The 132,090-nt window shown below is 43.6% G+C and overlaps 7 protein-coding genes, 30 non-coding genes and 2 pseudogenes across 43 annotated transcripts in view; 13 read left to right on the plus strand and 26 right to left on the minus strand.

Moving 5' to 3' along the window:
• Window positions 1-5,749: 5,749 nt before the first annotated feature.
• LOC147221390 (natterin-4-like) lies at window positions 5,750-7,549 on the plus strand. The gene is made up of 3 exons (XM_086169241.1): window positions 5,750-5,824; window positions 6,062-6,131; window positions 6,462-7,549. The coding sequence occupies exons 2-3, from the start codon at window positions 6,062-6,064 to the stop codon at window positions 7,472-7,474; spliced, it is 1,083 nt and encodes a 360-aa protein (XP_086025367.1). The 5' UTR covers window positions 5,750-5,824; the 3' UTR covers window positions 7,475-7,549.
• Window positions 7,550-10,149: 2,600 nt separating this feature from the next.
• On the plus strand, window positions 10,150-12,359 carry LOC147221391 (natterin-3-like). The gene is made up of 3 exons (XM_086169816.1): window positions 10,150-10,181; window positions 10,505-10,598; window positions 11,269-12,359. Exons 1-3 carry the CDS (start codon window positions 10,155-10,157, stop codon window positions 12,357-12,359), a joined length of 1,212 nt encoding a protein of 403 aa, XP_086025942.1. The 5' UTR covers window positions 10,150-10,154.
• Window positions 12,360-14,037: 1,678 nt separating this feature from the next.
• Window positions 14,038-16,623, plus strand: LOC147221392 (natterin-3-like). The gene is made up of 3 exons (XM_086169760.1): window positions 14,038-14,092; window positions 14,814-14,928; window positions 15,523-16,623. The coding sequence occupies exons 2-3, from the start codon at window positions 14,814-14,816 to the stop codon at window positions 16,605-16,607; spliced, it is 1,200 nt and encodes a 399-aa protein (XP_086025886.1). The 5' UTR covers window positions 14,038-14,092; the 3' UTR covers window positions 16,608-16,623.
• Window positions 16,624-18,370: 1,747 nt separating this feature from the next.
• ptrh1 (peptidyl-tRNA hydrolase 1 homolog) lies at window positions 18,371-27,781 on the plus strand. Its single transcript, XM_086169931.1, has 5 exons — window positions 18,371-19,054; window positions 20,689-20,908; window positions 21,552-21,651; window positions 21,751-21,796; window positions 22,702-27,781. The coding sequence occupies exons 1-5, from the start codon at window positions 18,887-18,889 to the stop codon at window positions 22,969-22,971; spliced, it is 804 nt and encodes a 267-aa protein (XP_086026057.1). The 5' UTR covers window positions 18,371-18,886; the 3' UTR covers window positions 22,972-27,781.
• An 11,264-nt stretch (window positions 27,782-39,045) lies between these two features.
• tor2a (torsin family 2, member A) lies at window positions 39,046-44,345 on the minus strand. The gene is made up of 5 exons (XM_086169589.1): window positions 44,119-44,345; window positions 43,059-43,321; window positions 42,338-42,513; window positions 40,797-40,924; window positions 39,046-40,244 (listed from the first exon to the last, which is right to left on the minus strand). Exons 1-5 carry the CDS (start codon window positions 44,237-44,239, stop codon window positions 40,000-40,002), a joined length of 933 nt encoding a protein of 310 aa, XP_086025715.1. The 5' UTR covers window positions 44,240-44,345; the 3' UTR covers window positions 39,046-39,999.
• An 830-nt stretch (window positions 44,346-45,175) lies between these two features.
• Window positions 45,176-95,272, minus strand: sh2d3cb (SH2 domain containing 3Cb). Of its 2 annotated transcripts, XR_015107853.1 has the most exons (13): window positions 95,176-95,272; window positions 92,271-92,913; window positions 88,365-88,404; window positions 86,805-86,933; window positions 85,324-85,652; window positions 84,325-84,407; window positions 71,934-72,388; window positions 71,723-71,838; window positions 71,430-71,601; window positions 71,159-71,270; window positions 47,600-47,806; window positions 46,958-47,247; window positions 45,176-46,865 (listed from the first exon to the last, which is right to left on the minus strand). XR_015107853.1 is itself a non-coding variant. In XM_086169630.1 (12 exons), the coding sequence occupies exons 1-12, from the start codon at window positions 95,192-95,194 to the stop codon at window positions 47,078-47,080; spliced, it is 2,475 nt and encodes an 824-aa protein (XP_086025756.1). In that variant the 5' UTR covers window positions 95,195-95,272; the 3' UTR covers window positions 45,176-47,077. The 2 variants fall into 2 exon arrangements, 1 of the variants encoding a protein (XP_086025756.1); XM_086169630.1 differs by having other exon boundaries at window positions 45,176-47,247.
• trnac-gca (transfer RNA cysteine (anticodon GCA)) lies at window positions 49,491-49,562 on the minus strand. The gene has a single exon. It is a non-coding gene; the product is annotated as a tRNA-Cys (tRNA).
• On the minus strand, window positions 49,814-49,886 carry trnaa-agc (transfer RNA alanine (anticodon AGC)). Its single transcript has one exon. It is a non-coding gene; the product is annotated as a tRNA-Ala (tRNA).
• trnas-gcu (transfer RNA serine (anticodon GCU)) lies at window positions 51,409-51,490 on the plus strand. Its single transcript has one exon. It is a non-coding gene; the product is annotated as a tRNA-Ser (tRNA).
• On the minus strand, window positions 51,691-51,763 carry trnaa-agc (transfer RNA alanine (anticodon AGC)). The gene has a single exon. It is a non-coding gene; the product is annotated as a tRNA-Ala (tRNA).
• On the minus strand, window positions 52,481-52,552 carry trnac-gca (transfer RNA cysteine (anticodon GCA)). The gene has a single exon. It is a non-coding gene; the product is annotated as a tRNA-Cys (tRNA).
• Window positions 52,804-52,876, minus strand: trnaa-agc (transfer RNA alanine (anticodon AGC)). The gene has a single exon. It is a non-coding gene; the product is annotated as a tRNA-Ala (tRNA).
• On the minus strand, window positions 53,594-53,665 carry trnac-gca (transfer RNA cysteine (anticodon GCA)). Its single transcript has one exon. It is a non-coding gene; the product is annotated as a tRNA-Cys (tRNA).
• On the minus strand, window positions 53,917-53,989 carry trnaa-agc (transfer RNA alanine (anticodon AGC)). Its single transcript has one exon. It is a non-coding gene; the product is annotated as a tRNA-Ala (tRNA).
• On the minus strand, window positions 54,701-54,772 carry trnac-gca (transfer RNA cysteine (anticodon GCA)). Its single transcript has one exon. It is a non-coding gene; the product is annotated as a tRNA-Cys (tRNA).
• On the plus strand, window positions 56,181-56,262 carry trnas-gcu (transfer RNA serine (anticodon GCU)). The gene has a single exon. It is a non-coding gene; the product is annotated as a tRNA-Ser (tRNA).
• trnaa-agc (transfer RNA alanine (anticodon AGC)) lies at window positions 56,463-56,535 on the minus strand. Its single transcript has one exon. It is a non-coding gene; the product is annotated as a tRNA-Ala (tRNA).
• On the minus strand, window positions 57,253-57,324 carry trnac-gca (transfer RNA cysteine (anticodon GCA)). Its single transcript has one exon. It is a non-coding gene; the product is annotated as a tRNA-Cys (tRNA).
• Window positions 57,576-57,648, minus strand: trnaa-agc (transfer RNA alanine (anticodon AGC)). The gene has a single exon. It is a non-coding gene; the product is annotated as a tRNA-Ala (tRNA).
• trnac-gca (transfer RNA cysteine (anticodon GCA)) lies at window positions 58,360-58,431 on the minus strand. Its single transcript has one exon. It is a non-coding gene; the product is annotated as a tRNA-Cys (tRNA).
• trnac-gca (transfer RNA cysteine (anticodon GCA)) lies at window positions 58,960-59,031 on the minus strand. Its single transcript has one exon. It is a non-coding gene; the product is annotated as a tRNA-Cys (tRNA).
• trnas-gcu (transfer RNA serine (anticodon GCU)) lies at window positions 60,440-60,521 on the plus strand. The gene has a single exon. It is a non-coding gene; the product is annotated as a tRNA-Ser (tRNA).
• trnaa-agc (transfer RNA alanine (anticodon AGC)) lies at window positions 60,722-60,794 on the minus strand. Its single transcript has one exon. It is a non-coding gene; the product is annotated as a tRNA-Ala (tRNA).
• trnac-gca (transfer RNA cysteine (anticodon GCA)) lies at window positions 61,512-61,583 on the minus strand. The gene has a single exon. It is a non-coding gene; the product is annotated as a tRNA-Cys (tRNA).
• On the minus strand, window positions 61,835-61,907 carry trnaa-agc (transfer RNA alanine (anticodon AGC)). Its single transcript has one exon. It is a non-coding gene; the product is annotated as a tRNA-Ala (tRNA).
• On the minus strand, window positions 62,619-62,690 carry trnac-gca (transfer RNA cysteine (anticodon GCA)). The gene has a single exon. It is a non-coding gene; the product is annotated as a tRNA-Cys (tRNA).
• trnac-gca (transfer RNA cysteine (anticodon GCA)) lies at window positions 63,219-63,290 on the minus strand. Its single transcript has one exon. It is a non-coding gene; the product is annotated as a tRNA-Cys (tRNA).
• trnas-gcu (transfer RNA serine (anticodon GCU)) lies at window positions 64,699-64,780 on the plus strand. The gene has a single exon. It is a non-coding gene; the product is annotated as a tRNA-Ser (tRNA).
• On the minus strand, window positions 64,981-65,053 carry trnaa-agc (transfer RNA alanine (anticodon AGC)). The gene has a single exon. It is a non-coding gene; the product is annotated as a tRNA-Ala (tRNA).
• On the minus strand, window positions 65,771-65,842 carry trnac-gca (transfer RNA cysteine (anticodon GCA)). Its single transcript has one exon. It is a non-coding gene; the product is annotated as a tRNA-Cys (tRNA).
• On the minus strand, window positions 66,094-66,166 carry trnaa-agc (transfer RNA alanine (anticodon AGC)). The gene has a single exon. It is a non-coding gene; the product is annotated as a tRNA-Ala (tRNA).
• Window positions 66,878-66,949, minus strand: trnac-gca (transfer RNA cysteine (anticodon GCA)). The gene has a single exon. It is a non-coding gene; the product is annotated as a tRNA-Cys (tRNA).
• trnaa-agc (transfer RNA alanine (anticodon AGC)) lies at window positions 67,201-67,273 on the minus strand. Its single transcript has one exon. It is a non-coding gene; the product is annotated as a tRNA-Ala (tRNA).
• Window positions 67,781-67,862, plus strand: trnas-gcu (transfer RNA serine (anticodon GCU)). The gene has a single exon. It is a non-coding gene; the product is annotated as a tRNA-Ser (tRNA).
• trnaa-agc (transfer RNA alanine (anticodon AGC)) lies at window positions 69,158-69,230 on the minus strand. Its single transcript has one exon. It is a non-coding gene; the product is annotated as a tRNA-Ala (tRNA).
• trnas-gcu (transfer RNA serine (anticodon GCU)) lies at window positions 70,072-70,161 on the plus strand. The gene has a single exon. It is a non-coding gene; the product is annotated as a tRNA-Ser (tRNA).
• On the plus strand, window positions 73,680-77,084 carry LOC147221426 (UDP-glucuronosyltransferase 2B31 pseudogene; annotated as a pseudogene). Its single transcript, XR_015107855.1, has 2 exons — window positions 73,680-73,707; window positions 74,692-77,084. The product of XR_015107855.1 is annotated as a UDP-glucuronosyltransferase 2B31 pseudogene (transcript).
• LOC147221427 (UDP-glucuronosyltransferase 2B31 pseudogene) lies at window positions 78,385-84,894 on the plus strand (annotated as a pseudogene). The gene is made up of 2 exons (XR_015107854.1): window positions 78,385-78,656; window positions 81,622-84,894. The product of XR_015107854.1 is annotated as a UDP-glucuronosyltransferase 2B31 pseudogene (transcript).
• Window positions 95,273-103,431: 8,159 nt separating the features above from the next.
• The window catches only part of LOC147221428 (spermatid perinuclear RNA-binding protein-like), a 32,985-nt gene continuing 4,326 nt past the window's right edge, over window positions 103,432-132,090 (plus strand). For 2 of the 4 annotated variants that reach the window (XM_086169590.1, XM_086169592.1), the window contains exons 1-12: window positions 103,432-103,664; window positions 121,223-121,374; window positions 121,460-121,671; window positions 122,627-122,792; window positions 122,881-123,025; window positions 123,984-124,090; window positions 124,906-125,001; window positions 125,547-125,658; window positions 126,552-126,649; window positions 128,950-129,034; window positions 129,710-129,778; window positions 131,766-131,974. In XM_086169590.1, the coding sequence (XP_086025716.1) occupies window positions 121,372-121,374; window positions 121,460-121,671; window positions 122,627-122,792; window positions 122,881-123,025; window positions 123,984-124,090; window positions 124,906-125,001; window positions 125,547-125,658; window positions 126,552-126,649; window positions 128,950-129,034; window positions 129,710-129,778; window positions 131,766-131,974 (1,302 nt within the window). In that variant the 5' untranslated portion in view covers window positions 103,432-103,664; window positions 121,223-121,371. Of the gene's footprint in view, window positions 103,665-116,457; window positions 116,620-121,222; window positions 121,375-121,459; window positions 121,672-122,626; window positions 122,793-122,880; window positions 123,026-123,983; window positions 124,091-124,905; window positions 125,002-125,546; window positions 125,659-126,551; window positions 126,650-128,949; window positions 129,035-129,709; window positions 129,779-131,765; window positions 131,975-132,090 lie in introns of all 4 variants that reach the window. The other 2 variants (XM_086169591.1, XM_086169593.1) reach the window with 2 other exon arrangements.

A 132,090-nucleotide genomic window follows, 5' to 3' on the forward strand; every position in this document is an offset into this window, starting at 1 on the left:
GTCTCGCAGCTCTTTCAGTGTAAGCATGACCGAAGGAAGCACGCCTGAAGCTAACTTATATTGCTAAACTCTAGCCTGCAACGGTGATTGAGTGCAGCATCAGCTGTCTTGGAGGCGTGGCAACAGGAAGTGGCCGAGTAATTGTCATTCAACTATTTAAAAAAAATTTAAAAAAATTTCTACATGACAGACTTTTGAGCTTTATTGCTCCACCCAGTCGGACACCTGCGCTGTCTATCGACTCTGCACCAAACGATAGGTTCAAAGGATTCTGTTGTCTTTTACTTGAAACAACACATTACAGGATATTAAGAAAAAGTAGAACGACACATGAATCGGATGCCCAGTCGTGTGAGATTAGCCACTGACGGTTTGTGAGGCAATAAAACTGATTTTCACCGACACCGGCATGCCTCCCACTTTGTGTCCTATTTTTATTTTTGTTTTTATGACTTTCACAAGCAAAATGGTCAAGCGGCTAGCAAAGATATCCACCGGAGCTGAGTGTGTGTGTGTGTGTGAGACCCTGTGGAACATGTTCCCATCCCGCAGCGAGAATAGCGGCATGAATAATGAAAGGCTTGGATTTCTATTTGATGGTCCAGCCTCCTCGCTGACGCTCCAACCTCGCTTTTAGAAAATAGGCTTTTTCAGACAATATTCTGTTCGCCTCCAGTGAAGCGCGCGGAGCATCTCCGAAGCAGGAGGCTTTTACGGCATTGCTACCCCACCCCCCAACCATCCCTGCCCCCCACCATCGAAGCCTCCTCTGGCACAGAAACACTCACAAATTTACTCTGATGTTTTTTTTTTTGTCGGAACCAGTGAGGTTGGAAAGTCAAGAAACATGCACATAAGAAGTCCAAACCAAAAATCAGGATATAGATGTTTCCTTTGACCCCCAAAATGTGTTGAGATGCCCCCCAGTGACCTAATAACACATCTTGGAGATCATAAACAGTAATTTAATAGGAATCAGCTAGAAAATTGCAAAAAGAAAAAAACTGCTAATAATGACTGTAGAGAAATACCCTAAAAATGAAGAGAATACAGAAAAGGGGGCAAATTCACTTTTGCAAACCTGCAATAAGTGTCCAGCAGCTTCCCATCTCCCTTAGAGTGTTCCCTGTCTGCTGGCAGAGTCTGTTTAATTATCGCTGTATCCAAAGTTTGTTTTTAAAAGTCAAGGTCAGAACCTGCAGGAAGTTGACAGGACAGCGGTGGCCAGATGGGACGTGAGGAGCGAATCAGAGATCGTGAAGGCCCTCGGGAGCTGAAGTTGGGCTGTCGGGGTCTGCAGGCGAGGTCCAGGCAGGCAGACCGCTGCTGTGAAAGTCAAAGGAACTGCTAAAAACTTCACAATTACTCCATATATGGCGAAGAAATGAACTCATTACCAGTGTTCTGTTGAAACACCTTTCCATCTGATCCTACAGGAAACAAGGCGGCCTTTCAAAATAGAAGCTTACTTGCCTATCATTTACTTTATTCAGACCCGTTTCTCTTGATGTCCTCGTTTCTTAACAAACATGAAGAAATATCCCAGAAACCACTCATTTGACCTTTTGTTTTTTAATTAAAAATGTTTCTTTAAGTACATTCTTTGTTCAATCCAAGGTCAGAATTTGTATACAAAAGTCACAATCTAAGATCCTTTCGTAGTCAGTGATTTTTTTACTAATTTCCCTTCTGACTGAAGGGAACTTATTTTAAGTTCACTTATCCCTGATAATTTTGTGATTCTTGTTTTTAAACAAATATCCCTTCTAATTTGGGATATTCACTTAAAGATTCAGTTGATTAAACTCATTGATTCCCCCCTATTGACATTGTTAGTGACTCCATCTTGACCTCTGGACCTCAGTAATCGATTACTTTAAGAACCACCCACCCAATCCAGCATTGCCTGCTGACACATCCTGACGGCACGTTGCCGCAGAGACGTTCACAGTGCCCCTTCGCCCCGGCTGTCGTGTCGCTGGCTTCACGGATTGCATGAATATTCATGGTTGGCCCATTAGCATACTGTCCGAGACATTAGCATCGAAGGAGCAGATGAATCAGAGGGCAAACGGAGGCGGGAGTTTGGGGGGGGCAGCATTCATTACAGTCCTGAAGTCACGGAAGGTGTGTGTGTGTGTGTGTATGTGCGTGTGTGTGTGTGGGGGGGCATCTATCCCGCTGTTCAGAGCGAAATGGCTTCTTTTCTCTTTTCAGGTTGTTTCCTCCCAAATTGGAGGATTTAGTTTTTCTCTGCAATTTATAGCGAGTAGTTCAAGTGTATTATCGATCTGTGATAAATCAGGAGGAGGGATCAATCAAAGCTGTCCTGTTTTATCCAATCTCATATTTGACGCTATTTGAAAGGCAGTTAAGTCTTGATAGGTACTTTGTCGTCAGACGATACCGCAGGTGTTTGAAGGAATAAAATGCAAATAAATCATAGTCTGTATATCATTCCCTGATTTGCAGATTTCTTCCCTGCAGTATTTGTTTTGATTTTTATGAATGCTCTGTTGTCCTCTCTTAAATCTCCAAAACTACAGGAACATCAAGGTAGTTTAAAAAAGATTTATCATTATAATGTAGCGAGTCACAAATGTTGGGGTTTATGTTGATGCTTGTTTTCTGTGTGATTTTGGGGTTGCTGGGAATTTTGTGGATATGATTTGGGGTGCTAGGAATACTGTTTTGTTTTTGTTTTGTACCTGGAATGGAGCGGGAACAAGTAGTTGTATCTAGTCTTGGGTGGTGTGGCTGTGGCCAACAACTATTGCTTATTAGACGGACCTTTGACCGTCAACCAGGTGTTTTCCATTACAAAACGTTACAATAATTTATTAATCCCTCGTGGCGAAATTCCCTCTCTGGATTAACCCGTCATGGATGAACTATGAGCCGTTTATCAATGCCAGGGGAGCTTTTAGGGGTTAAGTCTTGCTCAACAACACTTAGACACACTAGGAGGAACCGAGAATCAAACCAGGAATATTCGGTTCCACAGACAGCTCTGCCTCCTGTGAAAGCGCTTTTTTTTTTGTTTTTTTTACTCAGATTGATGATTACAGAATAAATTGTACAAAATGTAAATATCTATAATTTTGAAAAGATAATATTTCTTCTCTCTGCCCCCCATTCTGGTCCTGGACACATCCATCTTTGTGAGGACTGATCACTTAGGCAGGAGGACTACAAGTACCATAAACTACAATAAGGTGTTTGTGGTACTTGATCGCCATGAGAAAAGCAGAGAAAATATTTAAAGGTGAACGTCCAATTGTTTCCAACAACCCGGTTTGCATCGTGCGCGGCCGCTTGGGCACCAAGGTCACTGCTGACCTTGGCGACAAGGTCAACACTGACCAGGTCACTGCTTCAAATAAAGGTAAGAAAGTTTATGGTTGAATTATTTGACCGATGCCCATAAAGGAGCTCCTATCAACTCCAGACACTACAAACTACAAACTCTGGACTGGTTTTTAAAGATGGCCGTCACTTGCTCGAGGCGAAGCAGGTGGTGGCTGATAAATTCAGAGTATGTCTTGGTGTGTGTGTGTGTGTGTGAGAAAGAGGGACACGTACAGTATATGAATGCAGTTAAATATAGAGAAATGGACCCCATCTTTTATTTATTGCCGATGATGACGGTGGACCATTGGAGCAAGCAGATGTAGTTTTTCTCCGTTCAGCCGGAGAGGTCACATGACACAGGTGTGATCGCCTCACCTTCAAAACACTAATGTGTTGCAAATAACACATCACATTGTGTCTAGTCTTCTAAAGTATTCTTCAAAAAATATGCAAATAGATAAAAGGTATTTCTTACAAATCTGCAAGACATCACAAAAAAATTACCTTAACTTTGGATTTTTGAAAAAACAAACCCAGAAACCATGCAGAGATTAGGCAGGACCTGGCACCCAAATCAGCAGGAATGTGATGAAAATCAACATTCATTATCAATTAAAACCCAACATTTCAGTCAAATATAGAAACCAGAAGTGCTGGGGACGTGACTAACCACTGGTTTTTAATCACAAAAATGAAAAAAAAAAATCTTTAAATTTAATTAAATTCGGGGTGTTCCTTTTTTTTTTAAATGGTGTTGAACACAGACCGAACCAAGAAACACTGATACCGAATGAAAAGGAAGATGTGAGATGGGACTCTCACGCTCGTCCTCCCCCAGCAGGCTGCTGCCCCCTGCTGCACAGATAAGGAAGGGTTTCATCCTTTTCAACCCCCCATCAGCCCCACTGACGGACAACACACACATACTGGGAGCAATTAATGAAGATCTGGCGTATCAGTGATGAAGGTGTAAATTTACCTCTAAATTTACCCACTGATTTGAAGCATGAGAGTATGACGACGATGATACTCTTTGGATTTTCTCTCCATTCCCAAAATTCACATCTTATACTTTTGATGAGAAATGGTTGCGGAGCACTTCCCATTTTCACGTGGCGTGTTCAGGCCCCAGCCTGCAGGTCTACCACCCCCTGATGGCCGATCCTAGTGAAGTACAAGGTCTTGGTATTGGAGGTTCGGACTTGGAACCCTGCAGAATAGGCTACTATACTGTGTATTGAGTGAAGTGTAAATATACAATAGCGTGCCACCTTTCAGACATAGTAACCCCGTGTCTGAAAATATACCTCACTTCCTGGGAACGTCACATGCAGGTGGCCTCCTTTATGCAACAGTCTGAAACTTTTCAGCTCTTGTTTGCTCTGTGTTCTTTGTTTGAGCAGCAATAAGGAACCTCTCGTGACAACTTTTGAAAAATGTAAAAGTTCAGGAGAACCTTGCACAGACTTGTATGAGACAGTGTGAATCAAGTACACGGCTTGTTGCGGATAAAGTAATCTCCGTACACTTAATACCTTTAAGACCCAACGGGTTTGTTGTGGCTTTAAGGAAACCTACCCAAGAGCGGCTCAGACAGGTGTGTTTGCTCAAGGAAATTGAAAACTAACCAAAAAAAAAAAACAAAAACAAACAAAATCTTTCCAGTTGCCCAAGGTTTTTCCTGAAAAAGTTTGTTTGGGTTGCATTAATCAATTCCGACCCCAAATCTCTATCAGCTAACAAGTCCATGTTTGTTTATGTCCCTGTCAGGATGCAGGACACGGGGACCTAATATGAGCTGGCCGACAAAAGACTACTTTCTGGCCAGATCGAATGTTTCCAGACTTAAAAACTGTTTTTTGAATGATGGACTTTCAGTCTGGTGAAATTTCTCCTTGGTTGTAAGTCACTAGTAGAAAATCGTTGTCCCCTCATGGTGTCCAGAATAGTGTGATACAAAAATCATATGAAGTTTTGAGTTTTACTCAAGATCCATCTGAAAACCTCAAGCTACTTTAAAGCTTTAACAAGTATTGTGAAAAACAGACGAGGTGAGTCTTCACCAGTTCCTCTTGACACAGTGAAAATATGATTTGACTTCTTTTTGACATGAACCTGGACCTGTCACTGCTGTTTTTATGTTTCTTATGATTTTTTGTTTGAGTGGCACTTTGACATCTCATTAAAGAAAGTCATGCCAAGTCTTGGGAATTGGACTTATTGGACTGGGACCATTTAGTGAGTCACTTGCTGGCTGCTGCAGTGTTTGTCCTGTGGTATAAGTACAACAACCAGGTCCAGCCTGATTGGAGGATAGACTCTCATGTACCCACCCCTCAGATGCAAAATAAAGGGTCTAAGTTCCAGCAGGGTCAATGGTTGGGGTTTGCGGGTGAAGAGTAGCGTCTATGTTTTTGTTCTGACACATTCAAGCAAGCAGAAGTCCTGCCCACTGGATCGGTTGCTCCTTGAAGTGAGTGGAACAGTAAATCCGTCCTTTGAAACTCCTCAACTTGAAAGTTACAGTGATGTATCTTTTTTTTTTTTTTTTTTAATTCACCAGAAAAAGTTAATTTAAAAAGTTTAAATCCAGGTTTTCTCAATATTTGAACTTCATAAATGAATCTAATCCTAGGATGTTAGGAAATGTGAAGATGCAGTTATGTGGGTTTAGCCCGATTTGAACCTCAGCAATTGTAATCCTTTTCAGATGAAAGCGTCGGTATTGCTGTTGCTGACCCTCCCGGTTTTGTTGGCTCTGCGTCATGTTCGCAAACCAGGTAAACACCGCTCAATAGTCAAGAAAATATGCTGGGGTTCGTAACGTGTTTTGGGGGGCAATAAAGTCCAGCATTTAGTAAAGTTAAAGTTCACTGCAGTCCACCTTTTGTGGGTTGATTAAACTGTTTGGCGAGTCTTGTCATTGCTGAACGAGGAAATTACTTTTTATGGTAAACTGTTTGAGGCTCAAGTTCTGCAGAATGCCTCCCCCACCCCACCCCTGTGCAGCCCTTTAAACACATAGATAACTACTTATTTGTTCTTGGCTTCCTGTCCGTCATGATCTCTCTCTCTCTCTCTCTCCTGCTTCCTCACCTGATGCCGCACAGTGCCGACACCCACCCCAGAAGAGATCAAGAACACTCTGAACACATCATCCACTTTCCAATTTGCAGAGACCAACCTGAAATGGCAGGTCTGGCCAGGTTACATCCCAAATGGGTCCATTTCGGCTTACAATGACTATTTTAACCGCATCAATTATCTCTGCAAGCACAAATGCGACTCCGGCTTCTACACCCCCGAGCTGGGTCCTCGCTGCTTCTTCCCCAGCGGTTCTGATTCTAAAAAAATCTACTTTGAGGTTCTGGTCAACAAAGATGACTTTGAAATTTTGGAGTGGAAAAATAACTCGAATGGTGCATTCGGAGCTCATTCGGTCAAGACCTGTTTGGATGGCACGAAACACGTTGGGAAAGGCAGGCCCGGCATGGGAACTGTTTATGATGATTACTTCTTTGTGCATATTTCTGGTTTGACGCTGCCTTTCGGCGTCCACCAGACTCTAGACGTGAACAAAGACATAGAGAGCGAGCAAGTCTTTGACGTTCAGTACCACACCGAAGGGGTCGAAGTACTCAAGCATCCTACGGAAAATCTATTGGAGTACGTTGTCAATAACTTGAATTGCCAGCCAGGGGAACAGTTGATCACCCTGTCCAGCAAGAACAAGGCGAAGCACAGATGGAACACCAGCTTCTCCATAACGGAGGCAGTTAACCCAAGCATCGTCACGAAGGTCCCTATCATGACCCCTGCAGGTGTTGAGTTCAGTTCGGTCCAAACCCTCCCGTTCCTTCTACAGAGCAATTATTCCAGCCCCACCAACCTCTCTGTTACTATTAAACTGGACGTCCCGGCAAGCCACTCCTGTAAAGTCAACCTGCTGGCATCCAAGTTAAGTGCAGATATCCCGTTCACCGCTCGAATCAAACGCATCTACCAGAACGATGAGACTAGATGGACGTCCCTGAGCGGGACGTATCACGGCAGCAACACTGGAGATCTCCACGCTGTGGTGGGAATCTGTGAGCCTCTGCATGATAGTAACCCCTGTGCCTGATAGGAGACAGATGTGTCTGATATATCGATTGTTAACAGTTACATGATTATTTCCAATAAAATCCAATCCATTGAATGATGAACTGCCCCCTTTTTCTGAGAAAATTAAACACTAGAAAGGTAAAAACAAATTGGTGCGTTTGGCAAATTAGCCAGTTAACAAATGTCATTGATGGACAAACAGTAGAATATCAGCCGTCACAGCCTGTCATGGTAGGTCTGGCAGGCAATAAATTAAACGAAGCCTGTTTGGATTTTCGGGGCTGGTGTTTGCTTTTTTGATCAATCTGCTCCCGGTCAAAACCAAAGCTAATTCCGGGTATTCTGTGGTCTGGTTTTATGTTTGTTTGTTCAATGTAACTGAAAGCAGCGGTTCAGTCCAATAGATGGCGCCACATGATCTCCAGTAGAGGACGAGCGAGGGTTCCCAAAAATAGCGCTGAGGTGCATGTACTCCTGAGCTTGTGTTAGTTTAGTGGTGATGTACAAGTGCGTCTACAAAAAAATTAGAATAGCTTGAAAAAGTTCCTTTTTTGTCCACTTTTGTTCCAAAAGTGAAACCCATATGTTTTATAGATTCTGAAAAGTACGTGAAGGTTTATACTGCGTTGAGCCTCCTTTTGCATGAATCGCTGCATCCGTTCAGCATCAATGTGACATGGAGGCAAGAACCTGCGGCACTGTCCAGGTGTAATGGAAGTTCTGGCTGCTTTGATAGTGGCCTTCGGGTCATCTGCACTATTGGGTCAGGTGTTTCTCGTCTTCCTCTTGGCAATACCCAATAGATTCTTTATAGGATTCAGGTCTGCTGAGCAGCTGGCCAGTCAAGTACAGTCATTGAGCCAGTTTTTGGTACCTTTGGCAATGTGGGCAAGTGCCAAGTCCTGCTGGAAATTAAAATCAGCACCTTCATAAAGGTAGTTACCAAAAGTCAAATTTCCTGGTAGATGGCTGCATTGACTGTGGACTTCAGAAAAATAGTGGACCAACAGCAGAAAATGACACAGCAGCCCAAATCATCTCTGACTGTTGAAACTTCACATTAGACTTCAAGCAACATGGATTCTGAGATTCTCCACTCTTCCTCCAGAATCTGGGACCTTGATTTCCAAATGATCACTGACTCAGTCTGCTCCTTGTGAAACTCCCCCAATTTCTTGAATTTTGCTTGACAACCCTCTCAAGGCTGTGGTTATCCCTTTTGCCGATGCACCTTTTCCCAGCGTACTTTTTCCTTTCACTCAACTTTCTATGAATATTCTTGGATATGGCACTCAGTGAATAACCAGCATATTTAGAAATCGCCTTCTGTGGCTTACCCTCGTTGTAGAAGGTGTAAATGACTCATGGACATTTTGAAATTCTGTTGACTTCCCAATGATTGTGTAGCCTACTGACCCAGATTGAGACCAGTTAAAGGCTTTGGAAACCTTGCAGGTGTTTTGAATTAAGAAGCTGTTTAGCTTGTTTACCACAATGACTTTTCAAAAGGGAACTTTTTCACAATATTTAATCGTCTGAGCCGCTGAGTTTTTGCATATCATTATCTGTAAGCAATAATCATCAACATTGTATGAAAAAAGGCTTAAAGTATTTAACTCTATGTGTAATGAAACAATATGATAAATGGGTTACATTTTCTGAACACACACTCTGATCAGGATTAATATTACTAATACCACTGTATTAACTTCACAATGGGACTCATTATGAAGTTATGAGACTTTTAGGTTTTGGAGGCACCAATGTCAGGAATTTACCTCAGATTGATCCGGACCGATTCAAAGGTTAATAAAGGGGACTGAAAGAGAAGTTTGTTCGGTACGAATAAACTAGGTCTGGAGGACTGCACTTTGCTCAGCTCACTATGTTAATAATCACAAATCTTATCACGCTGATCTGGACTCACTGTGTTTCGGGTTCTGCTTGAATACAGGAGCACCAGGCTGCTGAGAACAATGGTCTCACTCCCCTCAGGCGCCAACCCTTGGCATCACAATCTTCTTCTAGTCAGCCCTGTGTTTTGAATGTTAAGTATCTATTAAATGTCAATCAAGACAAGGAAATTTTAATGTCACATCAAGCTCTCGGGCTCCAGTGAATGTTATAAGGATCTTGTAAAGGGCTCAAGTTCATTGAGGGAGTTGTGGAAAACATCGAGAGCAGCAGGTTCTCAACAGCTTGTCCTGGAGAGTCCGTGATACTGTAGGAATCGACGTCATTGGCGTTCAGACCACATTATAAATTTGATCTAAACGTGAAGGAGACCGGGCCTGAGATTGAGCCTTGCGGGACCCCTGGGACAAACCACTGGCGTAATACTGGGACACAAAAATGTGAATGAAAGAATACATTTTTGAATGATTAACGGCTGACTGGTCCAGTTTAAATCCTCCCTCCTGCTCCAGTGACAACTGAGATTGTCTCTAGCCCTCCCACCCACCACACTGTGTGGGAAGGAAAAACAGTATAAGTAATGAAGGAATGAGTGAATCAATGTTTTGGACCTGAACTGAGTGAAATGCTATATTTCTGCATCGGGAGAATCAAGAATCCTCCAGTTCTCCCCAGTTCTTTCTCGCTGGTCAAAGTCAGATCCCCAGATGGCGAGAAGGAGCACAGTCCACGTCATGATTGGACCATAAAGCGGCTGATATAAACTCCACGGTGCACGGCGGCCGATGCAGCCGGAGCAGCTCATTGTCAGGGTGAGTGTTTCTATCATAGCTGATGGGTCATTGATTATTTGTACAAATTGATCACAACAGAGAGGCAATTTGTCGTTCCTTTATCAAGGAACTGATTGGAAATAAAATATACTTTTATACATTTTCAGGTACTTTTAGAGGTTTGCTCAATAATCTCTTGAGATAAATGGCTTGAGATAATTTTTTTGTGTATAAATATAAACAAAAAATGGTCCTGCCTTTTTTCCTGACTTTAACAGTATGGAAACATGGCACAGTGATTTTTCTTATATAATCTATTGGTTTATTTAGAACCTAAGAGTGACAGAAAGTTCTCCCCTCAGATGATGCGTCGAGTTCTGCTGCTGTCTGCCCTGCTGGTGCTGGCGTCGGCCAGCCTGCAGGACGTGGTGAGGCAGAGTGCTCATCGCAGGAAAGGTGAGTGGGAAACCCGTCTAAAGATGGAACCCTCAGGTGGTGTATCCACCCGAGGGAGGACCTCTTCGAGACCGAGAGAAGAATATTGATTATCGTGTGGGAGTGGATGGTTTTCAATGGCAGAAGGGTCTGATTCACTGATTAGAATTCACTTTGCTTGGCTCAGACAAACCCAAAGTAAAAGCTGGAGGTTGTGACAGTTGGTTTTCACCTCAGGGGGGCGCTGTCTGGTTGTTAAAAAAACAAAACAAAAAACCATAATGATAAATAGCTAAAAGCTATACAATGTAGAAATGTCCTGATGACAGAAAAAAACAAGTAAAAATGTTGGAAACTTCTCCAGTGAGGCGGCTCCTGGGTTTTCTCTTTGTGTTCTCTCCATGTTCTCTTGTCTGCCTCCCACAGTTCAGAAACAAACAGTGGCTTCAGCGAAGACTGAATTATCCGTAGGTGTGAATGAGAGTGATTGATGACTCTGTATGATGCTTGGATTGGCTCCAGATCCCTCTTTTCTTGTGAAAGAAAGTCAGGGTTCTTGTTAACCTATCATTTCTTGAGAACCCCAGAGGTGACATGACTAATTGACCGACCCTTTTTTTTTAGATTCACTTGCTGTTTTTATACCTGGTTCTTGACTCCCGGTTCTTACTTACTCCCGTCTCTTCTACAGTTTCCTTGCTGAACCCGGAGCTGGAGGGCCGGGTTCCCGAACTGAGCGGCGCCACTCTGGTCTCAGCGCCGTCGGTTCCGGACGATCTGGAGCTGCAGGAGGAAGATCTGCTCTCCACTTTCATGTTCGGCGACAATGTGAACCTGGAATGGCTAGTGTGGAATGGGACTCTTCCCAACGGCGCCGTTGCCATCTACAACGGTTACGCCCAGCGCACCGACTACGTCTGCAAGTACAAGTGCGAAGCCGGGTTCTACAACCCTGATCTGGGTCCCTACTGCCGGTACCCCTACGGAGACAGTGAGTACTACGCCCCGGAATTCGAGGTCTTGGCCAACAAAGACAACTTCGAGTTCCTGGAGTGGAATGAAGGTTCTTACGGCTCAGTTCCAAAGTTCTCTGTCAGAACCTGCCCGGGCGTCGGTATCTATGTTGGGAGGAACAAGTACGGCCTTGGCAAGGTGGTTCCCCAGTTCGAGGCCTTCTTCCTGCCGTGGGAGGGCGACGAGTACTGGTACAAGCACTACCAGGTCCTAACCATCAACCGAGACGCCTACACCCAGCACATCTCCGACGTCAAGTATGCGGTCGACGAGGTCGCCATCTTCCAGTACCCCCCAGAGACCATGCGTATCTCCGGCATCGCCAACAACGAGTGCCAGACGGTGACGAAGACCGTTACCATCTCCAAGACCACTGAATTGGAGACCACCTGGAACATTGGCCGCGCCACCATGCTGGGCATCACCGGCAGCATCACCGCCAAGATCCCGCTCATTGGCTCCGGGGGCCTGGAGCTGAGCGGCGAGAAGACGCTGCAGTTCTCCCGAGGAACCACCATGGTGGAGTCCCTTAGCCACTCCGTGTCTGTGGAGCTCGCTGTCCCCCCCAACCACAGCTGCCGGGTCCGCATGGAGGGTCGGAGGCTGAAGGCTGACGTGCCCTTCACCGCCCGCCTCAGTCGCACCTACCGCAACGGAGAGACCCAGTGGACTACCATCGCCGGTACCTACGACGGCGTCCAAATCGGCGAGGTCCGTGCCGTGGTGGACCGCTGCGAACCCATCCCTGACGCCAAGCCGTGTCCTTGAAGAACCCCCATTCTCACATACACGCTCCACACCTCCCAACACCTCTATAGGGTCAGCATCTTTTCTGTGACCTTAAAAGAAGTGTGAGGGTGAAATAAACTCATTCAAAGAGTATGGTTTCTGTGTCTCACTTTTCACAATATACTCTCACGTATGGCCCCTCTCCTCCACTATGACCTCCAGGTCAACTGGCTGTTTCTCTGACTTTGATCCCAGCTGAGGGACTTTCAAAATTAAATTTTATAATAATAATATTCATTGATAAAATAAATAAAAAGTAAATCCCCTAATTGTTTATTACAGAATCTGCCAAAATACAGATGAAAATCATATAAATATAGTTGAGTTGTTCTTTCTACTATTTTATTGATGTATTGATAAACCAAAACACGAATGTGTATCTCCTGGATGGACTCAACCATGATTTAATTCTGTCTAGTTTCTGGCTTATAATCCTTCCTTTCCTTCAAATTTGCAGTACTACACTGCCAGGCTGAATTTCAATGTCACTTATTATGATTGTTATTATAATATTCTGTTTACTAATTTCAGAGAAATGACACAAAGATGAGTCAAATGACAGATAAATATTGAATTCTCGAGTCCAGAGAGAAAAGTTTTAACTTGAGGAAATGTATTAATTAGATTTAGAATTAGAGAGAATCAATGTTTCATTAATTAACTAAATTATTATTATTTCAGGTGAAATTTGGATAATGGGAAACTATGTAATTTAAATAGAATGATTACATTTAAAAGTAAAATGACTAATAATAATAATAAAAATATTTGTATAAACAAAGTTTATTATTATTATTAGTAGTCGTGGTTGTAGAGGTGACTGTAATATGAGTAGTTGCAGTCATAATAGATATAACTAACTACTGTACATTCAAGAACCATTTTTAAATTTTATTTTATAAAGGGTTGAATCAGGGTTTGTTCCAACAGAATGAATGGATCCCATCGTTATCCACCCGTGAACAGAGAAGAACACCAAACACCGGGACCTTCACACTTTATCACCCCGACTCAAGGCCAGACGATGATAAAGATGATAATAAAAAAAAGACTCCCTCCGGGACAAAGGCCTTTACTAACATGTAATACCATAGGAGCAGCCCTGTTCCACTGCAGGTCCCATCAGTTTGGCCCTGGTCCTATCAGGACATCTGGAGGCAGTCCTCTGAACATCAGGCCATGAGTCCGATTGGCGGCGGCGAGGAGCTGACATGCAGGTTGACCAGCAGAACACGGGAAGTCAGTCCTATCAATTGATCGATTGTAATATCAATCAATAAAAATGGTAATAAATCATGAAATAGATATTATTTGTGATCGGAAAGGCAAAATATTTGTGTGCAATTTTTTAAGTTATTGATTGCTAGTTGTCGCTGTTATCATTATGTAATGCATAAAACAACAATCTAGAATACACTTATTTTTATTTCAGTCACATTTTGCCAGAATAATAGGGAATATTGTGATTATTAAAATTGAAATTTGAGGATGACATAAGCGCTGTCCCCCCTCCCCGCTCCTACTGTTCCTCTGTCGGTGGCACCAGTGAGCTGCATGCTGATACCTGATGTCAGCTGGAATGGAAGTGGGGGGTGATTGATCGGTGATTGGCAAACGGGGACTCCTCCCCCTGTTTATTGGAGTCAATAAATCCCGGGAGGATTTAAACGGCGAGCTGGGTCCGTGCGTCACTGCAGCAGGAAGCCGTCCAGGTAGATACTGCCTCTCTGCACTCTGATCGGGGAGTAATCAATTGGCAATCACTTGTCAATATCAATCTGGATAGTTTGAAATTCAATAATTTGATTTAATTTTATTTTGGCTTGTATCTGCAAACCCTTAACCAACCATCAGTTAATAACAATAAACCAATCAATAAAAATTCATGTATAATTAAACTAAATCAATCAATATATGTAAAGAATAGTGATTTTTTTTGTGCTGCTCTGACAGGCTTTTGATTGACTTTTGATTAATCACATGCCTATCACAGATTTTTATATGTTTATTATTTCACAGCTAAACCGCTGTTTTTATTTGGAGGGGTTTTTAAAATTGATTATTTATGAAGTGATTGTTATGGGTATATTGGTGATTATCAGTGAATTTAATCTGGGTCAATGGCATCAGTGGTTGTGAACTAGTGTGTGACCTATGATTAAATAAGATTAGTGACAAATAATCAGTTCAAATGCCATTGCATCGATTAATGAAGGTCAAATATTTTTAATATGTTTAATTTCACTTTAATTACAAAAGCTTATTGCATAGTGTTTAAGGCCCTGTGCACTTTATCGTCACACAGAGTTAAGATTAGGTTATTGTCAGGGTTAAGGTCATATAAGCGTTACATTTATGTAAGATTGGTAGAATTATGTCACGGTCGCAAGGAGAAGTTAGCAAAAGGTGACGCTGCTGCATCTGCCTCTGCAGATGAGGTGGTGTGTGGCTGTCGTCGTGGCAACGCTGCAGCTCTGCAGCCCACCGCTGTGGGCGGAGCCACTGCTGTTTGTCAAACAGGTGCTTGATGGACAGGAGCAGGAGAGCCGTAAGTTGGAATAATTTTCTTCTTCCTTTACTTTCATTCTTTTAATTTGTTTTTCCTCTACACATTATTAAAAAAAAACACAAACAATAAACTTTATCTTACGTGTATCTCGGAAAAATATTTATTTGGTGCACCATCATGGATCATGATAGTGAATATATTGGTGGACGGATGCTGGAATTGGATCTGCCAGGTGTAGAGGAAGACCAAAGAGAATATTTATGGACCTAGTGAGAGAGGATATGAAGGTAGTTGGTGTGAGAGAGGAGGATACAGAGAATAGGGTTAGATGGAGAAGGTTGGTTCGCTGTGGCGACCCCTGAAAAGAAGAAGAAAAAGCATCACGGATCACACCTCCATAATTGTGTAAATATTGCATATATATATATATATATATATATATATATATATATATATATCTTAATAAACACCTAAATTAATATTTTGAAGCCTTTGTTTGGTCATCTTCATTTTGAGTTAACCTTTTCTTAATAGTTCAAGTTTTAGTTCGACTGTCCGTGTCTTCTGCTTCTCTGATGATGTCACCATATGAATGAACCACCATGAATTGGTTGCTGCTGGTTCATCCCACAGAGCCGTGGCTCAACCCAGCGCTGCAGGATGTGGTTCCTCCCAGGGATGTCATTGGTCGACCCACCATCAAGGAAGAATTAGAGAACAGCCCAAACTCCTTCCCCATGTTTGAAGAACACACCAACCTCAAGTGGATCTCCTGGAACGGCTCCCTCCCCAACGGCGCCGTCGCCATCTTTAACGGCTATACCGAGCGCACTGACTACGTCTGCAAAGTCAACTGCGAGTCCGGCTTTTACACACCCAGCAAAGGCAGCTTCTGCATGTATCCGTATGCCGACAAGGAGTACGCCTCCTCTCGGTTTGAGGTTCTGGTAAACCTGGACCACTTCGAGTTCCTGGAGTGGGTGGAGGATTCGTACGGGTCGGTCCCGCCATTCTCCATCAGGACCTGTCCAAACGTTGACATCTTTGTGGGTAAAAATAAATATGGCCTCGGGAAGGTAGTGACCATACATGAGGCCTTCTTCCTTCCCTGGGAAGGTGACGAGTACTGGTACAAGAACTACCAGGTCCTGTCCCTCAACAAGGAAGCATACAGTCAGCACATATCCCAGGTGGAGTACGCCATTGACCAGATGGAGCTTTTCCACTACCCCCCTGAGACCCTGCAGCTTGCCAAGGTCACCAACCTGGAATGCGGGAGTGTGACCAAGACAGTGAGACTGGAGAAGACCACCACCATGGAGAAGACCTGGGACATCGGCCGAGAAACACGCAACGGCTCTGTGTCCACCATGAAGGCCAAGGTACCCATCCTTGGCCCGGGAACGGTGGACTACACCAAGGAGCAGACGGTGACCTTCTCAGAAGGGACAACCATGGTGGAGTCCATCAGCCACTCGGTGTCGGTGGAGTTGCTGGTCCCGCCGAACTACTCCTGCACTGTGAGGATGGACGGCAGAAAGATGACGGCCGACATCCCCTTCACTGCCAGGCTGAGTCGGACCAACCACAAGGGGGACACACACTGGACGCGCATCACTGGGACGTACGATGGCGTGACCATCGGGGAGATCAACGCTGTGGTGGAAAGATGTCAGCCGGTTGATGACGCCATTCCTTGTCCCGCCTCTGAAGACTGACCATCCGAATCTAAACTGAGAGAACAAATGTAAAGAAAGTGTTTTGAAATAAAAGCTCACTCAAGTCTCTCATCGTTCTTTTATTTTTGAACGCCTCAAAATATACTTTTTTAATAAAGGAATTACTTTTAGTTTTAGGTGAACTAACAGTCCCTGCTGTCTCATTGTTTTGGCAGTTGTTCCTGTGCAAAAAGCTCAAGTGTTGAGTGGTTTAAAGGGATGAAGCCTCACTGATCCAGGTGTTAGCGGTGCGTTTTGTTCTTTAGACAGTAGCTGATGAAGACCTGATGGTCCATCATTCTTTGGGCCCCTTTAGAGCCTTTACCTGACTATGGGTGTAATTGTGGCATCCCCAAGGGCACTATTCTGGGTCCCCTCTTAATGAGTGTATTATGTTAAAGAAGACTTTGACATGAAGACCACAGACTCTTTTTTCAGTGATACCTAGCCTTGGTCTGTGCAAGAGTGATGATCCATTGCACTTCCTCATTCTCTGACCCTTACGGATAGTTTTTTGGAATGTTAGTACCTCATCCTGCTGTTTTTCACCATTATTTACTGTCAAAAATCCAAATTTCTTAGTGTTGAAGTGGTTGTTGGTGGGGCAGGGGGGTAACATGGGACCAGATTCCCAGGAGCTTCCCTTGTTCTTCATCCACTGTTGTTTGGATAAGACCAAATCATGCCTGATATAAGAAGTCAATCACAACAAGGAGTGTGAGAGCAGACTGTAGCATTAAATAACTCAGTGTCCCCAAAAACCCTTCATCCCAAATACGAGGAATAGAAATTCATAGCCCTCAAATAATGCGCTTTCATATGTAGAGCTTGTCACTCTGTTTGATCGCCTTAAGAATAATTATCAGAATATTTCTTTGCTTTACAGCATTGACTTTTGGACTTTGCACAATCCAACACATGCAGGTAGATGAAAGATCAGCTCAGCTTGATCTTCTCCTGCAGGAATATTTTGAGATGTGATTCCATTATTCAAAGGAGTCAAACCTCTGAATCGTATTTGATATATCGGGAATATATTTACTGACAAGTACATTTTTTTTTTTTTTTTTTTTTTCGCAAAGATAATTTGTATGGAGCCCCATAGGGGACATGGGAGGGATAATTGGAAAATATGAAGGATAGGTAAAAATGGACTTTTGCTTTACTTTTTATTTTAAGGGCAATGTTTTTCTGGGTCATCCAAATTCGGAGCAGAAACACAACAGACAGCAATGAAGTCGGAGTTTATTGAGTTTCATTTATCGGTGTTGATTATTTATGTTCACTGTTCGTAAAAAGGGAGTCATAGAAGACAGTTTGGAGTGTATCCTGCATTTGAGAGACATCCCGAAGTGGATGAAGAGCCCTAGGCATAACATTCATTCAATGAGTTAATAGAGTAACACAAAATGAAAGGTAAGGTAGTTTTATTTTAACCATAGGGCCTCTAATGTTAAGTTATCCTCTTCCTGGATGGATCACCTGGAAGAACATTTCTCTTAATGTAAACAGATTTGCAAGATCTCGCTTTTTTTTTCTAAACCAAAAAGTAACCTTTCGTTTGTTTTTTTTTTTTCGTTTTTTTTTCCCTTCAATTTTTTCCCTCCCCTCATCCCCCCTGAGGGGATCTTTAATTTGAACATACGTACAATCTGAAATTCTTCCTATTTTCTGGGTCATCCACAACACTAGATGGCGCTGTTGGCTGGAAGTAGCACGTCAAAAAGGATAGTCTTTGTTACAGTCGTTGACTTTCGACAGGAACCACGCCCCCCCGTTGTTTACGTTTTCATCCGGGTGAATGAAAAAACATTATTTAGAATTATCAGTGTGATATTTATTCTCGGTTTAATTATTTCCAAGTGTTTTTATTAACAATTTTTAATGTTCCCCAGGTGTTTTTGAGTCACGCTGCATTTAACTAGCTGAAAAGGTACTGAGAGTTGACCTTAGTGGGCTAACATTAGCAAGCTAGCTAACGATACCACCAAAAGTTTTCTTGATTAGGTGATAATTAAGGTTTTTTTTTTGTTTGTTCAGTGGCGTCCGATGGCCAACACCTCATTTTATGTAATTTAATGTTCATTACATGTATTTAAAAATAATATTTCGTTCTAACACTATCATCGAACTCCGTTCAAAAAAGTACATATTAAGATAATGTAACTGCTTTTAAGTAGTGCATGAACTGTCGACGTATGTACACAAATGGCTATCTTTCACTTCTTTGAAAAGACTAGAAGGTCCGCATTGTAGGCCGACGAAAAGGGAACATTCCCATGACTAAATTGTTACGTTGTTTGTTGCGTTTTTTGAAGAACATTTTAAACTTTGTCACAATGCGGCGACTCTTAATGAGAGTTGTCAACCGGGTTTTGCTGAGCGGGACGTTCGTACCGGGCATGGCCGCTGAGGCAGACATACACACTCAGGGCCGCCGGGTTCTGGTAAGTGCCGATCACTTTGACATCAAATTTAATTTTTAAATGTTTTTAAAACTCTTATAGCATACTATCTTTCTCAATTTCGTAATCAGAGCCAACAATCCAGAGTCTATGCCGCTGGACCGACTACTTGGGCCGGTCCTCATTCTTAAACTTTAATAATTTCTATCGTGAGGTTTATGGGTATTGTGTAACAATATAGGTTTTGTGACTTTTCCAGTCACATTAAATTACTCCTTAATTTGGCTTATATGTTCGTCAAATACTTTGGTTTTGCGGTGACCTTTGACAACAGGATGTTGAACTTCAAGCCTCTGACCTGAGATTCTGGAAGGCACGTATTTCCACCAGAGGGCGCTATTCTACACAGAGGAAAACTCCAGGACCATTCATTCATTTCTGAGAAAGTTCCCCCCTGTGTAGTATAATCTGCCGAGAAATTACTCAATTTAGAATAATGAATTGAAAATAAATGTATTACTCTGCCTTCAGAGGGAGATCTATTCATTGTTGATATTGTTTAGCTTAGTCAATAGTAATCATGTCGAAATCTTCTTGTTGAAGATTTTGAAAGGAATTCACCATGACCTGGATGACTGAGAACCTCCACAGACAACAATAATCCATGTTTATAAATAACATTTTTTTTGTCTTTTATTATTTTAATAGCTTCTCTGTCCTTTGAAACATCTATTTGTTTATTCATACACATAACACTGACAGTGTCTGTGGTGTGTTTTGTTCAATTGTGCAATTTATTTATTCATCTATTTCTTAACTCCCAAACACTCGCATCATCTATTGTCATTGTGGAGTCAAGTAGTACCAGGACGGACTGCTGTCACGTCTGTCTATTTTTTCCATTCTAGTCTTTGTCTTGACTAAATGAACGTCTTTGTGAGTGTGTGTTTGTGTGTGTGTGTGTGTATATATAGATATTTATACAAACACACACACACTTTGTAAGGCCTCTGCAGCTGAACATGGAGCACAGTGTGTGTTTGTATGGAGGGACATCGCTGCCTGGGACACCGGACTGTTGAGCCTCTTTCAGTCTCTTTGGCTGAACGTGATTTTTTTTTTGTTCTCCTTCACCACCAACTTCCAGAACTTTCCTCTGCAGCTCCAAATTTGAGATGAAAATTGAATCCTTGAAATTTACCGTAACTCTAATCTTAATTTTTCAAATCTTTCTCACTCCTTTTTACTCCCTCCTTGATATAACACATTGGATATTAAGAGGGTCAGAGGTTACAGCTGAGGACTCTTAATAGTGATCATAACTTTCTTTTTTTTTATCTTTACCTTTAATATTTTAAATGATAGTAACATTTGATTTTGGACATTCTCAATGTTTACATGTGATTCACTAATGTATAATATCATACCTGTATTATTATTAATATCATTTATATTTCCCATAAACTGTACACATAACCCCTTATAATGAATAATATCATAAACATAGCATTTACTTGAAATAAATCACTTCTTTTTTTATCTTTAGAATAAATGTTTTAATTATCAGATCAAATTTCTAGCTGCAGTTTTCACTCCATGCTTGTTTGCGCATGTGTGTGTGTGTGTGTGTGTGGGCATGTGGGCGTGCATGTGTGTGCGTTTGTGTATGTGTGTAGGTGGTGGGTCTTGGGAACTATGGGATGGATGGAACCAGACACAATGTGGGGATGACGGTTCTCGGGGCTCTCGCCACTCGCCTCGGCGTCAGCGACGGTTGGCGCGGGGACAAGCAGGTGTCCGGTGATGTCATCGAGTCACAGCTGGAGGACGTGCACGTGGTGCTACTTCGGCCCAGGCTGCTGATGAACATCAACGGCGTGTCTGTGGCCAAAGCTGGTGAGGTCACAGCTCACAGTGTCTGGTTTTGAAATCTTCCAAAATCAGTAATGAGTCATTTCAAAATTAGTCACTAACTGAAGTTGGATACAAATGATTTACAAACCGGCCTGGATTTGGTTGACAATTCTGACAAAGAAGGAAGAAATTAATAATTGACATGCAGGTTGGCAAGTGGTTTTCCAGAAATTAAACAATTATGGAAGAAATTTCCTCAAATTAGCAGGAAATGATTTCTAAATAAAAGAAGCAAGGTTGCTTTTTGAAGAAGGACTAAGTGGAGAACCAGCCTTAGAATGAGGAACATGAGTGAGAAGAGAAGGTCATGAGCTGGAAGAGTGAGCTGGAAGTCACTGTTGGGAGTCACAACTGCTTGGCATTGAAACAGAACAATGAACTTAGTGGGAGCAGGAAGTGCCCACTGCACCAGCAGGAAGTGACATCAGAGTCAGGAACCAGAAAATTGTGATACGTTACCGACAAGAAATTTGGAGGGAACCAATCAATAATGACCAGTGACGAACCAATCAAAGATGATTGATACCACAATTGAATGATAGCAAAATGCTCAGAAATAAAAGAAATGAAAAAGAAATCTTGGTGATACAATTCACATGGCGTTTGACCTCCTTTCCCTCCTCAGCCAGTAAATTTGGTGTGAAGCCTGAGGGTGTGCTCCTGCTCCACGATGAGTTGGACAAACCTCTGGGGAGAGTCGCCGTCAAGAAGGGAGGCAGCGCCAGGTGGGGCTTCCTCCTGTTCTCCGCTCCTTCTCCTGCTGAGGAGCAGGTAGAACTCTTTGACAGTTTCCAACAAGTTCTAACCTCCGTCTCCTCCAACAGAGGCCATAACGGCGTGCGCTCGTGCGTGGATTGTCTGCAGACGGACGTGAGTGAACCTCGTCTCCGACCTCCCAGGTCGACCCTGAGGAGATCAAATGGGTCGAACCGAGCCACGACCCCGCAGAAGCTCAGATCTAGACAGCAATTCAGCCTCTTACTGAGTAGAAGTATAGAAACTTTAATGATCAAAAATCCAGGGAAATACATGAAAAAATTGACCTGGTAATAAACTGTTGATTATCAAGTAATTAACTACCGTAAAGTCTCTTCTTACTTCCGAAAGGATCAAATCATTCACTTTTAAAAAGTTAGAAATTCCATGACACTTAAAAATATATTTCCCAAAATATGAAATTATTTATTTTAATTCATGTATTTGAAGACTGTCAGTTTTTTTTTCCAGAACAATGTCTAGCAGTTACTTGAAATTTAACAAAAATAAAAATAATAATAATAAATAAACATTCAGCTTAGTCAATTAAAAGAAGCATATGGAAAACATTTGTTTCAGGTTTTGAATTATTTTCTTTCTTGGAGAAAATTATTGAAATGCTGAAATTAGAAATAAAAATATCTTCAAGGTCCTTGAACGTGTTGGACACATCAGAAACCACTTGGGAAGATCAGGTGACCTGCGAAGGTCTTTTGAAGGTTAAATGTGTTGCAGGTCAGGTGACTTAAAGGTATAGTGACTTGCAAGTCATGTGGTTAGTGAAGGTCATTTGAAGGTTAATATTCTTGAAAATCATGGTTACTGAAGGTCACTTGAAAGTTAATATTTTGGAAGGTCATATGAAGGTTAATATTTTTGAAGGTCAAATGGTTAGCGAAGGTCATATGAAGGTTAATATGTTTAAGGATCATCTGACTTGAGAAAGCCGTGACTCTTTTATTTAGAGATACAATTTGAAGTCGCTCTGGAACTGATATGTGATCATTTAAACCCCCCAGGTGATGCTGCGTCTGCGGGTCGGCATCGGACGTCCGGCGGGGAAAGCCTCAGTGGAACGTCACGTCCTCGGACGTTTCACCTCAGAGGAGAAGAAGATTCTGGGTTCAGTCTTGGACCAGAGCGTCGAACTCCTCTTGTCCCTCGTCCTGTCCCTAGAGCCCCGTGGGCCCCCCCAGCGGGAGGCCCCACAGAACCCCCAGTCCCCACGGACCACACACCAGGAGGCCCAGAAGAAGCCCTGCTCCCCAGGAAGGCAGGAAGCCCTGTGACTCCCAGCTGCAGTTTCCCTCCTAGCCAGCAGGAGACGCAGGAAGAAGGAAGCTGCTTTGACTTTATACTGACTGCGTGATGTCACTTCCTGTATCGCAGGTTTATTATTCCTTTTCGTGAGAGACATCTCCCTTAAATGTTCCATGTCCTTTATTGGTTATTTATTTATCATTTCAAGTAATCCATGAGTCATAAAAAGTTTTTTAAGTCAAATAAAAGAACTGAACTGAAACTGTTGAAAAAGGAAAAAGAGGAAAAAAATCTAAAGATTGAAAATTAGGAAAATGATTGGCCCTCATCTGGAAATGAAAAAGGAGAAGGCAGAATTAGATCAAATTAGTGGGTGAAGAACATCGTGAAAAAAATGTCAAAAAACATAAAAATTAAAGACATTGAAAGATCATGAAATTGTAAGTACTTGTAAAAGTACAAATTATTGGAAAAAAATTATCTGAAAATTACTGTAAAGTTCTATTTTATCTTTTGGCTTCAAAAGGCTGTGGTAATCCTTTTGGCATCACCAGAGCAAATCAACTTTCTCCATCTTACCTCTTCTCTATATCCTCTCAGGCCAGTTCATTTCATATCCAGTCACTTCCTCTGTAAATCCTCTCTTTGGTCCTCCTCTGGGCCCGCTGCCTGGCAGTTCCAACCTCAGCATCCGACTAATATTCTCACTATCTTTTCTCTGTATGTGACCAAACCATATAAGTCTGGCCTCTGTGACCTTATCGCCAAAACATCTAACATGTGGTGTCCCTCTGTTGTGACTCATTCTTGTTCATTTCCATCCTCGTTGCTCCCAAAAAGAACCTCAACATCTTCATTTCTGCCACCTCCAGCTCTGCGTCCTGTTTTCTGTTTTTTTCCTCAGTTGCACTGTCATTATACTTTCACTGCTGTCTTGTGCACATTTCCTTTCATCCTGGCTGATGCTCTTTTATCACACATTACCCTGAACACTTTTCTTCAGCCATTCCAACCTGCTCGAATGGAGTTCTTCACCTCTTTCCCAAACTCTCTAGTGGTCTAGGTTGTTTATCATGAATCCTTCATTCTCTTCATCCCCACTTCCTGTAGCCTCACGGTTCTACTTTGGTTCTATATCATCTGTCCAGTCTGTCCATCACCACTGCAAACAATAAGGGGCTCGGAGCAGATCTGTGATGTAGTCCCACCTCTACCATTCCTTCCTACAGGACGCCTCACCACTTGCTCACAGCTGGCATACATGTCCTGCACCAATCAAGCGTACTTCTCAGCTCTTCCAGACTTCAGCATACAGTACCATAGTCTCTCTCTCTGCACCCTGTCGTATGCTTTTTCTACTCTTCCTCTTCAATTCTAAGCTAGCGATGACAAGGAATAGGCTGGTTGACGACGATGGTGACAGCTTGGAGAGTCAGCGGACAGCACGGAATGACAGTGACCAGGGCAGGAAGGGCCAGCAACCTGCCCTGCACCTTCTGGGACTAAGGACCCCAACTCAGCTATGAAACGGCCTCATACCCCCGGGGGAGTCCAAGAGGGGGCGGGAATGAGCACCCCAAATGGACAGATAGCCAGGTTACAACCCATCCAAACAGACAACCAACAACAAATGCAACATATATTTGCAGCAAGATCTGTAAAAACCCACAGGGTCTGAAGATCCACCAGACCAGGATGGGATGTTTGGTGAATGTGCAGCCAGAGCATCCCCTCAGTGAGTCCAGGGGGGAGCCAGTCCAGGACGAGTCCCACAGTCCCCAGCAGCAGCTACCCACTCCAGATGACCCTAGTGAGACGCAGAAGGAGTCAGGCCAGGAGTCAACCACAGTGCCCAGAACCTCCATGCTCAGGAAGTCCAAGCTCCAGGCATTCCAAAGGAGTGCCTGTCTGCCCCCAAAGGAGGGGCAGACAGAAAACTCCAAATAATGGCCACCATGGTCATCGGCATCGCCACTGAAAGGTTTGGTTCAGTAGAGAAGCATGCTACAGGTCTCTATTCCTGAAGGGAGGGAAGGTGACTGACCGGTTCCACTTTTCGCTAGACTCATAAGTCTGGCGCACGAAGCTCTTTTCACCTCCGGAACATTCCCAACAAACGTCTCCTTCAGATACCCCATTTCTCTTCTTGTTGATACCTTGATAGTACAACTTAAAACCTACTCCTAAGCTTCTTGCCTTGCCACCTTTCCACTTGGTCACCTGGGCACACAGTATATCCACCTTCCTTATCTTATGTTAACCAACTCTTTAGCTTTTCCTGTTATCATCCCAATATTCAAAGTCTCACACTTGCTTTTCCTCTTCTCTCTGCTTCTGAACAAGCCTTCCTCCTTTGCTTCTTTGACCCACAGTAGCCCAATTTCTACTGCTACCTTTAAGTCATCGGCACCAATGGTGGTCATTGTCAACCTGGGCCTCGACTGATCAGGTACGAGTCGGAGGTTTGACAAATTTGGTTCTCCCACAAGTTTTTCAGCCTTCGTGGTGCAACTCTCTGCACTTATCTAGGCTTGGGACCAGCCCAAAATGACTCTTGCTTGTGCCCCCCCGAGGCTGCATCATTTTTTTCTCACTGCTATTTTTTAATTTGTAATTCCTGTTTTAGGTTGTTTTTTGGGGGAAATGTATTTATTTTTCTGTAATTTTCAAGAAATGTGTCATTTTTTGAAGGGAAATTATAAAGGTTTATTTATTTATTTATTTTCTATTTCATTCAAACATCGTTTTTAGTCTGAATTTTTTACCATGGGATGAATTTCTGACAATTGACCTGAGTTTATAAATATCTACTAATGGTTTCAAGTGAGTTTTACAAACTCCCCGTGAAATTTCAAAAACATTTTTGACATTCATTTTTTTTTTGTCTATCTGTTTGTATATATTTTATCAATTATTTTATTGTATTGTGATATATTTTTTCAGGATACCCCTCTTTGATTATTTTTTTTCAATTAATTTTCAGTGAATGTTACTGTACTTGTAAGTGCACTTTTAATTATGCATCTGTGATTTTTTTTATTATATAAAACTCAAATTTATCATTGATTTATCAGTAGATTATTATTTGACTTTTGAATCACTTCTGGGTTTTTTTTCCTTTTAATTTGTTTCTCACTTATTGATCGCTATTCACGTGAATTCCTCAACAATTTTGTTGTTTGTTTGAAACCTCTCAGAATTTTAGATAAGATTGGGATTTCTTTTGTTTGTTTTTTATAATTAGTTGATTTCTCTCAAGAAAAATCTAGTTTATGATTTAAATTTCAATACTTAAATCATACTGATGATTTTAATTTCAGTTCTCCATTAATTTAACAGTCAAAGTTTGACTTCCCGTTTTCAGGGTTGACGGGAGGAGGGTTGGGAAGTTGGGGGCTGGGAGGCACCGGTGGGAAGGTGGCAGAGTGGGGGGGCGAGGGCGGTTTGTAGCATTAAGGAGAAGAAAAGCTGCTCAGAAACAAAAGGGATGAACTTTGTTCAGTTTAAGGGCTCAGTCCGGGGGGGGGGGGCTTCTATGACCAACCCTCCCCCTGCCTCCCACCCATCAGGTCACTTTCTCAGCTGGCCGGTTTCAATAACTCCTCTCCCTCAGAGGTCAAAGGTCGTCATTGGGCCGGACACCCGGCCTTTGAGAGGAGGTGGAAATTTATACAAGAGCGATCCCCCTCCGACCCCAATCCCCCCGTCCCCAGATGGTGGGGGAGTCGCCTCCTCCCCATCCTCCCCACAGATCCCCCACCAGAGGAACCATGTGGCTCTAGAAACAGATTTACCTGAGCGGTCGTGATCATGTGACCAGGCATGATCATGTGACCAGACATGATCATGTGACCAGGCCTGTTTTATTTTGAATCAATTTATTAAAACTTTCAAATTCACACATTTTCTACATCAAATTCACTTGTTATTGGAAAATGTTTGGGAAAGTTTTTTATATATACATATATATATATTTTTTTTTTTTTGAAGAAACGAAATAAAAAATTCAAGTAATGAAAACACACGAAAACTGTGGAAGCTGTTAATAATTTCCCCTGAAATAATCTGAGAATCTTTGGAAACCCAGAGATAATTCAGTTCATCATTTATAAAAAGTTGATAAGAACAACCCTGGAAATGTCAACGAGGGATTTTATAAACATCCAAGCTCTGATTTCCAAAGAATCAGTGCATGCCATGAAAAATGTATTTAAATAAATTAATAGCCGTAATAAAAATGATTTTATAGAATGAAAACAAATATTAGAATCGATATAGATAATAGTAATAAAAACGAAAACGAAAATCGCAACAATAGCAACAATAACATATATTAAATAGTTAACAGAATTTATAACAAGTATATATAATTATATGCTAGAAATAATTATAATTATAGTAATAAGAACATACATAATTGTAGTAATAGTTATATCATAATATACTAATCAATATCGAAAGCAATAACTCTAGTAAAGATAAGATAAGATAAGATAAGATAAGATAAAATAAGATAAACTATATTGATCCCCATAGGAGGAATTCCTTTGACACAGCAGCGTAACAGTTCTAATGTCAAAAAAAGGAAATAGATATGAATATAAATATGAGTATAAATATAAACAGAAAGGCAGAAGACAATAAATAAATAATTCAAAAAAAATCCACGAATAAATACATAGCAGATGAGTACACAACAGCAACAACAACTTCATTTTATACCACTAATAATAATGATATAAAACTTAAACATGAATTCAATGAAAATTATATCAATTGAAATTGATGACAATAATAATGATAATATGGTTATATGTCTGTGGCTTCCACCAAAAAAAAAAAAAACTACATAAGACTTCAATTTCATAAAAATATATATATTTTATATACATAAATATAAATTCTTTTACAACTTGACGTCACCGTCCCGAGGAGGAGGAGGAGGAACCCGGACAAACGGATCGTTGTGTCTTTAAGAGTCTCTCCGTGCAGACTCATTACTCCTCCTCCTCCTCCTCCTCCGGGCACAATGGGCATTTATCATCACCCCCGCGGTGTGTGTATATGTGTGTGTGTGTGTGTAGAGAGAGAGAGAGAGTGAAAGTGAGTACGCGTGCATGTGTCAACGCTCGCATGCACACGCCTGCCCACCCGTGTGCGTTCAAACCTTCGGTACCAGGAGCGGCGTGGCGTGGCGTGGCGTGGCGTGGCGTGGCGCGGCGCCTCCCTCCGTGACACCGGGGCTCATTGTTACCGGAGCCCCTGATAAGCCTCCCCCCTTCCGGCGGCGGCGGCGTCCGGATCGCCACCACCGTCCGCGGATGTGTGGAGGAGGAGGAGGAGGAGGAAGAGGAGGAGGAAGAGGAGGAGCAGCGGCGGTTCCTGCCCGCCTCCCTGCGTCCGCTCCCCGGGTCTCCTGCAGCCGGACGAGCAGGTGCATCAACCTGCAGCCGCCGGTTGTTACCGGAGGACAAGAAGAAGAAGAAGAAGAAAAGCGGAAATTTTAATCTGCTAGTCGGAGCTTTTATTTTGATTTTTTTTTCCTCTCTCGGGAAATGAAGAAGAGGAGGAGAGATGCGTCCTAACAGGTGCAGATATGGCGGAGAGGAGAGTTTTTTTAGGGGCAGAAGAAGAAGAAGAAGAAAAAAAAAAGAAAAAGAAAAAGAAGAAGAAAAAGAAGAGGGGGCTCCGGTTCCCCGCGGATTGAGCAGATTAGCGGTTTCGCTTCCCTTAATCCCGCCGCCGGTTGACGGGATTATTCTCCGCCGATTTGAAAAAAAAAACACACACACACACACACATACACACGCACACACACAAAAAGAGAAAAAAAACTGAGCTCCTAATTGGTCGTAATTGGATTAAGGAGCCCGGCGGCCTCCCGGGAGCCGCCGCCGCCGCTGAGGAAGACGAGGGTGAGGAGGAAGAGGAGAGATTATCTAATCCGGCGTGCGGTGAGTCCGGGCTCCCGCGGCTGATTGTCCAAACGCAATTCTTGTGAGATTTCAGCTCCAAACCCGAGAATTGTGCCTGGACATCTGTTGCTGCCGCCCGTGCGCGTCCACGCACGCACGCACGCACACATGCACGCACTGGTTTGCCTGGGATTATCAGCGATTATATATGTATATATATATATTTTTTTTTTTTCTCACCTCGTTTCATTGGATGAAATCTGCATGTGTGTTTTGGTGTCTTTGAAAACTCACGCGTACAGGAAGTTGGATTAAAATGTTCGATCGATCGAAACTGTAAAAAAAAAAGAAATACAGAGGAGAGGATTAAAAAAAGGCCGCAGAGTTTGGTGTGTGTTGTAATTACGCGTGAGTAACGAGGTAATAAAGCAAATCTCACAGGTTGGATTTCTAATCCGTGGGAGTGAAAGTGACGTCCCTCCGCCGCTTCGCTCCCTCATTCAAACTTTTTTTTTTTTTAACATTTTTTTTTCTTCCTCGTCGGCGCTGCGGGGTTTTTTTTTGTTGCCTCCTTTTGTTGGCGTTTTTTTTTCTTCCTCTTTTTTTGCGGGATTATAATTTGCATAATTCTTCAGGAATGTTTCCTTTTTAATTTGGAGTTTAATCCTCATTGAGAGGAGAAGAGTCCCTATAGGTATTTCAATCTCGGCTTGTTTCCTGAGTTCAATCTCTTGTTTTTTGATTCAGAGAAAAAATTTCAGGAGGGCGAAAAATTTGTATTTTTCTTAACATGAATTAGTTTATATTTTTGAATATATTTTTTTAATTTTTTCCTTTACTTTGAAGCAGTTTGCCTGAAATGACAGGAAAAAAAATGAACCAAAATGTATCTTTTAGCTTTAAATAATTTATTCCGACGGGCCAAATGTTTGTGAAATCATCACAACTCTTTTTTTTTACATTTAAATCACATTTTCGTTGTGATTTTGTTTCACTTCCGGTTGAGAATTCAATTTTTTATCCTTTTAAACTAATTGGCTAATCTGTTTCATTTTTTTATAGGGGTTAAAAAAAAATCGAAAAAAATCATGTGACTAAGACTGAAAACACTGAGAGGTGAAATTGACTTTGTTAAATTTAAAATGACAATTAAAAAATTAAATTAAATCAAATATGTTGGACTTTAAGTGAAGGCCAATGATTCCTCGGGTTTAAAGCCAATTTAGACTGAAAATAGTTTTATTTACATTTTGTAGCTTTTTTTCATTTTAATTGGTATAAAATGTGTTTTAGTCTGTGTCTTCGCAGGTGATTTTTGCATTTTAAGAAATAGTTCAGTTAAAAAATATAAACATCTAAAACTGGCATGCAGGTTTTGAGCGATGGAGGCTCAACTTGTTTTTGTTTCCTTGGGTTTAGGAAGCTAAAACGTATTTAGTTGTTTATGTTTATTTTTCTTCTGTTTTGAAAATGAAACATCGAACGGAAAAGGGAAATCTAAACGTGAACATCTGTCACAGATTAAGTGTAAATTAAGTGTAAAAAATGAAAAGAAATTTTATGCAAAATTTAAATGTCAGACCAGTGAGAGAACTTTATCTCTGAAATTGAAACGAATTTCAATTCTCCATTCACATAGTTATTCATTCAGTTAATCAGTTTTCCGCTGTTTTAAAAATCCAGATTAAGTAGTGAAAAATTTCTGCTTCCCAAACACACACACACACACACACACACACACACACACACACGTGTAAAAAAAATAGAAACGAATATTTTCAACATTTTAGCTAAACTTGAAAATCGGCTATTTTCTGTCCTTGATTAAGTACATACGATTCAGTTAAATTATAATAAATTAATTATCTATATATTCTCTTCGAGTCAGATTTTTTTTAATAATAATATTGAAATAAAAGTGATGAATAATTAAGTGCTTGAACAAACGTGGCTTTAAAAATAAAAGTATACATTTCAAAGGACTGAGTAGAAATAATTTGTCTCAAAAAAGGTTTATTTGATTTAAATTCAGTATCAATAATAAATAATGAATAACGAGCTGTTTTATGTTTAATGATTTTCTCTTGAATAAAAAGATGAGAAGTTATATTTAATGGCTTTGTTTGAATGTCTGTTCTTAAATCACCATATTTTGAAATGTAACCTTTTCAAATGTGTTTGTTTTCAATCAAATGGTAGCTCACAGAAACACAACCAAAATTTTGGAAATATGGGAACTATTGTTTCAATTTTTTTTTTTAAATTAACCATTAACTCGAAACACAGATGCCGAAACATGTAAAATAACATGTCAGTTTTTTACTTAATCAGCTTTAAAAACCGACTTTATTTAAAAACAATCCATTAATTTAAATACCATGTCTTTTCCATTAAATTGATCAAAATACGCTTTGTGATTTCTATAAAAATGAGGCCTTTAAATGTCGTGTAAATAAATATCAGGTTTTTTATTTTATTTTCTTTTTCCCCAAGTCGTTTATCTTTTTTCTTTTTCTTTTCTTCCAGATATTAAACGTTTGATGTTTTATGTTTATTTACTTATATTCTATTTTCCCATATCAGTTTTTCTATTTTCTTTTTCCCCAAGTCGTTTATCTTTTTTTCTTTTCTTTTCTTCCAGATATTAAACGTTATGTTTATTTACTTATAATCTATTTTCCCATCTGTTTGTGCTTCACTGCGGAAACTCTTTCTCTGAAGTGAAAAGGATCTTCGGCAAAGTTCGGTTCCGGTCGCCGTCACTCGCCGCTTCCGGACGGGGTTGGTTTGATTTTCTCACCGGAGCGCCGCGGATCCCTCCCCGCCTTCCCCGCCTTCACCGCCTTCCCCGCCTCCCGTTTCCCGCCTCCCGCTCCACCGCAAGCCAATAGGTTTAATGACCAAAATAAGAAGCTTAGAATTAAGAAAAAGACACGGGGGGAAATGTGACGTCCATCTGTCAATCGTCTGTCAATCATCTGTCAATCACCGTTCATGACCTGTCACTCATCATGTCAGAGCCGGAAACTCCCACTGACTTGAACGCATCACCCAAAGAGAACAAAGGGGAAATACCTCTGGAATAAAATCGTAATTAAACAGTAAGCTCTTAATCATTTTGGAAATTTAAAAAAAAAAATCTTTGTTATTAGAAGAATAATCTATAACAGTTTTTTTTAACGGGAACAAAGTTGCAAGAGAAGTTAAAGAGGGAACTTCTATCAATTCATAAAAAAGAATATCAGTCAGAAATTCATTAAATTTAATTAAAAGTGTTAATTTATGGAATATTAAATAAACAAATTTCTGATCCACTGAGAACTAATTTGTAAGATAATAAAAATCTTTCTTTTTTCCAGAAGAAACATGAAAAAGGTATAATTTTAAGCAATAAAAATTGATAATATAATATATCGTAATATAATGTAAATTTAATTGATCCCCATAGGAGAAATTCCTTTGTCACAGCAGCGTAGGTTGTAATGTAAAAAAAAGGAAAATAAATATGAATATAACTATAAATAGAAGGGAGGAAGACAGAAGATAGCAAGACATCCATGAATAAATGGACAGCAGACAACAATAACATCAGGAACAACAATGGGCAATATCAAGGAACAGTGAGGGCGAGATTTAGGGTCTCTTGGTTTGAAAGGAAAAGCATCTTTAGAAGGAGTATAAATTAATGAGAATTGTAGTCTGAAAAATAACGAAGAAATCTGAGAGGTTTAAGAGACAAAAAAAAACAAACTCTCAATATTCTCCTTTCTTTTACATGTACTTTATTCTTCTATTCTGTTTTTTTTTTTTAATTTTATTTGGTGATGTCTTTCAACTTGCATTTTATAATAATAATAATAATTATTATTATCACTATTATTATTATTATTATTATTAGTGGTAGTAGTAGTAGTAGTACCACCATTAGTAAAATATTTAATATAAAGATTTTATTCTGTAAATTTTGCCCCAAATTGTCCTTTAACCCACTCCTTCCAGGTCATTTAAGACTTCTCTTGGTATTAGCATCAATAGTAGTCATAGTATTAGTATTATTAGTAGTGTCATGGGCATTTGCAGTTGTAGTAGTAGGAGGTAAAATGTCACATTTTCAGTTTTATTTTGTCGCCATAGTTTAATTGAAAGAATTCCACTAAAATATAGTTAGAAGTATATGGCATTACCCAGCAGTACATGGTAAAAAAAAGCAGTACTCAGCAGTACATTGTTATACAAAGCAGCACTCAGCTGTTCATCGCAATACAGAACAGTACTCCGCTGTACAGGCTAGTACAGGATAGTACTCAGCTGTACATAATGAGTACATGGCAGTACTCAGCAGAACATGGCAATACACAGTCGTACTAGGCAGTACAATGTACTACAGAGCAGAACTTGGCAGCATGAGGCAGAATTCTGCAATGACCAGTGACACAGAGCAGAGTATTCATCATTACTCAGGAGTACACGGTGTAAATGATCATTAATCCGCAGTACACGCCAGCATTGATCATTGCTCAGCAGTATTCCACATTATTTAACAGTACATGGAAGTAGACAGCAGACAGTGCAGTACACAGCAAAAACCTGGTGGTACCCGTCAGTACCCAGCCGTACCCATCACTGGGAGGTTCACGATAATACTCATCGCTACTCAAGAGTACACAGAAGTATTCACCAGAACTCATCACATATCAGCAGTACTCATCGGTACACAGCAGTACATAGCAGGATACAGTGGCAATCACCAGTACTCATCAGTACTGGGAACTGATGTTACCATGGTTACCGGGCATTGTCTCTTAATAGCAGTAGAAAGGAGTATCAGTTCTATGTTTTCTGTTAAAATACTACATATTGCAGGAAAAATAAATACTATGCCTGTTATTCAAGTATTTATCATACGATGAAGGATTTTATTTCACTTCGATATTTGTAGTTTTACTGTTTTTTTTTCCATGTGTAGTATTATGGGATGTGTTTATAACAGTCTTGGATATTGTCGAAGAAAAGTGACTCCCTTGTGTGTGTGTGTGTGTGTGTGTGTGTACATTAAATCAGTCCTCTGTCTCCATGTTGAACGGCTGGTTTGTTTGTTTTCTGCTCTGGGTCACTTACCGCCTCCCATTCCTGTCTCGTGGTCACATGACCTCTCTCACTCGTACACACACACACACACACACACACACACACACACACACACACATAAAGACATACACATGTACACCTGCGGCTTCTGAGACACAGAAATAACATGACGTATAACATTGCTGATCTCTAACCTCTGCGTCGAGGGGTCGACCCTCACTTTGACCTTCAGGACGCGGCGCCTGGTGGCGCCTCAGTGGTCACATGACCTCGCCAGGATGAGAGGGGGAGGACGGAGACGGAGGGAGGAGACCGGATGTGGGCGGAGGAGCGTCGCCGGGATGACGTCACATCACGATCTCCTCCTTCTGAGCAGCCATTCCTCCCCCGATCACGCAGACTCGTGCATGTACGTGCATACATACATACACACACACACACACATTCACAGCAGTGGCTGCATCTCCTGGGTGTCTGAAAAATGCATGGAAATGACCTCAGTGACTCTGCAACGCTTCTGCTAGTCAAGCTCAGCTGTGTGTATGTATGTATGTATGTGTGTGCGTGCGTGTGTGTGTGTGTATGCACGCTCATGTGCATATGTGTGCGTGCATCATTTGCCACTATTCAGGTGCGAGTGAAAGCTGAAGTGGGTTATTTCTTTAGGGTTCTGGGATTTGAGGAAGATGACAAATGTCTAGATGATGGAGCACCTCCCCTCTTTTATCCCCCACAGTCATAGGGCAGCTCACACACACACACACACACACACACACACACACACACACACACACACACACACAAATATCACCATCACGACCCATCACCTCCAACAAAATGTCAGCGCCAGCATTGCTTTGTTCTCCGGATCCATCCGGTTTTGTGGCGATTCTGCAGGAGGCGGCGGCCATGTTTGGTCCCCTCAATGCCTCCCACTCTGTGTTTGTTACAACACTCAGGTGATTTAAGACTGTAAAACAGTTCCGATGTTTGTTTTTTTTTTGGAGGGGGGGGCGTTTTTTCCAGGCTCATCATCCTCAGCTGGGGAGGGCCGGGATGTCGGAGGCTGATCACATCACCCTCCGCTATCGGCGCCCCCCCACCTCCTCTGACAATGCACCAGTGTTCACCCCCCCCCCCCCCAAGACCCCCCCACCCCAGCTGCAGACTCACCGCTGCAGCTCAGCCGCGGCGCGCTGACATCACCATTGCTACCGCCCAATCATCTGCTTTGTTTATTTTAGGAAACACTTACCGCCTGACCAGCAAGCGGCGGGAACCTGTCGCCGCCGCCAGACTAGCGGTGACACTGGCGGAACCGCAACCGACGAAATCTAGACCCCAGACCTTCATCTCAGCTACGACATCAAAGGAGGGACAATCAAACATCCCATAAATTCTTGCAGTGATGAAACAACCACTGTGATAAAAGTGTCCAGAATCTATTGGAGACACGATGCGCCATGTTATATTTCTACTATTTCTACTTCCCTTAAAATGTGTCAGAACCTGCAAAAGGGTCCTGGCCTGCAACTCAAGTGCATCTTCCTCTGTCCGACCATGACTTCATTCTAAAAATGTCTCACTTCCTGTTGCCAAAGTGTCATTACCTGCAACGGTGGTGTCAAGACACGCAAAAGATGTATAATTTCCAGTCCCTTCCTGTCCCACTTCCATCGATTGGTCAATACCTGCCAAACTTCCTGTTAAGAACGCCCCACTTCCTGCCACGTTTCGGTTCCCTTAGCAGACGTGTTATTACACCACATGAAGAGTAACATCACAATACAATATTTTTTGCACTTCCTGTTACTAAACCTTTCATTTCCTGTCATTACCTGGCGGTAATTGCAACCAAGATGTCTTGACCTGCAACCGAGGTGTTACTGTTGCTCTGAAAGGGACCAGCCAGGGAGTTTTATTTTTCCAGATCTGGAGGTGCTGATTATGTTTCTGGAAACAATTAAAACATCAGATGAGATTAAATTCAGACTTCAGGTTTAAACGATCCGATTGTGAGAATTTTTCAGGAAATTTCAAATACCTTGTTTCGTCCGCAGACAGGAAACGTGGATTTTATTTTGAATTTGAAAGTGTTGCTCCAGTCTGAGCAGCTGCTCATCGTCTCCCAGGATTATGATCCCGATCTATGGTGGGAAACCGATCACTCATCAATCACGAGCGTTGGGAAAGTGACCCCAACTGATCCAGGGGGGATCAGTCATCTGTGTGTGTGTGTGTGTGTGTGTGTGTGTGGTCATTAATCACTGCACATTTGAAGGCACAGAGGGGCGTCACGCTCTTCACCCTCCTCGTCCTCACTCACGGTCGTTGGCCTTCCTGCTCCATCTGACCGCAGGGCAGAGGCCAAGGTCACCGCTCCCCTCCCCACCTCAGACCCCGAACCCTGGCCCCGCGCTGGGAGTCCCACCGTCACATTCCCCCCCTCGCGTCCCTTTTGTCCACCTGTTGTCCCGGAGACTTGATGGCCACAGAGCACCCCCCCCCCCCTGCTGGTTGTGAGAGTGTGTGTGTGTGTGTGTGTGTGTGGCTGAGGTCACAACACAGCGTGTGATAACAGATGATGTCGCACAACAATGGTCAGACTCTTCTTCCTGTTACTGAGTCAACTTCCTGCTCAAGAGGTCCCACTTCCTGCCACCGAGGCATCACTACCTGTAGCTGAGGTATAACTACATGCAACAAGACCCCCTCGCCTTGCAACTCCCAGCCCCTCCCCCACCCAGCATCTCACACACATAAACACACACACACACAAATTCCCTCTGTCGCATCTCCTTTGTTCACCTGTTGTCCCGGCGACTCGACAGCCACAGAGACCTCCCCTCTGCTATGTGTGCATGAGTGTGCGTGTGTGTGTGTGTGTGTGTGTTGCAGAGGTCACAACTTTGGTAATAATAGCAGATCATCCCAGGAACGCTGGTCAGCCACCACAGAGGTGCAACCTCCTATTACTGAGGTACCATTTCCTGCCACAGAGGCGTCACTACCTGCAATGATAGCGCACGGTGCGTGCGCGCGCACACACACACACACACACACACACACACACACACACACACACACACACACACACACAGTTTGTGAAGAGTTGGGACGATATTGACTTAGTTCTATAATTTTAGGGCGCTCAGCTATTTTTTCCAAATGATTTTCTTTCTATTCAGGAAGGCACTTTCCTGAATCATCAGCAGATAATGACCTGGAGTCAATAAAAATTAGAAATCTGTAATAAATCTCATTAGATTTACTAAGATTAGCAAATCATGGCTCCTGAATCTGAAGAAAGAACCTCAAATTGAAAAAAAAAAAATGCAATAAATTCATCATAATTTAACAGCACAGTTTCCCAGTGCATCAGAAATTCAAGAAAAAAAAAAATCACAATATATTAGCGACAAAGCATCAGCAGGACCAGATGTCTTTTCAGAAAAGAAATATCTGAGCCAAAATGTTGAAACTGCAGCAGGGATTTTTTTTTTTTATGCCGTGTATTTTGGGTGGAAGCCGGAGGTCATATTGATGTATTTGTCCAGTCTGAACCCGGGGTTCTCCCCCTGCTCCCCCCTGTGTCCGGCGGCTGCAGGAATGTGCGAGTCCAGCTTCGTCCCAAATGACTGAACACACAAAAAAAGGATTTAACTCTTTGTCAAACTCCAAAACAGCACAAGGCTCCTCAAACCAAAACCCCAGCGCCTCCCCCCGCAGACCCTGACCCAACTCCCCCCATTGTGGCCGGGCCCCTCCCCTGCCTCCCCCCTGACCCCGGCTGCCCGCATAAAAGACCCATCAGAAGTATCGCTGGCCGAATTTACAAGTGAAAGAGGCCCAATAATGGAGCGGTTAGGGAGAAGAAAGAGGAGACGGAGGGGCTCTCACAGATGTGGAGGTGGCGGGAGGAAGAGGAGGGGAGGGGAGGAAGGAGCGGCGTCCTATTGTTGCCCCCTCCCCTTCCCCGCCGCGGCAGGGAGGAGAGGCTGGGAAGAGGTGGCAAGCAGGAGGAAAAAGTAACTTTCAGCTCCTTAGTTTGCGGAGGAGAAAGGAGAGAATGCGAGAGTAGGGAATGAAAAGTGAAGATGAGCATCATCATCTCTCGGTCTCCTGTCTTCCTCTTCATCGTTCTTCCTTCTGACAGTAATCCTTTTTTTTTTTTTTTTTGCTCCCTACTTTCTCTCTGGGCTCTTCCTCATTTCTCCCCTCCATCTTTGCTTCTCATCCCTACAACCTGTGTGAGTGCGCTCATACATGAGGATGGTGTCCTTCCTCCTCGCCTCCTGCGGAATCGCGGCAGGTCTGATGAAGTCATCGTGTCCAATAGGAGGCGACGCCAGGAGGCTGCGGGTTCGACTCTGAGCAGGAAGTTCAGGCCAGGAATGGAGTCTTCAACAGGTGCAGGAGTTAAGGCTCGACAGAATTAAAGTGCCTGAAACATAGAAAGAATTTCACTGTCTTCTGGGATGCACACACACACACACACGATCAAACCTAAGCAGTATATTTCCCATTTTTTTCCCCAAATTGTGATTATTTCATAAAATGTTCACTGATTTTCCAAAAAGGCTTTTACTTTACTACTACTTCTTTCACTTTCTGTCGAGTTTAATGGGAGTCTCTTCCATGAGGGTCGGTTATTTTTTAAGGATGACGAGAAACACTGATTCTACATAGCAAACAAAGCAGAACTCGGTTCATACGCAGCCAGCCGACTCGCCTCTCGGACGTCGACTCGCGTGTCTGCCCAGCAGGCAAGAACGAGGATGAGGAGATTGACAACTTCCTGACATCTTGGTACAGCAGAACTTTGGGAAACAGGTTCCTCGAGTCACTGGGTGACCACGTTTGGACTTTGTCGGAAACATGCTTTCGGACCCGACTGGCCGGTCAGCTCTGCTGCTCAAATTCTACAAGATGTTTACTTGAATATTCATTCAATTCGTTAAAACTTCAATTTATGTTGTTTTTCTAAAAAAAATCAGGGAGGGGGGGGGTTCAGTCAAGAGATTGGGTTGTTGTTTTCAATATGCTGCGGTGCCTATGAAAGCAGAGGAAAAATAAACCAAAAAACAAAATACGATTGAATCGAGAACATGATCAGATTTATTACAAAATAAAAACAGCCTTATCGGTCTGATATTGATCTGACGGGTCTCCGATCGGCCTGCGTCGCCACAGTTACCACAACCAGTAAATCATTCCTGATGTACGAACAGCTGTGAGTCGTAAACAATCTGATTTAAAGGGGTTCCTCATTTCTCCAATAATTAATCAGATCCACAAAGTAACCTTAGCTTTGAAACAGGAGGCCCCTTATTTTTATACAGCCATCTGGCAGTATGTACACACTGCCATCTTGTGGCCATAGAGGTCAGGTGTTGCAGGTACAGAGTGGAAACACTGTGGTTTCCTTCAGTCGTGATTTTCAATATTAAATCCTGCGGATGATCCAGCTTCTGTAGCTCAGACAGCAGATTTGCAAACTTTGGGAGGTGAAACATTTTTTTTTTGAAATGTGATGACATTTAAATGGCTTTCACCAAAATTTCGGACTGATTTTCATCATCTGAAAACTCAAAAGAGCTGGCTTATCCAAGGGAATGTGGTGTTTCCTGTTCCTTCCATCAAGCCGTTCCTGGCCGGAGGGAAGTTGCATCTTTGGGTTCTTGTCCCTTTTTTGCCTTTCTTTTTTTTTTTCATTTTTCAAAAAGTCCCATGATCAGAGAACAGATCATCATCATCATCGTCATCATCAGTCAAATCGCTCCGTTCCTGGTTTTCAAAGGAGTCTTTGAATGTCTTTTCTGCGGAGATGCTGTAAAACCAGTTAATAAAAACAGCGCAGGGTGGTTTTTCAGCCAGCCTGCGGGGGGCGGCCTCCAGCCAGGGGAGCCGGATCAATAACTACCGGCCTGCAGCGCAGTGGTTGTAAATTCTGGGAGGGATGTGGAGTTCAGCCCCCCCCCCCCCTCCAAGTGACTCAGCATAAATGCTGTAAATCAGCGGTGGCCATTCAGTGACCTGGATACACTTGGCTCCTCACAGGAAGAGGTCGATCTTGGCGGAGACTATTTTGCAGCCCGTGGTGGAGAAGTACTGCCCTGGGACGGGGGCGTAGGTCATGTCGCCCCCCAGCGCTTGCACTACGTCATGGCGGTGGCAGCTGCTGCGCTGGCAAAGCTGGGCACGGACGCAGCGCTGCACATGATGGCGGCACAGCGGCAAGAAGGGCACGAAGCGCGTGATCAGCCCCCGCTGGACCAGAAGGGGGAGGTAGATGTCACCTGCAGGGAGGAGAGATGGTCACAGGCAGCAGCTCACCTTCATCACATTTCTCTTTTATTTTATTTCAACTACTTTTCTGATAAGTTCAACTGGATTTCACATCATTTACATATCCTTTCTAATTGATTGCCTCTCTCACTGTCTTTAAACTTATTTCAGAGTTTCAGGCCCTTTTAACCCTTTCTTTTTCTGATCTTTTTATTAATTAACATTCATATATATTTCCAGAAAACTTAAGTTCATTTTATTTATTTTTTTTGCAGGTCATTGTAAAAGAAATATCTTCAGATAATTTATTCGCGAATTTCAGGTGATTTGCAGGTTTTTAGTTGTATCAGTGAGACTTCTCGTGATTTTTAAAGAAACTTTTACTAAATTTTCAGTTCATTTATTCCCTATATTATTTTCATTTTCAGGAAAATTGTTTATGGTTCCGAGTTGATGGCCTGGAAAAGTCTAAACCGTTTTTTTTCCATTTCATTTTTATCTGCCAGTTAAACAAAAACTGCCAGGTTTCCAGAAAATTACCTGGTAAAGAACCCGGTACTAACTTGTGTTTGTACTGTAAACCGCCTCTGTAATGGCGTCCTGCAGCTCTGCCAACTGGATCTCCTCTCGGTCACGTCCGGCTCGCCGGTGCTCCAGAACTACCTTCTCGATCCCGTTCTCGCCGGCGGTGCTGTGGCAGAGAAGAGGAGGGCGTCAGAGCTCCATTAGGAACCTTCTCTCCAAAGAGAGATTATGGGTCATTCAACCCAATCAGATTATGTCCCGTGGCCTTCAGAGACCAGTGATGGGATTATGACAATTTCCTCTCTGGTCACCTTGAACCATAATCTCGGGTAATCAATAAATTCTTTCATTCATGATCCAAACCAGACCTGGGCATTTTATGGCCCGGGGGCCACATGTGGCCCTCTGGCCATCCCTGTCGGGCCCCCGTGAGGTCAGTTACCACATAAATGAAAAATATCTTATTTTGTTCATGTCATACAAGTGTGTTGCTTTTCTGTTGTCATTGATTTCGATCCTCCGATACCATTCAGGTTTCTCATATGGTTCCTTGTAAAAATGAATTGCTCGCCCTCATCACTTCCGGCGCTGTCTCGGGCGGCTGCCTGCCAGAGTTTCTCTTCACCTTAGTGTCTCTTTTTCCTAAATTCTCTACTTCTATTTTTCTGTGACTTCTAATATTCAATCTTTGTAGTTACAGTTAACAGTTAGGACAATTCATATTTCATTGTATTTCTTATTCTTCCTCCTTTCTACTATTATCTATTACTGTTATGTTTTTTACTTGAAACTCTGGCACAACAATTTCCTTCGGGATTAATAAAGTTGTTCTCATCTCTCATCTCATATCTAGACCCTTTATCCTGCTCACAGCGTCGGGTGGAGGCCTGGAACCAGTCAAAGCTGACATTGGGGTAGGACTTAACCTGGACATGTCAGCTGTCAATCATTGAACCATTCACTGTCGTTCCCACCTACCAGCAATTTAGCGACTTCAATGAACCGACTGTTTCTAGACTATGGAAAGATAGAGAGCATGGAGAGAACGCCAGCAGGAGAACACAGAGAGAACCCAGCTGGATTCAATCCATAGTGCTACTGTGCTGCCATGAAAGTTACTTTAAATGATTATTTTTATTATTTTCACTTCCCTTTCTGATATTTACCCAATTGATGAGTAACATGTTTCTGATATTGAAATGATTTCCAGTTACTTTCTTTATAAAAATGAATTAACCCTCTCAGGCTCAAATTAAGTTGTAGTTGCAGGAAAAATCTGATATTTGGCTGTCGCAAATCTGCAACATCTGTCTGGAGAAGGTTTAAGGAGGTTTTTTACCATATTAGGTTCTGGTTACTTTTTTTTTAATTTTACTAACTTTTAAGTCACTTTTGGTGAAAATTCTGAGCCAGTGTGATTGAATTTCCAGAATTGAATCGATCTTGTCAAAATAATTTCTTCTCACTAAAAGTCAGTTGATGAAACTATTTTCCACCTGATTCTTTTCCTCTTTCATTTCATTTACTTTCTGGAGCTTTTGTTTTCCTGGCAGACTGGCAGGTTGCTGGCGACAGTAACCTGATGAAGATGTAGATGGCTTTTCGGTAGTTGGTGCTGAAGACGACGTGGGCCGGGCCCAGGAAGGGCTCCAGGACGTCCACCACACCCGGGGGCATCTTCTCCATCTCATCAAAGATAAAGATGGAACGAGCGCAAAGCGTCAGGTTCCCCTGCACCCACTTCTTCAGCTCCTCCTGGAAGACAGGCACAGAATAAATTCTCAATGACTGCTATTTTTGTCCCTTTCCACGCAAATTACAGCGAGAATTATTTCAGTTTTTTTTTTCCAGGGTTGTGTTTTTTTCAGCTGATTTTCAAGTGATTTCTTTTGGTTTTCCATGTAAATATTCTTCTTTTATTTCAAAATCAATCCTGTTCAATGATCAGCTGCCTGTTGCCTAACTTTCAGGAAATACTAATTTCTCTGATGAACTTTCACTCCAATTTTCAAGTAATTTCATACATTTTCTTGAGTGACTTTCTTGCCAATTTTCAGGACACTCCCTGTTGACATGGAGAGAGTGCCAAGAAAAGCTTTTAAAGTAATTTCATACTTAACAGATTTCCCAATTTTTTCCCCAAAGTTTCAATAACAAATGTTTGACTGTTTTTCTGATTTGAGTCAGACATCAAATAATGTTTTTCAGCACAATTGAACTTGTTTTCACAAAGTCCTGCTCTTTCGTCTTGATAATGTGACAGGTTTACTGACTCATGATGTGTCGAGCGTTCTCCTCACCCTATACGTCTCCTGCCTGCCAGGGAGCGGAAAGTGCAGCGTGGGGATGAACTGGTGGACGTAGGGGCTACTGGCCGAGCTATAAAGGTGACGGGCCAGCATGGAGCTGACCAGTGTCTTTCCTGTCCCTGATGCGCCATGGAAGGACAACACCAGCGGCTTATCTGGGTTTTTGTTCTGTAGGAACTGGGCCACTTCCTCCGAGATGATGTCCTGCACCAAATGTTGCCCAAAGACATTCTTGTACAGGTCCCACTCCAACTCTGAAACACAGAGCCATCAGGAACTAAGGCCACAGTTTTTACTCTCCAAACACAACCAATCTGTTGCTGATATTTGTAGATGCACAGCCGTACGTTAATGTACACAGACACACAGTTCATTACATAGTAGTATAATCTATTTTGGATGTTGGATCTCAGGCTGTTTATGCGAGCCATATGACCTCCAATCGGCCCTTGGGAACAAAAAAAGTGAAATAAAATAAGTGAAAATATTAATGTCTTGTTCATTATTCCTGGTTTAAATATTTTTTTTCAGAATCATGGGACAATACCATGAGCTGAATGACCTTAGAAAATCAACAAAATTTTGGCAAAAATTCAGCAAGAAGTACCAGCAAAAACACCAGCAAAAAATGAACCTCATTATACTGTCATACCAGGGGAGTTGACAGTGAAGTACTTAATGCCGAATCAGATTTTATGGGATAATAAGATCATCCCATAAAACACGTGTAAAAGTAATCAGCACAAACTTGGGAGCAGAAGTGTCTTGTTGTTGTTGTTGTTGTTGTTTGGACTTTGCATCTGAACGTAACCAGCTGCTAATCGACTTCCTGTAGTTTAGCTTGATGACATCACGTCCAGTCTGGCAACTTTGTAGTTTTAAAAGGAATAAAACGACTCTGCGGCGATTGAAAAGCAGCGAATTAAACTCGAATACAAACACTACTCTTTCAACAGGTTGTCGTTTCAAATAACCGTGACATTTCAGTTCAATAGCGCTCTGGCTAGCAAGCTAATCGCTAGTTCAAGTTAGCTTGACCGCTCCGCCTTACCTCTAATATTCGGCTTCCAATCGCAGGCGCAGTTTTCTGAAATGGAGCAGTATAATCTCTGAAAAACGCAAAACGCCGGCCTGGAAATCAATAAAATCAGGACGGACAGACCGACCAGCATTTTGACTTCCCACCAGCAAACCGGGGAGGACGACTGCACTTTTCAGTTCAGAAAGCCGTCTCCATTCGTAGTACTTCCACTTCCCGGCGACCGTTATACAAAGCATAACCAGGTGACGCAGAAGACTACATTTCCCAGAAATTCAATCGTACGTGACATGCTCAGTCCCAAGAAAACGCACGTTTGTAAATCAGGGGATATGACATCATCAATATATATAACAAGCATTATCTCATACGCCATCTAAAAAATAAATACATTTTTAAAACAAAAGTGTGTTTCGTTAGATAGAATATATTGGGCATCTTTCTTCCTTTTTTAATTGATTGCAAGTTTTTCAAGTGTTATCCTGCCATGATAATACTTTTGATCACGTCCAAATAATTTTCAAGCAACATTATAACTTGAACAATATAGTTGATGTGTGTTTTAGCAGCTTTGTTTTTTTCATTTTGTATAAGTTACATCACTGCACAGTTGTTTATGTTTACTGTTTGCTAAACTAGTGGACACAGAGCTTTAACATGAAGAACATGCAAAACATCTTTAGGGCAGCAGGGGATACTGTTGACAGGGAAATGTGAAATAGACGAATTTCTACTCCGGCGTTTATTTCAGTATGCTTTTGAGAGGAATATTTAATTTAATCTGGTAATTTATATATTTATTTTCCCAAATGTATATATAGGGGCTATTTCAATGACCAATATTTGAATGAACTGTCAATAAACAAAAAGTATGTCTTTCAAAATGTATACATTTTCAGAGATGCCTGTAAACAACAGATTAAACTAAAGGTTTACCGTGTTTACTTGTGCTGAGGCAACAACTCATTTATTTCTCTGTTATGAACTACAGGGTATTCTAAAAAATTTGAAAGATTAATAAATTCAATTTATTTTTCAGTGACAATAAAAAATCAAGTGACAGAGTGAATTTAGAGACAAAGCAACAGGCTTTATTCATTCATATAAATACAGGTTAACACTGTTAAAAGTGACACGTACCTGGGAAGGAAGCTGAGGCACGAGATATATCACGATAAGATTCAGATTAGGGACCAGATGTTTAAAAAAAGCGTCAAAGCTTCCTGGTTTTCCAGGCTTAGTTTAGTCTTCAGTCATTTAATCATTAATAATCACTTATCAAAAACCTACTCGCATCAAAAATCTCTTGTCCCTACTGAAACCACCATATACCACACATTGATCTACTTTAAGACATTTTTTGCTCGTTCCCTCGTACCCGAATGCTCCCTTCTGTGACATCAGGCAACATTTCTGCTGAAAGAGTCTGAATTTTGTTTTCCCATTTTTTATGGCTTAATTTCCATCAGCAGAATCATTCTAGAGAGTGAGATGGACAACGAGTTGCTAACCATCTAATGAAAACCATTATTTAACCTGGAAAGACAAAATACCTTTTCTCAAGATAGCGAGCTGGAAGTATCGGATCAGCAACGCTGAACCCGCTTTTAACCGTAATCAATCGATCAGTGAGTAAACCATTCATAAAGTAAAATTAAATGCTTCTGATGTGGATGTTCTTCCTTGAGACAGTCTGGGTGAAATTTTAAATGAATTAACATGACATACAATGTTATTTTTTTTTGCCTTTGTGCTATGCAGAAACAAAATATTTGTTGCATTTTTAAATCAATGAACAACTGTAGAGAAAACTAAATTACATTTCTGCATGCAACAAAACATTTTGATCTCCGAAAAAAAAAGGTGGGTTGAAGGTTAATCTTAAGGAAAATAATATCTATTTGAGTCTTTCTTGTATTTATGAAAAAAACCTGAACTTAAATTATCTACCAGCAGCAAACCAAAAATGCCTCCACATTCCTCTCTTTGTGTGCTGTCTTCCTTTTACTGGTCCGTGCAGTCGCTTATTAAGAGCAACAAAAATATTTTAGCACGTTTAACTTAGAAGTTACAAGATCACCATAATCTTCAAATTTAAAAATGAATGAACTGAATTAAATACGTTTTAATTAAATGCTTGTTAATTATTTTCAAAAGCCTCAGTAAGTCGCGGGTTGCTGACCCCTGACATAGACTATAGCATGAGGTGTGGCAGACATGAAAAAGTAAATTATGGGATAAAAAACCAACCCCATAGGCATTACTGGCACAGGTCAGGAGCCTTCAGGTCAGGAGGGCCTGAAGACAAATGGAGCCCAGTGGCGCTGCGCCACTGAAAAGAAGGCCCAGCCTTCAAATGCTGACGGAAATCGAAGCATGCCGGTACCCCTGCCAGGGGGAATGGACAGGAAACAGGCAAGGGCAGAAACACACAAGTTTCACATGGAACCAATTCAATTCACAGTCTGTTTGAAAAAAGCAATATTAAAAATATGTTTTGTTGATATTAGATGATTTCTGGGATCGTTGTAGTTGACTTTTCTTTATATTTGATTCTTTTTGGATAATTTAAAGAAAAAAAAATCTATTGTTTTTTGGGTGATTCTTTAGCAATTTTTGTGTTGACTTCTTATTTCACTGGTTCACTTTTTTCATAATTCTCTGCAAAATTTCTAGGAATTTCTGGCTCGTTTTTAGAGGCAGTTTCCTGTGAATGGTTTCTGGTAATTTCTTCTTCACTCCTCTTGCTATCTTTGTAGCTGTTAGGAAATATGAAATAAATTGGCTAAATATTAAAAAGATTAATAAAACAATTCTTTAAAACAGAATAACATCAGAAGAGAAGTATCACCCAAATTTCTTGGTAATTTTTCCAGGTTTTGTCTTCAGTCTTCAGTCTTTTAAAACATTTCAGTTTTGGAGTACCCTAGAGGTCAATGGCCTCCATGGCTGGTCACTCCAGCCCTGAGACTCATGGTGTCCGGAGCGATGGTTCCAGTCGGTTGGACAGCGCTGTCAGAACCTGGTCGAACTTGTCGTAGCGTAGCGCTGGGCTCTCCTTTGCCCCCCTGCTGCCCCAAAGCAGCCTCATCTGGAATTCAGTGTGGAAGAGCTCAGACACGGCAGCGTCCTCCTCGAAACCTGATAGGCCAAAATAAAACACGTCCATAATTTAACCACCAGCAGGACCAATCCACATTATTACATGGCAGAAATAACTGGCTGAGTTTTCTTAAATATAATTTCTTGTTGATTATTTAAGATACCGTTTAAAGGCTTTGTCTTCTTATTGAGATTTAAAAACTTGTTCAATTACAAAATATAAAATGAAGACAACAACAAATACATACCGAACATTTTCAAGTACACAACCAGTGACGTGAAAAATATGACATTGATATATGATAATTTGTATAGATGATTCTGAACATACAGTATTACAAGTGGGACTACTTTCAGAGGCAGGTGACTCAAAATATCTCCCTCCTCTCACCTTGCAGCTGATTTTCGGCATTGGCGCGGTACACGCCCCCCAGCTGGGCGACGGTTCTGGCCGCTCCGAGGTGGAACATCACCACGTCCACTCCCGCCTCCACTGTTTCCCAGGGCTCTGCTCCATCACCCACCGCCACACTCTTCTCCAGCAGAGACAACAGTGGGAGGATGTGGGGGAAGGTGGTGCTAGAGAGCGGAAAGCTTTCTATGAAGGACACACATGTGGAGAGTCATTCACCTGCTTCATCAGAAGAAGTCGTTTTTTTAACTATCATATAATGTTCCCGATTCCAGACTCCCAATTCTCTGTCACAATGCCTCCCTCAAGTTGCGAGAAACCCTTATTAGAAATTAATGCAACCAATTGTGATTTCTTCCTTCTGAGGAGAAAAGTGTCTTCCTTTGCACATCAGTTGTTGTGTTGGAGAATCGGGTGTCGATGAGTCATTTGTAAAATGAACTCAATCATGAAAAATCATGTGACCAACTACATTAACCTCAATCCAACAAGCACCTGCAGAAAAGTCCAGGTGGTGGTCAGAGTCTTAGATACTTGACAAGCAAACAGAAGTGTTAAACTTCACATTGAAGATGTGATAGGAGCCTTACAGTCCCCTCCGGTGAAAGAAAACTCAAAAGCTTCATGGATCAATCCAATCTCTCATTTACTGAGCTGGTTTCAACTCTTGTTGGCTGATTTCAATTTGATGCATGAAAACTGCTATACTTGTGTGTTCACTGACGCCATGATCTTTAGAGAGAAAATTCAATGTCCATGAGATGGATGTTGATTCCACTGGTCAGCAGAATGTAGGTAACAAGAGACCATCAAACAACCATGGTTATACTCCATTAAACTTTTTGGGAAATGGCAAAGATTGAAAGGCCTTAGAAAAACTAGAGAATGTCCCATGTTACCTAAAAACACACCCACAGATAAGACAATAAAACTTGACCTAGAAAAGCCTGGGTCCCTCTAAATGCACTGTGTTCAGTCAAGAGCAAGAAAGAACATTACATGAAGGGAGACTCATGGAATGGGCTTCCATGACTGATGGCCAAGGGTATGACACAAACGATTTGAACTTGAGACCTCTAAATCTGTAATTAAATGCTCTACCACTGAGCTAGGCACGCGCCTCGAGGATGAAAATTCAAAAATTGATATTAGTAGAACTCATCTGCTGCACGTAGTCAATGTATTGCAGCAGGAGCAAAGAGTGATTGGGCAAAGAGAAATGGAAGGGATGTCTCACCAATCCAACGATAAGAGTGGCAGAAGTTAACAGAGGCAATGGGAGGACGTTATCCTTCTTGGACGTGCTCTACCATTTGAGCTAATTCCCCTTTTCGCACCCTGTCGAAGTACTGAAAGACCAACGACAGACAGACTTTGGCGCGAAAAAGACAACATACGTTGACCCCAAAAGTGTGAGTCCCTTGAATCGTGCCGCTTTCAGTCAGACCTGTTCAGTTCACTTCAGACCTGATTTGCAGTCAAATGATCCTCTACCACTGAGCTATGCCCCCACCTCGAGGGGAATACTTGATATTATTTCAACTCTTCCGTTGTGCGTAGTCACCGTACGGCAGCAACAGCAAGGAGAGATGTTGCACCAATCCAACAAGAAGAGTGGCAGATGTTAACGAGGCCATGGGAGGACGTTGTCTTTCTTGGACTTACAGTGATCATCAACTCCAAACTTTTGGCCTCCACCGCATTGTGCAAGGAAGCAGGGAATGAAACTTGTCCTTTCACTAAGCTAAAGACCAGTGGAGAATGTGGGCATCGATCCCACTACCTCTCACATGCAAAGCGAGCGCTCTACCATTTGAGCTAATTCCCCTTTCTGCAGACTTACTGCAGCAAGAGCAGCAAGAGCAAGGACAGGGGGCATCCAGATTTGAACTGGAGACCTCTTGATCTGCAGTCAAATGCTCTACCACTGAGCTATGCCCCCACCTCACGGCAAAAAATTGATACTACTTGAACTCATGCGTTGCACGTAAGCAACGTACTGCAGCAAGAGCAAAGGGAGGATTGAGGAATGTTGCTCCAATCTACTGAGAAGAGAGGATGAGGTAAACGTAGGCCATCGGGAGGGGCGTTGTCCTTCTTGCACTTGCTGATATCATCAACTCCAAACTTTCGGCCTTCTTATTATGCACAGAAATGGAACGAGCCTCGACCAATGATTTACCTAAAGACCAGTGGAGAATGTGGGCATCGATCCCACTACCTCTCGCATGCTAAGCGAGCGCTCTACCATTTGAGCTAATTCCCCTTTTCCCACCCTGTCGGAGTACTGAAAGACCAACGACAGACAGACTTTGGCGCGAAAAAGACAACATACATTGACCCCAAAAGTGTGAGTCCCTTGAATCGTGCTGCTTTCAGTCAGACCTGTTCAGTTCACTTCAGACCTGATTTGCAGTCAAATGATCCTCTACCACTGAGCTATGCCCCCACCTCGAGGGGAATACTTGATATTATTTCAACTCTTCCGTTGTGCGTAGTCACCGTACGGCAGCAACAGCAAGGAGAGATGTTGCACCAATCCAACAAGAAGAGTGGCAGATGTTAACGAGGCCATGGGAGGACGTTGTCTTTCTTGGACTTACAGTGATCATCAACTCCAAACTTTTGGCCTCCACCGCATTGTGCAAGGAAGCAGGGAATGAAACTTGTCCTTTCACTAAGCTAAAGACCAGTGGAGAATGTGGGCATCGATCCCACTACCTCTCACATGCAAAGCGAGCGCTCTACCATTTGAGCTAATTCCCCTTTCTGCAGACTTTTTGTACGCCTACAATTCCGACGAAAGGCAGACTTTGGCGCGAAAATGACGATAAACGTTGACCCCAAAAGCCAGGGTCCCTTGAACTGCGCTTTGTTCAGTCAAGGGCAAGAAAGAACATTACATGATAGGAGACTCGTAGAATGGGCTTGCATGACTGATGGCCAGCAATAAAATCAACGTACTGCAGCAAGAGCAAAGGGAGGATTGAGGAATGTTGCTCCAATCTAATGAGAAGAGAGGATGAGGTTCACGCACGCCATCAGGAGGAGCGTTGTCCTTCTTGCACTTGCTGATATCATCAACCCAAACTTCAGAGAAATGGAACGAGCCTTGCCCAATGATATACCTAAAGACCAGTGGAGAATGTGGGCATCGATCCCACTACCTCTCACATGCTAAGCGAGCGCTCTACCATTTGAGCTAATTCCCCTTGGAGGCTACTAATGTTTAAAAACAAACACAGGGCACAGCTCTACCCTTTATAACCAATGGTCCGCTCACATGCTAAGCGAGCGCTGTACCATTCGAGCTAATGCCCCTCAAAAACTCCTTGCTTAGTGCTCCAAGGAGACTTTAATAAAGAGACACGAGGCACACTGGCCAGGTGGTCTAAAACAATTGCCTTCTGAACAACAGACCAAAACGGGACGAGATGGATAGCGGGAAAAGAACATCTTCTTCTTGAAACCAGGAAGCACAGAAGAAGAGCAGCAAAAACACTCTGCGACAGGACAATCAAGGCGCAATCTCGACCTGGAGAGGACTGAAGTTTCCATTGCTCCAAAACGGACGCTCCACTGGTCCGGTGTCAAATACACAATCGAGCTTGTTTGCATCTAATGGACGTAATGTTTGATGCCCTATGTGAGTCCCAAATAGACCCGCTGACCATTTCTTCCCTTGCAAACATTTGTGGTAAGTGATGACGATGTGTCGATTCCTTCAGGATTCAAAGCCTTGCATGTGGCCGGTCTGGCACGTTTTCCTACAGAAGGAGCGCCCTGTAGACGAGGTGGCCGAGTGGTTAAGGCGATGGACTGCTAATCCATTGTGCTCTGCACGCGTGGGTTCGAATCCCATCCTCGTCGTAGTATTGGTGGGGTTCTTTCAACAAGTCACAAAGTCGTGTTGTGGAGAAATTGTTCCGTTAATTGCAAAAGGGACTGCTGGGCAGGCTATTTCAAGGACGGAGCAAACATTTTCCAGGGTTAAATCTTTCTATGGGCGGTGAAAATAACTTCTCGGCAGTCGTAAACATCAGCATATTCGCATACCACTTAAGGTAAGCTGGAGAATGCGGGCATCGATCCCGCTACCTCTCGCATGCTAAGCGAGCGCTCTACCATTTGAGCTAATTCCCCTTTCCACACCCAGTCGGAATACTGACAGACGGACAACAGACAGACTGGCGCGAAAAAGCCAACATACGTTGACCCCAAAAGTTGAGTCCCTTGAATCGTGCTGCTTTCAGTCAGACCTGTTCAGTTCACTTCAGACCTGATTTGCAGTCAAATGATCCTCTACCACTGAGCTATGCCCCCACCTCGAGTGGAATACTTGATATTATTTCAACTCATCCGTTGCGCGTAGTCACCGTGCGGCAGCAACAGCAAGGAAAGATGGAAGGGATGTCGCACCAATCCAACAAGAAGAGTGGCAGATGTTAACGAGGCCATGGGAGGATGTTGTCTCTCTCGGACTTACAGTGATCATCAACTCCAAACTTTTGGCCTCCACCGCATTGTGCAAGGAAGCAGGGAATGAAACTTGTCCTTTCACTAAGCTAAAGACCAGTGGAGAATGTGGGCATCGATCCCACTACCTCTCACATGCAAAGCGAGCGCTCTACCATTTGAGCTAATTCCCCTTTCTGCAGACTTTTTGTACGCCTACAATTCCGACGACAGGCAGACTTTGGCGCGAAAATGACGATAAACGTTGACCCCAAAAGGCAGGGTCCTTTGAACTGCGCTTTGTTCAGTCAAGGGCAAGAAAGAACATTACATGATGGGAGACTCGTAGAATGGGCTTGCATGACTGATGGCCGGCAATAAAACAAAATCTAGGGAGACAAGGACAGGGGGCATCCAGATTTGAACTGGAGACCTCTTGATCTGCAGTCAAATGCTCTACCACTGAGCTATGCCCCGACCTCACGGCAAAAAATTGATACTACTTGAACTCATGCGTTGCACGTAATCAACGTACTGCAGCAAGAGCAAAGGGAGGGTTGAGGAATGTTGCTCCAATCTACTGAGAAGAGAGGATGAGGTTAACGCAGGCCATCGGGAGGGGCGTTGTCCTTCTTGGACTTGCTGATATCATCAACTCCAAACTTTCGGCCTTCTTATTATGCACAGAAATGGAACGAGCCTCGACCAATGATTTACCTAAAGACCAGTGGAGAATGTGGGCATCGATCCCACTACCTCTCGCATGCTAAGCGAGCGCTCTACCATTTGAGCTAATTCCCCTTTCCACACCCCGTCGGAGTACTGACAGACCGACAACAGACAGACTGGCGCGAAAAAGCCAACATACGTTGACCCCAAAAGTTGAGTCCCTTGAATCGTGCTGCTTTCAGTCAGACCTGTTCAGTTCACTTCAGACCTGATTTGCAGTCAAATGATCCTCTACCACTGAGCTATGCCCCCACCTCGAGTGGAATACTTGATATTATTTCAACTCATCCGTTGCGCGTAGTCACCGTACGGCAGCAACAGTAAGGAAAGATGGAAGGGATGTCGCACCAATCCAACAAGAAGAGTGGCAGATGTTAACAAGGCCATGGGAGGACGTTGTCTTTCTCGGACTTACAGTGATCATCAACTCCAAACTTTTGGCCTCCACCGCATTGTGCAAGGAAGCAGGGAATGAAACTTGTCCTTTTAACAAGCTAAAGACCAGTGGAGAATGTGGGCATCGATCCCACTACCTCTCACATGCAAAGCGAGCGCTCTACCATTTGAGCTACTTCCCCTTTCTGCAGACTTTTTGTACGCCTACAATTCCGACGACAGGCAGACTTTGGCGCGAAAATGACGATAAACGTTGACCCCAAAAGCCAGAGTCCTTTGAACTGCGCTTTGTTCAGTCAAGGGCAAGAAAGAACATTACATGATAGGAGACTCGTAGAATGGGCTTGCATGACTGATGGCCAGCAATAAAACAAAATCTGGGGAGACAAGGACAGGGGGCATCCAGATTTGAACTGGAGACCTCTTGATCTGCAGTCAAATGCTCTACCACTGAGCTATGCCCCCACCTCACGGCAAAAAATTGATACTACTTGAACTCATGCGTTGCACGTAAGCAACGTACTGCAGCAAGAGCAAAGGGAGGATTGAGGAATGTTGCTCCAATCTACTGAGAAGAGAGGATGAGGTAAACGTAGGCCATCGGGAGGGGCGTTGTCCTTCTTGCACTTGCTGATATCATCAACTCCAAACTTTCGGCCTTCTTATTATGCACAGAAATGGAACGAGCCTCGACCAATGATTTACCTAAAGACCAGTGGAGAATGTGGGCATCGATCCCACTACCTCTCGCATGCTAAGCGAGCGCTCTACCATTTGAGCTAATTCCCCTTTTCCCACCCTGTCGGAGTACTGAAAGACCAACGACAGACAGACTTTGGCGCGAAAAAGACAACATACATTGACCCCAAAAGTGTGAGTCCCTTGAATCGTGCTGCTTTCAGTCAGACCTGTTCAGTTCACTTCAGACCTGATTTGCAGTCAAATGATCCTCTACCACTGAGCTATGCCCCCACCTCGAGGGGAATACTTGATATTATTTCAACTCTTCCGTTGTGCGTAGTCACCGTACGGCAGCAACAGCAAGGAGAGATGTTGCACCAATCCAACAAGAAGAGTGGCAGATGTTAACGAGGCCATGGGAGGACGTTGTCTTTCTTGGACTTACAGTGATCATCAACTCCAAACTTTTGGCCTCCACCGCATTGTGCAAGGAAGCAGGGAATGAAACTTGTCCTTTCACTAAGCTAAAGACCAGTGGAGAATGTGGGCATCGATCCCACTACCTCTCACATGCAAAGCGAGCGCTCTACCATTTGAGCTAATTCCCCTTTCTGCAGACTTTTTGTACGCCTACAATTCCGACGAAAGGCAGACTTTGGCGCGAAAATGACGATAAACGTTGACCCCAAAAGCCAGGGTCCCTTGAACTGCGCTTTGTTCAGTCAAGGGCAAGAAAGAACATTACATGATAGGAGACTCGTAGAATGGGCTTGCATGACTGATGGCCAGCAATAAAACAAAATCTGGGGAGACAAGGACAGGGGGCATCCAGATTTGAACTGGAGACCTCTTGATCTGCAGTCAAATGCTCTACCACTGAGCTATGCCCCCACCTCACGGCAAAAAATTGATACTACTTGAACTCATGCGCTGCACGTAAGCAACGTACTGCAGCAAGAGCAAAGGGAGGATTGAGGAATGTTGCTCCAATCTACTGAGAAGAGAGGATGAGGTAAACGCAGGCCATCGGGAGGGGCGTTGTCCTTCTTGGACTTGCTGATATCATCAACTCCAAACTTTCGGCCTTCTTATTATGCACGGAAATGGAACGAGCCTCGACCAATGATTTACCTAAAGACCAGTGGAGAATGTGGGCATCGATCCCACTACCTCTCACATGCTAAGCGAGCGCTCTACCATTTGAGCTAATTCCCCTTTTCGCACCAAGTCGGAGTACTGACAAACCAAGGACAGGCAGACTTTGGGGCGAAAAAGACAACATACGTTGACCCCAAAAGTGTGAGTCCCTTGAATCGTGCTGCTTTCAGTCAGACCTGTTCAGTTCACTTCAGACCTGATTTGCAGTCAAATGATCCTCTACCACTGAGCTATGCCCCCACCTCGAGGGGAATACTTGATATTATTTCAACTCATCCGTTGTGCATGGTCACTGTACGGCAGCAACAGCAAGGAAAGATGGAAGGGATGTCGCACCAATCCAACAAGAAGAGTGGCAGATGTTAACGAGGCCATGGGAGGACGTTGTCTTTCTCGGACTTACAGTGATCATCAACTCCAAACTTTTGGCCTCCACCGCATTGTGCAAGGAAGCAGGGAATGAAACTTGTCCTTTCACCAAGCTAAAGACCAGTGGAGAATGTGGGCATCGATCCACTACCTCTCACATGCAAAGCGAGCGCTCTACCATTTGAGCTAATTCCCCTTGGAGGCTACACACCTTCAAAAACAGACACAGGGCACAGCTCTACCCTTTATGAACAATGGTCCGCTCACATGCTAAGCGAGCGCTGTACCATTCGAGCTAATGCCCCTCAAAAACTCCTTGCTTAGTGCTCCAAGGAGATTTTAATAAAGAGACACGAGGCACACTGGCCAGGTGGTCTAAAACAATTGCCTTCTGAACAACAGACCAAAACGGGACGAGATGGATAGCGGGAAAAGAACATCTTCTTCTCGAAACCAGGAAGCACAGAAGAAGAGCAGCAAAAACACTCTGCGACAGGACAATCAAGGCGCAATCTCGACCTGGAGAGGACTGAAGTTTCCATTGCTCCAAAACGGACGCTCCACTGGTGCGGTGTCAAATACACAATCGAGCTTGTTTGCATCTAATGGACGTAATGTTTGATGCCCTATGTGAGTCTCAGATAGACCCGCTGACCATTTCTTCCCTTGCAAACATTTGTGGTAAGTGATGACGATGTGTCGATTCCTTCAGGATTCAAAGCCTTGCATGTGGCCGGTCTGGCACGTTTTCCTACAGAATCGGCGCCCTGTAGACGAGGTGGCCGAGTGGTTAAGGCGATGGACTGCTAATCCATTGTGCTCTGCACGCGTGGGTTCGAATCCCATCCTCGTCGTAGTATTGGTGGGGTTCTTTCAACAAGTCACAAAGTCGTGTTGTGGAGAAATTGCTCCGTTAATTGCAAAAGGGACTGCTGGGCAGGCTATTTCAAGGACGGAGCAAACATTTTCCAGGATTAAATCTTTCAATGGGCGGTGAAAATAACTTCTCGGCAGTCGTAAACGTCAGCATATTCGCATACCACTTAAGGTAAGCTGGAGAATGCGGGCATCGATCCCACTACCTCTCGCATGCTAAGCGAGCGCTCTACCATTTGAGCTAATTCCCCTTTCCGCACCCAGTTGGAGTACTGACAGACCGACAACAGACAGACTGGCGCGAAAAAGCCAACATACGTTGACCCCAAAAGTTGAGTCCCTTGAATCGTGCTGCTTTCAGTCAGACCTGTTCAGTTCACTTCAGACCTGATTTGCAGTCAAATGATCCTCTACCACTGAGCTATGCCCCCACCTCGAGGGGAATACTTGATATTATTTCAACTCATCCGTTTTGCGTAGTCACCGTACGGCAGCAACAGGAAGGAAAGATGGAAGGGATGTCGCACCAATCAAACAAGAAGAGTGGCAGATGTTAACGAGGCCATGGGAGGACGTTGTCTTTCTCGGACTTACAGTGATCATCAACTCCAAACTTTTGGCCTCCACCGCATTGTGCAAGGAAGCAGGGAATGAAACTTCTCCTTTCACTAAGCTAAAGACCAGTGGAGAATGTGGGCATCGATCCCACTACCTCTCACATGCAAAGCAAGCGCTCTACCATTTGAGCTAATTCCCCTTTCTGCAGACTTTTTGTACGCCTACAATTCCGACGAAAGGCAGACTTTGGCGCGAAAATGACGATAAACGTTGACCCCAAAAGCCAGAGTCCTTTGAACTGCGCTTTGTTCAGTCAAAGGCAAGAAAGAACATCACATGATGGGAGACTCGTAGAATGGGCTTGCATGACTGATGGCCAGCAATAAAACAAAATCTGGGGAGACAAGGACAGGGGGGATCCAGATTTGAACTGGAGACCTCTTGAGCTGCAGTCAAATGCTCTACCACTGAGCTATGCCCCCACCTCACGGCAAAAAATTGATACTACTTGAACTCATGCGCTGCACGTAAGCAACGTACTGCAGCAAGAGCAAAGGGAGGATTGAGGAATGTTGCTCCAATCTACTGAGAAGAGAGGATGAGGTAAACGCAGGCCATCGGGAGGGGCGTTGTCCTTCTTGCACTTGCTGATATCATCAACTCCAAACTTTCGGCCTTCTTATTATGCACAGAAATGGAACGAGCCTCGACCAATGATTTACCTAAAGACCAGTGGAGAATGTGGGCATCGATCCCACTACCTCTCGCATGCTAAGCGAGCGCTCTACCATCTGAGCTAATTCCCCTTTTCGCACCAAGTCGGAGTACTGACAGACCAACGACAGACAGACTTTGGCGCGAAAAAGACAACATACATTGACCCCAAAAGTGTGAGTCCCTTGAATCGTGCTGCTTTCAGTCAGACCTGTTCAGTTCACTTCAGACCTGATTTGCAGTCAAATGATCCTCTACCACTGAGCTATGCCCCCACCTCGAGGGGAATACTTGATATTATTTCAACTCTTCCGTTGTGCGTAGTCACCGTACGGCAGCAACAGCAAGGAGAGATGTTGCACCAATCCAACAAGAAGAGTGGCAGATGTTAACGAGGCCATGGGAGGACGTTGTCTTTCTTGGACTTACAGTGATCATCAACTCCAAACTTTTGGCCTCCACCGCATTGTGCAAGGAAGCAGGGAATGAAACTTGTCCTTTCACTAAGCTAAAGACCAGTGGAGAATGTGGGCATCGATCCCACTACCTCTCACATGCAAAGCGAGCGCTCTACCATTTGAGCTAATTCCCCTTTCTGCAGACTTTTTGTACGCCTACAATTCCGACGACAGGCAGACTTTGGCGCGAAAATGACGATAAACGTTGACCCCAAAAGCCAGAGTCCTTTGAACTGCGCTTTGTTCAGTCAAAGGCAAGAAAGAACATCACATGATGGGAGACTCGTAGAATGGGCTTGCATGACTGATGGCCAGCAATAAAACAAAATCTGGGGAGACAAGGACAGGGGGCATGCAGATTTGAACTGGAGACCTCTTGAGCTGCAGTCAAATGCTCTACCACTGAGCTATGCCCCCACCTCGAGGGGAATACTTGATATTATTTCAACTCTTCCGTTGTGCGTAGTCACCGTACGGCAGCAACAGCAAGGAGAGATGTTGCACCAATCCAACAAGAAGAGTGGCAGATGTTAACGAGGCCATGGGAGGACGTTGTCTTTCTTGGACTTACAGTGATCATCAACTCCAAACTTTTGGCCTCCACCGCATTGTGCAAGGAAGCAGGGAATGAAACTTGTCCTTTCACTAAGCTAAAGACCAGTGGAGAATGTGGGCATCGATCCCACTACCTCTCACATGCAAAGCGAGCGCTCTACCATTTGAGCTAATTCCCCTTTCTGCAGACTTTTTGTACGCCTACAATTCCGACGAAAGGCAGACTTTGGCGCGAAAATGACGATAAACGTTGACCCCAAAAGCCAGGGTCCCTTGAACTGCGCTTTGTTCAGTCAAGGGCAAGAAAGAACATTACATGATAGGAGACTCGTAGAATGGGCTTGCATGACTGATGGCCAGCAATAAAACAAAATCTGGGGAGACAAGGACAGGGGGCATCCAGATTTGAACTGGAGACCTCTTGATCTGCAGTCAAATGCTCTACCACTGAGCTATGCCCCCACCTCACGGCAAAAAATTGATACTACTTGAACTCATGCGCTGCACGTAAGCAACGTACTGCAGCAAGAGCAAAGGGAGGATTGAGGAATGTTGCTCCAATCTACTGAGAAGAGAGGATGAGGTAAACGCAGGCCATCGGGAGGGGCGTTGTCCTTCTTGGACTTGCTGATATCATCAACTCCAAACTTTCGGCCTTCTTATTATGCACGGAAATGGAACGAGCCTCGACCAATGATTTACCTAAAGACCAGTGGAGAATGTGGGCATCGATCCCACTACCTCTCACATGCTAAGCGAGCGCTCTACCATTTGAGCTAATTCCCCTTTTCGCACCAAGTCGGAGTACTGACAAACCAAGGACAGGCAGACTTTGGGGCGAAAAAGACAACATACGTTGACCCCAAAAGTGTGAGTCCCTTGAATCGTGCTGCTTTCAGTCAGACCTGTTCAGTTCACTTCAGACCTGATTTGCAGTCAAATGATCCTCTACCACTGAGCTATGCCCCCACCTCGAGGGGAATACTTGATATTATTTCAACTCATCCGTTGTGCATGGTCACTGTACGGCAGCAACAGCAAGGAAAGATGGAAGGGATGTCGCACCAATCCAACAAGAAGAGTGGCAGATGTTAACGAGGCCATGGGAGGACGTTGTCTTTCTCGGACTTACAGTGATCATCAACTCCAAACTTTTGGCCTCCACCGCATTGTGCAAGGAAGCAGGGAATGAAACTTGTCCTTTCACCAAGCTAAAGACCAGTGGAGAATGTGGGCATCGATCCACTACCTCTCACATGCAAAGCGAGCGCTCTACCATTTGAGCTAATTCCCCTTGGAGGCTACACACCTTCAAAAACAGACACAGGGCACAGCTCTACCCTTTATGAACAATGGTCCGCTCACATGCTAAGCGAGCGCTGTACCATTCGAGCTAATGCCCCTCAAAAACTCCTTGCTTAGTGCTCCAAGGAGATTTTAATAAAGAGACACGAGGCACACTGGCCAGGTGGTCTAAAACAATTGCCTTCTGAACAACAGACCAAAACGGGACGAGATGGATAGCGGGAAAAGAACATCTTCTTCTCGAAACCAGGAAGCACAGAAGAAGAGCAGCAAAAACACTCTGCGACAGGACAATCAAGGCGCAATCTCGACCTGGAGAGGACTGAAGTTTCCATTGCTCCAAAACGGACGCTCCACTGGTGCGGTGTCAAATACACAATCGAGCTTGTTTGCATCTAATGGACGTAATGTTTGATGCCCTATGTGAGTCTCAGATAGACCCGCTGACCATTTCTTCCCTTGCAAACATTTGTGGTAAGTGATGACGATGTGTCGATTCCTTCAGGATTCAAAGCCTTGCATGTGGCCGGTCTGGCACGTTTTCCTACAGAATCGGCGCCCTGTAGACGAGGTGGCCGAGTGGTTAAGGCGATGGACTGCTAATCCATTGTGCTCTGCACGCGTGGGTTCGAATCCCATCCTCGTCGTAGTATTGGTGGGGTTCTTTCAACAAGTCACAAAGTCGTGTTGTGGAGAAATTGCTCCGTTAATTGCAAAAGGGACTGCTGGGCAGGCTATTTCAAGGACGGAGCAAACATTTTCCAGGATTAAATCTTTCAATGGGCGGTGAAAATAACTTCTCGGCAGTCGTAAACGTCAGCATATTCGCATACCACTTAAGGTAAGCTGGAGAATGCGGGCATCGATCCCACTACCTCTCGCATGCTAAGCGAGCGCTCTACCATTTGAGCTAATTCCCCTTTCCGCACCCAGTTGGAGTACTGACAGACCGACAACAGACAGACTGGCGCGAAAAAGCCAACATACGTTGACCCCAAAAGTTGAGTCCCTTGAATCGTGCTGCTTTCAGTCAGACCTGTTCAGTTCACTTCAGACCTGATTTGCAGTCAAATGATCCTCTACCACTGAGCTATGCCCCCACCTCGAGGGGAATACTTGATATTATTTCAACTCATCCGTTTTGCGTAGTCACCGTACGGCAGCAACAGGAAGGAAAGATGGAAGGGATGTCGCACCAATCAAACAAGAAGAGTGGCAGATGTTAACGAGGCCATGGGAGGACGTTGTCTTTCTCGGACTTACAGTGATCATCAACTCCAAACTTTTGGCCTCCACCGCATTGTGCAAGGAAGCAGGGAATGAAACTTCTCCTTTCACTAAGCTAAAGACCAGTGGAGAATGTGGGCATCGATCCCACTACCTCTCACATGCAAAGCAAGCGCTCTACCATTTGAGCTAATTCCCCTTTCTGCAGACTTTTTGTACGCCTACAATTCCGACGAAAGGCAGACTTTGGCGCGAAAATGACGATAAACGTTGACCCCAAAAGCCAGAGTCCTTTGAACTGCGCTTTGTTCAGTCAAAGGCAAGAAAGAACATCACATGATGGGAGACTCGTAGAATGGGCTTGCATGACTGATGGCCAGCAATAAAACAAAATCTGGGGAGACAAGGACAGGGGGGATCCAGATTTGAACTGGAGACCTCTTGAGCTGCAGTCAAATGCTCTACCACTGAGCTATGCCCCCACCTCACGGCAAAAAATTGATACTACTTGAACTCATGCGCTGCACGTAAGCAACGTACTGCAGCAAGAGCAAAGGGAGGATTGAGGAATGTTGCTCCAATCTACTGAGAAGAGAGGATGAGGTAAACGCAGGCCATCGGGAGGGGCGTTGTCCTTCTTGCACTTGCTGATATCATCAACTCCAAACTTTCGGCCTTCTTATTATGCACAGAAATGGAACGAGCCTCGACCAATGATTTACCTAAAGACCAGTGGAGAATGTGGGCATCGATCCCACTACCTCTCGCATGCTAAGCGAGCGCTCTACCATCTGAGCTAATTCCCCTTTTCGCACCAAGTCGGAGTACTGACAGACCAACGACAGACAGACTTTGGCGCGAAAAAGACAACATACATTGACCCCAAAAGTGTGAGTCCCTTGAATCGTGCTGCTTTCAGTCAGACCTGTTCAGTTCACTTCAGACCTGATTTGCAGTCAAATGATCCTCTACCACTGAGCTATGCCCCCACCTCGAGGGGAATACTTGATATTATTTCAACTCTTCCGTTGTGCGTAGTCACCGTACGGCAGCAACAGCAAGGAGAGATGTTGCACCAATCCAACAAGAAGAGTGGCAGATGTTAACGAGGCCATGGGAGGACGTTGTCTTTCTTGGACTTACAGTGATCATCAACTCCAAACTTTTGGCCTCCACCGCATTGTGCAAGGAAGCAGGGAATGAAACTTGTCCTTTCACTAAGCTAAAGACCAGTGGAGAATGTGGGCATCGATCCCACTACCTCTCACATGCAAAGCGAGCGCTCTACCATTTGAGCTAATTCCCCTTTCTGCAGACTTTTTGTACGCCTACAATTCCGACGACAGGCAGACTTTGGCGCGAAAATGACGATAAACGTTGACCCCAAAAGCCAGAGTCCTTTGAACTGCGCTTTGTTCAGTCAAAGGCAAGAAAGAACATCACATGATGGGAGACTCGTAGAATGGGCTTGCATGACTGATGGCCAGCAATAAAACAAAATCTGGGGAGACAAGGACAGGGGGCATGCAGATTTGAACTGGAGACCTCTTGAGCTGCAGTCAAATGCTCTACCACTGAGCTATGCCCCCACCTCGAGGGGAATACTTGATATTATTTCAACTCTTCCGTTGTGCGTAGTCACCGTACGGCAGCAACAGCAAGGAGAGATGTTGCACCAATCCAACAAGAAGAGTGGCAGATGTTAACGAGGCCATGGGAGGACGTTGTCTTTCTTGGACTTACAGTGATCATCAACTCCAAACTTTTGGCCTCCACCGCATTGTGCAAGGAAGCAGGGAATGAAACTTGTCCTTTCACTAAGCTAAAGACCAGTGGAGAATGTGGGCATCGATCCCACTACCTCTCACATGCAAAGCGAGCGCTCTACCATTTGAGCTAATTCCCCTTTCTGCAGACTTTTTGTACGCCTACAATTCCGACGAAAGGCAGACTTTGGCGCGAAAATGACGATAAACGTTGACCCCAAAAGCCAGGGTCCCTTGAACTGCGCTTTGTTCAGTCAAGGGCAAGAAAGAACATTACATGATAGGAGACTCGTAGAATGGGCTTGCATGACTGATGGCCAGCAATAAAACAAAATCTGGGGAGACAAGGACAGGGGGCATCCAGATTTGAACTGGAGACCTCTTGATCTGCAGTCAAATGCTCTACCACTGAGCTATGCCCCCACCTCACGGCAAAAAATTGATACTACTTGAACTCATGCGCTGCACGTAAGCAACGTACTGCAGCAAGAGCAAAGGGAGGATTGAGGAATGTTGCTCCAATCTACTGAGAAGAGAGGATGAGGTAAACGCAGGCCATCGGGAGGGGCGTTGTCCTTCTTGGACTTGCTGATATCATCAACTCCAAACTTTCGGCCTTCTTATTATGCACGGAAATGGAACGAGCCTCGACCAATGATTTACCTAAAGACCAGTGGAGAATGTGGGCATCGATCCCACTACCTCTCACATGCTAAGCGAGCGCTCTACCATTTGAGCTAATTCCCCTTTTCGCACCAAGTCGGAGTACTGACAAACCAAGGACAGGCAGACTTTGGGGCGAAAAAGACAACATACGTTGACCCCAAAAGTGTGAGTCCCTTGAATCGTGCTGCTTTCAGTCAGACCTGTTCAGTTCACTTCAGACCTGATTTGCAGTCAAATGATCCTCTACCACTGAGCTATGCCCCCACCTCGAGGGGAATACTTGATATTATTTCAACTCATCCGTTGTGCATGGTCACTGTACGGCAGCAACAGCAAGGAAAGATGGAAGGGATGTCGCACCAATCCAACAAGAAGAGTGGCAGATGTTAACGAGGCCATGGGAGGACGTTGTCTTTCTCGGACTTACAGTGATCATCAACTCCAAACTTTTGGCCTCCACCGCATTGTGCAAGGAAGCAGGGAATGAAACTTGTCCTTTCACCAAGCTAAAGACCAGTGGAGAATGTGGGCATCGATCCACTACCTCTCACATGCAAAGCGAGCGCTCTACCATTTGAGCTAATTCCCCTTGGAGGCTACACACCTTCAAAAACAGACACAGGGCACAGCTCTACCCTTTATGAACAATGGTCCGCTCACATGCTAAGCGAGCGCTGTACCATTCGAGCTAATGCCCCTCAAAAACTCCTTGCTTAGTGCTCCAAGGAGATTTTAATAAAGAGACACGAGGCACACTGGCCAGGTGGTCTAAAACAATTGCCTTCTGAACAACAGACCAAAACGGGACGAGATGGATAGCGGGAAAAGAACATCTTCTTCTCGAAACCAGGAAGCACAGAAGAAGAGCAGCAAAAACACTCTGCGACAGGACAATCAAGGCGCAATCTCGACCTGGAGAGGACTGAAGTTTCCATTGCTCCAAAACGGACGCTCCACTGGTGCGGTGTCAAATACACAATCGAGCTTGTTTGCATCTAATGGACGTAATGTTTGATGCCCTATGTGAGTCTCAGATAGACCCGCTGACCATTTCTTCCCTTGCAAACATTTGTGGTAAGTGATGACGATGTGTCGATTCCTTCAGGATTCAAAGCCTTGCATGTGGCCGGTCTGGCACGTTTTCCTACAGAATCGGCGCCCTGTAGACGAGGTGGCCGAGTGGTTAAGGCGATGGACTGCTAATCCATTGTGCTCTGCACGCGTGGGTTCGAATCCCATCCTCGTCGTAGTATTGGTGGGGTTCTTTCAACAAGTCACAAAGTCGTGTTGTGGAGAAATTGCTCCGTTAATTGCAAAAGGGACTGCTGGGCAGGCTATTTCAAGGACGGAGCAAACATTTTCCAGGATTAAATCTTTCAATGGGCGGTGAAAATAACTTCTCGGCAGTCGTAAACGTCAGCATATTCGCATACCACTTAAGGTAAGCTGGAGAATGCGGGCATCGATCCCACTACCTCTCGCATGCTAAGCGAGCGCTCTACCATTTGAGCTAATTCCCCTTTCCGCACCCAGTTGGAGTACTGACAGACCGACAACAGACAGACTGGCGCGAAAAAGCCAACATACGTTGACCCCAAAAGTTGAGTCCCTTGAATCGTGCTGCTTTCAGTCAGACCTGTTCAGTTCACTTCAGACCTGATTTGCAGTCAAATGATCCTCTACCACTGAGCTATGCCCCCACCTCGAGGGGAATACTTGATATTATTTCAACTCATCCGTTTTGCGTAGTCACCGTACGGCAGCAACAGGAAGGAAAGATGGAAGGGATGTCGCACCAATCAAACAAGAAGAGTGGCAGATGTTAACGAGGCCATGGGAGGACGTTGTCTTTCTCGGACTTACAGTGATCATCAACTCCAAACTTTTGGCCTCCACCGCATTGTGCAAGGAAGCAGGGAATGAAACTTCTCCTTTCACTAAGCTAAAGACCAGTGGAGAATGTGGGCATCGATCCCACTACCTCTCACATGCAAAGCAAGCGCTCTACCATTTGAGCTAATTCCCCTTTCTGCAGACTTTTTGTACGCCTACAATTCCGACGAAAGGCAGACTTTGGCGCGAAAATGACGATAAACGTTGACCCCAAAAGCCAGAGTCCTTTGAACTGCGCTTTGTTCAGTCAAAGGCAAGAAAGAACATCACATGATGGGAGACTCGTAGAATGGGCTTGCATGACTGATGGCCAGCAATAAAACAAAATCTGGGGAGACAAGGACAGGGGGGATCCAGATTTGAACTGGAGACCTCTTGAGCTGCAGTCAAATGCTCTACCACTGAGCTATGCCCCCACCTCACGGCAAAAAATTGATACTACTTGAACTCATGCGCTGCACGTAAGCAACGTACTGCAGCAAGAGCAAAGGGAGGATTGAGGAATGTTGCTCCAATCTACTGAGAAGAGAGGATGAGGTAAACGCAGGCCATCGGGAGGGGCGTTGTCCTTCTTGCACTTGCTGATATCATCAACTCCAAACTTTCGGCCTTCTTATTATGCACAGAAATGGAACGAGCCTCGACCAATGATTTACCTAAAGACCAGTGGAGAATGTGGGCATCGATCCCACTACCTCTCGCATGCTAAGCGAGCGCTCTACCATCTGAGCTAATTCCCCTTTTCGCACCAAGTCGGAGTACTGACAGACCAACGACAGACAGACTTTGGCGCGAAAAAGACAACATACATTGACCCCAAAAGTGTGAGTCCCTTGAATCGTGCTGCTTTCAGTCAGACCTGTTCAGTTCACTTCAGACCTGATTTGCAGTCAAATGATCCTCTACCACTGAGCTATGCCCCCACCTCGAGGGGAATACTTGATATTATTTCAACTCTTCCGTTGTGCGTAGTCACCGTACGGCAGCAACAGCAAGGAGAGATGTTGCACCAATCCAACAAGAAGAGTGGCAGATGTTAACGAGGCCATGGGAGGACGTTGTCTTTCTTGGACTTACAGTGATCATCAACTCCAAACTTTTGGCCTCCACCGCATTGTGCAAGGAAGCAGGGAATGAAACTTGTCCTTTCACTAAGCTAAAGACCAGTGGAGAATGTGGGCATCGATCCCACTACCTCTCACATGCAAAGCGAGCGCTCTACCATTTGAGCTAATTCCCCTTTCTGCAGACTTTTTGTACGCCTACAATTCCGACGACAGGCAGACTTTGGCGCGAAAATGACGATAAACGTTGACCCCAAAAGCCAGAGTCCTTTGAACTGCGCTTTGTTCAGTCAAAGGCAAGAAAGAACATCACATGATGGGAGACTCGTAGAATGGGCTTGCATGACTGATGGCCAGCAATAAAACAAAATCTGGGGAGACAAGGACAGGGGGCATGCAGATTTGAACTGGAGACCTCTTGAGCTGCAGTCAAATGCTCTACCACTGAGCTATGCCCCCACCTCACGGCAAAAAATTGATACTACTTGAACTCATGCGCTGCACGTAAGCAACGTACTGCAGCAAGAGCAAAGGGAGGATTGAGGAATGTTGCTCCAATCTACTGAGAAGAGAGGATGAGGTAAACGCAGGCCATCGGGAGGGGCGTTGTCCTTCTTGCACTTGCTGATATCATCAACTCCAAACTTTCGGCCTTCTTATTATGCACAGAAATGGAACGAGCCTCGACCAATGATTTACCTAAAGACCAGTGGAGAATGTGGGCATCGATCCCACTACCTCTCGCATGCTAAGCGAGCGCTCTACCATCTGAGCTAATTCCCCTTTCCACACCCAGTCGGAGTACTGACAAACCAAGGACAGGCAGACTTTGGCGCGAAAATGACGATAAACGTTGACCCCAAAAGGCAGGGTCCCTTGAACTGCGCTTTGTTCAGTCAAGGGCAAGAAAGAACATTACATGATAGGAGACTCGTAGGATGGGCTTGCATGACTGATGGCCAGCAATAAAACAAAATAAAACAAAAGAAGAGCAGCAAAAACACTCTGCGACAGGACAATCAAGGCGCAATCTCGACCTGGAGAGGACTGAAGTTTCCATTGCTCCAAAACGGACGCTCCACTGGTCCGGTGTCAAATACACAATCGAGCTTGTTTGCATCTAATGGACGTAATGTTTGATGCCCTATGTGAGTCTCAGATAGACCCGCTGACCATTTCTTCCCTTGCAAACATTTGTGGTAAGTGATGACGGTGTGTCGATTCCTTCAGGATTCAAAGCCTTGCATGTGGCCGGTCTGGCACGTTTTCCTACAGAATCAGCGCCCTGTAGACGAGGTGGCCGAGTGGTTAAGGCGATGGACTGCTAATCCATTGTGCTCTGCACGCGTGGGTTCGAATCCCATCCTCGTCGTAGTATTGGCGGGGTTCTTTCAACAAGTCACAAAGTCGTGTTGTGGAGAAATTGCTCCGTTAATTGCAAAAGGGACTGCTGGGCAGGCTATTTCAAGGACGGAGCAAACATTTTCCAGGATTAAATCTTTCAATGGGCGGTGAAAATAACTTCTCGGCAGTCGTAAACGTCAGCATATTCGCATACCACTTAAGGTAAGCTGGAGAATGCGGGCATCGATGCCGCTACCTCTCGCATGCTAAGCGAGCGCTCTACCATTTGAGCTAATTCCCCTTTCCACACCCAGTCGGAGTACTGACAGACCGACAACAGACAGACTGGCGCGAAAAAGCCAACATACGTTGACCCCAAAAGTTGAGTCCCTTGAATCGTGCTGCTTTCAGTCAGACCTGTTCAGTTCACTTCAGACCTGATTTGCAGTCAAATGATCCTCTACCACTGAGCTATGCCCCCACCTCGAGGGGAATACTTGATATTATTCTCATCCGTTGTGCGTAGTTGTGCGTAGTCAAGGAAAGATGGAAGGGATGTCGCACCAATCCAACAAGAAGAGTGGCAGAGGTTAACGGAGGCCATGGGAGGACGTTGTCTTTCTCGGACTTACAGTGATCATCAACTCCAAACTTTTGGCCTCCACCGCATTGTGCAAGGAAGCAGGGAATGAAACTTGTCCTTTCACTAAGCTACAGACCAGTGGAGAATGTGGGCATCGATCCCACTACCTCTCACATGCAAAGAGAGCGCTCTACCATTTGAGCTAATTCCCCTTTCTGCAGACTTTTTGTACGCCTACAATTCCGACGACAGGCAGACTTTTGGGGCGAAAATGACGATAAACGTTGACCCCAAAAGCCAGAGTCCTTTGAACTGCGCTTTGTTCAGTCAAGGGCAAGAAAGAACATTACATGATGGGAGACCTGTAGAATGGGCTTGCATGACTGATTGCCAGCAATAAAACAAAATCTGGGGAGACAAGGACAGGGGGCATCCAGATTTGAACTGGAGACCTCTTGATCTGCTGTCAAATGCTCTACCACTGAGGTATGCCCCTACCTCACGGCAAAAAATTGATACTACTTGAACTCATGCGTTGCATGTAATCAACGTACTGCAGCAAGAGCAAAGGGAGGATTGAGGAATGTTGCTCCAATCTACTGAGAAGAGAGGATGAGGTAAACGCAGGCCATCGGGAGGGGCGTTGTCCTTCTTGGACTTGCTGATATCATCAACTTTCGGCCTTCTTATTATGCACAGAAATGGAACGAGCCTCGACCAAAGATTTACCTAAAGACCAGTGGAGAATGTGGGCATCGATCCCACTACCTCTCGCATGCTAAGCGAGCGCTCTACCATTTGAGCTAATTCCCCTTTTTACACCCAGTCTGAGTACTGACAGACCGACAACAGATAGACTTTGGCGCGAAAAAGACAACATACGTTGACCCCAAAAGTGTGAGTCCCTTGAATCGTGCAGGCTATTTCAAGGTATGAGCAAACATTTTCCAGGATTAACTCTTTTTCCGGGCCGAGAAAATATTTCTTGGCAGTTGTAAATGTCAGCATATTCGCATAGGACTTGAGGTTGGCCGGAGAATGCGAGGATCTGCTACCAATGATTTACCTAAAGACCAGTGGAGAATGTGGGCATCGATCCCACTACCTCTCGCATGCTAAACGAGCGCTCTACCATTCGAGATTATTCCCCTTTTTTCGGGAATAGAGAGGTGTCACTCCAATCCAACAAGAAGAGAGGATGAGGTTAATGCAGGCAATAGGGAGGAGCGCTGTTCTCCTGGGACTGGCTGTGGTCATCAACTCCAAACTTTTTGCCTCCACCGCATTGTACAAAGTAACAGAATGAATATTGACCAACAAATAACCTAAAGACCAGTGGAGAATGTGGGCATCGATCCCACTACCTCTCACATGCGAAGCGAGCGCTCTACCATTTGAGCTAATTCCCCTTTCCACACGAGCTGTGTGTACCGGGTAATCCAACGACAGGCAAACCTTGGAGGGAAAAAGGCGATGAACGTTTAGTCCAAAAGCCCGAGTCCCTTGAACTGCGCTGTGTTCAGTCAAGAGCAAGAATGAACATTGCATGAAGGGAGACTCGTGGCAAGTAATGACTATGCATCGTTGCCTTCAGGAGTCAAACCGTTGCATTTGGCCGATCTGGCACGTTTCTCTAGAGATCCATTGCCCTGTAGACGAGGTGACCGAGTGGTTAAGGTGATAGACCGCTAATCTATTGTGCTCTGCACGCGTGGGTTCATATCCCATAATTCCATCCTCGTCGTAAAGTTGGCAGGGTTCTTTCACAAAGTCATGTTGTGGAGCATTTAGACCATTGGTCGCAACAGTGGGCAGGCAATTTCAAGGAATGAAAAAATGTTTTCCCAGATTAACTCTTTCTCCGGGTCAAGAAAACAGTTACTTGGCAATCATAAACATCAGCTGAAATTCATCAACTTCTAACCTTTGCACTCTGCCTCATCGTGCAAGGAAGCAGGGAATGAAACTTGTTTGATGAATAACCTAAAGGCCAGTGGAGAATGTGGGCATTGATCCCACTACCTCTCACATGCGAAGCGAGCGCTCTACCACTTGAGCTAATTCCCCTCGAAAACCTCTTGCTTAGTGCTCAAATCAGACATTAATGAGGAGACACGAGGCACACTGGCCAGGTGGTCTAAAAAAGAAATACCTTCTGAACAACAGACCAAAATGGGATGAAATGGATTGCGGGAAAAGAACATCTTCTTCTTGAAACCAGGAGGCACAGAAGAAGAGCAGCAAAAACACTTTGCGACAGCGCAGTGAAAGTGCAATCTCAACCAGAAAGGGACTGAAGTTTCGAAGTTTCTTCAGCGTCAAAGGGACCAGTCTACTGGTCCAGAGTCAAATACACAATCGAGCTTGTTTGCATCTAATGGACGTAACGTTTGATACCCTATGTGAGCGTCAGACCCAGTGACCATTATTTCTCTTGCAAATGGCTGTAGCCTGTATTGGCCTTCAGTCTATTAAAACTTGATTGATGAATTATGCGATGAATTATTACTCCCTCTTATGCATCAAGCAAGCGCTCCGCCACTACCATTTGCGCTAAGGATCCTTTTCACAGAGCTCTCTTGTAAAGTGTTGTAGAGCACTAGTTTTGCATGCGAGAGGTCATGTGATAAATACCTATATACACTGCAGATTGTGGTGGTCTGTTTGGTCGTGGATTGTGGCAAAGAACAACCTTTACATCCTACAGAGACGAGTGACTTTATCGCCTTTTGAACACTTACCCCTTCCCTCATTCAGACCTTTCATAAAAGGTCTTAGCGTTTTCTCATAGAGAACAGCGCCCTCGGTATGCCGCTGGCGTAGGGTTGTCCAGGTCTGCTCCAGACGGGTCACCTAACATAAAATCAAAAGTTTTTAGAAAGCAATACAGATATGTCTAAAAGTCATAACAGCTGTTAGCCTTTGAGTTATTTAAATACAAATGAGTGTACTTATGCTAGGTGTTCAGTTGATTCCTGCTTATGCGTATTCCTGCAAGAAAGGTGTGCATACCTGCGGGAGCTCCAAGGCTCTCATGATGGCAGCAAAGCCAAACATGTTGCCCATGTTACTCTTCAGCTCAGCAGCGATCTGGATGATTTTGTGCAGCAAGCTTGCTCTTTCCTCTGTCGTACCTGTGCAACCCAACACGTTGACAGCCAACATGGTCGCCATGGTCTGGAACCTGCAGCGTGGTCGGAATTTTGCACACAATTGAATATTTTGTCTCACGACACGTGAGATTCACAGTGAAGTTTTTGATGATAAATGCAGAAAACTGAAGCAGGGAAAGCACAATAAATGACCTCTCCAACAGGTCCAGTCTGAGTTGGTGACCATGTGGCAGGGTGAGCAACTCCATCCCGGAACTGACTCCCATCATCCTTTGCACCTCAGGCGTCACGTCGAGAATTCTAGCGGTCTTGGAAACAGATACAGAGCAGTTAGTCTTCTAATTTGTGCCAACTCCGAGGTCACATCGATGCAATTTGGACTTCTGTGTCGCTTGAACAGTACCACGCAGTCAGAGTGGGTGATGTGTTTGGCAGCAGTCTTGGGGTCGACCTCAGCCAGCAGCTCTTTCACCCTCCGAAGGATCCCCACTTCCAGAGGCTTGTTCTCTTTGGGCATCAGCGGTGACTGGTACTTGCTGGGCCAGAAGGAAGAAACTGTCTCCACCACAGGAGATACATAGATGCCAGCATCCTCTACCCTCAGTTGGCTGCCCCCCACTGACTCCTCCTCCACCCGCAATCTCTCCACATAGCTCTGAGTACCAGGATAGAGCTCTGTGTAGCAGCTGCCATCCATGTCAGAGGTTGCAGAGTCCCAGCCTGGGGGTGGCTGTAGGGAGGCTTTACACTGACTGTTAGGGGAGAGGGAGGATGTGGCAGCATCGGAAAGTCTAAGAAGGGATGGGGACGGAGACATGCTGGCAGCTTGGCAAATGCAGGGAGGTCTGGACCTTAAGGCTGCAGAGAGAAAAGTAAAGTAAGCGAAGAGCCACAGGACCTATCTCCTGCGTGAAGGAAGATAGGTTTGTCCTCCATGTTTGTTATAATATAAATAATATAAACAATATAGATAATATAAATGATATAAATTATATATAATATAAATAGAAATGCTGAAACCTTCATGTGTTTCTCCTGGGACTGTTCTATAGTTCTTCTTTCTTGGAGGGAAAAGGTTACTGGTAAACCAGGTGGATAGTTACGAAAAATCCGAGCAGAACCCTATTTTTATGGAGAAGGGTAAAAACTACAGTGTCTGGGCAGCAGCTACATTATTTTTCACCACAGAGGGAGTCCTACTAGATCAGGCAGAACAGACTGGATGAGTAATGAGTAACAGTGCCTCATATAGGACAATGACGGCTTGTTTATCAGACAGTAACTTGAAATGTGATTAGGTCTGAAGCCTGGTTTCACAAGGACATATGGAATCCTTCATTTAATATCTGATCTACTGTATCTTATCATGTTTATGCGACATTCATAAATGTTTTTGTTGAAAAACCGAAAAAAAAAAAAAACACCCTTCTCGAAATCGACAAGAGCTGGAGATTTTATGTTATGAGCAAAGGTTTTCTTATATTGACTCGCCTGAGGGCAAGAAAACATTTACAACTCTTGCCGCTACTTGAAGGAGAAATCATAAACAGACAGCCATTTTGCAAACAACTTAAGGTCAGCTGGCAAGCGAGAGGTAGCGGGATTGATGCCCAAGTTGAACAAATAACCCCTTTTCACCCACATTGTGTTCAGTCAGGAGCAAGAAAAAACATTGCATGAAGGGAGACATGTGGAATGAGCTTGCAGCAGTGGAACGCAAACTGAATCGAAGAGGACAGGGGTCATCCACATTTGAACTGGAGACCCCTTGAACCACTGAACTATGCCCCCACCTCAAGAGTAAAAGTGATACTACTTCATCTCATCCTTTGTGCAGTCATTGTACGATGGCAAGGAGCGTTGTCTTTCTTGGAACTGCTGACCATATTTTTGCATTTCTCTTCACGGTATTACGAGGAATTCTTGCTTGATTATGTTAAAGAGAGAATGAAACAGAGAGGAGGAACTTCACACCCAGTTGGTTGAGGATTTGGACAAATGTGTAGCAGTAATGCATAACTGCACATTAGTTCTCTTCTCCAGAAACTTGGTGCCTGATGAACTTTACCCCTGCAACGTCAAGGCAAGTACCATCCCAGGTACCTATTAAATACCGTCAGCCAGCAGCGACAGGATCTGGCTGACAGATGATACCTCCTAGCTGCAAGATCATACAGGTAAGTGTTGACATTATTGAAAGCGGAAAATTACTAAAAAATAATGAATAAACCAAAAGGAATTTAGCACTGCGCTACAGCCAAGCAGTAACACAGAAGTAGGGCTTGGAGGTTAAAGAGTAACTTCACCCTTGGGTTCGAGTCAAATTCCACAAGCAGTTCAATATAGGAGATTTGCTATACAAGTGTGGAAGGTTTGTAAAAGCTGGGTGGGATGCGGGAGGTCATGTGATCTGTTTGTTGCACACAAAGTCAAGAGAATGTTCCGACTAAAACCAGTTGGTTCAGTTCCGGAGAATACAGGGGTGTTCTCAAGTGGAAATCTGATAGCAATAAAATTATAGCTCAGAATCTGAAACTTAGTTCAAGAACCAAAACGAACAGAACCAACATTAAAGTCCAGCACTTTGAAAAATAAGGCTTCTTCAAGGAGAAGTCAAAATGACATCTTCAGGTAATAATATGAGCTTTACAGATACAACGGCGATGTCAAGAATGGACGAAAAAAATTGGCAAGGCGCATGGGTCAGACTGGCTCGGAGATGGTTACAGATTAAATATTACATACTCACATGAATGAGTCCAAAAATAAGACTAAAAACCAAAAGAGGGACAGTTGCAATTGAAACAACTAAATATGATTGTTTAATGCATATCAATGACCAACTGCGGTATTTTCATCGACCATCAAGATTTGGGACCTTTTAAAGACTCTTCAAAAGGAGCTAAAGACATCTTGTCATAAAGTTTTGAATCTTTATCTCACAATCTGATAATCTTCCTTAATTATGGATGCAAATTTGGTTTCAGAAACATCTCTCTGAATTTCTTGTGCTCATGAAGACAAAAAAAAACCTAAATCATAATATGAGCCACAGTTGGCGGATTAGTCAACTCCCTTCCAAAGACATTCCTATACTTATAATGTTCATGATCTGAAGGGCCCAATCAAGTGCTCTTCTAAGAAGGTTCTCTTCTTTTCAGATCCTCATCCAGCTATGACCGGACTAATGCTAGCAGTTGTTCTTCTCTTCTCCACACAATTAGCTAATGGAGGGAAAGTTCTGGTGTTTCCGACAGATGGAAGCCACTGGATCAACATGAAGGTCCTCATTGAGGAGCTTCACTCCAGAGGCCATGACATCACTATGATACGGCCGTCAGATGCTTGGTACATCAAACCGCAGTCTGATCACTACAAGACAACCACCATAAATTCACCTAGTGGATTTAACGAGGAACACTTTGAGTCCTTTGTGACTAAAGTGATAAACATACGACGGAAGGGGGCTTCACTCTGGGCTCGGCTGTCTCTGCGGTATGAAATAATAACTCTGTTCTATCAGATGAACAAGCAGGTGGTTGAGATGATGAGCAACTTATTCGAGAACAAGGAAATGATGCAGAGCCTCCGCGATGCCAAATACGATGTGGTTCTGACAGACCCTGCAATGGGTGGAGGTGTATTTCTGGCCCACAAGCTGCATCTTCCACTTGTCTTAAATGTCAGATGGACAGTTCAGGGGGAGGCCCATCAAGCCATCACTCCCTCCCCGTTGTCCTATGTTCCAATCCCAGGGACGGAGTTGACGGACAAGATGACGTTTCTCCAGCGAGTGAAGAATTTTCTCTACTATCTCTTCACAAGATTTCAAATCTGGAACATCTCTGACCCCAACTACAAACCATTTGTCCAACGTTACTTCGGCCCCGATGTCCACTACATGGAGCTCTTCCAAGCAGCAGACATCTGGTTGATGAGGAACGACTTCACTTTTGACTTCCCCAGGCCCACAATGCCCAATGTGATCTATATGTCAGGGTTTCAGTGCAAACCCTCCAAGCCACTTTCTAAAGAACTCGAGGACTTTGTGCAGAGCTCCGGAGAACATGGCATCATCGTCATGACCTTGGGCACCCTGGTGGGGAAACTCCCTGAGGACATCACTGAGGACATTGCCGCTGCCTTTGCCCAACTTCCTCAGAAGGTCATATGGAGACACAAGGGTAAGAGGCCATCCATGCTTGGCAACAACACCTTGCTTCTGGACTGGCTGCCACAGAATGACTTGTTGGGTCACCCCAAGACCAGAGTATTTGTGGCTCATGGAGGCACCAATGGAGTGCAGGAGGCCATGTACCATGGTGTCCCCCTGGTGGGCCTGCCCCTAATGTTCGACCAGAACGACAACCTCTTCAGGATGAAGGTCAGAGGAGTGGCCAAAGTGCTGGACATCGCAACGGTAAATAAGGAGAACTTCCTAGAGGCCCTGAAGGAGGTGCTATACCAGCCGTCATACAAAGAGAAAATGAAGGCGCTCTCCCAACTGCAAAGAGATCAGCCCATGAAGCCCCTGGATCGGGCCATGTTCTGGATCGAGTTTGTCATGAGGCACAGAGGAGCCGCACATCTGAGGACGGAGTCCTACAAGATGACCAGGATTCAGTACCACTCTATAGATGTGGCTGCCTTCTTGTTAGCGGTTCTTCTACTTGCACTAATTACTTTCTTTGCCTCTATAAAGCTTTTGTGGCGGTGCCTGTTCTCCAGGAGGAAAGTAAAAAAGGAATGATTAACATTTCATGACAAACTTCGGTTTTCTCAATTTACTCCCGTTCATGTTGTAATTCTGACAATGACAAGATCAGCACTTATAGCATTCCGTCTTTCCGGAATGAAGAACACAATGAAAGCGTCCTTGCACTAGCAGGCATCCATGCACCTGTGCATGTGGATGACAAACCACATACATTCAGTTATGGTTAATCTTTACACTGTACTCAGCTGGAAAGAAGTCTTTTCTTTCCCTTTCCTTTGTGTTCAGGTGCATTGAGTGTAAGGATCAAGGTTGTACTTTCACAAAAAAATTGAAAAAGGCTGTTTCATTTGCTTTTACAAGTTAGCTGATAGAAAAGTTTGAACACACTTCGCAACCCATAGGCACGCACAGTGAAAATCCAACTGAAAACATGCAAAAAATAAAGACGTAATATAATCAGATAATACCTATTCATTCAGGGTATCATGGTGATGGTGGTTAGGTCTGACCAGGAGGTAACAGGTTCCCTCTGTGTGGAGTTGACATGCCTCCGCCCTCCCCATCTGTGACAGAAAGCTGATCCACCCAGGTTACACCCTGCCTTTTCATATCAATGACAGTAGAGATTGTCTACAGTACCCCCATCCATCCCCCTAAGCCCTGGTCCTGATGGCTGGTTATGGTTCACTTGATTTATTTACCGAGAAATAGGTAAAACTGGAATGATGAGATATCGGATGTCTCACACACGCACACACTGCATCTGTTCCACTGGAGGACAAATTCGGTCACACCAATATACAGGGCATTTTATATTTTGTTGGTGAGGTTTTAACACAAAAGAGATTCATAATGAAGTAGCTGCTGCTATTTTTTCTTAATCCAAGAAACATTAAAAAAATGGTTTGATCTAGTCTATTGTTGTCTTTGGTGTTGTTAATTCAAGTCAATTTTGTTTATGGCCCGAAACAAAGAAAACTGGCTAAAAAAACAAATTAGCTCACTGCTTTATTTAGAGAACACTTGCAGTGTTGGTTATTAAATTACTGTTCATTTCACTAAGCAGGCGTTTCATCTATTGTCCGGAAAACAATGGGCCTATTGCTTTCTAATGCTGCTGATAGCAGAATAGTTCTAAGTTGGTGTGATTATGTAACACAAGCAGGATTTTGGCAGTTTGTAAGATGGTTTACCATCCAGTCAACAGGTTTATTCCATTGAGAGCACAGAGATGTTTGCTATTCTTACTTGAAAAAGGACAGCTGAAGTATTTTAAATTGTAGATGTGTAATTAAATGGCACTGGTAGTCAGACTGTTCTCTCTCTGGTGTTTCTGCACTAAATGAGCATCAGACTTATGGCGTTGTTCCGTCGTCATTTGAAACTACAACCTCCCCTTTGCCTAAATTGTGTCCTAATTTGTACATTTTCGCTGCACTCACACTGAGGGGAAACCTTTTCCCATCTTCATCAGCGACGTACTCTATCGAGTCCCCCCCTCCTTGAAGAACTCAATGAGAAAACAGACCTTTGCAACGCTAATTTATGAACTTAGGGAATTTTCTGTGACCTGTTGGGTAGTCGCTCATATTTTTATTTTGACTTTATGCTCCAACAAAGCACCAAACTTGAAATTCATCACCAAACTCAACAGCTAATGGTACAACAGAGGTGGGGCATAACAGCAACAGGGCTACTCCTCTTAAAGGGTTTAAGTGGAGTATGGTCAATGCGGAGTTTGAATATCTACCTCTTGATCTCAACATGCTTTGTTTTAGACAAATAACACCACGGTGAAAATGACTAAAAGTGTGGGTAGCCATTTTCTTTGTATTGTTCTGATCCTACCTGCCTCTGTGATACACTTTACCTAGTATTTCATGCCTTCCATGTCAGCAAAACCTTAAAGCTCTTTCACCCTTGTGCAACAAAGTCACAGATAGTCTCCTATAAATAAAGATGGAAACAAATGTCAAAATAAAACACTGTAAACAACAGCGCTGAGCATCAGGGCCTGCACTGTGAATGCAGCCAAAGATTTAAACTTATCATTTTACGGGTGTTTAATTTTTTTTTCCTGGAATTTCACAACAACATACAGTCATGCATTGTGATGCGTTATTAATTGGTGCCACCATAACACATGTTGGCCTTTGGTCCCAACTGACTATCAAACACAGGTGAAGCTTATCTTAGTACTACATCTGCTGTACACACACACCACGCTGCTCCATGTGGGTTTGTCCAAGAACCAGCTCTGCCTTGCGTAAGCGCCGCAGTTGCTCCCGCACAAGCACTGAACTTTCAACCACAGGACGATTGAGGCAACACCCAGAGCATCATACGGTGCCAGGGCAGGATCGGCTCATTGCACCGGAGTTTCTGCTACCTATCCAAGAGACACGCTCGGTGAGTGTTTGGAATTACAAAAGAGAGGTGTTTCATTGCATGTTCTACCCAGTCAGTTCCGTTTCTCAGCTATTTTTTTGTAGTTCAGAGCCACGTGAGACCACATGCCTGAGTGTTTACACATGGATGCTTGTAAATTCCAGATGCCTCTGTCTCAGGGAGTTTCATTCACAAAACTGCAGATTTGTTATTTTCGTAACAGCCCTACAGATATTTAGTCAGAAGTTTTTTTGTTTTTGTGAGGGGCAAAAAAACGGAGGTGTAATAAAAACAAACACATTAGGTTGATGTTCTCTGGGATGAAAGAGAGGAAACCTTCAGAACCAGAGGGGGATTGTTTCATAAAACAGCCCTGAGGTTCCTGTTTCAGAGCCTTCCTTTATAAAAATCCAGGATTGGTCTTTAATTACCTCCCTAATGAGGACGATCAGGTTGCCAACATGCTGACACATCATTATCACAGCTGTTACTCTTTATACTCTTTACATATGACACCCCCCCCCCCCCCCCCCACACACACACGTCTGTCTCCTTCTGTAACTGAGTAACCCAAGGGGGAATGGAAAGCAGAGGGAGGAAAAAAGAAAGAAGTTGTAAGCCTCCTGGGATTTAACTGGAGGAATGAAGTTATGTAATCAGAAAGCCATTATGGAACTGTCGGAACTCTGGATTGTGTGTGTGTGTGTGTTGGGGGGGGGGGGGGGGGTAGGTCTTACATCAGTGTGGGCCTCCCTGTCCAGCTTATAGTTGCTGCACCTTCAACCGGCACTTCTAATTTGTTCGGACAAGACTGAAAGGACCATACCTTGCAGTCTGGTCTCTGACACCTCAAACCTGCCGAGAGGAACGAGCAGCAAAAAAAAAAAAAAGATGGAAAAAGCGAAAAACAAAAAAAAAAGCGTGCAGAGTCTCCACGTTCTCCTCCCTGGATTCTCTACAGCTTCTCCGACTTCCTCCCACAGTCCAAACATAATCGGCGGGTTCTTTAAAGACCAAGGTACTCACCTGCTGCCTTCTGATAGTCTCTTAGACCGTTAAAATGCAGATTCTACTTGAATGCAAATGACTTCGTAAAAAAACTCAAGGACCAAAAATTGGGCAATGCTCAACAAAGATACCCCATCGTATGTCAAACATTTTATCTCAAAAAGCAATGGTAGGCAGTACGTACCACACAATACAGCAACTTTGCAAAGTGCAGCATACTTTGAACCAAAACAAATCACCTGATTGAGCGTAGCCTTGGCTTTGTTTTGTTTTTTTCCACTCAGGAAAATCTCATAATCTTGACATCGTAGGCCACTTATCTGGACCCAAACCCCTCCGTCTGGTAACAGCATTACCACGGTGACCAGCAGAGAGCCTCTCCGGTTCTGCAATTCATTAAAAATACAGGAGTTTTTCCCCTTTCTTTAACGGGAACCTGCCTCTCCTTTCATCTCTGCTCCGGCTCCTTGTTAGTTTTTACAGCAGCTTTTAAAAGAATTTGACCCAGGACCTCCGGGACCTGTAACATTTTAGCTCCTGGGTATGAACTTCTAACTCCCTGTGTGACTTCACAGCACCCCACAGCCCCCTGCTGTGCTGCCTAAACTCAAGCACCACCAACTCCAACCCCATTTTGAAAAATACAGCAGGGCTGTCTGTTTGCCGTCAGGGGAACCCTAGACTTTGGAATAACCTCTTCTAGAGCTTTCCTGTGAGAACAGACTGTTAAGGTCATGCCCTCTGCGCTGCAGTTTCACAGGGAGATTTTACAGTCCTGTTTATATGTTGCGGGTTTAGATCTCTATTTAATCTTTGATTTTGATGATGCTATGGCGAGTTGGCATGGAGTAAATGAGCAGACCGGAACACAGAGAATTGCTTTGATTTGAGCAGCACGACTCCTTAGATAACAGGAATACTGATGCAGGTCATTTAACGCAACACAGGCCCTAATCATTGTACTTGTTTGACTGCAAGTCAGCATAAAGAAACCATAAACCATCCCAATCACACTAACATTCACCAAAACTATGATAAGCTAAGAACACGATGAACACCAGTCTCTACATCATGTAATTATTGTTCTATAGACTAAAGAGTACCAAGATTGATCTGATTTTGGACATTTATTTCATTTATTTGTGTTTTCTTGCTTTCATCCTGCTCAGACAGTCACGGGGAGGCTGGAGCCTATCCCACTTGTCACTGGGACAAGAGACGGGGTTAAACCCGGACATGTCAGTCTAACCTCTAACCCCAACATGTCACTGATTACATGATTGGCAGAATGGAAAATAAATGAATGAATGAACTGATTCTATATCGTCACTTCAATTTTTAGAAAAGCAATTTATAAATATATTTGACATCATAACTATGAGAAACTTCTAGCGATTCACTCTCATTCATACCTACGGACAATTTGGACTCTTCAATAAACATAATGACTGTTTTTGGACTGTGGGAGGACATTACATAGATGAGAGCCTCGAGAATCCAGGCAGGAGAACACGAGGAACCCCACCAGAGTGAACCCTGTCCACCTGGTCTAGGTTAGAACCTGGAATCTCACTGCTCTGGGGCAAGATTACTGGTCCTGGTTTTGGAAATGCTCTATAAAGATCAAGTTCGTCACTGCTGTTCCTTATCAGGATTAAAAAATGGAATCCCTGAAGGGCCAATATGATTGGCGGATTTGCTAATCATTTCAAAATAGTATTTCACAGAGGTACTTTTACTTTGAATTTACTGAATTGTGAATCCTGACCACTATGTATAGAGAGGGAGAAATTGTGTCTTCCCCGTGAATGAAGTCGGTCACTTTCTGATTTGGAGAGAATGATTCTTTAATTTTCACTGGCAAATTGATTCATAGGTTTTATTCAATTAAAATAATTTTGCTGACATGCATAAAGTTTTAATTCTCTTCTAGCACTTGTAATTCTTCTAACACCCTTGATGTGTTATTTTTTTCCAGCTATGATCCGACCGACGATCGTGGTCCTGGTTCTACTCTGCTCCACACACTCAGTAAATGGAGGGAAAGTTCTGGTATTTCCGATTGATGGAAGCCACTGGATCAACATGAAGGTCCTCATTGAAGAGCTCCAATCCAGAGGTCATGACATCACTGTGATACGACCGGGGGGCGGCTGGTACATCAAACCGCAGTCTGATCAGTATAAGACAATCACCATAAATGGCTCTGATGGGTTTGACGAGGCAAACTTTGGGTCCTTTGTGACGCAAATGATAAACATGCGACGGAAGGGGGCCTCGTTCTGGACTCTGATGTCCCTGGAGCTTGAAGTAATGTATCAGTTCTATCAGATAAACAAAGGCTTGGTTGATATGATGGGTGACTTGTTTGAGAACAAGGAAATGATGCAGAGCCTCCACGATGCCAAATACGATGTGGTTCTGACAGACCCTGCTATAGGTGGAGGGGTGCTTCTGGCCCACAAGCTGCATCTTCCACTTGTCTTGAATGTCAGATGGACAGTTCAGGGGGAAGCCCATCAAGCCATCGCTCCCTCTCCGTTGTCCTATGTTCCACTCCCAGGGATGGAGTTGACGGACAGGATGACGTTTCTCCAAAGAATGCAGAATTTTCTATGCTTCCTGTTCACAAGATTTCAAATTTGGTATGTCACAGACCCCAACTACAAACCATTCGTCCAACGGTACTTCGGCCCCGATGTCCACTACATGGAGCTCTTCCAAGCAGCAGACATCTGGTTGATGAGAAACGACTTCACTTTTGAATTCCCCCGGCCCACAATGCCCAATGTGATCTATATGTCAGGGTTTCAGTGCAAACCCTCCAAGCCACTTTCTAAAGAACTCGAGGATTTTGTGCAGAGCTCCGGAGAACATGGCATCATCGTCATGACCTTGGGCACCCTGGTGGGGAAACTCCCTGAGGACATCACTGAGGACATTGCCGCTGCCTTCGCCCAACTTCCTCAGAAGGTCATCTGGAGACACAAGGGTAAGAGGCCATCCACGCTTGGCAACAACACCTTGCTTCTGGACTGGCTGCCACAGAATGACTTGTTGGGTCACACCAAGACCAGAGTATTTGTGGCCCATGGAGGCACCAATGGAGTGCAGGAGGCCATCTACCATGGTGTCCCCCTGGTGGGCCTGCCCCTCATGTTCGACCAGCATGACAACCTCTTCAGGATGAAGGCCAGAGGAGTGGCCAAAGTGCTGGACATTGCAACGGTAAATAGGGAAAACTTCCTAGAGGCCCTGAAGGAGGTGCTATACCAGCCGTCATACAGAGAGAAAATGAAGGCGCTCTCCCAACTGCAGAGAGATCAGCCCATGAAGCCCCTGGATCGAGCCATGTTCTGGATCGAGTTTGTCATGAGGCACAGAGGAGCCGCACATCTGAGGACGGAGTCCTACAAGATGACCAGGATTCAGTACCACTCTATAGATGTGGCTGCCTTCTTGTTAGCGGTTCTTCTACTTGCACTAACTGCTTTCATTGCCTCTCTAAAGCTTTTGTGGCGGTGTCTGTCCTCCAGAAGAAAAGTGAAAAAAGAATGATCCACTCCAGACCACAAGGTTGATTTTGCCACCTTTTCATAATTTCTTGTAGACAAGATGTCATATCATTCTTGTCGCAAAGCCAAGACCAAGTTAGCTCTCCTGTCAATATCTCTACAGCACAAGACATTGACTAACTTAACGGAGGAAACAAGCAAACAATAGTGGCTGCAATTATCTCTAGACTGAATAGAAGTCTGCTTTTCAACAAAGGCAACTGGAAACCATTGTGAAATGGTTAACAAATAATCAGACTTAACTGTTTACAGTATGTTCCTAGGATGTGTCCCAAGGGGGGTTCCAGAGATCCCGGACTGCACACATCCACCATATTTTTTGGGTGGAAACAATAATCGTAGCACTGTATGTCCTCAACAGAAAAGGTGTGATGTGAATATGTATGTTTGTATGGAGAATATGGGGAGGCCACTCAGAAAACCCAGTCAACCACCAGGTACGAGCCTGGAACATTCCGTCAGTGGATAGGTTCCCATCAACATCCTGTTTACTAGGTTTAAATGATGAACTGAGGCTAAGAGGATTCAATTCAGACTCCCACTGCTGGACACCGACATCAGGTTCCACCCCAGTGCCAGTTAACAAGCTCAGAATTCAGGGCACATGATTTTTCCCCTTTGCTACCCTTCTGCTTTAACTCCAAAATAAATAAGATCACACCATTTTATTATATTAGAGTTATTTTAAAAACTATATCGATCAATTTTGACCGATCTCAATCCTACCCACCTAGACCCCCATTCATATTTACCTAAAAATTATCATTCATATTTTTCCATAGAAAATGTTTGTTTCTAAACTGTAAAAAATGATAAATTGCCAAAGTTTAATAATTATAGTAGCAGCAATAGGAGAATTAGCATTACAAGTACAAAATAATGTCACAAAAATACTCAAATTATTACTATTAATGAGCTGCTATTACAGAATTAAAACTATTTTAATTAAAAAAAAATGTTTATTCTATTTTCCCACTATAGCTATTTTCTGATTTAAATGTTCAAGTGCATTTCTCAGAATATTTGGGTTATATTTATGCAAAAATTGCCTCTGACAATTCTGTGTGTCCGCGAAGGAGAGGAGTTTAATCCTTTGTCAGACTCACCACTACTGGACGCCTCAGAGAGACCCTCATCATGAGGAGGAGGGAGCTGGTCGTTGACCTTGTGGTGGGGTGAAGATGAGGAACTGTTGAAAACAATTTACAGGTTTCAATGGGCAAATCTTGTAATTCTCTCTCTCTCTCTCTCTCTGTCTCTTTCTCGTGTGCACAATTATTAGGCAAGTTGTATTTCTCAGGATTTACTTTGTTATTGTACAACTACAGTGCTGTTGGTCAATCCAAGATGTTAAACCCTCGAGCATGAACATTTAAGTAGTAAAAGTGAAGTGTTGGCTTTCTTAAGAGAATATCTATATGTACACCATTATTAGGCAAATGTTAATGCGCAGAATTATTATGCAACTAAAAGAAAAACAAAGATTTTCCCATCTTACTTGTTTTTCCCTTGTTAAAGTGAGAATAACAAACAAACTGAAAATGTACAAATAAACCTTTCTGAAAATGAAAAAAAAAACCCTAAGTGACCAATATTGCCACCCTTCTTTTCGATAACAGTCGCCAGCCTTCCGTTCACTGAGTCAGTCAGTTTCTTGATCTGGTCAAAATCAACTTTTTGTGCAGCCGCAACCACAGCCTCCCAGACACTGTTCAGAGACGTGTGCTGTTTACATTCACTGTAAATTTCCTTCTTAGGGGCCTAAAAGTTCACAATAGGGCTTGAAGATGAAGAAGGGCGCCCTGTCATTAGTTTCTCTTCTTTAAGGCCTTAAGTGCCCAGCCACGCAGCGGAGTACTTTAATGCATGTGATGGAGCGTTGTCTTGCATAAAAATCAAAGTCTTTTTGAAAGATGCAGACTTTTTCCTGTACCACTTAAAAAAAGCAATTGCTGAGTTTTCAATCATTATTAATGTAAACACTTAAATACATTTTCAATTTCCGGGTAATTTCTTACCAACCGCTCCTTGGAATTGATTTCCTGATTCAGGAAAAGGTTGAGATAATTAGTCGAAATAAAAATGGCGTGCCCATAACCTCTGACCTTTCAGGACCGATGGCCCCGGCCGCTCCTCGGCAGCCGAGCGGCAGCGTCCTGTTGACGGGGCAGTGGATCTGGGCCTGGGTCTGCTTGGTCAGGACCGCCCTGCTGCCCACGTAGAAGTGGACCAGGGCAGGGACACTGTCGAACGCCTCACCCTCCAGCCGGTACTGAACGTGACTGGACGCCTCGCCGGGCCGAGTCGCTGTCTTCTGGACCAGGAAGTGATAGGTGTTGTGGTTCCAGCGGCTGGTGAGGACAAAGTCCCCATGACCGGAGCTGGAGTCCCGGACCAGGAAGTCCCCGTGGGTCAGAACCAGGCTCTCCGACACCTGACGACACATTTACTTCTTGGTTGGCGTTTTAATGATTTATTCTGCTGTGGTTTTTGTGAAATTCCTCACAACCAGATGTTTGATTTACAAAAAAAAAAAAAAAAAAAAAAGGCAACAAATAAAGTTAATACAAAATAATAATTACAAAAATAGAAAGAGCAACAAAAAATAAAAAAAATTGCGAGGAACATAGACAGAAATACACAACAATTTGTCAAAACTAAATTGGGAAAAAATGAACACAAAATCAATGAATAATGTGAAGTAATCAAAACAAAAGAATAATTAACAAATTACCACCAACAAAACTGTAAATAAGTTATATATTTCATTTTCTTTGATCTTAAGATAGATGCGTTTTCTATATTCGTTAATTATTTTATATCTTGATTATAGTATCAGGTCGGTGGTGGGGATTCAGGCAGTGTGCGGAGCTCCCTCTAGCGGTCAAAACGACACATGACACTAGTTCACAAGTGAAGTATGTGTGTGTGCGTGTGTGATCGAACATGTGTGAACGTCACCGCGTAAGTCGGCGCGTGTCAGTGCATGTGAGTATGTCAGTGTGTGCATTACTGTGGATGTGTGTATGGCAATGAGTGTTTCGTTAGTTTGTTTGACTGTTTACATGTCAATGTGTGTGTGTGAGTGTCTGTGTGTGTATGTCCATAAGTGCGTGTATGTAGGTGTGTGTGACTGTGTGTGTATATGTCAATATGTGTGTGTCAGGGTATGTGTTTATATATCACTATGTGTGTTAGTGTGTATGTCAATGAGTGAGTATGTGTGTTTTAGTGTGTGTGTCACTGGGCATGAGTATGTCAATGAGTGCGTGAGTGACTGTGTGTGTACAATTGTGTGCGCTTGTGTGTGTTTGTGAGTGACTGTTAAAGTGTGTGTCAGTGTATGCATTTGCATGTAAGTGAGTGTTAGCATGTATGTCAGTGTGTGTTTGACTGTCGGCGTGTAAATGAGTTACTGTTGTCTGTATATCACGGTGTGTCAATGAGTGCGTGTACGCCAGTGTGTGTGTGTGTGTGTGTGTGTGTGTGTATGTGTTTGTCAATGTATATGCTTGTATGTCAGTGTGTGTGTGTGAAAATGTTATTGTGTAAATGTGTGCATATACTTAGTGTGCGTGAGTGTCACCTCCTCTGATATATCTCCATGGTACCAGCCATGACTCCTCAGGTTGGAGCTGCTAAGCTTCAGTTCCTCCTCCAGCTGCTTCTTTAGCTCGTCGGTGGGAGGCTCCAGCCAGAACTTCTCCTTGGAAAACTTGAAGGGCATCACAAATACACACAGGAAAATCACATATAAACAGATCCACACACACACACACAAACACACACACTCACGCTTTGAACCTCAAGTGGATTCTGTTCTGAAACTTCTGTCCGACAAACAAGGAGCTTCAGCAGTTTCTGTTAGTACTTGAATGTTTTTGTATGTTAACAGGGGGGGCATGGCGTTCCCATGCTGGCGGCGCCAGGGGCCCGAGACCCAAACCCTGTTGGAGTCCTGGCCTGGTCTCCGTGGCAACATGATTGTGAGAAAGAGGTCATCACTCAGTGGTTCTTTGTCTGCAGGGTGTTTAATAGGACAGAGACCCTCGGCTACTGTATGTCAGGATTTAGTCTGCGTGTGCGTGTGTTGTGTGTGTGTGTGTGTGTGTGTGTGTGTGTGTGTGTGTGTGTGTGTGTGTGCGTGTGTGTGTGTAGGGGGGTTTGACACAGTTGAAGAGGGGTACCGGAACAGATCACTGTTTCTCACCAAATATATGATCTTACTTTGAAAACCTGTAAGGAAAAAAGGACTGTCACTAAACTGCCCTGTAATTCATCCAAAAAACATAAAAGAATAGATTAAAAAATGCTGAAAAATCTCCCGAAATAAGGCTAACACTACAAAATGAGAACGTCGGTTTCCGAAATTTCATGAGGAAACAGCAAGACTGTTTTAAAGACTGAGAAATCTGCCTTTAACTAGCACTTAAAATGCACTTAAGGATAAGAAATATGATGAAAATGAGCCCAAAAAACCTGTTCTCATTTCAATAATTTAATGAAAACAAATGACTGAAGATCAAACTGGTTTCTTGTGTTTAAATATCTGAAGTGAAAACAAACAGGAAACACATAGATACTTTATTTATCTTTAAAATAAGAACAGTTTGAGTAAAGTTTGTTCACAGGAAGTTCAAGGCCCCTTAAGGTCAAAGGTCACAGTAGCTAATCCTGCAGTAAACTGTTCCCACACTGTCAAATATGTGGCATGCCCCCCCTTCTTTGACATCAACAGTTCGTCCCACTGGACTTGGCCCATTGCCAGTGTGTGTGTAAGTGTGTGTGTGTGTGTGTGTAAACTTCATTACCGTAACCATTTGGACCTTGGTGTTTGTCAAGGGCCAAATCCTAAGTCAGTGAAGTGTAAATTCCTTCTACCTTTTCCAGGCAGACTGCAGGACTGTTACCATGGTTACCACGGTAACAAACTAACTGAATAAATAAATAACCAAACAAATAAATAAAAGTGCCAAGAAATAAGAAATATTTCCTGAAATAAGAAATAATTGAAAAAAAAAAGATTTACAAAATGGCAAAATTGGAAATAGATCAAAATAGTCTCTTTACTTCCTGGATAACAATAATAGTAATAATAAAAATGAAAATTTTGATCATCTCTATTTACAGAGAACTTAAGTCTCACCTTCACGTACTCTCCTCCACTGTCCGTCTCACCCCTCTTTCTGGAAACAAACACAGGCGTTTCACCTTTATGACAGAGATGTTACATCGTGGATAATCAACACCATGAACTTAGGTTCACCCTTTTGCCTTACTACAGCTGCAAACCTTAATAATTTAACAACAACCATGTTTCTCGTTATTGTGAAAAGCATCAAATGGAAAATTAAGCTTTAAATTTAACAAAAATCAAGCTTAAAGAACCTGAATATGATAAATAAACCTTTCAAAGTTTACCAAATAATATCAACACAAAATATGACGCTCAAAGCAGCCAGAAATCTATTAGTATAGATTATATGATATATACAGTAGATTAGATTATAAATGTCAGATATTCTGTGATGAGTTCAAAGAGTGCTCGATGTGACATGGAGGCCATGTGACTCAATCTGACAGTGGGCATTTTGAAACGGACCGGTGTACCAGCGTTTGGAGGAAAGAAATTGAAACGAAGCCCCGGTGTTGACGGAGAAGTAAAAACGGCGCCGCCAGCAACGCCGTTTCTCAATGGTCGTGTGAAGATGCAAATGTTCCTCGACTCTCGGAAACATCAGAGATGTCAAAATAAAAACTCCATAGAGACTTGGCGTTTTCGAAGCTGTTCGCTCCCCTCCGTGAAACAGTTGCATGTTTGCATTCATGTGAACTGGAAGTAACATCGTTGATTTGAAGACACTAAAGAAGGAGGTCCCTGTTTGGGGACATTTGGACTTCAGCATATGTCAACCTGCATCCTCCCACCGTAGTTTTAAATAAATACTGTACAAGTATAACACACAACGGTACTGGGTCCCTTATGAGGTCACCTTTCCTCTTCAAAAATGAAACCATATTCAACGAGGATGGGTATTTTGTTATCGTAGGGACAATGTGACGTAGCTTCATTGAGTAGAATTTCCTTGCACCACACTTGGCGGCAGAGGGAGCTGTTGCCGCGGTTACACAGCACCGAAGGTCAACGATGCGTTCTTTTAAAATTGCAATTTATGACACTTTAATTTAACCTACGGGCACAGCCATTGTTTTACAAGCGCAATTCACACTGGGTTGATGACATAAGAAGAGAAGACAAGAAAGGAAATTTCTTATGGACATTAACAATTACCTAAGGATCCACGGCAGCATTCTTGCTGATTTTCTCCAGTCATGCTAAGCTGCTGAAAGAGCTCACGGATGCTGCTCATTTTAGACGCCAAATGCCGTGCCTTCTGTTTTCTTTCACAAGCATGCAAAAGGTCTTTGGGAAACGAGTGGCGTCTGCTCTAAGAAACAACCACAGGCAGGAGACGCTGGGGGAGGTCAACAATCTGCTACCGCAGAAGTAGCATCTGATGACAAAAGACCGGCAAGATCATGGCGGGAGCTGACGTCGAGTCAACCGGTTTTGTCTTCAGCATTATCTTCCTTGCTTACGTCTCTCTCAGGTTCAAACGGAAAGGGTTTGCACCGTAGGGTGAAATGAACGAGACCGAGCCCGGTCCGACCAAATGACGTCACTACCTTATCACTACGTTATGTCTCAGACAGCACTGAGACGTAAACAACCATGGTGGCCAACAAGTGAAAGGTTGTTGTTTTTTTTTATAATTTTATACAAACTAAGGTATGTTGATAGTTTTCATTTTTGTGTCGCTGATACAATAAAGTACAAAAATGTTTTGGTAACTGGGGATTCCTTTAAAATTCACACTTTCATGTCACTCAGCAGCAGCAATACAATAGTACTCCTGCAGTAAGTAACACCAAGGAACTTGGAGTCCACAGAGCAGGGTCTGTAGTCTGAGGTCACATGACCTCGTCCTGGCCCCAGAGCCCAGAAGGGCCAGAAATACACACACACACACACACACACACACATGCAAATATGTACACAAACACATACATCCACACAGAGAGATACACACCAAATACATAAAGTAGAGGGACATACATAGATAAAACCATAAAAACATACACATATTGATAAACACACACACAAACAGACACATGTATGGCATACACAAATACAAACACACACACACACACACACACACCCAAAGACACACATACCACACGCCAACACAAATCACACGCAAACATGCAAACGTTCCGATAAACATGTGCACACGCACGCCTGCGCCAAGTCATGAGGCCCCATGCATGTAGGCACACACGCACGCGCAATTCTGACGCGTCAACCCAAACACGCACACGCTTGGAACCAGAAGCCAAAACTCGAAAGTTCGGTTCTCGGATCCGTGCACGCAAACGCGGCGAAAACACATGACGTGGACTTTCACCGCTCTCCGTCTGCGCGTCCAGACGTCCCGGACGTCGCTCATGTTTGTCCCGCAGCCCGTGGACCCATGGACACATGTGTTCGTGGATCCGTGGACCCGTGGACCCGTGGACCCGTGGACCGAGCAACGCCGGGCTGGAGGCCGGACTGCGCATGTCCGAACCCCAGCGACGATTCACCCGTGGCGTCGTTTGCGGGTGCGATTTTAATCACTATGTTACTTTTACTGTTTTTATTTCCAGTGTTTCTTTTGAATCTGCATTTTGTGCATATGTCTGCACGGTGTCCTCGAGTGTTGAACAAGGCGCCTTAGATAAAAATGTGTTAATTATTGTCATTATGATTATTATTGATTAAATATATTTATGACGTAGTTAATAATTTTATTCACAGTATCAATTATCAACCCATATGTTCAATCAGTTACGTATATAAAGGGATAGATTTGGGTAAATATACATTTCTAACAACCAAGTACTTATTTCTGCACTGTTACTGTTCATTTATATGTACTTGTTTATTCAAGTGAAATTATTCTATTCATCCCCCTGTCATGTATTGTATCATATTTTACTTATTTATGTACTGGAGTTGATGTACTGGAGTTGATTAAATGTATATATATATATATGTTATATAGTATATATATATATCATATTGATTAAATGTGTGTGTGTATATATATATATATATATACACACACACACACACATATATATATATACACACACATATATATATATACACACACACACACACACACACATATATATATATATATATATATTCATTCCGTCTTTGTTTTCAGTCGCAATGGTTTTTTGTTTTTTTCCAGTATTTCCTTGCTGGTCATAATGGGATGTTTGTTTTCTGGTTTTGATATTTTAAATAAAGTTAGCTTTCTTTAAGCTTGAGACTTTCACTTATTTGTTTAGTTTTTGAAAGGTCCTCAAAGTTGTTCTGAGGAGATATTTGTCCCTAAAATTCCACTTCAGATAAAAACAAAAACTTTATTTTATGAGTTGAGCTCAGAGAAAACCTCTCAGTCACTTTCATGTTGTTTCTTTGTCTCAGTTTATATTCTAAAATACTGTGATGTCTCCTCAGGAAACAATGATTCTATTCAGCTTTTTCTGTCTCCAAATAAATTCCACATTCTTTCTGGGAAAAGTGGATTTAAAAAAGGATTGTCTTCTTTCTAATAAATATTTAATCTCATCATGAAGACTTGAATCATTTAGAATCTGCAAGCAATCATGTCATTATTGTTTGGTTTCCGTCGGACTGTAACGTTTGCCTCTCAAGACTCTGCCTCTGAAAGACTTGACCTAAAATATATAAAGCCATAAAAATATTATTTGTACTAATTATCAGTCTTATTGTAAGTCTTTATAATGACTATATAAAGGCTTTCTTTAGTCTGATAAATTGAAATATAATAAAATTAATCAGCAATGACAACACAACAAGTATTAAATTACATATTGGTTACATTATTGAACAGGTTAGACTGGATTATGAGGCTATTATGCTACTATTGCAATGGTTGTTGCATTACAAACTTCCTGTTGACAAACCGCTCCTCACCTGTTGGCCTCCACTGCCTGTGCGCCTCCTGTGGTTTCCTGTTTGCCGCCACGCCCCCGTGCGTCCTCATACACCGGGTCCATCGGCACGTAGAGGTCCTGCGGGGAAGCTGCTTTGAAACCCCCCGGCAGAGCGGCGACTCCCCCCGGCGATGCGTCCTGGCTCCTCATGGAGCCTCCCGCAAGGCGGGCAGAGAGGCCGTCGGGCTCCGGGGTCAAAGGGGAAGCGTTGCTGGGCTCGCGGGTGGCCGGCAGGGAGGTGCAGTTCGCACCGGCAAGGCTGGACAGTGAACTGAGCAGGGGGGAGTCCCGGACGCAATCCCCCGCCCAGACCTCGCTCTGCCCGCCGGCTCCTCCCTCCGTTCCCTCCTCCCTGCCCGTCTTCCTTTCCCGCCTGGTGCTCCTTCTCGAGCTCTCCCTCCGAGGCACCGTACCCACATGGGTGTACATGTCGCAGGAGCGGGCATAACCGGGGCTGTGGAGGTTGGACTCCATGTCGTCCACAGAGGCGGCGAGGGGAGCGAGGAGAGCGGGGGAGGTGTGGGTCCTGCAGACTCCTGCGGACTCCTCTCCTGAGGAAACCTTGTTGGGGTCAGAGGTGCGACGGAAGGAGAGATTGGTGATGCTCCCGAACCATTTCAGACCTGGGAGATCGATTAGAAAAAAGATTTCCTTTTAAAATTAGAACGTGAGCATGAAAACACTGTCATGTAATTACATTGTTCCTGATCAATCAGGTAAACAAACCTTTACCCGTTTTGCTTTTTTCTTTAATTTCCACTATCATTGCTTGCATCCACCCGCACGTGGGGAGTTGGTCTGGGACTAAATAAAGGCCTACAGATAGATCGTGGCTAAAAATCAAGGCTTTATGCGGGGACGATACCGCTGGAGCGACTGGCACAACAGGGCTGTTTATGACAGAATCAAAACCATGTTTGTGAGTTTAAAACTGAATAAGGACACTCACACACATGCACACGAACATACACACACGCGCATACACAGATGGTACAACAAGTGTCAATCCTCCAGCGGCAGCTCCTTCACATTTTGTTCAGCGTCTACCAGACCTCCCTCATTTTCTGGTTATCTTGGAACAGCCCAAAAGCCGAAAGTCAGACATTTCTTTTTGCTAAATGTTCACAAAATTGCATCCTTTTGTCAAAAAGCGTCAGATTTAAGTCCCTCAACCACCAGGGGTCACTAGCAGGCGATGACACAATAATGGTGGAACTGAAGTAACTGTTGGTTCTTAGTTAAACTTGGTTGAAAAGTTAAACTCCACCTAAGGGCTGTAAACACTGAGTCCGTGTTGGTCACATGTCACACGTCTCCTGGTGACCCCGTGTTTAGCTAGTACCCGTTGATTGCGATGCTAATGTTAGCATCAAGTGAACCTGTTGATTTATATTTCCGGCGGCGTCTCGATTAACGGTGAGTGCTTTCTTGCTTCAGGACTGTGTAACTTTGTGACTGAATCTGACACCTCTTTTAGTATATGTGTGTTCGCTGTTGACACACACACACACACACACACACACACACACACACACACACACACACACAAACCTATCCTTAGCTTTCTACTTTTCTTTTTGTATGTAAATGGGATTAATTTGATTTAGATTGGGTTTTAATCTTTTCCCTCAAGTTTTACGTCTGAATTTGAAGTTGTTTTCCAGAGGGTTCTGCTCTTTAACCTTCGCTTTAGACAGGCAATTATTCACCTTGAAAAACAGGCACTTGGAAATGAATCCTGACTCAGAAGTCCAACAGAATTAAAATAGTTTGTCAGGTTCAGAGACACATATTAGACAGTCATGCTTCACACCATCAGGTCAAAAAAAAAAAACAAAAAAAAACAGATATCAGCTTTCATCAGAGCCTCCGAGGCCGGATGTCATCGGCAAGAAATGATGTATAGAACTCTGATCCTGTGACATAAGTGAAATGTTGAACTGTTTTACGTATCCCCCTAATTCATGTAATATTTATATTTATACATTCTCCAGGACACCTAACTCATTATCATTTTATGTCTGCTACCCACATCTTGTAGGGTTTAACCGTTACTTCTGTAACAATTCACTGCACAAGGCATGTTTCATTTGTTTCTTTTCATATTTTCTATTGTTTACATTGCAAATAGTCTCGGTCATTTGTATCTATATTCTCTGTTTTCATATTCTTCTCTATTATGACTATTTGCACACTTTTCTACCCTGCTGTGGCAATTTAATTTCCGCCTTGTGGGATCAATAAAGTCGATCTGATCGTATTCTCTCGTGCCCAGACTGCACCGGTTCCTCTCAGCCTGCTGGGATCCAAATACCTCTTTGGATTTAAGACAAATCACTTTTGTCCTGATGGAGCAGTTGGTGTTACAAACAAAAGAAAACAAAACAATAAAGTTTGGAAAGAACATAATATCCGAAAATTAACTTGGTCTGAAAATTGGAGACTGCTGGTGTTTCCTGGAGGTTCTTAGAATGTAAGTTTGTGGTCCTATTCTTCTTTTTCTATATATCACCATGTTTTCTCAGAGTACCCAATAAATTCTGCTTTATCTTATTATTATCTTTCTGTGTCTATATTTCTTAGAACAACCACAGAGGAAGTTGCGTTAACACCCCCAACGTTTCCCTCTACTTGAACTGTTCTTTTATTTTCCTTTCAGCTAAAAATGTAAACTGCAGTCAAATTGAAAAAGGAGGGTTTAGTGGATTCACCTATCGACTGCTGAGGCTGAAAATTCATCTTTACAACCTCAAAACAAAGCTAAACTTTTTTCATGTTTTCCATAAGGGGGCTTGAACAAACTGCCCAGGATATCCTGGATTCTCAGGTAAACTGCGCCACTGGAGAAATGAACAAAACGACGGGCATGAAAATACATAACTTACTGATCTTTCGTTTGTTCATGTTGTGCAGGAAGAGGCAGTGGTGTGCTTGGGTGTCGCTCCTTCTTCACACATCTGCTTCCTGTCTGGTCAATTCTCCGGAAACCTTCAGAGCATTTTAAAGGCCTGACGCAATCAGGTGACTGGTTGAACTTGAGGGGGGCGGGGGGTGCGTACGTGACCCCCCCAAAAGCATTGAAAGACCTTGAAACTCTGGATAGAGGCGGGGACAGGAAGCAGCTGGGCCAATGCTGTTGCATCACGTTGACTAAAGGGTGTCAAAAAAACACCCCTTAATGTGTGGTGATGAGCTCCAGCAGGAACCTGGCTGTCAACCGGCGGCTGATGACGCCGCAAGAACTGATGTGATCTACAAGGAAATAAAAAAAACGAAGAAATGATCTGTAATCAAGTTGAATTCCGTTGTTCATTTTTGTTGCCTTGTTTTTGAAGGTGGCAAATTTCTGACACAAGTTGCCAGAAGGTGGTGTGGCATTCGGCCATTCGAGGACATTTGGATTTACCCCCCTGTGTGATGCCACAGAGGGTGTCTGGTGCAAATAGAACCCATATAAAAGTTGTGTGTCACTGTCAAATGGCAGAAACCCGCTGTCCTCATAGTTCAGGTTCGTCTAAGACAAACACACAAAGTGCTGACGTTCCTCTGGTTCTCACTCCAGCTGGACGTCAGTTCTGACGGGTTTTCTGTTTGAAACAGAGGAGTTGTGTTGTTTCTTTGTGTGTGTGTGTGTGTGTGTGTGTATGAGTGTGAAACAGAGGACTGTGGTTGTTTTGGTGTAAAACAGAGGAGTCATGTTTGTGTGTGTGTGTGTGTGTGTGTATGTGTGTGTGTGTATAACAGAGGAGTGTTGTTAGTGTGTCTGTGTGAACGTGTCTGCGCATTATAGAAGAGTATTGTGTGAGTATGTGTGCTTGCATAATGACAGACAAGTTGTGTCAGTGTGTGTCACAAAGTTGGTTTTGTGTGTGTGTGTGTGTGTGTGTGTGTGTGTGTGTGTGTGTGTGTGTGTGTGTGTGTGAGTGTATGCGCCAGGCATACTGGGCGTTTCACAGCAGACGCAGCAGCTGATCGAAGTCAGTACCAAGAAAGCTGAGTCTCTTTGTTTCCATGGCAACGAACATCAAGTGGCCGATCAAACTTATGATACGATATTACATGATTATTATCATAATACTATGTGAAAAACATCACAATATGATTATTAACATTTTTGTTTTGATGATAACAAAGATACTTTATTATCCACATACGTTTATAGACTCCTCTGTTCTCCCTCACTGTTTTCCTCTAGATGTTTAATTTTATTAGAACTAGATTTTCTGGTTTGTTCATATACATAACTAAATACATCCAAAGTAATCTGAAAGTGGATGCTTCTACTTTTTTTACTTTTAGACACCAACAGCGGGAAATGAATTTTATCTTAAAATATTTTTTAGAATCACATCTCTTAGGCCTAGATGGCCATTTCATAGATGCACTGTCAGAGTTGGCCGCCAGATGGTAGCAAAGAGACGCAGGACAGACTCAGTCACCAACTCTCCGTAAAGTGGACGATTATTGGGAAATAATTCTGTGATTATTCAGCTTGAACATTTGATTTTCTCTCAAGACCATTTGAAAGATATTGATTGACAAAAAAAATACAAAAAATTGGAACATAGAGCAGAAGATGACTACCTCAGGAAGATAATTCCCCTCTAAATGATTTAGCCCTAAGTCATCAAATTTACCTTTTCCCTCTGACTCCAATATTTTTCATCAGTTTGATGTGGGGGTTCAATTCAAAAGACATATAAAACAGAACATGAAAACATTTCTACAACGCTTAAGACGTAACTCGTGAGCCTCCACCACCATTGGAAGACCACGAGAGGCGACATGTACTTCAACTGGTTCATGGCTCAAAGGGGGCAGGTCACGTCAGGGCAACCTGTCCCTGGTACTGTCCCAGGGAAACTGGCGGATGTTGTGTACAGAGACAGACTGGCCCCGTACCAACCCCTTATCCAGCCAGAGGGCGAGACTGGATACTCCCCGCCCCCCTCCCGAGCCTGCTTGGGAGGCACCTTATCGATCTCGCCGACACCACAGGCTCCCAACCTTCTTTAAGGGCATTGTTATGAACGTTAAGTTTGCTGAGGACAGCTAACCTGCTAGGTGGGGGCTATGTAGCATGTGGTGGGGAGACTAGCTGGTGGAACCCCAGAATCCTATGATGACCTTTGAGAGCTTCTCATGGTTCTGTCTCAGAGAACTCCATCAGTTCAAACTCAGTTACCCTGTTCATTGGTTGTCAAAAGCTGTCTTCTAAAGAGCAATATCCTTTGAGTGATACATCCTCGACTCCAGTTGTCATTTTGCGAAACCCCAGCTCGCCACAATACAATTATCCTTTGATTTATATATTCATGTGAAAAAATAACAAGAACTCAAAAATGAAAAAAACCAAACAGCAGCTCATCAAAATATCTAAACCTTCCATGTTTTGTTAAAAAAATAAAAACACAGAAACTCAAAATTCATATCCAGCTGTTATGGTAAGTGGCCGCACTGGTAACTCGGCATGTCCCAATCTTACCTGGCTGTCATAACCTCCTCAGCTAATTAACTGTGCTGTTAGCTTGCCACTTGTGAAGTAGCCTATTGGAAACAAAGCCCTGTCATCTTGCCACTCTGCTCAGTTGCCAGCTCCAATATACCTGTAGCACTGCTGACTTAGTAGCTGCCATGCTGCAAGTGAGCTAGCTTATATATTTCTATGGCTTGCATAGCAGCTGTACAAAGTAGCTTTGCAGCTAACTGGACCCTCCAAAGCCTTATAAAGTTGACTAGTTATGGTAAGTACAGCCATTTCTTGCACTTTTTTCAATTTAATGTGCCTCTCATTTCTGCCGATTTTATGACATTTTCAAGTAATTTCAAACCATTTATTGCTTATCTGAAGTTGTTTTTGTTAATTCTTTAAAAAAAACAAACATTTTTTTGAGAAATCCCTGCTGCAGAATTTTTTTGTGGAATTATTTTTTTTTGCTGACAGATTTCTGATCATAAACTGTTTTTTTATTGTGACGTTTTCTTCAGTTTTGAGATCGAGGACAATTCTGTTTCAATTTATACTTAATATCACTGTTTTCAGACAAATCCTCCTGTGATTACCATGGACACTCACCCGTCTCCATGGAATATGGAGGCCTCGTCCGCAGTGGAGGACATCCCTGTCACTCCATATGTCATTGGACGCTGTGTTGTCGAAGGTCCATCGCCACAATTAAATGGAAGGGAAACCGAGACATCTTGTCCTTCAAAAATAAAACGCCATCCTTCAACCAGCGGCACCATCTGGACAGCTAATTTATAATGTCTTATTTTTATTTAGAGTTTTTTTTTTACACTCTCAGTCACTGCTCATGAATTAATTTCCTGCTGTCTCTTGGATCTGCAGAACAAGCGGAACAAAGGAGCGGATCCTGGACTGCAGAACCGGGATCTTCAGAATGAACTGGAGAAACTAATAAGGAAGAAGAATCAGGGTGACATTTGTGGTTTCGAACATTTTGCAAACAGAATATTTTTGATTCAGTGTTGTTTCTTTATTAATATTTCCTTGAAATTTCAACTATTTCTTTCCGGTTTTCATAACTTCAAAGTCATTTACATGAAATTAATGCATATATATGTTTTAAATATTACTGAAATTAAATTTGCTAGTTTCTTTTTTTGCAGTAGTTTGATTGATTTCAGGCTGATATTTAAATACGTTCTTTATGTCAGTTGGTGCTTTCAGGCAAATACATTTTCAGGTGATTTTCCGTCACCTTCACCAGCAGACGTGATCTTCACCCGTTGATTGACAGCGTGCACGTGGGTCTGTGCGCGTGCACATCCAAACACCACCATTTAAAAACTCCTTCGTTCTCCTCTAAGAACTTAGAAACTCCTGACTTTAACCTGAGATGAAACAGAAACAAGTGTGATCAAATCTTCTTCTGCATTGTTGGAAAATTTGCTTTCTTGACAAATTTCCAAATTTGAATTTAGATTGTTTTATTTTACCTCTGAAGAGATAAGAAGATAAAAGAAGCAGGAACCTAAAAGTCAAGAGAAAAAAAAAGCTTGGATTATCAAAATAATGATACAAAAATACTATTTTTTTTTCTTTTTCTTCTGGAACCTGAATTGGTACATTCCTAGTAACCCCTGGAAATGACCTTGGAGGGGGTTGCCATGTATGTATGTATGTATGTATGTATGTATGTATGTATGTGTGTGTGTGTGTGTGTGTGAAGGGGGATTGAAAGGCACTAAAATGGACTTTGGTTACACATTTTGTCATGCTGGATGATGTTTTTGCTGACAATGATTGCTGTTGTCGTGCCCGTCGGTGTGCACGTCACTGTGCTGGGGTCCATTAGATCCAGCAGGGCCGTTCACTGATGGGAATAAATTGCCACCAATCATTTCGGATGTTCGAGCATCCATATGCGGAAGGGAGGAGATGGCGGCTTGGTCAACGAATAGGGGCTCTGTTAAATCAGCTGATGAACTTTCTAGGCTGTAAACATTAATTTTACTGCCACGTATGTGAATGTATTCTTGGGTGTGCGTGTGTGTGACCTTGGACGCCTGAGAAGCAGCAGGAAATGCTTAGCGGTTCATCAAATATTTACAGCTCCATCTAATTCAGGATTTCATGTGGTCCCTCCTCCTCTGGTCTCACAAAGTGGATGTGTGTGTGTGTGTGGGGGAGGGGGGTTGGGGGGGGTCACTTCTTGGACACCAAGAGGTGTTAAATTCTACTCACATAAAGACTTTGAAGATCCTGTATTATCAACATGAGATATTACATTTTCTGGGTTTTTTCAGGCAATTTATTCTAATATATTTTATAAAAGCTTCATAGAACAGTTATAAAATGTTTGGAAATGAGCCTCATGTCTGTATTAAGGTAAAAGGGGATGTTATTTCAGGTGCTCTTGGAACATAATTCCAGAACATCTAGGAAGAACCATATGAGAACCAGGATAAAACGTGTGAAATCAGATCAGCTGGTGGGAAACCAGGCTGGAGGTGCGGAGGAGGAAGAGGACGAGGCTCTCTGTCACAGTCCACCTGCTGCCGTGTGATGCACACGCACATGTGCGCATGCACGCACACACACACACACACACACACACACACACACACACACACACACACACCTGTAACAGGACTCTTTGCTGACGCAGCAGCAGCGACTCTCCATCGATATTTGAGAGCTGGAGCTGCTTTGGGACCGGCGGAGATGAAGATGGAGGGGGCTCAAGATGGACGGCTTGTCAGTCACTGTGACAAACTTGACACTGAAAAGGAGGAAAACAAACAGAATTAAGAAAAGTGACTATGGCAGTGGAAAGAGGCAGGAGGACTGAGGAAGATTGTGCGAAGGGCAAAGGAAGAAGGGTATTGCTATGATGAATATCAACAAACGAAGTCAATTCATAGATCTTCTTCATTCTGCTTTGAACCCTCCCCTCCCCACCCCTTCCACACACACACACGCACGCGCACACACGCACACGCGCACACACACACACACACACACACACACACACACACACACACACACACACACACACACACCTGATCAGGTTTTGTTTGCATCTGAGGAAGTAAAAATCAACCAAAATGAGGTGCCACTCTGCTGCTGTTTCGGTGAATCAAAACCATTTCAAAACCTTTGTGTTCTTCTGGAGAATGTTTGTTCTCGCTGGGGTTCTCCTCTGGTGAGGTGAGGTGAGAATCCACCCGTGCAGGGCTCACTGATAAATGCCCCACTGGGCCACAGCAGGATGGAGGAGATGCCGGAATTTTTTGCAATACGTTTGAATTGAACTACAGTATTTATTTGAAGAAAAAAAATGTGCATTCAAGTAAATAAATGACAGGTGATCAATAATACTTGAACATTAACCAGGTATTAGATGGAAAATAGCTTCATCAGAAATAACATGGGCAAGATTAGGCAAAAAAAAACATTTCTTCCTGGAAATTAGCGCTATTTAACTTGGAAAATTGGGAATGAAACACATGAAAGTGAGCAGAAAATACCTCAGATTCCTTGCCACTGACTTTTCGTTGATATCAGTGCTAGCTTAGCTCAGTGTTTGGACATCAAGGGGAGAAAATAGCAAAGACAAAACTAGGTGTGGAAGCCGTCCAGTTGTTTTCTCCAGAGCTAAAGTTAAGACTGTGTTCCAAACAACTGAGCTGTCAGTTGCTTATTGACAGTCCTTTCTTTCTGGTTTCCAGGACAACAGCTCAGGAATCTTAACTGAAAGATGGATTACTTGTGTTTAACTAATAACATTAGATTATTTTAGATTCAGATTATTATATAGGATGAGGAGTATGTGGTGCGAAGCTCCTCACCACCCCTGACCTCATCTCTGTCCACTGAACTAGTTTCTGTCATTGTGGTTATGTTGTGGTGGCGCCTGGCTGGCTATGGTGTGTCACAAGCAGTGTCTGTGTGGAAAGTTGAATTTTGGCAAAGTTTCTCACCCCAGCTGTGAATCTTCACACAAACCTCGCTGTGCTTTTTCTGGTGATTCCACAAGCATGGGGTCCAGACTGCTGGCGCTGGGGTCTGTGCCTGGTTGTCCAACGTAACAGAAGGGTTAGGAAACGACAACAGCGACATGAGCAGCAGATTATTCTAGTAACTTTAACATATGAACGGTCAATTAATGACGATAACAACCATGGGATGTGACATCATAGGACCCGCTTGTGGCCTCATCTTCTGAACAAAATGTGATTTCCAATGAGTTCAGAAAATAACTTTTGACAAGAGCTTACCAAACCGTTTCAAATTGTACAAAGCATTGTTTTACGCTGGCCTTACACCTTACGGTTTTTACAGTAGCAGACTTAAAAACGAAAGTTGGAAGGAAATCTTAAGATCATCTTCCCCATCATCAAGTGTAGGGTGGTAATCTTACTGTCTTAGATCAGTCTTTTCCTAGTCTTGGAGCTTACCACAATAACAAAAGTGTTTGATATTATTGCAAGTTTTTTTGTCTTAACAGTGACGTAACATAATCCAAAACCAATAGTTGAGCTCTAACAAAACCAAAGAAAAGAAAACCTGATAGAAATACAATCACCAGTGCGGTACTGGCTGCAGAGATGGTATTTCTTTGTGGTACAGATAAACGGGAACAGCCAAAAAAGTCCTGATCGGTATGGACCGTCCTGAAAGTGGAGCGAATGGTGCAGCTTTAGGCAGAACAGCCCGACACGTACAATGTCAGCTCTCCAACATGGAGAAGGAGTGGAGAAGGAATAGCGATGGACCGAAATAGCAGAGGCTCTTCAAATACCCAGTGAAAACATCGCATGCCGGGGAAAATACGGAGACCATGAAGATGTAGTATACCACAAGGCTTTTGCAAATCTTTTCAAAGTCTTTAGATGTGAGATCCACACATCAAACCTCTAAATACTAATATTTTCATGAGACCTGGTGTGAGATGATAGTTTCACACAAGTCCTTACATGTGTGGATTCTGTGAAAACAAAAGTTATCTTCACATAAGTTACACATGAAAAGTAATGGAAGGCGTCTTATAAACTAAAAACATAGATAAGAGCGGTGGGCAAACTTTTTGGCTCAGGGGCCGCATTGACTTTTAAAATTTGATAGACGGGCCGGGTCACCACAAGATATGATACAAATAAATAACAAAAAAAAAAAATGCATTTGTTAACACTACATATCGGACAAGAAAATAAAACAAGTTCGCTTTTGAAGGTTCTGACATTTGCTTGCATTTCACGCACAAACCTGTTTTTCCCTTGTAGCTCCACGTCAAGCTCATTCATGTGTCACTATAGCCATACTAAAGGCTAAATCACAAAGCCAACCTATGTCATCCAGTAGCTCCAAAAATGAAATAATCTCCCATTTGAGCTCCCACATTCATTGGTCCAATCATTCACATTAAGTATGAATTCCGTATCAATCTTTGACAGGCTGGATTAAAAAGACCAAGGGGCCGCATGTGGCCCGCGGACCGTAGTTTGCCATCTGATATTAAAAACCCCGCTTTTAACCAGATTTCATCCTCAGAGTGCGCCATCTTCTTCTCCACAGGATCTTTGTTTTGCAGTAGCGGTTAGGAGTGCGCAGGCGCAGCCGCAATCCCCCCCCGCCCCCCCATTCCTTCTCGCGCGCGCCTCCTCCGCCCCCCCGCTCCCGCGCGCGGCGGTGACAGCAACCGGAACGGTTTCCCCGTCGTTTATTGTTGTCGCCACCGCTTTTCCGCTCCTCGGTGTCCGGATACAAACTGACGGCGGACTTTTCTCCTTTCTTACCGGAGGCGTCCAGAGGGAAACAAAACTAACGGCTCACGCTACTGAAACAAACCGGCGCGCTGACCGCGAGCTCCGGCTCCCGTCCGGTCCTCCTCCGGGACCACCGCGGAAGGTAAGCGTCCGCTCCCGGTGGTCGGTTCCCGGCGCGGAGGAGGAGCTGCCGTCCCGTAAACTTCACTCCGGCCGGTTCGAGGTGTTAACGGCGGGAGGTCCGGTCCGGTCCGGTCCGTCCCTTTCCCCCCCAGCGTACCATCCTGAACAACGCTGCGCGCGCGTTTTCACTTTATGCCCGCTAATTTCTTAATAACTATTTTTATTAATTTTTTATTCTTCTTTTCTAGAAACGTTTTTTTTTTACCTCCCGTGAAAAAAAAACAAAAAAATAAATACACCATGGGACTTTACCAACGGGCCGAGGTGCACCTGCTGAGCCGACAGCGTCACGTGGTCACACCTCCGGATACTGCGGAGAAATGTACAATCCCGGGGCCACTTCCGGTCAGCGAGCGGAAATGACTTCCATCGTTAATTCAAATAGAAAACACTGATCAATTCACATCAGTGATGACTTGTCATTGATTTGCTTGGATGCCAGTCATTAGACTAATAATTACTTTCTAATTGTGGTTAGTGAGGTTTCCTTTTATATTCGCGGCGTGTTAATCTTAAAGTTAACTTCAACACTAATTTTCAAATTCTGCTAAACTGCAAAATCAGCTGAAATTAATAGAGGAATTGTCGACAAAATATCGTAGTGTACGGCGGGGACTGTCCAGCGGAACCCCAGAATCCTTTGCGAATGATGATGATGACTGTTGGAAGCTTATTTTGATTTTATGTTAAGGAACTCCATGGTTGATTGTAAAATGTGTTTTCTATGTGTGACACTAAACCTGCGCCGTTAGTTACCATAACGGGGGGAGTGCACTCTTAGACTTACTGTTAGCGCCGAGAGAGACACCCCCTTAGTTTCCAATGTTCGTGGTCCATTAACTAAGGCATCTTCTAAAGAGCAATACGTCCTTTGCTAAACCCCAGCTCCCCACAGTTTGCAAGAAAATCCTTTCAAACCTGGAAAATCTCAAAACATAGCGGTCTGAAAAAGCAAGAACTCAAAAGGACCCCAAAAATAGAAGTCATCTTATAAATCATCTTAGATTGGCGTTCTTCCAAAACCTGAATGGAATTATGGGAGTATTCCCCTCAAAAGTTTCATCAATTTGACCAAAAATTGAGAGAGAAAATGAAATAACCAGATTCAGTCAAATGATTAAAAATGGCTTTCAGGAGTTTTAGCTTCAAAGTAGCTTTCGTTGTAGCCATTTTGGCTCAATCTGTTCATTTGTGTGCGTAGCACATTTCTGTGCTTCAGCAGCAGTTTTGGGGGGGCCGGGCTCCAGGATAGGAGTTGGGGCTGGGGTCAGGGATGGGGGGGGTTCATTAGCACTTCCTTTAGAGAATAAAGTCCATTCAAAGGTTTTGAGGAGGTAAATTGGCTGCTTTTACAGGCTGCTTTTCTCGCCTGCAGCATTTTAGAACACTGTCTCTCTCATAAACACACACACACATTGTGCTCAATGAAAACTTAATGAAACCTTTGAAACATCAAATAAACCAGAGGACAAATAATTTAAATCATCAAAATTAACCATAGGAACGCCGATTCTGTACGTTTCTTAATTAACGTCAATAACTCGGTAATGGATGGTGAAAAATAGGTGGCAGGAAGTAGCCTGATGACAATGATGTCCACCCCCCATGACATCTCAACACACAAAATGACAAAAAAAAGAACAAATAATTTAACAGTGAAATCAATGCAAGTCTTTATCTGACCGGAGCAGAGGTGGCCTACAGTGGCCTGCGGGCAAACTCGTGCATGAAGCTATGCTTGTAAGAGAAAAAAAACACCTATGATAATATTTCTTTAAGAAGAAAGACAGGAGTGTAAATCATGAAGACACTACTGAAATGCTTTCCAGCAGTATCTGTGTCAGGAGGTATGACAGGAAAGGAGTGGCAGGAATATCAATACGATATTTGATTAGATAACATGGCAGTCTATCGGCGTATTGATATTATGGCGCAACCCTGTGTAACATTAGGACAGAAGTATGATAAGGCGGTAAAACAAGATGATTCCCCGCCAAGTTGATAACAGCCTCCCTGTTATCTGATGTTGGAATGATACCGACTATTATCTTTAGTCAGATCCAAAGTTTCCCGCTGACAGTGAGAAGTAAACCTGGATGAAATGAGTGAGAGACAATGGGGGAGGGGGCAGGTAAACATCAACCCAGTGTGTGTGTGAGTTTTATATTCCCCTCATTTAGGTGATAAACAAGCTGCTGTGTGAGCTGGCGGCTCAGGTTTCATCCCGGTCGGAGCGGGAATGGAAATGGAGCTGGTAACTGGAGACTAATGTACCGCAGCGCCACTGGGGACGTGGCGCCGCATCCGTAAGCGGGGATCAAGTGTGTGTGACATTTTGTTTTCAATTAAGACCCCCCACCACCACCACCACCACCACCACCACCAGTTTGAAGAATTCTCAAATATGTCCTTAACAAGAAGTCCTCTGATGCAATGACACTAGGATTACATTTTGAAGAGAAGGGACATATTTGATCCAAGGTTGTTTAGCTGATGTTTGATTGAATGCCGATTGACATTGATATCAGCTGACGTCAACAGTGTCGTCATCAAACCAAAACGCGACATCTTTCAGACCTTCAAAGGCCTTCAGAGGCAGCCCTCGCACTCTTGATGTTTTTTCAACGTCAGCCCGATTTCCATTTTTCAGCTGCTTGATCTTTTTCCTGTGAATGCCTGACATGAGAGATGCCTTCGTGATGTAACAATTAACGTCCATCATAGATTGTGGTGTCATAGCTGGTTGTTGCATGTCATTGGGCGTTGTGTGTGTCATTGCTGCTTGTGTGTTGTTGCAGGTAGATGTCTGTCACTGCAGGCTGTATGCTGTGCTGGTTTGCTGTGTGTTGTAGCTGGTTGCTGTTTGTCATGGGAGAATGTTGTGCAAAGCTGGTTGTTATCATATGTCGTCGATGGTGCCTGTGTATTGTGGATGGTTGCTGCTACGTTTGTCGCTGGTTGTTGTGTGTTGTGGTTGGTTGTGTGTTGTTTCAGGTAGCTGTGTGCCATTGCCTGTAGATGTGTGTTGTTGTTGGTGGTTGTTTCTGGTTGCTGTTGTAAGCTAAATCTCTGTCAGCTCTGTCCTGCACATCTTATGTCCCTTGTGTTCGTCGGACATTTCTACAAAACTCCCATAATTCCACCCTGTGTTTCCTGAGAACCAACAGAACCCCCAGCAGGTTTTATTTATTTATCCTTTTGTTCTTTTATTTCATTATCAAGCTCCTGATTATTCATGGTGATTCAAATGTCGCACCATGTTTATGGATTAGAGGCATGACAAATGGATCCTAATCTGGTTCCAGAGGGGGGCACCAACCCTTCCGTGATGTCTGAAATGTGCTTTCATTCTGGAACGATGCCTTTTCTGAGAGTCCTCTGAGTCCTGATATTACCCCTACAGGCCATAAAGACAGAACCTACACCATCTAGCAATGACTCTAGAAGATTACTTTATCGTACCTGAGTGGCACGCTGGACATGTTCTCCATGGTTCTCGATGATCTCTGTGTTCTATGTGTCACAGAGGGTTATCTCTGACTTCCTTTTCAACCTCAGCTGATTTTGAACAAATAATCTGTGTTGACAGGACCGTTGGTTCATGATGGGACGGTGTGCCTAAGGGGGTTAGAGCAGTTCTATGATCTTTGGTTCCTTTCCTGGCTCCTCCTAACCTGTCAAAGTGTTGTTGAGTAAGACACTGAACCTCTAAATGCTTCCCTGGCGCTCTTCAGTAGCTGTCTTCTGCTCATGGTTCATCCATGATGGGTTAAATGCAGTGACCAAATTTGGCTCTTCTGCTTTATGTATAACTGCATGTGGAAATAATGTAATGTCTGGTGGGAAACAAACTGGTTAATATCTGTGATATGACCTCCCAGATGAGCTGGATTGAAGTTGAATGATTTGTCAAAATAGCTGTTTGTTGACCTGGTTGGTTCTTGCCTGATCAGTTTGTTGGTTCTGGTCCTGTTAAGACTGATTGCTGCTTGGAGAGGAGATGCAGCTGTAGGCATTACAGTTGATTTTTTTTTTTTTTTTTTTCTTTTTGGGGGAAAGCGCTCCAAGGAAAACATGCAGATCCACGTCCATCAGAGGGGACAAATTCCATGACCAAGACCCTGTAAGGACTGCATTTACCCGCTGGTGCTGAGCAGCGATATGTTGGACAACCATGTCTACCAAAGCCACTGTTGTCTGCTGCAGCTAACCTGGCTAACATGTCTCTCTTCATTGGTTAGTAGTGCAGCCAGCGCCTCCTACAGCCATATTGCATCGCAACGCAGGCTTCTGAGACCAACCTTGCATCTTCTCCAATGCACATCCAATCGCTTCAAGAATTAATTATTTACAAGTTCACAGCCCCAGACCTGAGCAACACTGTGGTGCTCATGTCAATAGGCATGTTGTCTTTTTCTTCTGAGAGCATTGCCAGAACAGGCATGAAGGAAAGAGAACCAGAGGTCCTGTCAAGTCGCCGTTCCTTGGTCATCGAGGGACCTCGACTGTCAGCATCTCACCGCCGTAACCCTAGGGCATCACATCCCTAACCCCACGAATAACAAACCGGCCTGGCGAGGCAGCAAAGCCACTTAAGCAGGTTGTTTCTTGCATTGTGATGGAGGAGAATCTCCCCAACACATTCCTGCAGCCATCAGCTCCCCTCCTTCTCCTCCTCCTTCTTCACCCCGAACTGAACCAGTCAGTTGCTCCTCTCTGTCCAGCTCAGATAAGCTCCACATCGCCCGGGACTCTTTTGCTTCTTTAATCAGAGACAAGCATGGGGGCGGCGAGGCACAGGAGGTAGAGCAATTGGCTTTGGAACTGAACATTCCTGGTTCGATTCCTCGCTCCTCCTAGTGTGTCGAAGTGTTTTTGGGCAAGACACTGAACCCCTAACTGCTCCCCTGGTGCAGGTGAATGGCAGCATACTGCTCATGAGTCATCCATGATAGGTTAATTACAGAGAACACATTTTTCCGAGAGAAATTAATACAGGATAAATTATTATAGAATCTGAGACACATCTGAAGCTTGAAAGACATAAATCCGGGAGGAACAAAAGTCGTAGATTTCCTCACCGTCATCCCCCCAAAACCATACATGGAAGTCCATCAACAAGATGAGAACCACCAGGACATCACTCTGGTGTCCAATGGTCCTTAATGGACTTTCAGCACCAGCCAGTGACTGATGCCACCAGTCACTGGTTGTTGGTTGCCATGGCAATGCAAATATCAACTCTTGATAAACAGCTGGGGGGGTTCCCATCGAAGGAAGTAATGATCCAGGGGAAAAGTTTTCATGTGTAACTTGGGCAGGAAAGCCTCGTCAGTTGGCTGATTGAAGCCTGGTTTAAGTCACATGTCAAATGGAATGATGTCGAAGAGTGGTGATCAGATGGCGTTGGAGAGGAGGAACAGTCCGAAGGCTGGAGGTGATTGTAGGAGGGGTCTGTGATCATGTGAAAGGCATCTGTAATGACACTGGGTCGCCATACAGATGGAAACCTGTAGGGCGGAGGAGGCCATAAAAACCTGTCCTAAGGGGGGGGGTGAGTAGTAGATGCATAAACTGTTCAAAAGCACATCCTCTGGTCTCTGCCGATGTTCAAGATTCACCTCAGCACTCCAACACCTCTCCCAGGAGGAGACGAAATCAGCCTCTTTAGTGTATTTGCAGGCAGTAGCTGTTTCTTCCTCCTCCTTCTCCTCCTCCTCCTCCTGGAGGAGCAGGAGCTGCAGCAGCAGGAGGTTCTTTCCTCTCCTCTCCTTAATGCTGCTTAAATAATAAATGAAGAAGCAGCGGTGCCTTTGCTCTCAGCCTGTTTTTTTTTTTTCCTGCTTGCGATGTGCTGACGTCTGCAGCCGCTGCAGGATTCTCCGGGGCCGCAGCGCTGTCTCTACCGCCTCCCCTTGCTGTGGGCCGTCGGGGCCTCCGTGGTGCGTTCAACGCCCAGAGAATCAGCTGGAGCTTTCCAGGTTTGAAAATGGGACGGCGATGTGGTTTGCAAGCGTGGGTGCCATCTGTGTGTCTTGTCCACATTAGAGCTTCTGCCTCGGCTAACATTTTGCACCGTAAGAGACAGCAGTGTTCTTCCACACTGGGCTCCAATGCGTCACTGTCTGTCCTCTGTTGCAGTTTGTTGTACTGTAAAGGTCATCATGGAAGCACCATGATTGGGAAGTTCACTAGCTTTCATTTCTATTGGTCCTGATCAGTTTTCGACTGGAAAATCATGTCACTCCACTCCACAATGAGTTCAGGTTCAACTTTTTTTTTCAATATTCCAGTAATTCATTAAACTTTTTTGGTAAAATCTTGATAATTCTTGGTAAGTTCTAACAAATTTTTGGAAAAATGTGACGTTTAATTAAGTAAAGATATTTTATCTTATCACTGAACAACAGTGATAAGATATAATTACCACACAAAGATCCTTGTGGTTCTGGTTAGGCTGAGCGTTGCCTTATAGTGTTACTTCCTCGGTCTGGTTGTTAATCCTCTTTTGAGGTTTGTCTTGATCATCTCACCTTGCCGGGCGCGTGCACGCACGCACGCGCACGCACGCACACACACACACACACACACACACACACACACACACACACACACGCACACACCATCGAGTCTTCTCAAAGTGGCACTTGTCGAGCTGCAGACTTGTTGGCAGATCCCTCAGGGTCAGACATTGACGCTGCAGCAGCCTGAAATGTTGCGGTTCCATCACAACAACAAGCTAATTATTATAAAATATTTGTGAGGGATATTTTATTGTCCTAAATATTGTTTCGGGAAAATGTCAGTATTTCCTGATCTCACTGGGATTTAAGAAGCTGCTCTGTTTCTGCTCCTTTTAAAACACTGACTGACTTTCAGTACAAAGCGTCTCATCTCCTAACCATGGATCTCCTATGTTTACCCCTTTATATAATTTCACATTGAGCCTCCAGCATCTCCAGAGAGCCCCGCACCCTCAGAGCTTCTCAGAACTTTCAAAGTAGATTTAGAACTCAGTTCGACTGATTCGCCGCCTCAGGTGCTGCAGTGGCGGGTGACCAGGATGGTGTGAGCCTGGCACTAATATAACTCCCGTCCCTGCCTGAGGATGTGGCGGGTAGGGTGCCAGGGGCGGAGATGGCAGGAGATTTGGCCGGGGGCCCATGAAGACTGCCTGGATCCGAGCCCAGGACTTGGGTGCTGCAGCACCGGATATTGTAATTAGCCTGTCAGACGGCGGTGAGGAGTTCACTCTCAGGTCGCAGGCAGCGCCTTATTCCGCTCACGTCCCAAGAGACACAGCGCCGCAAAAAGTAATCCCATCCCGGAGAGGAGGCTTTTATCAGCGCGTTAAAGAGGCCGCCGCTCCGTCTCTATTAACATTTCATCAATGTTTGGCAATCAGTTGTTACTCAGGACGATTGACTTGTTTGATTGGTTCTTTCTCAGAGACAGCTAGCTGAAGGGACAAACCAAATCTGTGGGTTGGGAGCGGGGATTCGTCCACTTCCTCCGGCCTAGGGTTCAGTTGTACATGTTGCAATCGAGCCAGCAGAGCTATGATTTGTTTCTCCACCAGCTCACCTGCAGATAGTATGAAGCATGTTACTCAAAGAAAACAAGACCCAAAAGAAATCATGGTATTGTGGAAGACATGACAACAAATTAGATAAATAAATAAATCACGAGGTTAGCTCATAATTGGCAAAATTGAAAGCAGACAAAAGATGAGCTGAAACCAGTTGAGAAATCCCCTCAATTAAATCAGCAGTGTGTGCGAGACGCTGAATAAATGATGAGAAAAACAGACAGACTGAGATAAAGACTTGAAATTTAAGAAGAAAATACCTGAATGAAAACAAGCTGTGTGCTGGCGATGCTACTCCTCCCAGTCAGCAGGAAACTCGCCGTCCTTCTGCAGTTTACAGCCGCGATCCTTCACAGAAGCTGTTGGTGGCTGCTTTTGACAAGAAACACCTCACTCTCTCTCTCTCTCTCTCTCTCTCACACACACACACACACACACACACACACACACACACAAAGGCTGCATCTCTTCCACTGGAGGACAAATACAGTCCAGTTTCAGCTGATCCTCACAAGAAAAGCTAACCTACTCTAATTCTGAATTATTCACTAAACAGTTTTGGGGTTGGGGGTCACATTAGGATACATAAGGGTCATATGACTGCAGTTGGTCATCACACACCGACATGCTTGTAGTCTTGGCTGAGAAGTGGACCGCTCTGCTCGCCCACGGTGGGGTGGGGTGATATTACAGCTTTGTTAAGGCCTGAACCAAAGCCTTCGCCTGAACAAGGTCATAGGTTGGGAGGGGAGAGACACCTGACCCCAAGACAGAAACATTTCAAAATAACGATTGTGTCGGGCTGACTTTCAGTCCACTTCCACCGCTGAGGGTTTCTGGGGGTTTTAGCTGTTCTTGCAAAATTTGGCAATAAAAACATCTTATGAATTTTCTAGCTAATTCCAGGGTGGTTTGGGTTTGAATTTAAATGTATACATATATAGATATATAAAATGTATACCTCAGATTAATAATTTCTATTCATCTGTGTCGTAGTTAAAACTTGCTAAAAGTTCTAATCAATTCAGTAAAAACAATTAGGACTGTTGTTTGTAAAACAATTAGAAAGGGAAAACGGCAGTGAAAGACTCAAATATTTTATGAATTTCCCTCAAACTTAACAAAATAAATTCCCTGAAACCCTGAGATAATTCTCTAAAGACATTTAGAACGAGAGCTTTCTGAAGTTGTTTATTCTAGAGTTTATTCTTGCTTTTCTTCTCATGAACATTTAGCGAAAAGTTTGTTGAACGCCCTGCTCTCAGCTTTTAGACAAACTCAGAGCCACAATGTCTCGTAAAACTTTTATTACACCGTAGCCCCCCCTGCCTTTTTTTCCCTCTCTTAAGACGGCACATCTGAAAACGGAGCCAGACCTCGTTAGGATGCGATGATCAAACAAGCGCCCTGAAAGAATCCAAGGTTCCATCTCTGCCATCATCGCCCCGCCACTCGGAGACGCCGCTCGCCAATTAGCACTTTCCCGTTCCCCCACCTCCCACCACTGCCGTCTCCATCCGCCCCCTTTTAACCCCCCTCCGCTCCCTCCACCCCCATCCCCATCTAGCAGCAGAATACTGAAATAACAAAAGACCCCATCTCTGTCGAAGGGAACGTGGGTTCGTTAGGATCCGGAGATGTTTGGGTTCGACTTCACTGCTTTCTGTCACAGCAGCGGTTTTTAAGGATTCCTCTCCTCAGTTGAAATTTAATCTGCGAAAAAAAAAAACCCTCCCGGCTGTTATTTCATCCCGACGCCCCGTCAGGGTTATTTTTGTTCTGTGGAATCTGAATCTGCTCGACGTCTGATCCTCCGCTATTTTTATCCCCAAATTATGTGGAGATGAAAGGTTTAAAACCATTTAAAAAAAAACTTTAAAAATGACAATTACTGAAAAAAATTCCGAAAAATAATTCGACAAGAGGTGAATAGAGAAAACAATCACAAGTTAAGGAAAGAAATGCAAGAAGTACTTGAAATAAGCCCCGTAAAAATTACGATGTTGATAACATCCAGTTTTTGAAATTCCCGTTGGTCACATGACCTCCCAAGACAGGAAGTGTCTCACAGCTGGAACTCCAATCGCGTCTGCGGTTTTCGACTATTCTGCCGGTAAAATCGGGGGAATGAAAAACAAAGCAATGGGTGGAAACGAGAAGGAGATGGTCCAGGAGCAGGCAGTAAAAGCTGGAGCCTGCTGGGAAAACAGAGGAGCTTCTGAGGGGATATACAGGCCCATGGTCCTTCCCTGAGGTGTGGGGGTGTGCATGTTGATGTGTGTGTGCAGGCAATGAAGAGCATCCAGGTGTGGAAGGTTCAGTTCCCATTTCTGAAACACCTAATTAAAACAGGGCGGGTTAAAAGCAGCAGGCCTTTGGGCCTTTATGCCCTTTAGATCTTGGGGTCTCTCATGTTTCTAAGATGTGTTAGTGTTCTGCACCTGAAAGACCTGAACTCAGGACCTTCTTGAAGGTTGATGGAGCCTTGACAATAAACAAAATGTCAAACTTCTGATGGATTTGTTGTACCTGCACACCAGGCATGCTGAGGAGTTGACATTAGACTAAGTGTAGGCTGTGACGCTGACATCGGCTGATGTTGACGCTACATTGTTTTTAAATGTTGTGAGTGGGGGTGCATGGATCGTCCGTCTGTGATCCAGCCACAATATTATGATTTCTCAAAATATTTCTCCTGGAAGAACATTACGCACTAACTCGTTCTTACATTGTAACAAGAGATTCAAAGCGTCTGCTGGAACAATGTTCCGTCTCCTCAACATTCATCTTTTTTCCTTTAACGTTACGGCTGGTTAAATCTGACCTTCCACACGCTGCTGTGTCTGGTCCCCGGGCTGATGGGCCGCTCAACCCTGGACCTTGGAAACGACAAGTAATCCTGAGGTGATTTCTGGTGTGGCATCATTATCTTAAATGGACTCAAGGCACAGGACATAAGAACGATTAAATAACCTGAAAACATCAAAATTGAAATGAATTAACTAAAAATCATTATAAAATACAATCAAGAAATCAACTGAAATAATGTCCAATGAACAAGAAAAAAAAAACAGAACATTACCAGAAATAGAGAACATGCGAACTCCACATAGAAAGGTCCCCTTGGTTGGATTCTGACAAGGAAGATCTTTCTGTGTGGAGTTTGCATGTTCTCCCCGTGCCTGCGTGGGTTTCCTCCGGGTTCTCCAGTTTCCTTCCACATTCCAAAAACATGCAGCAGGTTAACTGCTGTGGGGAACCCGGGGGGGATTTTCCTCTGGAAAATTAGAAATCAACAGGTCTCAAATTGGCAAATACAGGAACTAATCTGTGGGAACACAGTGGGTGATCAGAAACTGTTCACCTGAAAAATACCTGTATGTGTTAGCACACCGCTCCACATCCTGTGTGTGTGTGATGATGATGATGATGATGATGATGTGACCTCCCTGTATCTGAAAATAATCTGGATTACAGAGTAGAATGCGGCACCAGTTCTGAGAAGGACAGTCTAGTTCCATGAAAGCCTTGCACCTGCCAGTCGGAACCCGACCTCCTCAGTGCCAAGCGTTTGTGTAACAAAATTCTACCCACCCCACACACACAGACAGTTGGAGGATATCAGACGCCGGCCTCGGATTACCTTAGGAGACGTTTGTTTGATCAAATGCCGGAGAAAAGGAGGGCCCTGGCTCCTCGCCCGCCACCACACTCATTTTGCCCACCCGCTAATCAAAGTCTCCTCTGCATGAAAATAGCGGTCATCAGGGAGGAGATGGGGTTCTCTGACGCATTTTCTGGAAAGGCTAGCTTCAGAGCCCTCGGCCCTTGGAGGACCACAAGTCAGTGTCCGTTAGGACAGTGGTTTGACTATTAATCTTGTCAAAACAAAAAAAAGAAGAAAAAAACTAGATTAACGTCCTGACTAATGAATCATAGATGGTTCAAAAAAGGCAGACATCTTCAATAAAATCGGTTAGAAATGAACTTCCTGTAATTAATAAAAAATAAATAATCATAACCTGAGATATTGCCCGAAAATCACATCCAGTCTATTTTTGTTCAATTTATTCTTGTCATTGCAATTGTCACCGTCTATGTTGTCGTTTACTTTTGGTTGTCTATTTTCACCCTTACTGTCTTTTTGTTCATTCTGTTCTTTCTTATCCTTGATGATGTTGCAGTTGTTGGTCGCTCTGTTGTCTGTTTATTTGTGGATGCCTTTTGCTTTTTATACTTATTACTTGTCTGCCTATTTATTTATATTCATGTTTATTGAGAATTAACGCTGTTACGCTGTTGTGACAGAATAATTCCCCTATGGGAATCAATTAAGTTTATCTTATCTTAAAACTTCACTTCCAATTTTCAGAAAAATTGTCCTGTTAAAGTAGTGTTTCAACAGGATTCACCAAAAATCTGATTGAGAGCTCACATGGTGATTGACAAGTGGAGAAAAGGACCGTAGATGGGTTCCCCTGACACTGCCATGCTTAAGAAAACTCGAAGTGCTGTAGAAGTGCATTGTTGCCCACTGATTCCACAACGATGTCAAGTCCATAAGGTGTTCATCCAATCAGATGAAACCAGGAAGTGTTTGCCCTTCTGTCATAGGTTTTTTCATTGTTTCTGCTCAGTTTGACTAACAACCAAAAGGAACATCATCATTTCCCTTTTGTTGTAACATTGGTTTGAAGCTGACTTGCTTGACACCCATGTTGCGAGAATTCATAGGTGTTGTTTTTTTTGCTTTAAGAAACTGATTCTGTCGTCAGCTTTTCTTCTTTAAACAACAAGTTTACGGGCTTGAACAGTAGGTGGTGCAACAATTTGTTACCATGATAACAATTTACGCTCCAGACGGCACGGTCATCCCCAAAAATTCTGACCTGGTATCAGATTCCTAAACAAACCCTAAGCATTCCCTCCGCTTCAGGTTTTTAATTCTCTGATTATTCTGAAAAAGAGAGACGAGGCCCCGATTTGAACGGCTGGGTCTTCATTGTCAGAACCGTAGTCGCTACTTTGTCTGGAATTAACTCCATTAGCTTCGTTTCCCTGCAGCCTCCCCTCCTCTTCACAGCGAGGAGGCTGGCCAGGCCCTGAGCAGCCTGACCGTGGCGGAATTAGCATAATTAGCTGCAGTGTTTTCTCTTCTTTGCAGTAAAACCGAGTCGGGGGGATAAAAAGTTTGATAAGGCTTGTTTGAGTTTAATGAATCCGGGGAACAGACGCAGAGCAGAGCAGCAGAGGTTCTCCTCCCAGAGGCCCCCGGGAACTGTGCCACGTTCCAGCCAACCTCAGAACACCAACAACAAACTCTCTGGTAATTAGTCACCAGTTACCGAAACAATTAGTCAAAGAAATAACCGGAACATGAATTTAATTTAGTTGGAAATAAACAGAACCATAAATTACTTGAATTAAAAAAATAAAAAAAAACACGAAACTTTAATTCAAATTAATAACTGGACGCCTTATTCAGTTTATAATTATTTTGAGCTTAAAATTAATTAACAGAATATTTTAAAAATGACTTCATCTTTGACTAAAATATTTTGAAAAATTAATCAAAAAGGGATTTGATAATTGTAATTACCATAAATGCCAGACTGTTGAGCGCACCGCTATATAGGCCACATCTACTAATTTTCAAAAGCAAAAACAAATACTCAGAAGGACTTACTGTAAATAAGCCGCACTTGTCTACAAGCCAGAGGTCTTCTCATTGAAACATGAGATATTAACGCAGCAAGATGTTACAGGAAAGATTTTTTTTAAAACTTATAATTAAATAAATGACGGTAACATCTACAACTACCAGTACCTCATGCAAATGCTTTTTTTTCAGAACAAATAACGAACTTACATGCAGCAGCTCTATTTCAATCTTGGACAGCTAGACTGATCCCTTTCAACATGAAAGCAGCATCACATGCCTTTCTGCGTGTCTTTTTCATGATGGGCGTGTATCCCAAAAAGTGCAAAACAGCTGATCTAAAAAAGTATCGTAAATGAGTGTGGGTTTTGCCGAAACAGTTTCATTTGTCCACTGTGTGTTGTTGGAAGGAAGCTACCGTAATTACCATATAAAAATCCATAAAATTAGCTGCGTCGCTGTAAAAGCAGCAGCTCTGAAAAGCGTGTAAAAAAAGAAGCAGCTTACATGCCAGAATTTACGGTAATCAACCCAAAGAATTGTTTTCAAAAAATTTTCAATTTTTTTTTATTTTTTTTTTTATAAAAAACAGTTAAAGATGGCGAAGAAGCTGCTGTCTGCTGGAATCTCTCACACACATACAAACCCTTAACTCTGCCTTTACAAACCCCATCAGTGTTTCTGGATTCCTGGCCTTCAACTCCTCTCTCCGTTTGGACCGTTGTCATTGGTTGCTTTCAACCGCCCGCTGATCTTGCCATCTGCTGCTCCCCTGCTATCATGTCCTTTGAAAAAGTCATTGCTGTACTTTTTAATACCTCACATGTGGTCATGTGACCTCTCCAGGGACAACCAAGGCTGTTGGGATGTTAGGCTGAAAGCACTGCAGGGGCTGGAAACATTGCGAGTGTCCTAGAGAACCTGGAGAATTCTGATTAGTCCTTAAGAGCTATGCAGGTCCCTGAAGGTCCTCCAGGGTCTTGTAGCTTCAAGACAGTCCTGGAGGATATTTATGTAAAAAAAACAAACAAACACATTATACATATTATTAGTTAATCTCTAGAAAGTTTAGATATAATTCATCTCTGATTTTGAAGGATCTTGTTGGATTTTAAGATAATTCTGATGATTTCTAGTTTTCCATTTTCACTTGATTTTTTTTTTTTTGCTTGACCTGCACTCGCAGGTGCACTTGCATGGATGTGTTGTGTGTCTCCAGGTGTGTGTTGTGTGTCGGTTCAACCCACCAGAGCCTTGCTGTTTGATGGAAGGTGACCGTGAAGCTTCTCTTCCCGCAGCACATCCATTCAAATAAAATTTTTTATCTTGGTTGATCTTTTCTACTTGGAAATGCTTGACAGGTTAAACTCTGCCTCTCAGCTCAATGCCAGCGTGGCCCTGCTCCCACAGACAATTACACATATTTACCAAAACGTACAATAGCAGCAGTCTGTCGAAGAATTCGATTTCAGGGTGCCCTCTGTAAAATAATGAAAGGATAAAAGACAAAAGCTGGCCTTTGATCGTGTCTGCAGCTTCGCTCCTTTTAGAACTTTTCCAAAAACAAACCATTTCCTCTGATCAGAAAATACAAAAGTGACATATTTGCTTAAAAAAGTAAAACAATATCACAGGAAGCCTGTCATTTTTACTGTGAGACAAGTGCACAGAGGAGTTTGTAAAATCACCAACCGACATATCTGTTTGTAGTCAAATACACAGCAGGAATTGGACCAGCCCTGGTTTTGTTTACCTCATCCTTCAGTACTGCTTGTCTACACACCAGGCCGCTGAATGACAAATCTGAGGGAAAGAAAAAAAAAAAGACCAGGCGGTAATAAATATTCAAGATTTTACCAGGAGGAAAATCTTCCTCTTCTCCTTTCGGCTTTTCCCTCAGGGGTCGCCACAGCGAATCAACCTTCTCCATCTAACCCTATTCTCTGTATCCTCCTCTCTCACACCAACTACCCTCACATTCTCTCTCACTACGTCCATAAATCTTCTCTTTGGTCTTCCTCGAGACCTCTTGCCTGGCAGCTCCAATTCCAGCATCCGTCTACCAATATATTCTCTATCCCTTCTCTGTACATGACCCAACCATCTCAGTCTGGCTTCTCTGACCTTCTCTCCAAAACATCTAACATGTGCTGTTCTTCTGATACTCATTCCTTCTCCTTTCCATCCTGGTCACTCCCAAAGAGAACCTCAACATCTTCATCTCTGCAACCTCCAGTTCTGCTTGCTGTCTTTTGGTCATTGTAACAGTTTCTAGTCCATACATCATCGCTGGTCTCACCATTGTCTTGTACACCTTTCCTTTTATGCTGGCCGATAGTCTTCTATCACATAGTACCCCTGACACTTTTCTCCACCCATTCCAACCTGCTTGGACCCGTCTCTTCACCTCTTTTCCACACTCTCCGTTGCTCTGGACTGTTGACCCCAAGTACCTGAAATCCTCCAGCTTAATCTCCACTCCTTGTAGCCTCACCGCTCCACCCGAGTTCCTCTCATTCACACACATATATTCTGTTTTGCTGCGACTAACGGTCATTCCGCTCCTTTCCAGAGCATACCTCCACCTCTCTAGATTTTCCTCTACCTGTTTTCTGCTCTCACTACAAATCACTATGTCATCTGCAAAAGTCATGGTCCATGGAGATTCCTGTCTAACCTCATCTGTCAGCCTGTCCATCACCATTGCGAACAAGAAGGGGCTCAGAGCTGATCCCTGATGGAGTCCCACCTCCACCTGTAACTTCTCTGTTACCCCTACAGCACACCGTACCACTGTCTCACAGCTAGCATACATGTCCTGCATTAGTTTAACATAAATCGGATGTCAACTGGGGAAAAACGACAGGAGTGATTGGTTGGTGGTCAAATATCAAATTTATCAGATGAAGGCAGACTGAGTGTCAGCAAACAGGGAACCAGTGAGAAGCTTACTGACCTCTTTATCGGTTATTGCAGTCTGACTTTTTCAATCACTAAAACTAAGAAACCATCGTAACCATCAAAGGGCGCACTAACAACATTAATTACTAATTGACCAGCATGCAAAATAACATATTAATTCACCACCTAACTGATAAATTGACTGCCTATCTGCCCAACTAACTACTGACAATACATTGAACTACACTTTAAGTAAAATAATTTAAGCAATTCACAAACAGAACAGCATGATAATCAGCCACACTAGCTGACAACCGAAATCATGTTTATTAACATATTGCTCAATGGACTAACCGGTCACCTATATAACTATAATAAACAAAGTCAGTGAATAATCATCAACCAGTAAACTGACAAAGAGACAATTGATTAAATATATTAACTTATCCCCTAAATAACACATAACTCAAGTAAATATTTCAGTCCTTTAAATGATTGACATTGTCTGAAGGTCAAATGGAGGTCAGAAGAATACAACCTTGTCTGTGTCAAGACGTCAGTTATTGATCAGCAGGTTTAAACCCTTTGAAGTTTCATACCTTTGAAGTGCGATGTCCTTTCATTTCTTTGAATTTTCCATTTCATCTCTACGTTCTCAGTCTTTCATCAACAAAACAAAGAATCTTGATGAGACGACGTTTGGCTCTCTATTTAAATGAAAGCCAATTAGGAATTATTTAAGGATTCACTTCTAATTTTCAGGAAAAAAAAAAAATTTCCTTCAACCAGCGTCCCTTCATTTTAATAAAAAAATGTATTTGATTTGACTTTTCGGGGAGTGTTGGAGGTAAATGCAGCATTCTTTTCAAGTGAATGACATGATGACAGTTTGTGATTGGCGGCTGGAAATGCCACGCTTGGATTATGATTTTGAGCTTTCAGCCGCTGCAGATTTCGGAGCAGCTTAGAATAATCCCTTAAATCCAGAGCTGGCAGGATTACGAGGACAAAAGCAAGGTGTTTCTGTTGGGATCTCCAGGTCTGTCCCTCCTGAGACATGATCGGATAATCAATCGATGATCAATAACCCTCCAACCCTATGTAGTATCACACTGAGGCTATATATTACTCTTGACATCCAGGAACTTACTGTCTTTTTCTTTGGTGTTATTTTTTTTTGTTGATAATGCTTGTATGAAATAAGTCATTACCTTAGAACCTCAAACCAGAACGTTCTAGAAAACTGTGCACGAAATTTACCTGGAAATATGGAGAGGAAAAAAAGGCCAAAAGAATCTGAAAAAAAGTTATTCTAAATACAAACGTATCAAAATTAAGAAATTTCTTTTTCTTCCAATCCCCATCCAAGGTTGTTGACGGTCACATGACCTCAGCAGTGACAGCGTCCTGCTCTTCCTACCGCAGCAGCTGATCTGTACGCCGGCTGGAAGCTGGGCTGCATGACGAGACTGACTGAAAGGACCCTGGTCCTCACCTAGACCCCCCTCCACTGCCGACATGGTGAGGATCAATAATCAGGCGTAGCGGGTGGGTAGAGAAGAGACCACTGTTAATAACCCTGTTCCTCCACCGGTCTCACCTCTAGAGGTCGTTCAGATCCTTTGCCAGCGACGACCGCCACATCATGGCCAAGCACTCCTGCATCTACCCGGCGCCGGAGGAGCTGGAGGCCGTCCAGAGGCTCGTGTCCACGGTGGAGAGGGCCCTGAAGAAGGTCTCTGATTGGATGGACAGCCTTGAGGCACCCTCGGAGAAAGAGGCGGTCGACAAATCGGACGAGGAGGCCGAGGGTGCAAAGTGAGCTTGACTTTACCATGACGAGTCATCTGACTCCTACCTCTGTTACATCAGCTCACCTGTCACATCCTGATCTTCTGCTAACTGCAACACTACACTCTGGCTTTGCTAACACTTCACGTCACCTTTCAGGAAATAATGAACCAACGCCTTCAACCTTTCAGGAAATAATGAACCAACGCCTTCAGCTTGATGTTAGGAAACGATGAGTGCAGAATCGCAGACAGAAATACATAAGTTCTGACTTGCTGGTCAACTGGGTTCTCTCCATGTCCTCCTTTCTGGGTACCTTCCAGATCCTCCACAGTCCAAAAACAGCCAGCAGGCTCCTTGAAGACTAAACTGTGCACAGCTGTGAGTGGCAGAATGGTTGGATGACTCTATACTGTTTGTGGCCTGTGATTGACACATGAACCTCTGATTGACGGCTGACCAGTCGGCTGCTTCTTTCCCTATGTGACTATTGATGACATAGTTGTAGTTGCACAATGTGACCACTAGAAGGCTCAGAGCCAATGCCCTGTCTCGTCCCTTATAATGTCCATCAACATATCGCCTATGTGTGACAGCCTTTTGCTTCCTGCCAATGAGGGAAATACTCTTCAAGGACCGGCTGGTCAGAGATTCTGAACGGGGACAGAGGTAGAACTGAAGCAGAACTGAAGTGATCTGAAGCAGGTTCAAAGCTGGCCCGTATGCACCATTCATAGCTTATCCTCTCTACAGAGACAGCTGTTGATCAGAACATAGTTCAAGCCACATCAAATCCTGGTCCGAACCAGCAAGACCCCTAGTTGTGAGACAACAATTCAGTCCAGGTTACTGATGGGAACCAAAAGATCCAATTTCAAGTTGGAACCACTGTCATGTGTCCGACCAGATGCAGTGTCATGCTAGTCAAGAGTGCAGCGGTTCTGACTTGTGTTCTGATGGTGACCTGTGCCTCCCCCTGCAGGCCACAGGGCCGGCCAGCGCTGTGCGGGGTGACCCGGGTCGGCCCGGTGGCCAAAGGCCTGCTGATCAAAGACGACATGGACCTGCAGCTGGTTCTGATGTGCAGAGACAAACCCACCGCGGTGCTGCTGCACACCGTCAGCACCAACCTGCCGCTGCAGATTCAGGTACTGCCAACTGTTTCTATTAATATATATTGATTTACCACCTGGCGTGCAGAGGCTCCTCACAGCATGTGTCACTTGCTTCCTGAAGGCCATGACAGAGGACGAGTACCGGGTCTGCTCCTGCGCCTCAGAGGCTGCCATCCGGGTCTGCAGCGCCGGAGACCCCGGCCTGACCCTGAAGGTCACACTGTCCTCGCTGGATATGAGGGACAAACCTGGCGCTGCAGAGGAAGGTAACACACACGCCAACACACACACACACACAGGCTGTCTTCACCTTTGATAGGACAGCAGATGGCGGGTGGGAGGACAGGTGGGACAGCGAGATGGCCCGGTGCAGATCTGGGTGATATGTGAGACAGGCGTGTTTTTCAGGGTAATCAGGCCCGCCTTGGGTTTCGTCCCCTGCATCTTGAGTAAAAACATCACCTGATGTGAGCTTGAAAATATACGGTCAACTTATTTCTTGTCAGCAGATCGACTATTTCCTGCTCTTTAACCGTCTTTCGTTCTCATCTGCCAGTTTGCGGGTAGTTTCAGGTGATATGTGGATTCATTTCTTTTTCAGATGATTTCTATTTCTGGAATTTGATTACAGACAATTATTTTTGAAGGGATTTCTTTTAAATTGAATTTGATTTTTTTTTATGCAGAGGAAAATATTTGAAGTAAAAGCAATCAGTTTAAAAATCCGAGTCAGACATTTGCAAAAGTGATCAAGGACGTGACTGCTACTATGGTGAAGACAGGGGATATTTTTAGCAGCGAGGCCAGGAGGGAAACCTGAGGATGTTTCCCTTCAAGGTTAGAATATCTCAGATGCTGTTTGTCCTCCGCTGTGCAAACATGAAGCGAGTTCCGTGCAGATTATTGGATCAAAGTATGATGGGCATGAACTGCACACCCCATCAACACAACAAGATATCTATATTCATGTTGCAAAGGAACAAACACAGAGTGATTATTTCAGATCTATTAGTGTTGTTCAATGAGCATTAACTGCAGTAGCTTTGGTTGGTCACAAGGGAGCAGCAGTCTGCACTGTTGCTTCACAAATACCTGGTTGTAATCTGGGGGTCAATCGGGATTTTTCCGGATTTTATGAGACTATTGAGATTAGTGGGTTTGCCGTCCCGCCTCGAGCTTGAACGCCACTGTCGACTTCACTCACTCACCACTCCGTCTCCCCAGAGGGTGGCCAGCAGGGCGCTGACGAGGAGGGCGATGAAGATGAGGCTCTGGACGGACAGAGGTGCCGGGCCGCGCTGGCTTCGCTCCGACACGCCAAGTGGTTCCAGGTGAGTCTACAGCTGGACAAGCAGGAAATAGACCAAAACAATACAGGAAGTCCTCCAACAGTCCAAACTGTAGAAGAAGAAGACTAAATCGGGAGAAAATATCATTTGAGAAATGTCAATAAGAGTAAAATCATCAGGAAATATATCCCCGGAGAAATGATCGAAAAAAAGATTGAAACCAAACCAACCATAAATAACCATAAATTACTTAAAATCAGAAACTACAAATAAATAAAAAAAATCATCAGAAAATTAAAAACTAAAGAAATAATCCCCCCAAAAATTGAAATTAAAATTTAAGATGATTAAGTGAAACCAGCAGGAAAATCAAGAAAATTCAGAATGAACTGGGAAAATGACAAATCAGCAAAAAAGGAGGAAATAGAGGGCAATGATCAAGAAATTACCCTCATAATCAGTAAGTTTTGTAAACATAATTTTTAAAAATGTCCTGAAATAACGAATGATTTATTAAAAAAAGAAAACAAGATCAAGATGGTTTTGATTCAGTTATTTTCTAGTGAATTCCTGCCTCCAAAACAATTTTTCATTATCTGTTCTAATTTGAAAATGATTTCTTGATTGATTTTTTAAATTTAATTATTTTTTGATTATCTTGATTGATTTTTTTTTTTATTCTTAATGAGTTTAGAATTGAAATCTCAGAAGTTCCCTCTCCAGGGGAGACCGAAAGTTTTGAGTCGTGAATCAGAGTTCTTGGGATCAGCGTTGGCAGCGGGTCGTGGAAAACCAGCAGCTTCTTATTTCAGTCTCTGCATCCCGACGCTGCTCTTCTTGTGTGTCTTGCTTTTCAGGCCCGAGTCGCAGACCTCAAGTCCTGCGTGGTCGTCCTTCGGATCCTCAGGGATATTTGCAACCGGTTGCCAGTGTGGCGGCCACTCAAAGGATGGGTAGGTGACGAGCAGCCAATCACAAGTGACCGCCGTTCTCCTTGGTTTGTCTCTGACGGGTCATTTAATCATGGCGGAAGAGAAGAGGACGTAGCACACGTGGTCCATATCTGAGTTTGTCGAAGGTCAATGGATGGCTCTTAAAGCATCCATCTATCCAAAGACATGAGATTCCACATCCGTCTATCTTGAGTTCTGCTCTATTCAGTTGGGTTCCAACAGATTTTTTAGCTCCAAAAGACTAGGTCCAACCGGGTCAAGACATGTCTCGCTAGAGCCGCTGATCTGAGATGAAGATGGGCGATGTTTTGGTTAGTTAATGATCGGTTTAAGCAAGCTAACATGGCCGCAATGCATAGGAAACAGGTGGCAGAACAGTGCTCTCTGCTCAATGCCAGCAACGTTAAATGCCGTCAATCAGGACATTTAGTCACATGGTCTCCCCACTGCATGTTCCCGGCCCAGCAGCTGAGTCCACATCTTTCCACGTCGCAGAGCTCCGCCCCCCCGTAACTCTCTGTCCTCCTCCTGTCCTTTCTCCCCAGCTGCTGGAGCTCATCTGTGAAAAGGCCATCGCCACCTGCAGCCGACCACTGGGGCCCGGGGAGGCACTGCGGCGCGTCATGGAGTGCATCGCCTCGGGGATCCTGCTACCAGGTCCGTCCGCTGGCCTGATGCCTTCAGGACCGCACGCAAACAGTCATGTCACTTCCTCCGCCACAGCTGAGAACAAGAGGCAAAGCTCCCTGCGGCTCTTTAAAAGGCTTCATTAGGGAAATGTCAGGTTCTGTTAAATGTGGAGATACGAGGTGGCGCTGAGTTGTGCCGCCCCCTGGTGGACAATGGGTCTGACGCCAGAGACCGAGTCTGAAATAAAGTGCAGCTTTTCAATGATTTTCACAAATGAAAGAGAAGCTTTGAGGTGTAACTTGACGTTTCAAAGGTCTAAGGGTTTAATCTTTGAGAAGGCCTCTTAAGACTGAAATGAATTTTTTAAATTTCTTCCTTCTGAAAACATTTTGAAAAGAGCATTTTGTCCTGAAGTGTTAATTAAGGAAAGAAAAAGGAAAAAAAAAGGCACATATGACCTTTAAATACTAGACACGCTACTTTAACACTTTCTCCAGCTGAAAGTGGTCAGTAAAATAAATGGTCCAAATGACTCATTTTAAAATATATATAAAAACAAATGTCACAATGATTATTAAGAAATAGCCCCATAAAAAAACAGCTAAAATTGTTAGAAATTACCTGACAAATCCACTGACATTTTAACAGAAATGACAAGAATTTGGCCCAAAACTAACAAAAAATTATCTATAATTCAGTCACATAAAAAAAAGAACCAGGAAATGACTAACAAACGACCAACAATTTCAAAACTATCTGAAAAAAACTGTCTGTCAAAGAGTGTAGAGGTGACCTGTGCGCTGGAACATCCTAGTTCCTGCTCCTGCGGGTTTCTGTGGCCGTGGTGCGTTCGAGTGCAGGCAGGAATATGTCACTCCCGACGCCCTGTTTCAACCAGCTTTGTGGTTTGTCGTTGACAGGAGGTCCGGGAGTTCACGACCCCTGCGAGCGAGAGCCCTCTGACGCCGCCGGGGAGCTCAGCGCCGGGCAGGCCGAGGCTGTCACTCACAGCGCTCAGGTCAGTAAAGTACTCTCCCTCAAGCAGTCACGAACGCGTCCCTGAATTCATCACCAGAATACTTAAATGTCCCACGCACTGACAGTGGGGTGAGGTTTTTGTTTTTTTTTTACTTCCTCGCAACTGCCGAAAAGATGACTTTTTTTTCTTTTTGCTTTTTCACTCAGAATATATCAGACTATTGATCGAGTCTGTCCAATATCTTCAGCAGCCTCTGAGGACTCCAAACATATTCTGAACTCCAAACCAACGCTTTCCTATTTACATTTAAGAAAGCTCTTAGCAGTTTTCTCAGTCTTTGCTTTTCTTTTTTTAAAAAGCCATTAAAATATTTCTGCTTTCTTGTCAGGTTTCAAAATCTTTGAAGGAGGTATTTGGTTGTTTTCACTTGTTTTAAAAGGCATTCATTTGAACTCTTGAATTTATTCCACGGATTATTCCTCCCAGGTTTGCCAGTAATTTTCTTTCATTGTTGTTGAATACACGCCGTCTGCATCGTCCCGGCAGTGCGGGTGCAGAGACGCGTCATGCTCTGGATTTATGAAGCTGGCCTGCAGATGTGCGTCCACGATGGCAAACAATTACCTCAGAATTGAGAAAATGGCCTTTGATGTATGCATGGGGCGCGGTGGTTTTCATGCCTTGGTCTAGGACGCGTTGGCAGGAACAATTCCTGTGCACATCATTGCGACGCTCTAAAAACACAGACCTTAAAAGCCTCCATCAGCTGGCCTTTGTCTGCGACGTGTGGCTGACAGGGATTAACGTCCCCTCGAGGAGATGAACTCGCCCTCCGAGTAAATGAAAAGTCAACTCAAATGCAATCACCACCAGCACCATCCCAGAGGCGTTTTCCTGAAAACAACAAACATAAGACCAGTGTAACCTGAACTGATTCTGGAGGATCTAGAGGATCACCGTTTCCTGCAGGGCTTCTCCGAATCATTCCAAGAAAAGCTACAGGCGTCTGTCAGCTCTCCACTGCCTCCATCCACTGTCACAGAACTCCATTCTGAAAACGAGTGTTTTTAAAGCCGCTGGCATGCCATCCGGTGTGGACTGGGCTTCACCTGCGCCAGAGAAACACGTCTCTGAACACTGATGGAATTATAATCGAGATCCACCTGGAAATTATTCGAGCCTGAGGCCTGACTAGTTTAATCCAAAAGTATTTATAAAGGCTTGTAGAGACAAGAGACTGAATTATTTAATCCCCGCCCAAGTGGCTGTGGTGCTCATCGGGCTGCTCCCTGGTCTACAACAGGTTGTGTTTCAAATAGGTGGAGGTGCTGATGCTCATCCTTAGAATCAGCTTTTTAGTTTGGGGGTTAAAACACAAAACCGAGCTGGAAACACATCTTGACTGAATTATGAATTATTACTACTAATAGATTCTGGTCTGGATGTTCCCTGGACAGAGATTAAAATAAATTATGTTTTATTGAAATGAACATTAATAGTCAATGGATTTTCTTTAAATTGTTTCGAGAAATTATTAAAATTAATAATTTAAGAATTAGAACCAGACTTTTTTTTAAATGATCAAAATAAAATAATGAGCAATATATAGACATTATAAAATGCAATTTATAAAATTAACTTGGGACTATGAAAAAAATTTTGAGCAAAAAAAACTTTACCTAATTTTTAGTCAACTGCAATCTCGACAAGGAACAGAGGAGGAAAATATCAGCTAGAAAGCTGAAAAAGAACAACCTGAGAACGGGACCTGGATCAGGAGACATGAAGGAAGAAACCTCACCTGTCAATCATAATGAAACTGCCGATCGGTCGGTTCAAACCACCAGGAAAAAACGGAGGACTGTTCAGATTTTCTTAGATTATGGTGTTGGGGTTTGGGGGTTGGAGGGTTATCGGCCCTGACTGACAGCTGACCTCATCACTGCAGACACCCAGCAGAATGGCAGCTTAATTAAGAGCGTGAGAACACTTGTTAACACCCCCGCCAACACGACCCCCCCCCCCCCCATCCCTCTCACTTACACACATGCGCACACACCTCCCCTGCCGCCGCACAAGAACAACAAAGTGGAGCTGCAGGCAAAGAAGCGGGGCTATGTGTCTACATCCCTGTCTGCGGTGGAAATCCTCATCTTCTCCACCTGCCTCAATGATAAATGGAGCTCCTCTCCACAGAGACACTTAAAACAAACGTCACAGCATCTTGTACTAATTGTAAAGCATATTTATCGCAGAGAAACCGTAATCCGGTAGGCCTTCTCTGTAATGGACGCAGCACCAATCTTGTTTACGTGTGTGTGTGTGTGTGTGTGTTCCAGCATGCGCTGCGACTCCTAGCCTTTGGACAGCTCTATAAGGTCCTGGGCATGGACCCCCTCCCTGCACGTCAGCAACTGCTTGAAGGTGTGTAAGAGGACCCTGCACCAGATTGTAAACACACAATCTCTCTCTCTCTCTCTCTCTCTCTCTCTCTCTCTCTCTCTCTCTCTCTCTCTCTCTCTCTCTCTCTCTCTCTCTCTCTCTCTCTCTCTCTCTCTCTCTCTCTCTCTCTCTCTCTCTCTCTCTCTCTCTCTCTCTCTCTCTCTCTCTCTCTCTCTCTCTCTCTCTCTCTCTCCTCTCTCTCTCTCTCTCTCTCTCTCTCTCTCTCTCTCTCTCTCTCTCTCTCTCTCTCTCGATCGATAGATGCTTTCGCTGTGGGCATAGAATTTTCATGATGATGAGATCTTTTTAGCAGAAAAAGTCATAAGATTTAACAAAAATTGGAAGGCAAATTGAAAGAAAGTAATGGAGGATTGGCAACAGGCAAAACAAAAATAGATTGAGAAAGTTTTTTTTAAATTAGGGAGAAAATTAGACGATGAATTTTAGACAAATTAACTAGGGCAGGAAAAGTTAATTGAAAGTAAAAAGTAAACTATAATAGCATAAAATAACTGGGTGTGTGTAACATGCGAATCTCTGGGTTTTGGTATAAAGCATTTGTGTGTAACTTGGACACCATATTTGAGCATGATGTGTCGAGCATCTGTGTGTGTTCGTGTGTGTGTGTGTGTGTGTGTGTGTGTGTGTGTGTGTCAGCAGGCTGTCAGAAGAGGCTGCGGGATGATTCTTCCTCGGAGGACAGAGATTTGATGAAGAGGATCAAAGGTAACTGAGGTTTTGATGACTTCATTCTAAGTCCCTGGATATTTTCTTTTCTTTTGTTTTCAAATTTAAAAATCCTCATTGATCTGAAGTTTCAGTTCACTTCCTTCACCTCAGACAAACCCATCCAGCATTGGATTCTGATTTGCAATTGCTTTGTTTTCCTGGGCACTCGGTAGTACCTTGTAATAATCAAGTTATTTGAACTTTGGGAAGCTGACTCATCCAATCCCTGAGATGAAAAAATTCAAGCCATTTTCCTGAGAAAATAGGGAAAAACAGTGAAAAGAAAATTAAAATTCATTTAAAAAATTTTGAGAAAACCAAAACAGCTGAAAAATTACCTTAAGGAACCACCAGTAGTGGAATGACAGTGTGTGGTGTGTGTGTGTGTGTGTGTCAAGGTCAGTGTCACTCAGGGTCGTTCAAGGTCAAAGTTGTTGTAAAATATTTTGTGTCTGGGGCTTCAACTTCTTGCTGGTAAATTATTCTAACAAGTTTTAGATATCAAAAAGTGAAAATGTCAGGTATAAAATAAACTGCTTTCAATATGCAGCTGAATTTGAGTGACTTTAAAAGGATATAATTGCAGGTGTTTTGGTTCTTAGCTGCATTTTTTTAAAAAAATGAGTTTGATATCATTACAGAGGATTTTGAGATTTTACGGGGATTTCTTGCTATTTTTAATAAAATTCCCCGCAGATTTAATTATTATGTAATTCTCCTGACGGGCTTCTGGAAGGTTCTGACAGTTTTATTGCCTGAATTCCCCTTTTGGGTAAATCATCTGAAAAGACTACAAAACCTTTTTTTTTTACTAACATTTTTTAGCCCCGGAATCTGAGGTAGGATTAGTTCATGGCTCTTTGCCAGAAGCTCCCCCCCCAAACCCCAGAGTCACTACAACCACCTCCAGTCTCCGAGGGATGATCTTCCTCGGCAAAGGCAGAGGGAGTAATACTGAAAGCTGGAGCCAAGCAATTTTCCTTGCACGCACGCACGCACGCAACGGCCCGTGAGCATCTTCTGGTTGGTCTCTTTCAATGTTCATCGTCAAGTCAGGTGTGAAGAGTTCCACCTTGTCTTAACAGAAAGAGAAAAAAACACACAAACATCTGCAACACATTCTGAAACACGAAGACTGCAATGCAGTTGGAGACGCTCCTGGAATACGAGATACCTCAAACCTCTCAGTACTTTAACACACTCGTCAACGTGATACACTTCAGGGACGCCCTCACACACAGACACAAAGATATTGATACACTCCAAAAATTGGAGACACTAACACACACACGGTACACTTCAAGACTATTGGACCTGTTTCTACGTCACAGAGGGGAGGATTTAGCTCACTTCCTGTTCCACAACCATGGTTTCCTATCGGTTGTATGGTGGCTCTGCTCACCAGTCAGTGTACAGTCAGTTTGTTATGACTGTTGCCATGGGAACAGTCAATTGAGCTCGCCCACCCTGTTGGTGTGAATCCATCACGCAGCAGGATCCAGTTTGCAAATCTTGGTATGAATGTCAGCAAACTCACGTAAGGGATCATTAACACGATTATGAATTAATGGTCTCGTCATGGCTGCCTCTCCGTCTCTGTTGGCTCCGGAAGGGCGTTTGATTTCCTCCCACGCAGCGCCGAAGGTTCTGGGAGAGAAGCAGCACAGCACAATTATACACATTCAACTGAAACCGCAAAACTCACAGATGCAGATCCTCCTTGGAGGTGAAGGGAGAGTTGAATGCAATACTGTTTCTTTCATGACCATTACATTCAACACACTGAAGAAAACACACTGTTTGGCAAAAAGAACAATTATAACCATACATATTTTTGGGCAAAAAAACATGACAAAATCTTATTAAAACTGGAAAACCAACCATAACCATTTGTATTGAATGTCACTTCCAGTTGTAATAATGGTGTAGCGACTGGTTGTGACATCATGTCTTGTTAGTAACAGTCTAGTGCTTCTACCTTCAGTGCTGGACTGGAGGATGATGGACCCCAACCACCCCATGAATGCCCTGATGCGCCTGAACCAGCTGCAGCCGGGGCTCCAGTACCGCCTGCTGTCCCAGTCGGGCCCGGTCCACGCCCCGGTCTTTACCATGTCTGTGGAGGTCCAGGGTAGCACCTACCAGGCTAGCGGCAGCTCCAAGAGGACGGCCAAGCTGCAGGTTGCCCTCAAGGTGCGTCATGATGACCGGACGGGGGAGTCGGGGGGAAAATGATGGAGGCAGAGACATTCCCTGGAGATCCCGTGACCCATTAGCAGTGTCCTTCTAAAGCCAGTTTCAGACAGACA

The sequence above is a fragment of the Fistularia commersonii genome, chromosome 22 (assembly GCF_037954325.1).
Source record: "Fistularia commersonii isolate RoL2024-O1a breed Wild chromosome 22, RoL_Fcom_v1.0, whole genome shotgun sequence".
In the NCBI taxonomy this organism is placed as follows: domain Eukaryota; kingdom Metazoa; phylum Chordata; class Actinopteri; order Syngnathiformes; family Fistulariidae; genus Fistularia; species Fistularia commersonii.

What these genes read in the sequence shown, in the direction of transcription:
- ptrh1 (XM_086169931.1), top strand. Translation starts at nt 18,887, where the DNA reads ATGACTAAATTGTTACGTTGTTTGTTGCGTTTTTTGAAGAACATTTTA. An exon ending in AAGAAGGGAGGCAGCGCCAG is followed by an intron (nt 21,652 to 21,750) that starts GTGGGGCTTCCT and finishes CTCCTCCAACAG; the next exon opens with AGGCCATAACGGCGTGCGCT. An exon ending in TGGATTGTCTGCAGACGGAC is followed by an intron (nt 21,797 to 22,701) that starts GTGAGTGAACCT and finishes TAAACCCCCCAG; the next exon opens with GTGATGCTGCGTCTGCGGGT.
- tor2a (XM_086169589.1), bottom strand. Translation starts at nt 44,239, where the DNA reads ATGCTGGTCGGTCTGTCCGTCCTGATTTTATTGATTTCCAGGCCGGCG. An exon ending in GCAGGCAGGAGACGTATAGG is followed by an intron (nt 42,514 to 43,058) that starts GTGAGGAGAACG and finishes CCTGTCTTCCAG; the next exon opens with GAGGAGCTGAAGAAGTGGGT. An exon ending in GCCATCTACATCTTCATCAG is followed by an intron (nt 40,925 to 42,337) that starts GTTACTGTCGCC and finishes TCTCTGCCACAG; the next exon opens with CACCGCCGGCGAGAACGGGA.
- sh2d3cb (XM_086169630.1), bottom strand. An exon ending in GTGGAGGAGAGTACGTGAAG is followed by an intron (nt 86,934 to 88,364) that starts GTGAGACTTAAG and finishes ATGCCCTTCAAG; the next exon opens with TTTTCCAAGGAGAAGTTCTG. An exon ending in GGGGCCATCGGTCCTGAAAG is followed by an intron (nt 84,408 to 85,323) that starts GTCAGAGGTTAT and finishes TGTTTTCAACAG; the next exon opens with TTCCTCATCTTCACCCCACC.
- LOC147221390 (XM_086169241.1), top strand. Translation starts at nt 6,062, where the DNA reads ATGAAAGCGTCGGTATTGCTGTTGCTGACCCTCCCGGTTTTGTTGGCT. An exon ending in GCGTCATGTTCGCAAACCAG is followed by an intron (nt 6,132 to 6,461) that starts GTAAACACCGCT and finishes GATGCCGCACAG; the next exon opens with TGCCGACACCCACCCCAGAA.
- LOC147221392 (XM_086169760.1), top strand. Translation starts at nt 14,814, where the DNA reads ATGAGGTGGTGTGTGGCTGTCGTCGTGGCAACGCTGCAGCTCTGCAGC. An exon ending in TGGACAGGAGCAGGAGAGCC is followed by an intron (nt 14,929 to 15,522) that starts GTAAGTTGGAAT and finishes TTCATCCCACAG; the next exon opens with AGCCGTGGCTCAACCCAGCG.
- LOC147221391 (XM_086169816.1), top strand. Translation starts at nt 10,155, where the DNA reads ATGCAGCCGGAGCAGCTCATTGTCAGG. An exon ending in CGGAGCAGCTCATTGTCAGG is followed by an intron (nt 10,182 to 10,504) that starts GTGAGTGTTTCT and finishes TTCTCCCCTCAG; the next exon opens with ATGATGCGTCGAGTTCTGCT. An exon ending in GAGTGCTCATCGCAGGAAAG is followed by an intron (nt 10,599 to 11,268) that starts GTGAGTGGGAAA and finishes TCTCTTCTACAG; the next exon opens with TTTCCTTGCTGAACCCGGAG.